The 136,466-nt window shown below is 41.6% G+C and overlaps 2 protein-coding genes across 14 annotated transcripts in view; both read right to left on the bottom strand.

The window, feature by feature from the left end:
* Nucleotides 1-5,669, bottom strand: part of RGCC (regulator of cell cycle) — a 14,745-nt gene extending 9,076 nt beyond the window's left edge. For both annotated transcript variants that reach the window (XM_060394033.1, XM_027973914.2), the window contains exons 1-2: nucleotides 5,435-5,669; nucleotides 4,738-4,923 (exon numbers count right to left, since the gene is read on the bottom strand). In XM_060394033.1, coding sequence (XP_060250016.1) covers nucleotides 4,738-4,923; nucleotides 5,435-5,483 — 235 coding nt within the window. In that variant the 5' untranslated portion in view covers nucleotides 5,484-5,669. The remainder of the gene's footprint in view (nucleotides 1-4,737; nucleotides 4,924-5,434) is intronic.
* Nucleotides 5,670-57,520: 51,851 nt separating this feature from the next.
* Nucleotides 57,521-121,617, bottom strand: NAA16 (N-alpha-acetyltransferase 16, NatA auxiliary subunit). 12 transcript variants are annotated; one of them, XM_015098043.3, is made up of 20 exons: nucleotides 121,316-121,617; nucleotides 117,286-117,370; nucleotides 115,386-115,490; nucleotides 113,548-113,705; nucleotides 111,245-111,379; nucleotides 105,080-105,233; nucleotides 102,133-102,252; nucleotides 99,550-99,645; nucleotides 92,464-92,570; nucleotides 77,371-77,443; nucleotides 75,158-75,327; nucleotides 74,668-74,820; nucleotides 72,765-72,893; nucleotides 66,715-66,928; nucleotides 65,610-65,797; nucleotides 63,463-63,571; nucleotides 62,939-63,037; nucleotides 62,485-62,628; nucleotides 60,507-60,604; nucleotides 57,521-59,717 (listed from the first exon to the last, which is right to left on the bottom strand). In XM_015098043.3, the coding sequence occupies exons 1-20, from the start codon at nucleotides 121,367-121,369 to the stop codon at nucleotides 59,520-59,522; spliced, it is 2,589 nt and encodes an 862-aa protein (XP_014953529.3). In that variant the 5' UTR covers nucleotides 121,370-121,617; the 3' UTR covers nucleotides 57,521-59,519. The 12 variants fall into 12 exon arrangements, 11 of the variants coding, with proteins under 11 accessions (XP_014953529.3, XP_027829315.2, XP_027829316.2 ...); XM_042254638.2 differs by lacking the exon at nucleotides 57,521-59,717 and adding an exon at nucleotides 61,381-61,459; XM_027973514.2 differs by lacking the exon at nucleotides 99,550-99,645.
* Nucleotides 121,618-136,466: the final 14,849 nt, after the last annotated feature.

The following is a 136,466-nucleotide window of genomic DNA, read 5'->3' as shown; positions in this document are numbered from 1 at the left end:
GGTAAAGACTGTGCCTGCAGTGCAGGAGCCACTGGAGTCCCAGGTTCAATCCCTGGGTCGGGAAGATCCCCTGGAGGAGGGCACGGCAGCTCACTCCAGTACTCTTGCCTGGAGAATCCTACAGACAGAGGAGCCTGGCGGGCCACAGTCCATAAGGTCACAAAGAGTCAGACACGACTGAAGCGACTCAGCACATACATGCACACATGTCCACCAGTGACACTTGCTCACACCAGGACACCCTGAGGGCTCCGAACCCGGCTTGAACAAGTTCAAGTTCTGGCCTCAGTGGCTCTTACGTCAGATCAGCTAGTAGGCTACCTGGCACATGCACCCCCCAGGTCCTCTCTCCCAGGGCCAAGCTGGAACAGTCGAGACAAAGAATACAGACAACCTAGGTCTTGCACAAGCTGCTGCTGCTGCTGCTAAGTCACTTCAGTCGTGTCCGACTCTGTGCGACCCCATAGACGGCAGCCCACCAGGCTCCCCTGCCCCTGGGATTCTCCAGGCAAGAACATTGGAGTGGGTTGCCATTTCCTTCTCCAATGCATGAAAGTGAAAAGTGAAAGTGAAGTCGCTCAGTCGTGTCCCACTCTTAGCGACCCCATGGACTGCAGCCTACCAGACTCCTCCGTCCATGGGATTTTCCCAGCAAGAGTACTGGAGTGGGGTGCCATTGCCTTCTCCATTGCACAAGCTAGAGAAGCCAATTTCTCATTCCCTCCAATGGCCCAACAACATCATAAAAGCCCCAGCATGCAGAGTAGACCTTGGACCTTTTCTGTTAAGAAGCAAAAAACTTCCCCCTCAAAGGAAAAAGGAACCTCCAAGCCATCAAAGATGTGAGTTCACATCACCTTTTAAAGTGCCAGTTAATATTAGAAACTTCCTGTAAAATCAATCCGTGGAATCATAAATTAACACCTTGGTTAAAATTTAGTATATGAGTTAAAGTGTTATTGAACACATTTGAGAAGTCATGATGTACACATACAGTGCCGAAAATCCGGAAAGAACCACAGGGTTTTCAAGCTAAGTTCAAACCAAAGATGTTCACCATGCCTGCAGCATGTCTGAAGATCAGGCTTGAACCTCGCCTCCCTGGCTTCTAACCGAGCTGCCTTCCACTGCTAAAGCTGAAACTGCTCTCACGAAAGTGCCTGGTGTTATCTGTTGGAACCAAAATCTAGAAGAAAAGAACACTTCTCATCAACCCCGATTTGAATCACCCCTAACGTGAAGTTGTCTTGCCACTGTTATGTTGGTCCTCTTCAAGTCTTAGGAGGATTCCCTGTAAGTAGAAACAGGAAGACATAGTTCCTTATTAAACATCCGCTCTTCTCTCCAGTGGAAGTAACTTGCTTCTCTGGGTAAAAGAAGGAATGTCTAGTTTTTCTCCTTTGGATGCTAGCAACCGATTTTTTTTTTTAATTGAAGTGTAGCTGATTTACAATATTGTATTAGTTTCAAGTGTACAGCAAAATGATTCAGATACACATATATATTCTTTTATTCTTTTCCATTATAGGTTATTACAAGATATGGAATATAGTTCCCTGCGCTACACAATAAATCCTACTGTTTCTCTGTTTCATATACGGTAGTATGTATCTGTTAATTGCATACTCCTAATTTATCCTTCTCCCTGCTTCCCCCGCCCTCAGTAACCGTAAGTTTGTTTCCCATGTCCATAAGTCTGTTTCTGTTTTGCAAATAAGTTCATTGGTACTATAGTTTTAGATCTCACATATAAGTAATATCATATAACATTTGTCTTTCCCTCTAAATTTTTTTAAGAGAAAAAGAAAGGTTCTTCAAAAAAGCGGAAGTGCAGTGGGTACGTCTTCAGAGTGATGGAGCTGTAAAACACAGAGGGAGAAACCAAAGTCCCAAAGGTTCAGAGCTTCGAGGGAGCTTCATACGTAACATGTTCATGCAAGACACTGGCCCAAATGTATCTGGCCTATGGGACACACCACGGCATGTGCATTTTAGTGTTCTCTTAAATATCAAACAGGGCAAATATTTTCTTTCTAATCCTGAGCTTATGGATGTTTCTAGTGAGTGAAAGTCGCTCAGTCATGTCGACTCTTTGCAACTCCATGGACTATACAGTCCATGGAACTCTCCAGGCCAGAATTCTGGAATGGGTAAGCCTCTCCCTTCTCCAGGGGATCTTCCCAACCCAGGGATCAAACCCAGGTCTCCCACAATGCAGGCAGATTCTTTACCAGCTGAGCCACAAGGGAAGCCCAAGAATACTGCAGCGGGCGGCTAACAGCATCATTAAACAGAATCCTTTCCATTTCACAGCTAGAGAAACTGAGGCCCACTCCTCATGCAGGGCCCCAACAGAGCTCAGCCTGGGCTCCATGGACCCGGCGAGGGGGCCACGGCCTTGAAGAGACACCTTCAAACATGACCATGATTGACAAACAGATGCATGATCCTTGTCCAAGTCTATCCAGGAGGACCTGGTTTCCACACCAGCCAACCAGCCACGGTGACAGAGCAAAACCTTAGAGACAGTCCAAGTGGTTCCACTATTTAATCAGAAAAAAAGGAGACAACAGGGTCTGCATTGTTGGACTGCAGTAGGGAACGTAGGAGATAGCACATTTAAGGCAAAGCAAAGAGCTTGCTAATGGTGGACTAATAGATAGTAACAGTAATCACAGGAAAGGCTTGGCAAGAGAGCTGTTCTTATTTTCATCGTCCTTTCTGCTGGGGAGACCCTCCATTTCAGTAGGATCCACCTCTCTCAAATACTCTTCCACAAAAAAGCACTGAACAGATAAATGAGTATAGCAAATGTCTGTGATCCACTCTTGGCGGCAATTAAGACATGTATTACACATCCTTAAGAAATGACTATTTAGATACACACCGCTTCTGCCAAGACTATTTCTAACCAGCCTCATGAGGGCCAAACTACACATTTATAGGAAAGACTAATGTCATCCAAGCCTTCTTCATACCCTCCCGTTTACTTCTCTAACCACCAAACCAAGGGTTAGTTTAACAGTTAACAATAAAGGCAAAAAACAAAGTCCACACACCCTAAGAAAAACTACAGACCATTCCAAACAATCTCCCCAGAAGCTGTTAAGAATGTGTTTCGAGTGCCTTTTCTTTGAGGCCCCCTGAAAACGGATCCCAGATCTGAAATCCTACCCAGAGGGAGTTGCAATCACCCATGAATGAGTGAGCTCAGGCCCTATTCTAGCCAAGTGCAGCTGTGGTTTAGAATGGAGCTGTTCTTTGCAAGAGAGCAGCCCTGAACACACTGTGCCAGCTTTCTTTCCCACGGGGGAGAGAATTTGTACTTGATGAATGTGCTCCAGTAGAAGGAGACACATTTAAGTTTGGCTGCGTACATTGAGACAAATTTCAAAATTTGTTCGACTTCCCTTTGAAATTGAAAATAAGCGGTCTGGTCATTAGCAACAAAGTCCAAACATACAGAATGGAAAATTAACAGCAGATGATTCCATTCCCTTTCACCTCAAAAGCTGCAATTAGATCTAACCCTTGGGCAGGGCTGCCAAGGCAAGTCAAGCTGGAACTCTTAAGTTTCTGACTCCAAGCCTCAACTGGATGGCCAGTGCTCTTTATTCCTTCTCAGGAGGACAGCTCATGTGTAAGTCCAAGACTGTATCTTTGCCCTGTAACAACGAGGAGCTTCAGGTCGCAAAAGAAGGGAATCACAAGGAAAGCTTATTGTTTTTACTTCCAGAGTCAAGGGCAGCAAAGGGAGTGACATTTAGGCAGGTAACTCATTTAGGGAATGAAGCCTCAAGAATTATCCAGAAGTGTTCAAAATTCACTCCGAAAAATAGTAAGTCATCCGGGTTGGGAAAAACGACAGTCACAGAAGATTGACAAGTCACCCAATTTGCTGTTTGACACCTGAACAAGTATCCATAATCCTTAGAGGACATTTGAGGTCCTGGAAAAAGTGGCCTCTCTTTTTAACAAGGTGATTTAGGGCAGCCAGACCCTGGGGGTGGTCTCCACCTTGAGAAAGTAAGCAGGAAGCAGCTCTGGGTCCATCTGCTCCCTACCGCCCCCGCCCCCGCCCCCGCCCCCGCCCCGGCCCTCTCCCACCCTCCCGCCCTCTTCCTCCCCACCCCCAGCCCCAGACTGGGTGGGGAGTCTGAGCCAGCAGTTCACGTCATGGACCTGCCTGAAGGATGAGGGACACTCTCTAAATACTCGGACTTAGCAGTGCTAGGATTCTTTCAAAACTGCGGACCGTGTAACAGCAAGTCCGGGGGGGTCAGGGCCAGGAGAAAGTGCAAGAAGTGTTTCAAACACCCCAAGAACGGGAGCTTAAGAAACCTTTCCTGGTTTCACCAATACATCCATCCTGCGCCCTCCCGGGGACCCTGGACCCCACGCCTGTGGCGCTGTCTCCACATCCTCTGAAGATGCCGCTGAGAGCGGCAAGGAGCGCGGAGAGGGCGCCCTGGGGAGGCCCTCCGGGTCCTGACACCTGCCGGCGGGCGGCGTGGGGCCCAGCCTGCCTTCCGGGGACCGCCCTCCGGGGTCTGGGCCCCGCCGGCCTCGCGGCCCCGGAGACTCCCGGAGCCCTGGAGACGGCGCTGGGCTTCGGGGCTCGCTCGGCGTCGGTTTTCCCGATGAGCGCGCGGAACCCCGCGCCCCGGGCGCTCCCCCGCGGGCCGGGCGCCCGCAGTGCCCGGGGCGCGGCAGCCCCCGAGGCGGCGCCACACTCACTCTCGGAGTCGCTGAGGCCGCTGCTGTCGCTGACGCTGGCGCTGCTGCGCCGCTTCATGCGCTCCAGGTGCTCCTCGTAGCGGAAGTGGCGCGCGTGGAAGGGCGACGCGAAGTCGGCCAGCACCGCATCGAACTCGCACAGCGCGGCCGTCAGGTCCCCCGCGTCCGCAGAGTCCAGGGCCGGGGCTGCGCAGGGGCGGAGGGCGCGGGTGAGGGCGGGCGCCGGGCCCCGGCCCCGGCCCGGGCCCGCCGCGCCCGCGGGGTACCCCAGGGTCGCCAGCCCACGGGGACTGCGCTCCGGCCGGGGTCGGGGGTGGCGGGCAGCCCGCGATCGCCGCCGGCCGCTGGCGGTTACCGGTCCCGACTCTCCACCGCCCCCTGAAGTGCGCGCTAGCATCGCGCCCATTTTACAGATAAAGAAACTGAGCCTCCAGCCCGGGGGAGTTGCAAGTCAAAGGTCACGCCGCCAAGCTCAAGGCCGAGCTCTTGCGGGTGGGGGACGGGTCCCCGCGCTCGCGGCCCCGGGGGCGGCGGGAGGACTGAGTCAGGGGGCGCCCGTGACGTGTCCCCCAGCCCGGCGGGGGCAGAGGGGAGGCAGGGGGAGGGACGGAGAGAGACCACGCGGGACCCTGCCTCCTTCCCCCAGCGCCCTGCAAGGCCCGGGTTCCAGGAGACCCACGCGGCCCTCGGCACTCACCTGCGGCCGCGGCGGCCGCGGGGCTGCCCTGCGCGGCGGGCGGCTTCATGGGGGGCTCCGCCGGCGCGGCGCTGGGGGGCCGCGATGCTGCGCGGTCTGGGCGCGCGGTCGCGCAGGCGGGCGTGCTGCTCGCGCCGTCCGCTCCCCGGGCGGCGTCCCGCTCAGCCCGGCGCCCCGCCCGGCAGTGCTCCAGCCGCGCCGCTGCCGGCACCGCGCGCCTGCCCTTCCCCGGGTCGCCGGCGCCCGAGCGCCCCGAGGTCTTATAGCCGCGGGCGGGGGCGGGCCGGGGCGGGGCCGCGGGAGCCGGGCCGCCGGGTGTGTCCCCGCCGCCGCGCCCCGGACGCCTCCGTCCCCACCCCGGGCCCCGGGCACCGCCCTCGCCACGCGCGCGCCGGGGCACCGCGGTGACGCCCCGTGGCCCGAGCCCGGGTTACAGCCCCAAATATTTACGCGCCGCTTCCCCCGCGCGCCCTGACGACGGGCCCCCGCGGACGTGGCTCTGGCGGCACCACCAGAATCCCCGAGACTTGCGGCTGCGCCTCGCTGCCGGTGCCCTGAAGCTCCTCCAGCCTCCGTTTCCTCGTCTGTGAAAGGGAAGTGCCTAGCCCTCCGGCTTTGATGCGAAGAATAAAGCAGCCAGGAGCCGCGGGAGACCCTGAGCCACGTGGGAGCCGCAGGGGTCCCTGCCGCGCGTTCCCTCGCCGTTGCTCCCAAGGCCCGTGAGGACTTCGGGTGCACGGAGTGCTGAGGGCAAGGGGGACAGACGTCGGTAGAGTCCGCGGTTTTACAGTTGTTCCCATCCCGGCGCCCGGGGCCTGACTACAGTCCTGGGTCTTCGTGGTAGGACTTTGTTCAGGGAAGAAATTACTACGTGGATGCAGCGCTAAGCCGGCGCCTCTCAGGGTCCACACTGAGCCAGCCCGCCCAGCCGCCTGGCAGGGGACCAGTCCTGACCCTAAATGACCTACGTGGTGCGCGGCCCCAAGGCGGTAGCCACTTGGCACAGGTGGCTTCTTAAATGTAAAGCAACTGAGCGTGTTAGTTGCTCAGTTGTGTCTGACTCTTTGAGACCCCCATGGACAGCAGCCCAACCGGCTCCTTTGTCCATGGGATCCTCCAGGCAAGAATACTGGGGTGGGTGGCTATGCCCTCTTCCAGGGGATCTTCCGCATCCAGGGGTCGAACCCAGGGCTCCTGCCGGGTCTTCTGCATTGCGGGCAGATTTTTTATCGCTGAGCCAACCAGGACAGCCCATAGGTAACTAAAATAGAGTAGAATAAGATGAACAATTCAGTACCCCAGTTGCTCGGGACACCTATCAGGTGCATAAGAGCCATCCTCACTCAAAGTCCTATTGGACGGTGCTGCCAGGGTGTCTGCCCGCAAACCAGCCTCGGAGGGAAGGGAGGTGTCTTACTCCAGTTGTCAAAGGCCTCCTTGGGCAGGTCTTGGCATGCACCGTTTTCAGGCCCGCAGCAGCCCTGAGAGGTAGAATTACTGCTTCTGTTTACACGTGAGGAAACTGAGGCACAGAGAGCTTAAGTAGCATGCTAGTCACCTGGTGATGGAAAGGCAGGTCTGTCTGGTTTCAGAGCTGCTCAGGGCTTCTAGCAAAGTGAGAATGGAGCAAACAGGAGGAAGAGGCTCCAGTTAAGGGTGCAATTAACCCAGGTTCTTGATGCAACAAGGCAAAGCATACACATCTTTTTTCTCCCTTTTGCCACTTTCATTACTCTTTAAAAATCTCTTTCCCTCTCTCATACTCTCTGACTTGCTGTGGTACCCACGGGGGGATGCCCCAGGATAAAGGAGCAGTCGCCCACCTGGGAGCTGAGGCAAAGAGGGCTGCCTTACAAATGCAGCAGCCCGCTCTTTCTTTGGCCTGGCTGGGAAGCAGGGCAGTGGACATCCCAGCCCAGCTCTTGCACAACGGCTCGGAGGTCAGGTCCTCTCAGCTGAAGAAACAGTTAAGCTAATCTTTAAAGAACCTTGTTGTTATTCAGTCGCTCAGTCATGTCCACTCTTTGTGACCCCACGGACTGCAGCACACCAGGCTTCCCTGTCCTTCGCTATCTCCCGGAGCTTGCTCAAACTCATGTCCCTTGAGTCGGTGATGCCATCCAACCATCTCATCCTCTGTCGTCCCCGTCTCCTCCTGCCATCAATCTTTCCCAGCATCAGGGTCTTTTCCAATGAGTTGGCTCTTCACATCAGGTGACCAAAGTACTGGAGCTTCAGCATCAGTCCTTCCGATCAATATTCAGGGTTGATTTCCTTTAGGATTGACTGGTTTGATTTCCTTGCAGTCCAAGAGCCTACAGAACACTTTTTAGTGGCTATGCCAATTTACTAAGACAGTGACAATGAGAATCACCTTACCTCTACCAGGAGAAGTTGGTTGGTTGGCTGGTACCTTCTGCACCCTACTGTAAGGGAACTCCCTCACCCAAGCTCTGGGGAGATGGATGGGCAGGGGTCTCAACTCAAAGTATCACCTCCTCTAGGATGGGGTCACTTCCTTTCTGGAGAACTACTGTTCCCTCTCTCTCCTAATTATAAATATAATCGCACTGTGTACCCACCACTGAAAACGAACACATGTTAACGTTCTGTCATTCTTGCTTCAGATTTTTTGAGGTGTAACTTGTATACAATGAAGTACGCAAATCCTGAGTGCACAGTTTGGTAAATTCCTGCCTATACGCGTGCTCAGTCCGTGCTCGGTCCCTCAGTCGTGTCTGACTCTTTGCGACCCCACGGACTGTAGCCCACCAGGCTCCTCTGTCCATGGGGTTTTCCAGGCATGAATGCTGGAATGGGTTGCCGTTTCCTTCTCCAGGGGATCTTCGAGATCCAGGGATCAAACCTGTGTCTCCTGCATCTTCTGCATCGGCAGGTGGATTCTTTCCCACTAGCGCCACCTGGCAAGCCCAAGAATACTGGAGTGGCTAACCTTTCCCTTCTCCAGGGGATCTTCCCACCTCAGGGATCGAACCTAGGTCTCCTGCATGGCAGGCATATTCTTCACCATCTGAGCCTCCAGGGAACCTATGCATACACCTGTGTAATTACTATCCAGATCAAGAGACAGTAGTTTGTCATCATCCCAGAAGGGTCTCTATGCCATTTTCCAGTCAATAGCACCTCAAAAGTAACTCCTATTCAGAACAGTAACTCCTCTTCTGAATTCTGCCAGCAGGAATGACTTTTGCCAACTAAAATCAAACTGTATGTATTATTTTATATCTGACTTCTTTTGTTTAACATTATGACCATGAGATGCATCCATGTTGTTGCAGTATGAACCCACCCTCCTGTTGGTGGAGATGTGAGTTGTTATGTTGTTGCTACTGTAATGCATGAAACAACAAGTATTCTTGCACCTGTCTACTGGTACACAAAACCATTGTCTATAGGATATATACCTGGAAATGGAATAACCAAAATGGCTTGAGGATCTCTAGCCACTGGCTAGTATAAATAAGCAGCTGTGTACAGCTTGTACATTTCTTTTGCTGCCCATAAACACTCAATTCTCTTGGGTTGATACCTAGGAGGGAATTTCGGAATCACATGAGAGGTGTATGTTTTGCTTTTGAAGATACTGCCAGAGAGTTTTCTGAAGTAGTTGAATGAACTATCAGCGATGTAGAAGAATTCCAGTTGTTCCATATTTGGGTCAATACGTGATACTTGTTCTTTTTAGCCATAGCAGTAACTGTATACTAATATCTTACTGTGGGTTCTTTTTTCTTCTTCCTGTGACTTTAATTCATATTTCCCTAGTAAGTAAGTAAATTAACCACCTTTTCATATGCTTCAAACATTTCTTGGCAAGAGAAGTAGAACAATACAGATACAGTTGAAAACTCCTTTTCCATCCTTCCAAGTCCCATCCTCTGCCTCCCAGACATCAACATTACCATGAATTTGGGAAGCACCCTCTCAGTCCATATTTGTGCAACTAAATCATATTTACACTAAAAAAAAAATAGTATTGCTTTGTGTGGTTTTAAAATTTACATAACTAATGCTGAACATGCTTCGTTTTCATTCAGCAGTTTTTACATAAGTTGATACACACAGATCTAGTTTATGCATTAAGTCTGCCAAATAGAATTCTATTGGATGACTACAGAGCAGTATGTTTATCCACTCTCAAGCTGATGGACACTTAGGGTTGTTTCCAGTCTTTCTCTGTCACTCACAGTACTTAGCTAAGCTGCCCTTACCTGCTTCTTAGTGTAAGCATGTGAGTCCCCTTCTGCTCTCACTGTGAATCCTTTCCTAGAACCATACAGAAGGCAGAAGTTAAACCCTATCTCCCTCGAGCCTTCTGGCCAGGTTTCATTTTCTATTCCAGGGCCCTGTGGTCCTCAGTCACCTGACCTTAGTGATGAAGATGGTAAGTGACCACATTGTTCAGGTGTGACCTTGTCTCTCACCGAGGAGGGCTGGGGAGCCTTGTCTTTCATGAGCCCTGAACCTAAATTAGCTATGAAGTCTTTACACTCTGAGGGCTTCCCTGGTGGCTCAGATGGTAAAGAAACCACCTGCAGTGCAGGAGACCTGGGTTCAATCTCTGGGTTGGGAAGATCCCCTGGAGGAGGCCATGGCAACTCACTCCAGTATTCTTGCCTGGAGAATCTCCATGTACAGAGAAGCCTGGTGGGCTACAGTCCACGGGGTTGCAAAGAGTTGGACACGACTGAGCAACTAAGCATGGCAACACACTCACTTTACACTATAGTTTACATATATGTCAAGTTCCAGAGGTCATTCGGTCACACACGTCTGCTTTGAGAAAGACTTGAGGTAGCTTATAATTCTGAAATAGGAAATCACAACTTCTTACATTTTTAAAGACCAGTTCTCTATCTTAATTGGCATCTCTTCCCCTTGCAGACTGGTAACCACTCTCTTCTGAAAGTTTTTTCTGCATATCTGTCTGACCACCTCTCCATCTCTTCTCAGAACCGTTTTGTCTCTACTGTATAATTAAAGGCTGAATCCCCTACGACTCTTCTCACCTATACTCTGGCTAGGCCATCTCATCCCCTATCAAGATTGTAACTAACATTTATAAGTTTTCAAATTTTTATCTCCAGACAAGATTTTTTTCTCCCTAAGTCTCTTAAATCCAGTCACCAAAAGACTCCTAGCATTCCTTTTCAGATGTTATATGGAAGAAACTTTCGTTTCCTAATGTTGGTTCTCCCCTTCAGACCCCTGGATTCCTGAAATAAAGACTGCATTTCTCAACCGCCCTTGCAGTTGTGAGTGGTCATGTGACTTAATTCTGCACCACAGGTTCTGAGCAGATATTCTATGCAAATCTTTGAGATGTGGCCTCAAGGGAAGGGGACAGGCACCCTTGTCCTTCCTTCTCCCCATGGATGCAAGACAGACTTGAGGCTGGATTTCACACCATGAGGAGGTGGAAGCCCTATATTGAGGATGGTGGTGAAAGGACAGAAGAATTCCAGAGTCTTATTTCCTGCCGCCCCCATACCAACCGAATCCAGGAATACCAACACCTACATGAGAGGAAAACAAAATATAGCGTCCATCCGTGTAAGCCACTACTGTGGGGATTTCTAACCCTTATAGCTGAACTTCATCCTAACACCTAATACTTCACGCAAATCTCACCAGGAGCCCCTCCCTCATCTCTGGAAGAGTAAGAGACAGGCATTTCCTTATTGCTTAAGCTGGTTTGGATTGTGTTTCATTGACTATATTAGTTTTCTAGGGCTGCCATAATAAAATACCACAGACTGGGTGGTTACAACAAAAGAATTATATTATCTCACAGTTCTGGAGGCCAGAAGTGCAAAACCAAGGGGTCAGCAGGGTTGGTGCCTTCTGAAGGCTGTGAGGGAGAATCAGTCCCACGCCTCTCCTGAGCTTCCGGGGGTTTCCTGGTCTGTAGATCCATCGCTCTGATCTCTGACTCCATCTTCACATGGCCTTTCCCCTGTGTGTCTTTGTGTCTCTTCTCATCTTCTTAAGGACACAGTCACATTAGATTAGGGTTCACCCTAGTTCAGTGTGTGTGTGTGTGTGTGCTCAGTCTTGTAGCACCTGCAGTCCCCCATGAACTGTAGCCCACCGGGTTCCTCCATCCATGGGATTTTCCAGGCAAGAATACTGGAGCTGGGTGCCACTTCCTACTCCAGGCACTCTTCCCAACCCAGGGATCCAACCCACATCTCTTGTGTCTCCTGCGTTGGCAGGAAGATTCTTTAACACTTGTGCTACCTGGGAAGCTCCATATTACCTTGACTTACCTTGATTACATCTATAAAAAGCCTATTTCCAAACAAGTCCCATGCACAGGTATGAGGGATGAGGACTTCAACATATCGTTGGGGGCTAGCAGGGGATTAAATTCAACTCACAACAGTAATATAAGTAAAAAATTGGCCTATAGTAGTGAAAATCATCTTGAAGAAATTAAAGTTACGCCATCTGATTTTAAGACTTCCTTTAAAGTTACAGTTATTAAAATTGTATTATTGGCCAAGGATTGCCAACACCAGAAAAAAGTTCAGAAATAAATGCACACATATTTGGTTAATTGATTTATGAGAAAGGTGTCAATGCAATTCAACAAGGAAATAAAAATCTTTTCAACAAGTGGTGCTGGAATAACTAGATATCTGTACAGAAGAAAAATGAACAATAAAACTTACTGTATACTCTATATAAAAATTAACTTGAGATAGATCATAGACCTAAACATAAAAGCTACATCTACAGATTTTCTAGAAGAAAACATAAGCATGTACACTCAAGGCTTGGATATAGGGAAAGATTTTTAAGTGGTATATAAAAGGCACTAATCACTTTTTAATTGAGAAATCAGGCCATTAGAATTTCAAAATTTTGTTCATTAGATACCATTACAAAAAGAAAAAGGCAAGCCACAGACTGAAAGAAAATATTCAAATTTATACATCTCACAGGATTTGCTTTCAGAACATAGGAAGATCATCTATTAATACAAACTAAGAAGAAGATAAGCAACCTCGGGGAACAAAGCATGGACAAAACTTTTGAACACACATCTCACAAAAAAAGACATAGGAATGACCAATAAGCACATGAAAAGTCAAAGATGGAATTACCCTGTGATCTAGCAATTCTCATACATTTTTGTCCAAGGAAAAAATATATGTAGGAATGAATTTTTATTCATAAGAACCAAACACTGGTGACCACCCAAATGTCCGTCAACAGAATAGACACACAACTGTGTATGTCTACCAGAATACAGCTCAGCAAAGGAGAAACAAACTACGAGGCACTCAACAACGTGGACAAAGCTTAGAGATATGGTGCTCGCCAAAGGATGCTACAGCGGGTGGAATAACAGCCCCTCGAAGACATCCAGCTCTAAGCCCCGCGACCACATGGCAGAAGGGAAGGTTGGTAATGGGGGGAGGCTGTGCTTGTGTGGGCGCAGGAGGTAACGAAAAAGTTTCTGTACTTCCACACATTTTGTTGTGAACCTAAATCACTCTTCATAACAAAGTCTATTTTAAAAAACAAAACAGTAAATGAAGTCATGGCATAGAAACAAGGGACCTTTCAAAGGAGAAGACTGCCTACCTCCATGTGATTTTTTCAATTATCTCAGGATAATCAACATACAATAAACGACACAAGCGTTGAGTGAACAATCTGATAAGTCTGGGCTTTTGTTCACAAGGTAGGGAACGTAGCCACCACCGCTGGAGTTTTCTCCTGCCCCGTTGTCATCCCCTCCAGCCCCATTCCCAGGCAACTGATCTGCTTTCTGGCACTCTAGATTAGTTCCCAGTTTCTAGGATTTTAAATAAATGGAATCATACAGTGTGTACCCTCCTTCTGTAATTATTTTGAGCCTTTTCCATGTTGCAGTGTGTATCAATCACTCACTCATTTTTTACTGCTAAATAATATTCCACTGCATGGATATACCACAGTTTATCTCTTCACCAGTTGATGGAGATTTTGGTTGTTTCTAGTTTTGAGTATTATAAACAAAGCTGGTACATAAGTATGGGCAGATGGTTTTGTTTCCCTTAGAAATACCTCAGAGTAAAAAGACTGGATCATAAGGTAGGTATGCATTGAACTTTTAACTACTAAAGAAAGAAAAGCACTTTAATATGATTTTAAACCAAGACAACACACAGTGAGTCTCGGGCAGTCTCAAGACAGGACTTTCCCTAGTGCCAGATTCTGTGATTTTCTGCTGCCACCAACTGGGGAGCAAAAAGAGGAGACAGCTGTCCTCAGAAGTTCACTCCCGGGACCAAGATCTGTCCTGCTTTCTCTGATCTCTCTAGCTATGTTGCCCCTATCCACACACCCACAGCCCACTGCCCATTCATAAGCCATTTGCCTAATTTGATTACGCTCACGCATGCTTAGTTGTGCTAAGTCCTGTCCAACTCTGCAACCGCGTGGACTATAGCCATGGGGTTGCAAAGAGTCTGTCCATGGGATATCTGAGGCAAGAATACTGAAATGGGTTGCCATTTCCTCTTCCAGGGGGATCTTCCCAACCCAGGAGTTGAACCCACATGTCCTGCATCCTCCTGCATTGGCAGGTGGATTCTTTACCACTGTGCCACCTGCGAAGCCCCTGACTTGATTATAGAGGCGGATTTGAGTGGTTAAAACCACAAACATAACTCTATGGGAAGGAGAAAGAACATGGGCATAAACCTACTCTCCAGCGCTTTGTAGCATCTTAAAGTTACAGAGGAAAGCAGAACTTTGAATGCTGGAATTGAGCTAGCACTCTTTTTTAAACCCAAACCAGCTTGGCAAGTTGTAGAGGAGTTTTTTAATTCCAGCATCAGGCACCTGGTAAGTACTCAATTTGCATTTGAATAAGCAAATGACTACCACACAGTCACACAGAGATGCAGTTGGTTCAGGGCAGGAGCAAGTAATGAACTAGGGGTTCAGAAGGCCTGGACTCCAGTGCTTGTCTTGCTGTTAAGCTGCCTGTGTGCTGTGATAAGGACATGGAACTTTTCTGAGCTTCAATTTCCTTAAATATAAGATAAGAAAATAACATGATGTCTTTAGCTTTGGGGGCATTTAAATAAGATGACACATACAAAACCCCTTTTAAAAATGTCTACATTTACAAAATTTACTTTGTAATACGAATGTATTAGCAAATAAAAACAGTCATACAACGTGGCTTTTTTTACATTGTATCCCTGGGTCAGGAAGATCCCCTAAAGAAGGGAATGGCAACCCACTCCAGTCTTCTTGCCTGGAGAATTCCATGGACAGAGGAGCCTGGTGGGCTACAGTCCACGGGGTCGCAAAGAGTCGGACATGACTGAGTGACTAGGCCATCCCCAATACCCAGGGTTTATTTTAAATGAACATTTGATCTGGGTTGGGGTTAGGGGACATGACTGTAGATGGGAAGTGATAAATGATGGCCCTCAGAGGTCTGGACAGTGGATTCTCCATCTTCTACATTCCATCACACTGTTCTGTACATTCCAACGGGGTCAGTAGACACTTTCCTGTGTTTTAACACAAAATCTCACATGGGTAGAAATGAATAAATGGGGTCTTCCCCATTGGTAGGCAGATTTTTAACCAACTGAGCTACCAGGGAATCCCTGGGGACTTCCCAGGTGGTGCTAATAGTAAAGAACCTGCCTATTAATGCAGGAGATGTAAGAGACGTGGGTTCAATCCCTGGGTCAGGAAGATCCCCTGGAGGAGGCCACGGCAACCGACTGCATTATTCTTGCATGGAGAATCCCATGGACAGAGGAGCTTGGCAGGCTACGGTCCATAGGGTCGCAAGGAGTCGGACATGACTAAAGCGACTTAGCAGTTGCAATGCAGAGGCTGCGGGAACTAAGATCCCATTTGCTGCGTAGCTACTAAGCCCACGCACCACAGCTAGAGAGCCTCCAGGCCACAGTGAAACACTCTGCATGAGGTAACGAAGATCACTCTTGCGGCAACTGAGACCCAAAGGAGCAAAATAAAGAAATGAATACATTTAAATGGTTAAGATGGTAAATTTTTATGAAAGAAAGACATGAATAAATAAAGAAACACAAATTTACCAGACACACCACCAGCATTGTACATGTGGAGAAAAGTAGAATACAAAATTTCCTTTTGATTTTACCAAAATCCCCTGGTAGGGAAAACTTCAAAATAATCATATTAATTGCAATGAAATATAAATAAGGCAGTGATAGGTTTTCAATAATTTTAAAAAAACAGACCAGCTACAGGGTTCCCAGGGCAGCAAAAGTAACATTACTCGTGACCCCACTCTGTGGAGATGAATTTGCTATAAAGCTATCCTCTTCTCTCTCTAGATGATACTTTCATCCTCTTGAAATACTTCGAAAAGATGACTTTTCAAGAAGGAAATGCAGTTTAACTTTTTAAAAATTTAGAGTTTGGGTAACCTTGCATGAAAAAGAATCAATGAAAGCAGGTTCTATGTTGTTAACACAGTAGAAAAATTTGCATTCGATAAAACCTCATACTGTAAGTAGAATCCAGTAACGTAAGATGTTCAGTGGGAAAAAATGGTCAGTGTGAGCATCGAACCTTTAAGCTTTCTCACTGAATGTGTCCCGACGTCCACAGCTGCTCTTCGGATCCTTCCCAAAACATGCAGACATAACTAACAGCGGGATTTTGTCCTCTAATTTCACTGACTGGAAAAAGGATTCCTTGGAGAAGAGTTTATTGAGTAACAGGGAAAAGGGAACAAATCTCTGACTCTGGATCATCTTGCTGTTTCTAGTAAGCAAAAGTGCTTTCTAATTTTCTTTTTCTTCTTTTAAAAAATGTCTGCTGTAAGCAAGGTGATTTGGTTATGCACACACACACACATATATATACATTTTAAAAATATTCTTTCCCATTATGGTTTATCATTGTTTATCACTGTTGTTGTTCAGTTGCTCAGTCATGTCTGACTTTTTGTGACCCTATGGATTACAGTACTCCAGGCTTCTCTGTCCTTCACCATCTCCCAGCGTTCGCTCAAACTCATGTCCATTGAGTCAGTGATGCCATCCAACCATCTCATCCTCTATCATCCCCTTCTCCTCCTGCCCTCAATCTTTCCTAGCATCAGGATCTTTTCCAATGAGTCAGTTCTTTGTATCAGGTAACCAAAGTATTGGAGGTTCAGCTTCAGCATCATTCAGCAATATTCCAATGAATAGTGGGGTTGATTTCCTTTAGGACTGACTGGTTTGATCTCCTTGCTGTTCAAGGGGCTTATCATAGGATATTGAGTATAGCTATCTGTGCTACACAGTAAGACCTTACTGTTTACAAAGATGCTTTTCAAAAACATCTGCCATGGAGTAACTCAGAGTGGGCTTCCCTGGCCATGTAATGACAGTTTAATATCATCTTCTTCATAGACAATGTAGATCAGTGGTTTTCACACTTGAGAGAGCCCCAGAACCACATGGAGCTGTTAAAACCCACATCACTGGGCCCACACCCCAGAGTTTCCAATCCAGCCTGTTTGTAACAGGGCCCAAGAATCTGCATTTCTAGATTCCCAGGTGAAGCTGCTGCTGGTGGTCCAGAGACCACACTTTGAGAACCACTGGTATACCTTACCTTAGCTGAACTGGGTGATTCTGTGAGCATCTATGAGCATCATTCCAATACCCAAAAGGAAAAAAGTCAATTATAAAATGTACAGAAAGGCAGTTATACAAAAGTTATGTTTATTAATATATACGGATGTTTGTAACTTCCTTTTAAGTACATGTTGGTTTATAAAGCATAGTCTTTTTAAAATCTGTGAAAGCAATGAGTAGAAATCCACAAGTTAATGAAACAACTCTAGGAAAAGTAGAAACTGTACCCAAAGCAGGAAGAACTTAATAGCATTATAGAAAGAAATCCAGTCCTCAGTCAGCACCATTTAGAGCACAATAATTCATCAAATCCTTGTGTTCAAAGACGGTAAACTAGTGAAATGGCCCAAAGAAGAGAATTAACTTGGTGCCTCATTGTCTCGGGAAAAGACCTCGAAATGCGTCACTCCGACAAGATGTTCACACACTCCTAGGGCAGTGATATATTTGCAATTAATAACAAGGTTAATATGTAATAATGGCAAGACAACAAGTTCGGCAACATCAGCCCGTGTGAAACCCAAACTGACATCCCTTCCAAGGAAGACACCAAGTTTCATCATCTATGAGAAAGGAATAGACTTGAAATTCCCACTGAGAAAATCAGGTGGAGCTATTAGGGCAAACAATGACTGAAACCGCTCACCCTGGCCAGGCACCAGAGTCACCATGTGCATGAGTTATATTACAACAGGAGGTCCTGGTCAGGGACAAGGAACTAACAAGCTCCCACCAACTCAAAGAGTCTGGGAAAGGATAAAAGGAGAGAGCAGAGGCCAAGCCATCTGTCCTCCCAGAATCCTTCTTGCTGGCATCCATCTTGGCTGAGGAATGCGTGTGTCGCCAGGAAGGACCCTGAGTCACGGTGATTGGCCAGAGACGACCCGGAAGCTAATCCCACCCCCTTAAAACCCTAGACTGCGGACCACGAGGCAGAGCAGTCCTGGGCTCCCTTACACGGCTACTCTCTGCCCAGGCCCCCCTTGCTGATAAAGTCTGTTGCTTTGGCGGCATGTGTGTATTGTTGGATAGTTCATTTCAAAGTGTTAGACAGTTCAGTTCAGTTCAGTTCAGTGGCTCAGCCGTGTCTGACTCTTTGCGATCCCATGAACTGCACCTTGCCAGGCCTCCCTGTTCATCACCAACTCCCGGAGTTTACCCAAACTGATGTCCACTGCGTCGGTGATGCCATCCAACCATCTCATGCTCTGTCGTCCCTTCTCCCGCCTTCGATCTTTCCCAGCATCAGGGTCCTTTCCAATGAGTCAGCCTTTCACATTAGGCGGCCAAAGTATTTGAGTTTCAGCTTCAACCTCAGACCTTCCAATGAACACCCAGGACTGATCTCCTTTAGGATGGACTGGGTGGATCTCCTTGCAGTCCAAGGGACTTTCAAGAGTCTTCTCCAACACCACAGTTCAACAGCATCAATTCTTCGGCACTCAGCTTTCTTTATAGTCCAACTCTCACATGCATACATGACCACTGGAAAAACCATAGCCTTGACTAGATGGACTTTTGTTGGCAAAGTAATGTCTCTGCTTTTGAATATGCTATCTAAGTTGGTCATAACTTTCCTTTCCAGCCTTTCATGGCTGCAATCACCATCTGCAGTGATTTTGGAGCCCCCCAAAATAAAGTCTGTCACTGTTTTCACTGTTTCCCCATCTATTTGCCATGAAGTGTTGGGACCAGATGCCATGATCCTTGTTTTCTGAATGCTGAGTTTTAAGCCACCTTTTTCACTCTCCGCTTTCACGTTCATCAAGAGGCTCTCTAGTTCCTCTTCATGTTCTGCCATAAGGATGGTGTCATCTGCATATTTGAGATTATTGAGATTTCTCCCAGCAATCTTGATTCCAGCTTGTGCTTCATCCAGCACAGCATTTCTCATGATGTACTCTGCATAAGTTAAATAAGCTGGGTGACAATATACAGCCTTGACATACTCCTTTCCGATTTGGAAACAGTCTGTTTTTCCATGTCCACTTCTAACTGTTTTTTTCTGACCTGTATACAGGTTTCTCAGGAGGCAGGTCAGCTGGGCAGGTATTTCCATCGCTTTCAGAATTTTCCACAGTTTGTTGTGATCCACACAGTCAAAGGCTTTGGCATAGTCAATAAAACAGAAGTAGATGTTTGTCTGGAACTCTCTCACTTTTTTGATGATCCAGCGGATGTTGACAATTTGATTTCTGGTTCCTCTGCCTTTTCTAAAACCAGTTTGAACATCTGGAAGCTCACCGTTCACATATTGCTCAAGCCGGGCTTGGAGAATTTTGAGCATTACTTTGCTAGCATGTGAAATGAATGCAATTGTGCAATAGTTTGAGTATTCTTTGGCATTTCCTTTCTTTGGGACTGGAATGAAAACTGACCTTTTCTAGTCCTGTGGCCACTGTTTTCCAAATTTGCTGGCATATCGAGTGCAGCAATTTCACAGCATCATCTTTTAGGATTTGAAATACTGGAGTTACATCACCTCCTCTAGCTTTGTTCATAGTGATGCTTCCTAAGGGCCACTTGACTTCACATTCCAGGATGTCTGGCTCTAGGTGAGTGATCACAGCATCATGATTATCTGGGTCATGAAGATCTTTTTTGTACAGTCCTTCTGTGTATTCTTGCCCCCTCTTCTTAGTATCTTCTGCTTCTGTCAGGTCCATACCATTTCTGTCCTTTATTGAGCCCATCTTTGCATGAAATGTTCCCTTGGTATCTCTAATTTTCTTGATGAGATCTCTAGTCTTTCCCATTCTGTTGTTTTCCTCTATTTCTTTGCATTGATTGCTGAGGAAGCCTTTCTTGTCTCTCTTTGGTATTCTTTGGAACTCTGCATTCAAATGGGTCTGTCTTTCCTTTTCTCTTTTGCCTTTTGTTTCTCTTCTTTTCACAGCTATTTGTAAGGCCTCCTCAAACAACCGTTTTGTCTTTTTGCATTTCTTTTTCTTGGGGATGGTCTTGATCCCTGTCTCCTGTACAATGTCACGAACCTCATTCCATAGTTCATCAGGCACTCTGTCTATCAGATCTAGACCCTTAAATCTATTTCTCACTTCCCCTGTATAATCATAAGGGATTTGATTTAGGTCATACCTGAATGGTTTAGTGGTTTTCCCACTTTCTTCAATTTAAGTCTGAATTTGGCAATAAGGAGTTCACAATCTGAGCCACAGTCAGCTCCCAGTCTTGATTTACTGACTGTATATAGACATCTTTGGCTGCAAAGAATAGAATCAATCTGATTTTGGTGTTGACCATCTGGTGATGTCCATGTGTAGAGTCTTCTCTTGTGTTGTTGGAAGAGGGTGTTTGCTATGACCAGTGTGTTCTCTTGGCAAAACTCTATTAGCCTTTGCCTTGCTTCGTTCCGTACTCCGAGGCCAAATTTGCCTGTTACTCCAGGTATTTCTTGACTTCCTACTTGTGCATTCCAGTACCCTATAATGAAAGGAACATCTTTTTGGGTGTTAGTTCTAAAAGGTCTTGTAGGTCTTCATAGAACCATTCAACTTCAGCTTCTTCAGCCTTACTGGTCCGGGCATAGACTTGGATCACCATGGTATTGAATGGTTAGCCTTGGAAATGACCAGAGATCATTCTGTCATTTTTGAGACTGCATCCAAATATTGCATTTTGGACTCGTTTGTTGACCATGATGGCTACTCCATTTCTTCTAAGGGATTCCTGCCCACAGAAGTAGATATAATGGTCATCTGAGTTAAATTCACCCATTCCAGTCCATTTTAGTTCGCTGATTCCTAGAATGTCAACGTTCACCCTTGCCATCTCTTGTTTGTCCACTTCCAATTTGCTTTGATTCACGGACCTAACATTTCAGGTTCCTATGCAATATTGCTCTTTACAGCATCGGACCTTGCTTCTATCACCAGTCACATCCACGACTGGGTATTGTTTTGCTTTGGCTCCATCCCTTCATTCTTTCTGGAGTTATTTCTCCACTGATCTCCAGTAGCATGTTGGGCTCTTACCGACCTGGGGAGTTCATCTTTCAGTGTCCTATCTTTTTGCCTTTTCATACTGTTCATGGGCTTCTCTAGTCAAGAATACTGAAGTGGTTTGCCAGTCCCTTCTCCAGTGGACCACATTCTGTCAGACCTCTCCACCATGACCCATCTGTCTTGGATGGCCCTACACGGCATGGCTCATAGTTTCACTGAGTTAGACAAGGCTTTGGTCCATGTGATCAGGTTGGTTAGTTTTCTGTGACTGTGGTTTTCAGTCTGTCTGTCCTGTGATGGAGAAGGATAAGAGGCTTATGGAAGCTTCCTGATGGGAGAGACTGAGGGGGAACTGGGTCTTGTTCTGATGGGTGGGGCCATGCTCAGTAAATTTTTAGTCCAATTTTCTATTGATGGCCAGGGCTGTGTTCCCTACCTGTTGTCTGACCTGGCTAAACTGTGGTGGAGGCAATGAAGATGATGGCGGCCTCCTTCAAAAGGTCCCATGCCCTCACTGCTACACTCAGTGCCCCCGACCCCGCAGCAGGCCACCACTGACCCGCGCCTCTGCCAGAGATTCCTGGACACTCACGGGGAAGTCTGGGTCAGTCTCTTGTGGGCTCACTGCTCCTTTCTTCTGGGTCCTGGTGCACACAAGGTTTTCTTTGTGCCCTCCGAGAGACTGTTGCCCCAGTCCTGTGTAAGTTCTGGCAGCTCTATGGTGGGGTTAATGGCGACCTCCTCCAAGAGGGCTTATGCCATACCCAGGTCTGCTGCCCTTGCAGCAGTCCACTGCTGACCTGTACCTCCTCAGGAGACACTCAGACACAGTCTGTCTCAGTCTCTGTGCTGCTTGCTGCCTGCTGAATCACTTCAGTCGTGTCCAGTTCTTTGCAACCCTATGAACTGTAGCCCACCAGGCTCCTCTGTCCATGGAATTCTTCAGGCAAGAACACTGGAGTGGGTTGCCATTTCACTTATATGTGGAATCAAAAAAAAAAAAAAGTACAATTCACTTATTTACAGAACAGAAGTGGAGTCAAAGATGCAGCAAACACACTTAGGGTTACCAGGGAATAAGGGGGGTGAGGGATAAATTGGGAGATTGGGATTGACATATACAATGTTTATTGACACTACTACACATAAAATAGGTAAGTAATAAGAACCTGGGGCTTCCCAGGTGGCTCAGTGACAAAGAATCCATCTGCCAATGCAAGAGACTTGGCTCATTCCCTGGGTTGGGAAGATCCCTTGAGAAGGAAATGGCAACCCACTCTAGCATTCTTCCCTGGGAAATCCCATGGAGAGAGGAGCCGGTGGCACGGGCTGGCAGAAGAGTAAGGCATGACTTAGCGACTAAACAACAACCATAAGGACCTGCTGTATAAAATAGGGAGCCCTACCCAATACTCTGTAATGGCCTATATAGGAAAAGAATCTAAAAAAAAAAAAAAGAGAGAGAGAGAGAGGATAGATGTGTATGGATAACTGACTGACTTTGCTATACACCTGAAATTAACACAACAGAGTAAATCAGCTATACTCCAATGAAATTTATTTTTAAGAAGCATTGAGTAGTTTCCAGTTAAGAGCTACTATGAATAAATCTGCTATTAGCCTTCACATGCTGACCTTTATGCAGTTATAGGTTTTATTCTTATTTTGTGGGCTTGTGCCACCCAAGACAGACGGGTCATGGTGGAGAGGTCTGACAGAATGTGGTCCACTGGAGAAGGGAATGGCAAACCACTTCAGTATTCTTGACTAGAGAAGCCCATGAACAGTATGAAAAGGCAAAAAGATAGAACACTGAAAGATGAACTCCCCAGGTCGGTAAGTGTCCAATATGCTACTGGAGATCAGTGGAGAAATAACTCCAGAAAGAATGAAGGGATGGAGCCAAAGCAAAACAATACCCAGTCGTGGATGTGACTGGTGATAGAAGCAAGGTCCGATGCTGTAAAGAGCAATATTGCATAGGAACCTGGAATGTTAGGTCCGTGAATCAAAGCAAATTGGAAGTGGTCAAACAAGAGATGGCAAGGGTGAACGTCGACATTCTAGGAATCAGCAAACTAAAATGGACTGGAATGGGTGAATTTAACTCAGATGACCATTATATCTACTTCTGTGGGCAGGAATCCCTTAGAAGAAATGGAGTAGCCATCATAGTCAACAGAAGAGTCCAAAATGCAATACTTGGATGCAGTCTCAAGAATGACAGAATGATCTCTGGTCATTTCCAAGGCTAACCATTCAATACCATGGTGATCCAAGTCTATGCCCGGACCAGTAAGGCTGAAGAAGCTGAAGTTGAACGCTTCTATAAAGACCTACAAGACCTTTTAGAACTAACGCCCAAAAAGATGTTCCTTTCATTATAGGGTACTGGAATGCACAAGTAGGAAGTCAAGAAATACCTGGAGTAACAGGCAAATTTGGCCTTGGAGTACAGAACGAAGCAGGGCAAAGGCTAATAGAGTTTTGCCAAGAGAACACACTGGTCATAGCAAACACCCTCTTCCAACAACACAAGAGAAGACTCTACACATGGACAGCACCAGATGGTCAACACCAAAATCAGATTGATTCTATTCTTTTCAGCCAAAGATGTCTATATAGAGTCAGTAAAAACAAGACTGGGAGCTGACCGTGGCTCAGATTGTGAACTCCTTATTGCCAAATTCAGACTTAAATTGAAGAAAGTGGGGAAAACCACTAAACCATTCAGGTATGACTTAAATCAAATCCCTTATGATTATATGGTGGGAGTGAGAAATAGATTTAAGGGACTAGATCTGACAGACAGAAAAAGAAAAAGAAATGCAAAAAGGCAAAATGGTTGTTTGAGGAGGCCTTACAAATGGCTGTAAAACAAGAGAAACAAAAGGCAAAAGAGAAAAGGAAAGACAGACCCATTTGAATGCAGAGTTCCAAGGAACACCAAAGAGAGATAAGAAAGCCTTCCTCAGCAATCAATGCAAAGAAATAGAGGAAAACAACAGAATGGGAAAGACTAGAGATCTCATCAAGAAAATTAGAGATACCAAGGGAACATTTCATGCAAAGATGGGCTCAATAAAGGACAGAAATGGTATGGACCTGACAGAAGCAGAAGATACTAAGAAGAGGGGGCAAGAAAACACAGAAGAACTGTACAGAAAAGATCTTCATGACCCAGATAATCATGATGGTGTGATCACTCACCTAGAGCCAGACATCCTGGAATGTGAAGTCAAGTGGCCCTTAGGAAGCATCACTATGAACAAAGCTAGAGGAGGTGATGTAACTCCAGTATTTCAAATCCTAAAAGATGATGCTGTGAAATTGCTGCACTCGATATGCCAGCAAATTTGGAAAACAGTGGCCACAGGACTAGAAAAGGTCAGTTTTCATTCCAGTCCCAAAGAAAGGAAATGCCAAAGAATACTCAAACTGTTGCACAATTGCATTCATTTCACATGCTAGCAAAGTAATGCTCAAAATTCTCCAAGCCCGGCTTGCGCAATATGTGAACGGTGAGCTTCCAGATGTTCAAACTGGTTTTAGAAAAGGCAGAGGAACCAGAAATCAAATTGTCAACATCCGCTGGATCATCAAAAAAGTGAGAGAGTTCCAGACAAACATCTACTTCTGTTTTATTGACTATGCCAAAGCCTTTGACTGTGTGGATCACAACAAACTGTGGAAAATTCTGAAAGAGATGGGAATACCTGTCCAGCTGACCTGCCTCCTGAGAAACCTGTATGCAGGTCAGAAAACAACAGTTAGAAGTGGACATGGAAAAACAGACTGTTTCCAAATCAGAAAGGAGTATGTCAAGGCTGTATATTGTCACCCAGCTTGTTTAACTTATGCAGAGCACATCATGAGAAATGCTGCGCTGGATGAAGCATAAGCTGGAATCAAGATTGCTGGGAGAAATCTCAATAATCTCAAATATGCAGATGACACCATCCTTATGGCAGAACATGAAGAGGAACTAGAGAGCCTCTTGATGAACGTGAAAGCGGAGAGTGAAAAAGTTGGCTTAAAACTCAGCATTCAGAAAACAAGGATCATGGCATCTGGTCCCAACACTTCATGGCAAATAGATGGGGAAACAGTGGAAACAGTGACAGACTTTATTTTGGGGGGCTCCAAAGCCACTGCAGATGGTGATTCCAGCCATGAAATTAAAAGACATTTGCTTCATGGGAGAAAAGTTATGACCAACCTAGACATCATATTAAAAAACAGAAACATTACTTTGCCAACAAAGTTCCATCTAGTCAAAACTATGGTTTTTCCAGTAGTTATGTATGGATGTGAGAGTTGGACTATAAAGAAGGCTGAGCACCGAAGAATTGATATTTTTGAACTGTGGTGTTTGTGAAGACTCTGGAGAGTCTCTTGGACAGCAAGTCCATCCTAAAGGAGATCAGTCCTGAATATTCATTGGAAGGTCTGATGTTGAAGCTGAAACTCCAATACTTTGGCCACCTGATGTGAAGAGCTGACTCATTTGAAAAGACCGTGATGCTGGTAAAGATTGAAGGCAGGAGAAGGGAACGAGAGAGGACAAAATGGTTGGATGGCATCAGCGACTCAATGGACATGGGTTTGAGCAAATTCCAGGAGTTGGTGATGGACAGGGAGGCCTGGCATGCTGTAGTCCATGGAGTCTCAAAGAGTTGGACCCAACTGAGCAACTGAACTGAACTGAACTGAAGTTTAACTGAAAGTGATATCATACTTGTTTTTCTGTGTCTTACTTCACTCAGTATGACAGTCTCTACATCCATCTATGCTGCTGCAAATGACACTATTTTGTTTACCAAATGCTTATTAATAAGTGAATGAATAAGCAAATTGTGGCACATCCATCCATACTATGAAATAGTGCTCAGCAATAAAAAAGACTGTAGTATTGATATACGCTACAACAGAGACGAATCTCAAATATATAAGCTGAAGAAACTAGACAAGAGTACCGATGGCATGATCCTTTTTATTTTTTTTAATGGTACAGTCTTTGTGTTATTGTATGTGGAATAAGTCTCTAGATGTTTAAAACAGTTATAAGAGTTAATCTATTAGACTGGTGAGTTCATTAAATGTTTAGGAAAACTGGATGATAATTTTCAACCAACGTTGAAATGAATGGGGGAATTTAATTTGGCAAAATTCAATATTTTAATTTATTAGTTTGGAAGTCATATAAATATTTGAAAGAATATAAATTTTAATGATTAAGGGAAAGCAAATCATTCAAAATATATATAAGAAGAATACACTGTTACATTAAATAAGGCACAAGAGAAGGAAGTTTTCCTCACTTGCCGAAAAACCTGTTATGCGTTTGATAATGCCTCAACATATATCATACAGACTCATCCCCAGGCTTGGCCAATAGGAGCGCATGTGTTTAGCAGAGCTCTCATCACTGTGTGGAGGTGATCTTGGGTTCTGTTTTTTCCACTTAATGACATTTCATATGTACAGTTTTTAGCTATAGAAGTAGCCCACAACATCGTTGGTTTTGAGACTCTGATAAGGCATCTATAATATACCATAGTTTGCTGGACTTTTCCTCCACTGTTGGGGCTTAAGTTCAAAATCATTTAAAAGTATAATTACCAAGAGTTATAATCCCTGGCAGTCCAGTGGTTTGGACTCCTACCTTCCATTGCAGGGGATGCGAGTTTGAGCCCTGGTAGGGGAACTAAGATCCCACAAGCCACGTGGCATGATCAGAAAAAAAAAAGTTATAGTTACCAATCAAAAGTTATGGTCACCAGTCATTTCTTTCTTGCCATAGGGCTCTAGCAATACTGGCTCAGGATCCTGGCTCCACCCCGTCATAGTCATGCGACCTTGAGCCGATCGCCGGGTCTTTCTGACCCTTACCTGTCCCAGGGTTTCTGGAAAGGATTAAATAAGGCACTTCTGGGCTTCCCTGTGGTCCTGTGGTTAAGAATCTGGCTGACAACGCAGGGGACACTGGTTTGATCCCTGGTCCGGGAGGATCCCACGTAGCTTGGAGCAACCAGGCCCATAAACCACAGCTACTGACACCCAAGCTCTAGAGGCCTGGCCTGGCAAGAAGGGAAGCCCCCGCAGTGAAAGCCCATGCAGCTCGAAGAGTAACCCCTGTTCGCCACAACTAGGGAAAGCTGAGTGCAGCAATGAAGACCCGCCACGGCCAAAACGCTAAACAAGTAAACAGGCAAGGGACAATTCCTGGCACATAGTAGGCCCCCAGAAATGTTGAGTACTAGATCTAACACGTATCTTCCTGATGTTCCTTACTCTCACTGAATGTCCTCTTCAGAACAGCCAAGTCTTTCACTTTTAGTTAACAGTTATACCACTTTGGACCTGATATTCTTATTCTAGACATAATCTTCCCCGCTTTCAGGTTTTGAGAGCTGACTCAAGCTTCCCCGTTTCATCCTTCAGTCCATTCTTTCCCTGAGTCCTTGTTGGTTGGTCGTGCTTGCTTTTACTCATGTCCTTTCCATCTGCTGCTCTGGGGGTAGCCCACGGCCTTCTGATCATTTACGCTGCACTGTCTCTTCTCCTGCGTGGCGTCCGTCTTTCCAGCCTGTTTTTTTTAAGGCGTACATTGATGTACTGTGTGTGTTAGTCGCTGCTGCTGCTGCTAAGTCACTTCAGTCGTGTCCAACTCTGTGCGACCCCATAGGCAGCAGCCCACCAGGCTCCCCCGTCCCTGGGATTCTCCAGGCAAGAACACTGGAGTGGGTCAGTAGTGTCCAGTTCTTTGCCACCCCATGGACTGTAACCCACCAGGCTTCTCTGTCCATGGAACTCTCCAGGCAAGAACACTGGAGTGGGTTGCCATTCCCTTCTCCAGGGGAACTTCCCAATCCAGGGATCGAACCCTGGTCTCCTGCCTCGCAGGCAGTTTCTTTACGGTTTGAGCTGTAGGGAAATCCTGGTGTGTATACTTCATATAAGATCATACCTTATATTCTGTTCATAACCTGTAACTGTATGATAAGTTTCCACGTCAGATATGTTTTCTCATTGTTATAATAGATGTGTTGGTAAAGTGCAATTTCATTATTTCCTCATTTTTAACATTTAGCTTGCTTTTACTTTTTCATTTTTATAGATGATTCTTTGATGAAAATTCTAGTAGTTGTATCTTTAGCAATCCATGATTGCTTCCTTGGAACTGACTGGTTAGTGTGTTAGTCACTCAGCGTCTGACTCTTTGTGACCCTATAGACTGCAGCCCATCAGGCTCCTCTGTTTGTGGGATTCTCCAGGCAGGAATACTGGAGTAGGTTGCCATTTCCTTCTCCAGGGGATCTTCCCAACCCAAGGATTGAACCCTGGTCTCCACCTTGCAGGAAGATTCTTTACCATCTGATGTTACTATAGATGTTAAATTGCTGGGTCAAAGGAAACATAAAATTCTGGGTCTTTTAGTATGTATTTTCACATTATCTGGATAAAGATCATACACAATAAGGTTATGGCTTACTGCAGAATATCCAAAACAGTATTATCATATCAATTTTCTTTAGGATACTCCATACAGATCAATCTTTAGAAATATTAATATTTAGAGCTGTTTTCCTGAATAAAAAAATCAAATACTATAAGCTCACATTTTTATAATCTGATATAAAAGAAGTAACTACCCTCTGGAATGTCACCTTTATTAAACCAGGGCTTTCTGAGAGCACCTTACAATGTAGTGCTTGTTTCATGAAAACACATTCGTTTCGTTTCGAGATCACGTTGTGAGGGGGCCTGGGGGTATTCCCACCCTCTTTTGTGCTCTGATTCACCCTAGCAATGCCGACTCAGCACTTTGTTTTCGACCACAGGGTCTGGCGCTCCTTAGCCATACCATGCCTTTTAGATTAAATCTGATTTCTTCCTTCAAGCGGATGCTTTATTCTCATAGCCAACAGGGCACAGGGTTCAGAGAAAGAAGATCATGTTCTATAATGTTTATTAATGTCTTAAAACTATGTGCCCATCTGTTCTGAGTCTGAAAGAAATCAAAGTTAGGCTTACAGAAAATCAGGCACAGTGAATCAATCAATTAACCACTGTTGAGTGCCAACAATATGTGAGGCAGCAGAAATCCTCAAAATCGGAGAATACACAAATACATCGGTAAATATTCTACTTTCCTTTCATTTTGGTTGCTTTTTCTGAAATATGGCACAAATGTTTGTTTGCATTTTGTTTTTCTAGACTCTTCTTTTCTTAGCCTAGGGGACGATTGAAGTGGCTCAGGTTTGAAAGTATCCTGATTTTCCTCAGAGGATGCATTTTAAATTGAGGAGATTGAGTGTCTTGCCATATGAATGTTGGCTTTATGTGTTTCCTCTTCTGTGAAATGTCCATTTACGTCTTTCCCTATCTTTCTATTGGGTTATTGTCCTTTGTTTATTGACTTGTAGAAGTTTTTAAATATTCCTGGTAGATTCTTTGTGATATATGACACATTTTCTCTGTTTGTAGTTTATCTTTTTACCTTCTTTAACATGTCTTTTGATTAATACAGGTTTTTAACTTCAGTGTAGTCAACTCCATCACATTTAATTGATAATGGGCTTTTTGGGGTCCAATGTTTAAGAAATCCTTTCCTACCCTGCAGATCTGAAGATATACACTCATATTTTTTTTCTGAGAGTTTTAAAGTTTTACTTTTGATATTTGAATCCTTAATCCATCTGGAGTTGATTTGCATGTCTGATGTGAGATAAGAATCTGATTAATTTTTCATATGGATAATCCTTCTCTTCCTATTTCATTTATTGAATTTCTCCTAAATAATCCAGGAAATGCAAATCAAGACCATAGATACCAATTTACATCCATATAGCTGGTAAAAAATTGAGGTCTAATTATACCAAGAGCTGAAGCAGATAGATCATTAGCATGGTGAGAATATAAATTGTTACAGCTGCTTGGAAAACCGGTTTTATACTGCAAAGGTAAACATTCACACTACCTACAATTGACCCACATTCCATTCATAGATATAAACTGAGGGCAACTCCAGCAGGTATGCACTGGGAGAATAAACCACTTATGAGAAAGTTCATTGCAGCAAGAAACGTGAAAACCCGAACTCCGGGATCCAGGAAGCCAGATTAATAAACGTTGTATTTCACACAATGAAATGCTATACAGCAGTGAAGATGAATGAATCATAGTAGCCCACAACTCTTAGTAATAGAAGTAAATAACTTGGCAATCAAAAACTAAATGGAAAAAGTGTCCCAGAAGACTATATACAGAATAATATGCTTTTTATAAAAGTCAAAAGCAGTGAAAACTAATCATCAATTTGTTTGCATGCATATATGTGTGATAAAAATATTTGAAATCAAGAATGAATAAAAATACAAGATTCAGAATTGTGCCCACACAGTAGGCAGAGGGCAGGCAGTAGGGGGCAGGGTGGGGAGGGGCAGGGGCAAGGCAAAAGGTGGAAGTTTCTCTCAATGTGTTAGTTCTCTAACTGGATAGTGAGTTCAGGAGTATTCATTAAATTATTAACAAATAAACACACAAGTAGATAAAATAAAAGAGGGCCTAGTTTGGACCAATGATGAGAGTCGGCCGGGGGGGGGGGGCAAATCAGCACAGAGCTGAATTGCCCTAAAGTATAAAGCGATGATATTCAAAAACCAAGATCAAAAAGCTGTTTGAAGGAATTCTTTAGCCGTCCTGTGGTTAGGACTCTGCCTTTCACTGCTGAGTACCCAGGTTCAATCCCTGGTCAGGGAATTAAGAACCCACAGGACTTAATGGCATGGTCAAAAAAAAAGCTATTTGATGTAACAGCTAAGTATTACTAAATCAAAACCCCTCACTGTACTAATTTTTTCACCAGATCCTGATTAGGTATTAGGGATTCCCTTGTGCTCAGCCGTAAAGAATCCACCAACCAATGCAGGAGACGTGGGTTTGATCTCTGGGTTGGATCCGCTAGAGAAAGGGAATGTCAGCCCACACCAGTATTCTCGCCTGGGAAATCCCATGGACAGAGGAGCCTGGTGGGGTACAGCCCGTGGGGTCCCAAAAGAGCTGGACACAACTTAGCAGCTAAACAAGTACACACGCAGCCTGCATATTCAAATTTAAAGTCCATGTCCTTTCAGCTCTGCTTGGAACACAGTGAAAAAATAAATACGTTCTCTATGGAGGGACTGGGTAGAAAGAGCAGCAAGCTGACTAAGCAAACCTTCGGTTCTTCTGCGGACTCTCGTTATGTCACGGGAATAAGTTAAAGACTACGGCATCTCCAACCTTCTAATAATAAAAGCAGCTTGCATTTTTCTGGGATTTTGTATTTGCTTAGTGTTCTCATGTACATGCTTCATTTGATGGGGCAAAGAGCCTGACAACTTAAAAAAAATAGATCAAGGCTGTCAGATGTTGGTGATGAAAAATGATAATACAAACGAAACGGAGTGCTGGTGTTATCTGAAAGTTGTCTCTGTGGATAAGAGCCAACTAGAGACAAAACGTAAAATGAGAGGTAAACTTATCAGCATGATCTTTCTGTGCTTTAATTCTTTAAATCTTTGTCTAAATAGGAGGTTGCCCTTATCGTTGTTTCAGTTACTAAGTCGTGCCTGACTATTCTCAACCCCATGGACTGTAGTTCCCCAGGATCCCTGTGTCCATGGATTTCCCAGGCGAGGATACTGGAATGGGTAACCATTCCCTTCTCCTGGGAATCTTCCTTCCTGACCCAGGATTTAACTTGTGTCTCCTGCATTGGCAGGCAGATTCTTTACCACTGAGCCCCCAGGGAAGACCCTGTACATGCATGCTAAGTCCCTTCAGTCGTGTCCGACTCTTTGCGACCCCATGGACTGTAGCCCACCAGGCTCCTCTGTCAGTGGGAATTCTCCAGGCAAGAATACTGGAGTGGATTGCCATGCCCTCCTCCAGGGGATCTTCCTGACCCAGGAACTGAACCTGAGTCCCTTATGTCTCCTGCATTGGCAGGCAGGTTCTTACCACTAGTGCCACCTGGGAAGCCCCGAAGTTACCTTCCTGTTGTTGTAAAAGGACAACTCAACAAATATTCATTGAATTCCTAAAATATGTAGGCATCGTGCTTGGTGGAAGAACAAAACAATGAACAAGAAAGAAAACAGACATGGAGCTATCGATAGATGGTATTTAGCAAAAATAAACAGATTTCTGTTTTTATTTTAAAAACTGTATCATGCATGATATCTTTGATGAAGCTTTAGCTGTCTTTACCTGAAACATATCCATAGATAACCCTATATGCGAGACAGCAGAAGAGACATAGATGTAAAGAACAGTCTTTTGGACTCTGTGGGAGAAGGCGAGGGTGGGATGATTTGGGAGAATGGCATTGAAATATGTATAATATCATATGTGAAACAGATCGCCAGTCCAAGTTCGATGCATGATACAGGGCTCTCGGGGCTGGTGCACTGGGATGACCCAGAAGGACGGGATGGGGAGGGAGGGGCGGGGGGGTTCAGGATGGGGAACACATGTATACCCGTGGAGGATTCATGTCAATGTATGGCAAAACCACTACAATACTGTGAAGTAATTAGCCTCCATTTAAAAAAATAAATTTATACTTTAAAAAATTTAACTTTCTTCTTTTTTTTGGCTGTGCTGGTCTTCGTTTTTTATACATATATTTTTAAATTAATTAATGAATTTGAGGGTCCCTTGGGCTGCAAGGAGATCCAACCAGTCCATTCTGAAGGAGATCAGCCCTGGGATTTGTATGGAAGGAATGATGCTAAAGCTGAAGCTCCAGTACTTTGGACACCTCATGCGAAGAGTTGACTCATTGGAAAAACTCTGATGCTGGGAGGGATTGGGGGCAGGAGGAGAAGGGGACGACCCAGGATGAGATGGCTGGATGGCATCATGGACTCGATGGACATGAGTCTGAGTGAATTCCGGGAGATGGTGATGGACAGGGAGGCCTGGCGTGCTGCGACTCATGGGGTTGCAAAGAGTTCAGACACGACTGAGCGACTGAACTGAACTGAACTGAATGAATTTATTGTGTGGTCAGCTGCACTGGGTCTTCCTTGCAGTGCACAGGCTTTCTCTAGTTTTGGTGTGCAGGCTTGTCTTTGCACTGGCTTCTCTTGTTGCAGAGCACACGCTCTAGGGCTTGAGCTCAGGAGCTGTGGTGCACCGGCTGAGCTGCTCTGCAGAATATGGGATCTTCCCAGACCAGGGGTGGAACCCGTGTTCCCTGCATTGGCAGGCCCCAGAGAAGTCCCCATATCCAGGGCAATTGTTGGCTCCGTATCTGTCTCCATTAGACCTCACCGTGCTGACTTGCAATCATTTGTACAGACATCTGCAGCGCTGCTCTGTGCTTAGTCGCTCAGTCGTGTCCGACTCTTTGTGACTCCGTGGACAGCAGCCCACCAGGCTCCTCTGTCCATGGGATTCTCCAGGCAAGAACACTGGAGTGGGTTGCCATGCACTCCTCCAGGGGATCTTCCCAACCCAAGGATCGAACCTAGGTCTCCTGCACTGCAGGCAGATTCTTTACCATCTGAGCCACCAGGGAAGCGCAAGAGCACTGGAGTGGGTAGCCTACCCTTTCTCTAGGGGACCTTCCCAGCCCAGGAATCTAATCAGGATCTGCTGCATTGCAGGTGCATTCTTTACCAGCTGAGCTCCACCTGTGCAGTAGATGTCTGTCATATTTCTTCTGTCCAGGCTCTTTTCCGCTCAGAAACTCCTTTCTCCACCTCCTAAGGCTGTCAGACACATGGCCCCGCCTCCCCCACCCATGGGGAGGCACAGGACACAGGCCGGCAGGAAGAGAAGGTAGGTCTGTGATGCAAGTAGAAGTTTTCTGGAGGCTTGGTTTGGATCCTGAGAAGAAGAATGTGTCCCTTCTCCTAAAATCACTAGTACTAACATCATGGATGACTAGAGCTTTGCCTTCATGAGAAAATCTAAGAAGCCAGAGGAGAGCAGAATTGTGAGATGGAGACACCGAATCCTGATGATTCACTTTAAGCCCGATCCAGCAGTGCCTGAAACCCATTATCTCGGTTAAAAGAACCAATATATTGACTTCCAGCTTAAGCTTGTTAGGTTAGTTTTTTTTGTCACTTAAAACTAGGCAATCCCAACCAGTGCTGTGCATGTCTCTTAACCAGACCTTGAGCTTCTAGGAGCACCTATGAGCAAGGGTCCAGTTGGCACCAACACTGACCTGGTGACAACCGGTGACACAGCAGGCAAATAAAAAAAAATTGTGTCTAAATATCCAGACACAATTGTTCCACATCTAGAACAGGCATGTGTAACCCTAGGTCTGCGAACTCCTAGTTGGATCCATGCGTGGATGTGTATATGAGGATTTTTCAGGTAAGAAAGTTAAACTTGTTATACCTGCAAGCATCAGCCAAGACCCAGCTAAAAACAAGCAATGAATGTTAAAAAGACTAGTTTTCTGTGAGTATGGTTTCAGTGTGTCTGCCCTCTGATGCCCTCTTGCAAAAGAAGACTCTTGAGAGTCCCTTGGACTGCAAGGAGATCCAACCAGTCCATTCTGAAGGAGATCAGCCCTGGGATTTCTTTGGAAGGAATGATGCGGAAGCTGAAACTCCAGTACTTTGGACACCTCATGCGAAGAGTTGACTCATTGGAAAAGACTCATGCTGGGAGGGATTGGGGGCAGGAGGAGAAGGGGATGACCGAGGATGAGATGGCTGGATGGCATCATGGACTCGATGGACATGAGTCTGAGTGAACTCCAGGTGGTGGTGATGGACAGGGAGGCCTGGTGTGCTGCGATTCATGGGGTCGCAAAGAGTCAGACACGACTGAGCGACTGAACTGAACTGAGTCATCAGATGTGCAAAAGGGTCCCAAAGGAAGCGAGTTCAGGAGCTCCCACTGGTTTAAAGGCTGTGCCTGGCAAACTCAGCTTGGTTTCAGGATCGTGGGGAAGATCCACAGTATCAGGTCCAGCATTTGGCGACCGACGCCAAGAGCGGTCATCACATCTGCAGACATGGAGCTGGGGGAGAAAGAGCTCTGCTAGAACTTTCCTTCAAGTCTAGGCAACACGCAAGCTTGCTGCATTCCAAGTACCATCTGGCCAGGTTTGTTTGGCTTGATAACTAGTCTGTGTGGATAATTTCTGGTCTGTTTTTCTAAGTCCACTGAGGGATAGAGCTGGGAAATGTAGGTAAGAGGAGAAATCCAGGCCCCTTTGGCTACAAGCCCCCCATGGCCCCCCACTCCCCCACGCCCCGCTCATCTCATGTAACTGACAGAACCCCTCCTGCACCCCTCCCAACCCATGGGCTCCCTTCAGTGCTGACCACACCGAGTTCTGGTATCAACCTCTAGACTGCTCTTTGCTTTTGTTTATTGTGGTAAAACACATATAACATCGAATTTACCTCCTTAACCTTTCTTTTAATGGCAAGCCTCACAATTTATTTATTCTTTATTTGTTTTGGCCACACCATGCCGTGCTGCACACCATGTAGGGTCTCAGTTCCCTGAGCAGGGGTTGAACCTGTGTCCTCTGGAGTGGAAGCACAGAGGTTTAGTCACTTGACTGCCAGGGAAGTCCCAACTATTTTTAAGTGTACCATTCAGGGGTGTTGAGTACCTCCATATTGTTGTGCAACCATCCCCACCATCCATCCACAGAACTTTTCATCATCCCGAACTGAAACTCTGCCCATTGAACACTAATTCCCCTTTCACCTCTCCCGCAGCCCCAGGAAGCTCTATTTTACTTTTCTGTCTTCTGAACTTGACTAATTTAAGTGCCTCATATAAGTAAAATCATACAGTATTTCTTCTTTTATATATATATATATATATATATTTTTTTTTCCACTTAGAAGAATGTCCTCAAGTTTCATCCATGTTGTAGCATCTCGCTTCCATTCCGAGTGACCTCTGGACCACAGTGAATTAGCTTCCCAAGCCTGCCCCTTTGAGGATATCATGTGGGCTGGCTCTCAGAGAGCTGCACCGAATGCTGAGCCCAGTGCTGTGAACCTTCATCTCCCTGGAACAAATGAGCCTCTCTCAGGGACTTCCCGGGCAAGCCGACGGGAGAGTTTATTATCCCAGGCCCACGAGGTCTCTGAGTATTGCCTTTGTCATGACTTTTCCCACAGGTATGATTTGTTGGGAGATTCCATCAGATAATTTTTGGAAGTTCTTCATATGCATTTGCTGATCTCTCTCTCCCATGCATGGTCATCAAATATTTACTGGCTATCTGCCATGTAATAAGCTTATCCTAGGTGCTCGAGATATAACTGCTGCTGACCCAAGATATGACATGAGAGCTGGGACCCCAGCTGGTGATCTTGAAGATGAAGGCCAGGTTCTGAGGCTGATGGAGCAGAAAAAGAGGCACCTGTTACCTTGTTGTACTGTGAAGTCACCACATCAGCCCAGGCCTAGCAACCATGAGAAATGAGAAAGAAACAATCTTCTCTTTTAGAAAATAATTGGTATTTTGGGTTTTCTGCTATATGCAGCTGGAACGAAACTTCGATTATTAAGGTTCTCTGTCCCTCGCCGTTGTTGTTCAGTCGCTCAGTGGTGTCCAACTCTTTGTGGCCCCATGGACTGCAGCATGCCAGGCTTGCCTATCCTTCACCATCTCCCAGAGTTTATTCAAATTCATGTCCATTGAGTCAGTGATGCTCTCTAACCGTCTCATCCTCTGCCGCCCTCTTCTCCTCCTGCCTTCAATCTTTCCCAGCCTCAGGTCTTTTCCAGTGAGTCGTCTCAACATATGTACTGTCCTTGGACCAGCAGAATCAGCATCATCTCTAACCTTGTTAGAAACGCAGACTCTCAGGCCTCACACCAGATCGACTGAATCAGATTTTGCAATTTCCCTAGGAGATTTGTATGCACAGCGAAGTTGGAAAAGCACTGCTTTAAGCCATTTAAGGAGGCTGACTTTCCTATAGTAAGTTTTGGTTCCATTTTAGTATTTTTTAAAATGATGGAATAGATCGTGACATGTGGACTGCATGTAGACATGGATAATTCTCCATATTCATTCACATGGATTTTCTTTATTTTTTCTTGAGCTATAATTGGTCTATACCATTACAGCTGGCACACCATAATGACTCAATGTGTGTATACGCTGAAAATGATTACCACAGTAAATCTGCTTAAATTCCATCACTATACAGTGTACAAATCTTTTTTTCTTGTGATGACAACGTTTAAGATCTACTGTCTTAGCAACTTTCTTTTTTATTATTTTTAAATTTTTACTTATTATTATTTTTGACCACACCACACGGCATGTGGGATCTTAGTTCCCCAACCAGGGATTGAACTCCAGCCCCCTGCATTGGAAGTGCAGAGTCTTAACTACTGGATGGCCAGGGAAGTCTCTCTTAGCAACTTTCATTAATGGTTTTCAAAGATAAAAGATAATCTTTGTGCACCAATACACATGCGGATAAAAGAGGGTATCAGATCTTTCACTCCCAGCTGGTACAGTGGTAGAGAATCTGCCTGCCAATGCAGCAGACGTGGGTTCGATCCCTGGGTCAGGAAGATCCCCTGGAGGAGGAAATGGCAGCCTGCTCCAATATTCTTGCCTGAAAAACCCCATGGACAAAGGAGTCTGGTGGGCTACAGTTCATCAGGTCAAAAAAGAGTTGCACACAACTGAGCAACTGAGCATGCCTGCAAATAAAAGGTATCAGATCTTTCACTAGGTGAGGTCAGAGCAAGCTCCAGAGCAGCGGTAGTGAGGAAGAGAGGAAACACTAGTGATGAATCAACCAGGACTGGCAGCTACTCCCCAGACATCAGCTTTCTTCTTAGGACAGCTGGGCTGGAGGACACAGTGGGACCTCCTACTGCAATCCCACTTGATCGAGAGCAGTCAGGTCTTGTAGGGAATATACTATGCACAGGCCTGTACCATTATTAGCAGGGCTTCTTTGAAAAATAAGAATGACTTTTTCATCACCCCCAGGCAAAGGGCTAGGAGCAGTAAAAAGTACATCGTGGAAAAACATCTTGAAAACAAGATGTCCAAGTACTGATGGAAAACCATTAGTGACCGTTCCCTTAACCAGAGCCTTGAGGGAGTTGCTGTGGAAGGTCGTCACTAGCCAAAGGGCCAAACAGAGTCATGAAAGGCCTGAAGGTTTGACATTGAGGACTGTGTGTTGTTTATCTTTATCCCCGATCTGAGATCGTAAAGAACAGCTATCTCTAGAGCACGTACAAGGAAGTAGATGTTAGTAATAAAAAGCAGGCAAGGATTAGGATCTGGGCTTCTGCCTGGAAATGCATCAGCCCCCTGATCCCCACTTGATTTCTGAGTCTTCTTTTTCTTTATTCTGCTGCGCACCACTCCCTCAGGTCGGTTCGTTGCTGGGCTGGTTCCAACAGGGTCTGTGGCTGAAAAGCTGGCAAGGATGTGCCTCTCCTCTGGGTGGCACCGATGACACCAAGGCTGGTAGCATAAGACCCCCCCCCCCCACACACACACACCTGAACAAAGGCAGGTCCAAGAGGGGACCGTCAACTGCTCTTGCCATACGGGGGTACATGTGGCTTTGACTGGTCAGCCACCCTATCAAGAATCCTGCTCGAACGTGGCCATCGGTGAGTCACTCTTCCATTCGGAAGCAGCCAGAAAAGGGATGGAGGGAGAGGCAGGAGGTGAAAGTATTGGGACTGGTCATTTTTCTCTGGGCTGAGGCAGGGATAGAAGAGCTAAGGGAAAGATAAATCCACCTTGCAAATTCCAGAAAGCCTCACAGTGCCTGACAGCAGCAGCCTTCAAACTGGAGGTAGCAAAGACTGGCTGGTTTGTGAGCTCTTGGCAAGTTTTAGGAAATTCATTAGAAGATCCTCAACTTCAGTTTGTCTTTTTTCTTAAAACTGTTCTGCCAGAGAAGCAATGTGGCCAAGGTATCATGTGGTGGTGGTGGTTTGGCCAGTAAGTCGTGTCCGACTCTTGCGACTCCGTGAACTGTAGCCCACCAGGCTCCTCGGTCCGTGGGATTCTCCAGGCAAGAATAGTGGAGTGGGTTGCCGTGCCCTCCTCCAGGGGATCCATTCTGGTGTTCTATTTCCTCCTCCGTGTTCTCAGTAGTGCTTTTGCCACTTAAAAGAATCAACCTCTCGCTCAGTCTCCCATCAATCTCCCAATGATGGTTTACCATTCTGTGTAAAAATCTCCAGACACCCACCCACAAAGGGCAATGTGAAATAGTGGTGTTGGGACTTCCCTGGTGCCCAGTGGTTAAGAATCCACCATCTAACACAGGGGACATGGGTTCCATCCCTGGTCTGGGAACTAAGATTCCGCATGTCACAGGGCAGCTAAGCCCACTCACCACAACAAGAATTCTGTTCTGGAGAATGAAGACGCTGTGATCAATTTTTTTTTCAATTTTTAAAAATGGGCAATTTGGAATGGAAACATAGGTTTAAAGAGAAGAGAGTGATGGAAAATGTCTTGCTGTTAATATAGGGCTTATTCTATTTTTTTAGTGGATGATGGATGGATAAATTTAAGGGACGAATTTGGATATGAATAAAAGAGTGATACAATTATTTTATTTTAAAATGTATTTATGGAACCCAGGAAATAACATCCTTTCAGTTCCATATGCTTACAATGAAAAACTTCTCGAAGTCACTCTAAACTTCTTTCAGAAAATATATTAAAGTGGCACTGAAAGTAGTAGTCACTCAGTTGTGTCCAACTCTTTGTGACCCCAGGGACTGCAGCCCTCCAGGCTCCTCTGTCCATGGAATTCTCCAGACAGGAATACTGGACTGGGTTGCCATGTTCTTTTTCAGGGAGATCAAACCCAGGTCTCCTGCATTGCAGGCAGATTCTTTATCATTTGAGCTACCCAGGAAGCCCCTTTGCTAAAGAAGCCCCTTTGCCTCTAAATCTGAATTGCAGATTCCCAGAAAAGAGGACCTGATTGGTCCAGTGTCAATCAGATAGCTTACCCCTGGTAGAATCAGTTGTGGTCTGGGAGGTGCGGTCACAAGACTTGCTGTCCACTCAGTAGGGGCCGTGAGGGATTGGGTAGTATTTGCACGACGGTCCTCAGAGAAGAGAATGGTGCCCAAGAAAGCTTAACTACATAATAAAGGTTTTTACTTAATATGCAAGTGGCCTCAGTAAATGGACTTCTATGCTGAATCCATTTTTAAAATATACGTATACTGAGGGAATAGGCGATGGTCACTCAGAAACACATTGGCACCAACTCTCTGGAAAATCTGTAGGCACTGATTTTCAGAGACCACTGGGGATGCTGACCACGCAGCCAGGCGCCACCAGTTCCATGTGTCTCCATGAGGGACGAGAAGCAAGCAGGCTCTTTGTTCATGGATGGAAACGCTCAGCACATGAAATATCACACAAACCGCCCTCCTGACGTAAATTTCCTCCTGCTTCCAGGCAGTGGTCCAACGTCTATTTTCGTTTCCTTCTTTAGCATCCGTCAGTGTCTCTGCCTCTTCTTTCATAAGCCAACCTATATTTTGCTCTTATACTTTTAATTGGGTTGAGTAATACAGCTACTGGTTTAGACCAGATTGAATTGATTTGCTTGTGACTATGAATAACACCACGGGGAATAAAAAGGAAACATGAACAGACAGTGTGTCTCCAGAGAGGCACAGGAGATCGTCTGAGGAACAGCAGGCTCCAATTCAGTGTCTCCCCATGCTGTGGACACTTCTGTATTCTCTTCATGAACTTAGCTGCGTCACTTGCTCCTACTTGCACTTCGAAAAAAAAAAAACAAAACAGCTGTATTGGAATATAACATCATTTAGTGTACAATTCAGAGTTTTTCGAGTATATTCACAGAGCTGTACAATCATGCATTGCGTGCTTACTGGCTCAGTTGTGTCTGATTCTTTGCAACCCCATGCACTATAGCCCACCAGGCTCCTCTGTCCATGGGATTCTCCAGGCAAGAATACTCGAGTGGGTTGCCATGCCCTCCTCCAGGGGATCTTCCCAACCCAAAGATCAAACCAACGTCTCCTACATTGGCAGGCGGATTCTTTACCGCTAGCGCCACCTGGGCAGCCCACAATAATCACCATCATCTAATTTTAGAACAATTTCATCGCCCACAGAACAAAGTCCAGACCCACTAACTGTACCTCCACATCCCAGCCCCCACCGCCAGCACACACACTCCCCAGGCCTAAGCAACAATTAGCCTACTATAGGTCTCTATGCACTGGCCTATCCCGGACATTGCACACATGTGAAATCATACAATTTGTGGCTGACTTTTTTCACTCATATAATGTTTTCAATCCTTTTCCTTGTCAAATAGTATTCCATTATACCTAGATATACCTCTGTATTAGTCAGTGCTCTCCAGAGAAAAAGAATCAGCAGGGTGAGCACGTATGTATACAAAGATTTGTTTTTTTTAAATTTTTATTTTATATTGGACTATAATTAACTTACAATGCTGCGTTAGCTTCAGGAGTATAGCAAAGCGATTCACATACACATATACCTACTCTTTTTCAAATTCTTTTCCCATTTAGGTTATTGCAGAATATTGAGCAGTGATGTTCAAGCTGGTTTTAGAAAAGGCAGAGGAACCAGAGATCCAATTGCCAACATCTGCTGGATCATGGAAAAAGCAAGAGAGTTCCAGAAAAACATCTATTTCTGCTTTGTTGACTATGCCAAAGCCTTTGACTGTGTGGATCACAATAAACTGTGGAAAATTCTTCAAGAGATGGGAATACCAGACCACGTGACCTGCCTCTTGAGAAATCTGTATGCAGGTCAGGAAGCAACAGTTAGAAGTGGACATGGAACAACAGACTGGTTCCAAATAGGAAAAGGAGTACGTCAAGGCTGTATATTGTCATCCTGCTTATTTAACTTGTATGCAGAGTACATTAGGAGAAACGCTGGACTGGAAGAAACACAAGCTGGAATCAAGATTGCTGGGAGAAATATCAATAACCTCAGATATGCAGATGACACCACCCTTATGGCAGAAAGTGAAGAGGAGCTAAAAAGCCTCTTGATGAAAGTGAAAGAGGAGAGTGAAAAAGTTGGCTTAAAGCTCAACATTCAGAAAACGAAGATCATGGCATCCGGTCCCATCACTTCATGGGAAATAGATGGGAAAACGGTGGAAACAGTGTCAGACTTTATTTTTTTGGGCTCCAAAGTCATTACAGATGGTGACTACAGCCATGAAATTAAAAGACGCTTGCTCCTTGGAAGAAAAGTTATGACCAACCTGGATAATATATTCAAAAGCAGAGACACTACTTTGCCGACTAAGGTCTGTCTAGTCAAGGCTATGGTTTTTCCTGTGGTCAGGTATGGATGTGAGAGTTGGACTGTGAAGAAGGCTGAGCGCCGAAGAATTGATGCTTTTGAAGTGTGGTGTTGGAGAAGAGTCTTTAGAGTCCCTTGGACTGCAAGGAGATCCAACCAGTCCATTCTGAAGGAGATCAGCCCTGGGATTTCTTTGGAAGGAATGATGCTCAAGCTGAAACTCCAGTACTTTGGCCACCTCATGCAAAGAGTTGACTCACTGGAAAAGACTCTGATGCTGGGAGGGATTGGGGGCAGAAGGAGAAGGGGACAACAGAGGATAAGATGGCTGGATGGCATCATGGACTCGATGGAAGTGAGTCTGAGTGAACTCCGGGAGTTGGTGATGGACAGGGAGGCCTGGCGTGCTGCGATTCATGGGGTCGCAAAGAGTCAGACATGACTGAGCGACTGAAGTGAACTGAACTGAACTGAGCAGAGTTCCCTGTCCTATAGAGTAGGTCTTTGTTGGTTATCTATTTTAAATATAGTAGTGTGTATATGTCAATCCCAACCCCCAATTTATCCCTCCCCTTCCACGTTTCCCCTCAGTAACCATAACTTGTTTTCTAAGTATATGAGTCTGTTTCTGTTTTGTAAATAAATTCATTTGTATCATTCTTTTATACCCCACATTTAAGCAATACTGGGCATCCCCCAGGGTTCAGCAGTAAAGAATCTGTCAGCAATGCAGGAGCTGAAGGAGACGCAGATTCAATCCCTGGGTCAGGAAGATTCCCTGGAGGAGGGCATGGCAACCCACCCCAGTATTTTTGCTTGGAGAATTCCATGGACAGTGGAGCCTGGCGGGCTACAGTCCATGGGGTCTCAAAGAGTGGGACACAACTGAAGCAATTAAGCACACACTCACACATAAGCAGTATCATATAATATGTCTTTCAGCACTGCAATGATTGTTGTAGGGCATGAATCCTTCTGAACCATGGTTTTCTCCAGATACAAGCCCAGAAGTGGGACTGCTGGGTCATGTGGTAGCTCTATTTTTAGTTTTCTAAGGAACCTCCATACTCTTCTCCACTCTACTCTTCCTACTTCACTTACTATGATAATCTCCAGGTCCATCCATGTTGCTGCAAATGGCATTATTTCACACTTTTTCATGCCTGAGTAATATTCCATTGTATATATGTACCATATCTTCTTTAAAAATTTTTTTAATTTAATTGGGGGATAATTTCATTACAATGTTGTGTTGGTTTCTGCCATACAACAATGTGAATCAGTCATAAGTATACAAATATCTCCTCCTTCTTGAACTTCCCTCCCACCCCTCCCAACACGCGCCTCTAGATTATCACAGAGCACTAGCTTGAGCTCCCTGTTATACAACAGCTTCCCACTAGCATCCCTTTTTCAGGCTGAGTAATATTCCACTGTATATATGTCCCACAACTTTATCCATTCATCTGCCAATGGACATTTCAGTTGGATCCATGCCTTGGTTACTGTAAACAGCACTGCAATGATCGTTGTGGGGCATGAATGCTTCTGAACCATGGTTTTCTCCAGATGCAAGCCCAGAAGTGGGACTGCTGGGTCATGTGGTAGCTCTATTTTTAGTTTTCTAAGGAACCTCCATACTGTTCTCCACAATGGCTGCACCAGTTCACATTCCCACCAACAGTGCAGGAGAGTTCCCTTTTCTCTACACCTTGAAAGGTATTTAAGTAGCTGGCTCATATGACTGTGGAAGCTTGACAAGTCAAAAATCTCATGGAGTAGGCTACAGGCTGGAGACCTATGGAGGAATTGCCATTCAAGTCCAAAGGCAGTCTATTGGCAGAATTGCTCTTGTTCATCTTTTATTGTCTTTGGACATTCAGCTGACTGAGTGAGGGCCACCTTCATTATGGAGCATCATTTGCTTTACTCAGAGTCTATAAATTTAGTGTTAATCTCATCCAAAAAATACCTACACAGAAACATCCAGCGTAATCTCTGATCAAATATCTGGATGCCATGGCTCAGCCATGTAACTGTACCAAATCAACCATCACAACTACCTTGTTATTTAGGCATGCAACAGGTGGTCAAAATTTGTGATTTCATTTTTCAGTTATTACAATGTTATAATTACAATATTATAAAGATTCATGTACAAATTTTTGTGTGGACCCATGGTTTCATTTATCTAGGACTGAAACTACTGAACTAAATGGCAATTCCATGTTTGAAATTTTGAGGAACTGTCAAAATGTTTTCCTAAGCAGCTGCACCATTTTACAGTCTCACCAGCAATGTATGTTGCTTATGTTGCTTATGCTTTTGGCTTCATACGTTAAACAAAAATCACCTAATCTAAGGTCTCTAAATTTACTTTTGCATTTTCTTCTGAATTTCATAATTTCACATAATCATATAAATGTGTATAATTTTGAATTAATTTTTATGTGTGCTGTGAGGAAGGGATACAACTTCATTCTTTTGCATGTCTACCTAGCTGAGCCAGCACTTGAACTTTTGCTTTTATTACCTAATATTTTCTGAAATCATTTTTTCATGTGAACACATTATTTTAAAGAAAACATCATAGCATACTGTGAATGTAAAGCAAGTATGATTTGCCATGAAAACAGGGGAACATGTAAATACTAAGAAAACAAAACAATGCTATAAAATGTTAGAGATACAGATGACTGCTGAAGGCTTCCTTTCTTTGTTAAAAAGGGGAAATCTGTGAGTATTAGGGCATTGTTAAGGATATATCAGCACCAAATGGAGATGTTTCAAGTTAGAAGAATAAAAAAGAAACATTTGTCTCACTGAGTGACTTGAGGTGCATTAGGGCCTCCTTGAGAATGAATAGATGAATAGGGAATTCTCTAAGCACCTTTTTAAAAAAATATAAATTTATTTATTTTAATTGGAGGTTAATTAAGTGAGGGTTGGCCCTGCAGGAAACATTTTTCTGTATCCCTAGCCTCAAGAGTCGGAGAAGGCGATGGCACCCTACTCCAGTAGGGTGGAGTCTTGCCTTTTCCAGTCTTGCCTGGAAAATCCCGTGGACGGAGGAGCCTGGTGGGCTGCAGTCCATAGGGTCCCGAAGTCGGACACGACTGAGCGACTGCCCTTTCACTTTTCACTTTCATGCATTGGAGAAGGAAATGGCAACCCACTCCAGTGTTCTTGTCTGGAGAATCCCAGGGACGGGGAAGCCTGGTGGGCTGCCATCTATGGGGTCGCACAGAGTCGGACACGACTGAAGCGACTTAGCAGCTGCCTCAAGAATAATGGAAGAACCTGCGCTGAGGGGGGCGTCCACAAGGAATTTGAGCCCAGGCGCATCACTTATCGCCTGAATCTGGGCAAGTTAGCCTTGCGGAACCTTGTTTGCTCAGCTGTGGCTAATTTCTTTCTAAAGGGTGGTCTGAGGATTTACTACTGGGTTATGCGGAAGGCAGTCCTACAAAGGGTCGGCGTAAAGAAACATGAGTGCCCTCTCACCACTTCAAGAAAAACAATCTAGTACCCACGTAGGGTTTTCCAAAATGTGGGATGCTAGCACCCTAAGAATCTCCCCGCAGAGGAGCCTGTAGCTCAGTGGCTCCACGGCATGCCGTGGGGCTCTACGGCTTCTATCACTTCTGTTTTGACGGACTGGCCTTGGCGAATTTTCCATTCCTCAAGACACAGCCTCTGACAACCATTCCCAAGGTCCTCTCAAGGCTGGGGGAATTTGGTGTCATGACTCTAAGGGGAAAACGGCTAAAAACATGGAGAATCCAAACACACTGCCGAAAGTTCAACCTTCCTAAAGGCAGTAGCAGCATCCACGGTCTCTCCCACTCACTTCCTCTTCCCAACCTTCGGTGACGAATCTTGAGAAGCAGAAACAAGGTACCCAGGCTCCCCCTGGGCTGCAGAAAGGAGGGGTTGGAAATCCCAGCTGAGAATAATCAGCTTCTGAAAAACCACAGGCTCATTCGTGCTGGGAGGAGTTACTGAGCCCTTCCCCCGGGACTGCGCGGTACTGGGACGGTGGGGTACCGGTGTGAGACAGGGTACAGGAAGCCCTACCTAGGACCCCTCTGCCCTGATGGGGAGATGAACCACACAGGAGGGGTCCCAAGCTGTGACATCTAGGCCCGGTTCAGGGGCGGATGGAGCCTTGCTGGGGTAGGAGAGAAAAACACATGGTCCAGAAGAGTGGGTGGAGAGGCTGGAGAGCTGAGGTGCACGGTGGGGTCGGGGGTGGCCGTGAGGGAGAAAAGCAGAATGGAAGCCGGATGTTAGAAACCCCGCGATCTTTCTTTAAGGCAGTCAGCTCCTTCCGCCCTGCGTTAGGCCCTGGGTTTCCGGTTCCGGTTAGCACGGGGAATCCCGATAGCAGACTTGAGCCTACATGCTCTCCTGGGTGGGGTTGTTCTTTAAGAAAGCTACCCAGCGCACATGTATGGGATCTAGAGAGATGGCACCGGTGAGCCTAGATGCGGTGCAGCCGTGGAGACGCAGGCGTGGCGAGCGGACTCGTGGACACAGTGGGGCAGGGAGAGGATGGGACGGATTTGGACGGTAGCTCTGGAACATGTGCGATGCCACGTGCGAAACAGACGGCCGGAGGGATCTGCTGTGTGACGCAGGGACCTCAGATCGGGACTCTGTGACCGCGTGGGGGTGGAGGTAGGCTCAGGAGGGAGGGACACACGTATGCCTGTGGCTGATTCCTGTCGATGTGTGGCAGAAGCCAACACAATGCTGTAGAGCAATTTTCCTCCAATTAAAAACAAATGAAATTTTTTTTTTAAAGAAAGCTATCGACAGACCAGAGAAGGTGTTGATGGAGGTGCAAGAAGTAGATGAAATGCTCACCAGAGCGATTTAAAACTGGCCAGATAAATGTGGGGCTTGAAAACACTCAGAAGAAACTCCTCCCGGCAGATCTGTCTGTAGCCTTGTCTAGAAAGTGCACACTCCTAACCATCCTACTGTGCCGTTTACATCCACGAAGTTACCCTTACAAGACTGCCTGTGACAAATCCCCTTGGAAGCGGGTGGCCTTTGACAGGTTAATGTCCTCTCCCCTGTGGTGCCTAAGCTTTTCTCTTTTTAATTACAGTTGATTTACAGCGCTGTGTTAGTTTCAGGTGTACAGCCAAGTGATTTAGTCGCGTCCGACTCTTTATGACCCCATGGACTGTAGCCCACCAGGCTCCTCTGTCCATGGCGATTCTCCAGGCAAGAATACTGGAGTGGGTTGCCATTCTCTTCTCCAGGAGATCTTCCCGACCTGGGGATCGAACCTGTATCTCCATGTCTCCTACACTGGCGGGAGGGTTCTTTACCACTAGTAACACCTGGGAAGCCCATATATAGGTGTGTATTTTATATGTGTGTGTGTGTGTGTGTGTGTGTGTGTGTGTGTGTGTGTGTGTATAGTAGGGTGTATGTCTTAATTCCAAACTCCTAATTTATCCCTCTGCCCTTTTCCCTTTGGTAACCATAAGATTGCTTTCTATGTCCATGTGTCTCTTTTGTAAATGAGTTCTTTCGTATCCCTTTTTTAGGTTCCGTAAGTCAGTCATACCATATGATATTGGTCTGACCTACTTCACTTAGTATGATAATCTCTGTGTCCATCTGTGTTGCTGCAAATGGGCTCATTTTATTCTCTCCTGGCTAGCATTAATCTCAAAACATTTCATGCAAGGTGGTAATGGTATGGTGGTTACAGAGGGGAGAAAAGCCAGCACAAAGACGGAAGGCTAGAATCACACTGTCCCAGCACGTGGTGAGGGGGAGATGGAGGGATCGATGGAATCAGACAGGTGGCCAGTGGGGCCAACCCGAGTGGACATGGACCCCACCTCCCAGCCCCTCGTCCACTGATTCTGCTCGACTGAACCTGGGCATTTGTTATCCTCTTCTCTCTACTTTTTTGTGTATTTGAAAATTTCCTTAATAAATAAGTTTTAAATTGTCTGATTGATCATGGAACCAGATGTACCAAATTGTATTTGAGATGTACTTAAAAGGTATTTGTTGCTCCTAAAGTATCTCAAGATTAAGTTATTTTGTTCAACTGAAGACCTTGATGGGATGGACACGTGAATAGATACATGAATAGACAGATGGAGGGATGGATGGTCAGATTGCTGCTAAAACAAAGGCTGGTTTTGGGGGCCCTGGCCACTCAACTCCAGAGAGCACTCACCTGCCCAGTTCTAAAGTACCAACCCTTGCTGATTCCATCTCTGATTTTCCTTCTAAAGTCAGATCCCCGTGTCAAACATCAGACAGACAAGATGCTTTTCTTTCCACCTCCTTTTGGATTACTGACATCCCTGAAAGATGCAAAGCGCTGACCTCAAGATGAATGGCTCCGAAGCCTGTCACCAAACCCCCCAATGACCTATTTCCAAACAACAGGCCCTAGTTACATCCTAAATGTGGGTGTTTGCCACTATTAGCGTTTCCTGCTGTTCTTCTCCATCCTGACCCCTTTTCCTTTAGGAAATTAATGGAGGTCTCACATTCACTCGATCCACGGTTAACCCCCACTTGTTTAAACTCCGATTGTGTGCTACTAAAACTCAGCAACAACGGAACCTGCCATGCCTTTTTTGTGGTTCTCAGAGGATCTGCTGTTATATAATGCTTATGTGAGGAAAGTGGGTTTTCAAACTCTTTGGGGTACACATTCCAGTGGGGCACTGGAACGGGCTCATCCAGGCTCCAAAGACCTGGCTGTGGCTTCCCTCCCTAACTCCGTGTCCTGTAACGCTAAACCGGCGGCTTGAAACCAGCTGGAGTACGTACACCACAAAACCAGCACATTCTCCAAATCAAGATTTCTCCCCTCTCACCCCACAGAGCCAGCTGTTAAACATTTACCAGGATACAACAGGCTTTTTGCATGTATTACCCCATTTTCTCTCTACACTACCCCTTAATGTAAATGATTTACTCGTGAGAAAAGCCAAGCAAAACCAGCAAATGACAGGACAAGACAGTAAAACTTGCAGCCCAGTGCTCATGGTTCCAAACCAGGTCCTGCTCCCCTGACACGCCCACAGCCCCCCAACCACCTCCTCCCCACCCTCCTAACTGTAATCGGCTCTCTTTTTTTGGCTGCACTGGGTCTTCATTGTGTCGTGAGGGCTTTTCTCTAGTTGCAAGGTGTGGGATCTAGAGCATGCAGGCTTCTCTAGCTGCAGGGGGCGCTTAGCTGCCCCGTGGCATGTGGGATCTTAGTTCCCCGACCAGGGATCAAACCCGCGATCCCTGTATTGGAAGTTCAGAGTCTTACACACTGGACTGCCCGGGAAGTACCTCTCCTCCTTTACTTCTCATCGTTCCCCTTCACTTTTTCCAACCAGATTTTAAGAATAAGAAATAACAAGATGGAAGATGAAGCGGAAATGGGGCAGGCTATGGCTTTTTTTAAATATAATTTTTTAAAGTAGATGACAAAGGTGGCATATAACCTAGAGAGCAGCACTTGTCATGGGGTCTGTTACTGATTAAGACCCTCACAAGCTAGCCTGGGGAGTTTCACAATACCTATTGAAAAGGGTGAATTTGGGCAGTGATAACAATTGAAAAACAGAGACATTACTTTGCCGACAAAAGCCCATCTAGTCAAAGTGATGATTTTTCCAGTAGTCATGTATGGATGTGAGAGCTGGACCATAAAGAAAGCTGAGCGCCAGAGAATTGACGCTTTTGAACTGTGGTGTTGGACAAGACTCTTGAGAGTCCCTTGGACTGCAAGGAGATCCAACCAGTCCATGCTAAAGGAGATCAGTCCTGGGTGTTCATTGGAATGACTGCTGTTGAAGCTGAAACTCCAATACTTTGGCCACCTGATGTGAAGAGCTGACTCATTTGAAAAGACCCTGATGCTGGAAAGATTGAAGGCAGGAGGAGAAGGGGACGACAAAGGATGAGATGGTTGGATGGCATCACCCACTCGATGGACACGAGTTTGAGTAAACTCCAGGAGTTGGTGATAGACAGGGAAGCCTGGTGTGCTGCAGTCCAGGGATGTTGCAAAGAGTCAAACATAACTGAGCAACTGAACTGAACTGAATAATTATTCTAAAGACCAGCAGGATATTAGAAATGTAAAAAAGAATTATTAGCAATAGATTATTTACATTCTAAATAGAGACTGTAGATAAGAGACCAGAAACTCAGAGGCTTAGGATTTATAATCTCTCTCCACACATGTATGCATGCATGCTAAGTCACTTCAGTCGTGTCCGACTCTGTGCGACCCCATAGACGGCAGCCTGCCAGGCTTCTCTGTCCCTGGGATTCTCCAGGCAAGAATACTGCAGTGGGTTGCCATTTCCTTCTCCATCTCTCTCCATAGATCTCTGAATTTTCTTTCCTTTTTCATTATCTGACCATCCAGGTGCCATGAAAAATAGGAAGATGGCCTATTGGAAACCCCAACTTGGATTCTCCGGGCTGGCTCCCATTTTATATAATTACATATTGTATCAAAACCTTAAATTTGTACTTCCTTATGAAATGTTACCTAAAGTCACTGAATTTTCATCTTTTCATAACCCTTTTCATATAACCATTCACAGTTTTTAATATGATTTATGAGGTAGGTTTAGCCTGGCTCTTTGGTTCAGGAAACAGAGCCTCTGTATGGGGACGGTCCTGACCCAGGGCCCTTGTGGACGGCTGGAGGAACTGGCTGTAGTTTGTGACTCAAGCTGGGTGAGCTTAGAAGGAGCAACTGCTTTTGGGGGCTCAGAAGGCTCCAACCAACTACCTTGCAGAGAAACAAAAAAGAGATTCAAGCATTTACTAAAGAGGACAGCTTCCATCTACAGGTGGCTGCAAGGCTACAATGAGACGACATTTGCACTGTGTCACCCGTGAGGCACTGTGGGGGAGTGGATTGCCCCAAGTCATCCAGCTTGACTGAATGGGGCATCTCCAGCCAGCTTGAAAGGCGATGCCCATCTTCCTCCAAAACCTGTGTCCTTTCCTCGATGCCCTGGTCTCAGGTCACTGGGAATAGACTCGTGAAGAACCAGGAAGATGCTCCTAAAGAAAGCAATGGGTGGTCTCCTGTGATCCTCCCTCCAGCTCGGCCACCCCACACTCTGCAAGCTCTTCAGTTTCTGTCTTAAACCGGCTCCCAGGACACAGCATGTCAACATCAGAATCAGATCCGAAAAGGGAGCGTACATAAAACGTCTAGGGCCAAGCCCTCACTCTGATCAACTGCATCAGAATATGTGGAGGGCGTGTCCTAACTGCAGTATTTTTTAAACTTTTCTTAAGTAATTTTAACATGCAGCCAGGATGGGGAATCATGGTCTCCAATCCACACACAGTAGCCTCTTTCTGGGCCACACAGATTCTTACATTTCCCAGCTCTGTCCCAGGCCATTCAGATCTGAATCACCGAGTGCTGTCTTTTAAACCATATTACTCTACAGTCTACTGTGGGGTATTTTCACCTTGTTACTATGTTTTCATTAGTTAATTTATGGGATACATTTTGATCATTATAATTTGTTATGTTGTTGAGTTGCTAAGCCATAGCTCTTTGCGACCCCATGGACTGCAGCACACCAAGCTCCCCAGTTGTTCACCATCTCCTGGAGTTTGGCAAATTCATGTCTGTTGAGTCAGTGATGTTAACCATCTCATCCTCTGTTGCCGCCTTCTTCTCTTGCCCTCAGCCTTTCCCAGTATCAGGGTCTTTCCTGATGAGTCGGCTCTTTGCAGCAGGGGGCCAAAGTATTGGAACTTCAGCTTCAGCATCAGTGCTTCCAATGAATAATTCAGTGTTGATTTCCTTTAAGATTGACTGGTTTGATCTTGTTGTCCATGGGACTCTCAAGAATCTTTCCCAGGACTACAGTTCAAAAATATCAGTTCTTCAGTGCTCAGCCTTCATTATGGTCCAACTCTCACATCTGTACATGACTACTGGAAAAAAAAAACTGCTTTGGCTATACAGAGTTTTGTCAGCAAAAGTGATGTCTCTGCTTTTTAATATACTGTGTAGGTTTGTCATCACGTTTCTTCCAAGGAGCATCTTTTAATTTCATGGTTGCAGTCACCATCTGCAGTGATTTTCAAGCCCAAGAAAAGAAAATCTGCCACTGTTTCCACTTTTTCTCCTTCTATTTGCCATGAAGTGATGGGGCTGGACGCCATGATCTTAGTTTTCTGAATGTTGAGTTTTAAGCCAGCTTTTTCACTCTCCTCTTTCACTGATAATTAAAGAGGAGGAAAAAAAAAAAAAGAATCTCTACGAGGGGCCTAGCGTTGGTTTCTTAGGCTCCCCACCTGATGGCCAGGGGCACCTGGTGCTGTTTCCTGCGGGCTGATGGAGCACACAGGCGCCAGAGGTCTCCGGAGAAGCGCTGGCCAGAGCTCCTATTGTTTAAAAGGAAATTCCTCGAGGCCCACCGGAAAGCCTCCTACACCGGAGAATCCATCAGAAGCCCACATCCTCGTCGTTGTCCCCAGCAAGGCAGTTATGAGAGACAAAGATAGTAACAATGACTGAGAACACGCATAGGGCAGTGTGTGTGGGCCGTTCCGAGTGCTTTGCGCATAACTCATTAATTCTCACTGCAGCTAAGTCTGAGAGTCGGAGGGGTACATAAGTGACAGCAACAAAGAGGGGTCCAGGGTACTACAGCCCATTGACATTCATCTCAAAGAAACATGGGTTTTTATACAACAGTGGAATAGTGGGCTGAAAGCAGTAATTGGGAATATGGATACATATTTTTTGTGAGAAAATAAACAGCCTCCACTTGAAAGACCCGCATAATGGGTGGAGATCTCAGTTAAGGTCAAGAGAAGAGGAAATGCTGAGGGCAGACACGGAAGATGTGTAGAACTCTGATAACCATATCTCTTGATGTAACTGTCCTAACTATGATAACCGTAACTACAATAAATCTCGTGAGTCCCTTGGACTCTACAAGAGATCGAACAAGTCAATCCTAAAAGAAACCAACCCCGAATGTTCATTGGAAGGACTGACGCAGAAGCTGAAGCTCCGATACATTTGGCCACCTGCAGAGCTGACTCACTGGAAAAGACTGATGCTGAGAAAGTCTGAGGCAGGAGAAGGGGCTGACAGAGGATGAGATGGTTGGATGGCATCACCGACTCAATGAACACGGGTTTGAGCAAACTCTGGGAGATAGTGCAGGACAGGGAAGCCTGGTGTGCTGCAGTCCCAGGGGTGGCAAAAAGTCAGACACCACTTAGCGACTGAACAACAAAGGTTAGCCAAGGAGTGGGATATTCCCAGAGGGTAAGTTGTGCAGAATAAAAGAGGCACAGAGGGAAGCCTAAGGAAAACACAATGAGGATGAGTCTGGTTCAGAACAAGCCAGAGGGGTTATGCCTTAAGTGGTCACTATGAAATGGGCCACAGCTCTATCAAGAGGATTAGTCCCTGACAGATCCTTGGTGGATTAGGATAGGGTGAGGATAGGTGAGCTGGCTTTCAGAATTCAGCAATGGTCCAGACAGTCCTTTTAAAGGCAGTCTTAGCTTCTGATAATTAGAAAATCTCTAACCAGTCCGAAATCAGCTGTGGGAACTGATGATATGGCTGCAGATTCAGAGGCTCCGAAGAGCCGACGCTAATACATAACCCAACTCAGGTGATACAGACACTTTAGCAACTTGAAGATACAGAAAGTTCACTTAATCACAATTTGTACGGTGTCGGTGTGTGTGCTCCGTCATGTTCAACTCTTCGTGACCCCATGGACTGTAGCCCGCCAGGCTCCTCTGTCCATGGGGTTTTTCAGGCAAGAACGCTGGAGTGTGTTGCCATTTCCTCCTCCAGAGATCTTCCTGACCCAGGGACTGAAACTGTCTCCTGGATTGGCAGGCAGACTCTTTACCACTGAGCCACCTGGGAATTTTAGAAATAGCATCCACACGTTCAGAAGGAAGGGGGTAGAGCTAGTAGGTATGCTATTAGTAATTAAAATCATTTTAACAAATTGTTAACAAAAGCTATTAATGAGACCATCCAGTCTATTTCATAGCTAAAAACTTACCAGACCTCATTATGTTGTAGCCATGCGTTCCGGGAAACAAACTCACTCAGAAGGACAATGCAGATGGTGAAGTGCAGTTTATTACACTGGCAGGCCCAAGGCAGAGTCTCCTCTTAGCCAAGGAACCCGACCAGTTTTTGTGAAAACCTTATATACCCTAAGTGTAAGTGCCCAAACCCACCTCCCCAAATTCCCTGAAACTAGCCAGAACAAAGGAAGAGAAAGATACGATCAATGTTAACCCGTGATTCATATGCCTTAAGCCTAGGTAGTTAACAGTGGACAATTATCAATAGGCCTGTGGTCACACCCCAATAAGCATAATAGAATTTATGATTCTATTTGGTTACACAGATAATTAGCATATTCTTTTAGGCAGTGGAGAGTCTAGGTATGAGCCCTGGGGCTCTTCCATCCGGGGGCCCTGGTTTTCCAGTTGGTATGTCATTGCCACAGATCCTGGGCATAGAGCTCACAGTTCACAGTCCAGCCCAGGATGGAGTCCTGCTTTCAAGACGGAGCCTGTTCTGTTTCCTCCTTCAATTAACTCTTCTCAGAGGAGTCACCAGGCACTGAAATCCACTGTAATTCTTAAGTTTTGCAGCTACTTAAATCTATAATGTCCAAACATTTTTATTCCACAACATATTAAAAAAACTTCAGTCACCTACTAACAATTCTCACCTCAAGGCCTTGAGCCTGTTAAGTCCTCATGGAAAGTTCTTCTCACCAATATCTGATCAGCAAAGCTGTCCAAATGTCATCCCACTAGAAATGCTTTCTTGGCCCACCCTGCGTAAAAACAGTAAACCTTTCCCAATCACATGCTTAGTGAAGAATATATATACACTATCTCAGACTAATTACTTGTCTGTCTTCAGTTAACTGCTATTTATCTGCTTATCTTTCAATTTTTGAGAGGGGGAAAAAGATGTATTAAAATCTGCAATTGTAATTTGGTATTTCTATTGCTCTCTTCAGCACTCTATTCTTGTTCAATATAAACTAAGGTATAAGTAAGTGCATGTAAGTCAACAGTAGACATAGCTTCTCATTATTTTTATTGAGATGACTGAGGTAACAGTTTCAAGTGTACAGCACAATTCACTGTATGTACATACTGCTATATAATCATCATAGTAAGTCCAGTTAATATCACTACAGTTAAAAAATTTTCTATTTACCATTTAGTGTTAAATTTGTATTTTTATCAATGTATATGTAATTCCTCTTTGCCACTGTATTATGCATTAAATTCTATTCAAACTATTACTCCATCTTTATTCTGGTTCATATTAGCTTGCTATATTTCTATCTCCATGCTTTTATTTCAATTTTCAAGTGTATGAACAATTTTAACACAATCTAAGAATCTGAGTTTAACCCATTTATTATCAGTGGTCCATCAGAATTTTTCATCCACTGTAATCTCTGTTCCTCTTTTTCTGCTTTCCACCAGATAAATTTTCCTTTTATATTTGTAGTTTTTAATAATCATATTCATGTTTGCGCATAGTGAAAAATCCATCAATTTCTTTATCTTTTCAATGTCTGTTAACGTCCTCTTAAGGCACTTCAGCTTGTAAGTCTATACCTCCAACTCTAGCCTTGATGGTAATGCCTAGAATTTTGTTACGTTAAAAATAGCTTGATAACAGTCAACTCTGCAAAATTACTTGATCACTCTTCTCGTTTTATCTCTAGGAGCATCTTCCTGATTTTGTTACGTCTTAATATTGTTCCAAAAGTATTTTCTACCAGGACCTTTCTAAGGCAAATCTGAGGTTTATATGACTAAGGATATTTTAAAATGCTGTCATATTCTAATGCTAATTTGCTTGGATATACAATTTTAAGCTCAAAGTAACTTTTCTTCAATCCTTAAAAAGCCTTTCATCTTCTTACCTTCAATAATGCTTTTCAGAAACCTGATTTTTCTTCACAGTAATCACTACCTGACATTATAATGATTTGTTTGCTCTCCCCCTACTAAGATATAAACTCCATGAAAAGAAGGACACTTTAGTTCACTACTGTGTTTGTCATACCTGGAACGATGTCTGACACACAAAAGATGCGCAACAAAACACAGACTGGATTATATATAGCTTTTTACCCTGTAGGCTTTGCCTGCTAAATCCATTCCTCAAGAAAGAAACCAGGAATTTCCTAACAGTCCAGTGTTTAGGATACTCTGTGCTGCCGCTGCAGGGGGCACAGGTTCCACCCCTGCTCAGGGAAATAAAACCCACAAGCCATGTGGCAGGGCCAGAAAAGGAAGAAACCACAAGAAACCTAAAGGCAAATTCTGAAGTCATGACACAATCACACGAATCTTTGCCTTTTCCTATTTGTTCCGATAAACCTGGCAAGTTCAAAGACTTCTCCTGCTGAGACTAGAGATCTCACTAAGTACTTAGCTCTCAGATGCATCTCCTTTAGCTTTCCAAAACTAAAAGGTCCTCTGCCAAACTTGGGATAGGGTGGAGGGACGTGACTGAGGGACACGATACAAAACCCTTAGTAAAAAGGATCCCTACCCACATTAGAGGTTTACAATGCTCACACTCAAAGTGGGATGGGAGGAAATAGATACAAGCTCTATACACAGAGGAACATACCACTGGGCCTCACTAACCCCAGTGGCACTCTTTTCCTGCCTCTACACCTCCACTGTGCCCACCCTATGTAACTCAGAAACTCCAACGGTCCCAATGGAATCCTTTTTAAAGACTGCTATTGAAAGCACAATTTCCACATAAATTATGATTAACTGGCACCTTTTAAAGAAATGGCATTTACTGATAGTAACATGAAAAATTACATGTTTCCCAGGGTATTTAGTGACAAAGAGAGCCTACTTCTAATATTGTTAAAACACTAAAAAGAAACCAAACTGTTGTGGCACTAATATTGGTAGGTGGTTATTTTTTTTAAAAACAAACTTGTAAAACTGTGATAATTTTGAATTCTCTCAAAGAAAGACTTTGCAAAAATATTTTGATAGTGCAAAGCTATAAAAAAACACAAGCAATTTTGATAGTGTGAAGCAATAACACAAACACAAGTAAGTACAAAATAATTTATTACAGTATTATACAGGTTGGCATTATTTTACAGTGAATTCTTTTCTCTCAACAATTATGAATCTAAATGTAAACAGCATGAAGGAAAACAATTCTAATTAGAACAGTTTCTCTAAATAAAATCTCTTTTGAATTTATATCTTAAAAGGAAGTATTAATGTTACAGACATATTTATATGGTTCTGAAAAAACCGTTCAATGATGCCATTACTGTTTTCTGTACGAGACAGAACAAAAGATGCTGCTGTTGCTGCTGAGTCGCTTCAGTCACGTACGACCCTGTGCGACCCCATAGACGACAGCCCACCAGGCTCCCCCGTCCCTGGGATTCTCCAGGCAAGAACACTGGAGTGGGTTGCCATTTCCTTCTCCAAGAACAAAAGCTATCCCCCCCTAAACATTGCTCAACAACACTATGTTTTAATAGTCACACTGTTGCAGGGAGGAAGCCAATCCTGACTCCATGTAGGAAACGGTTTCTTTGACTTGCTTTTGTTTGATCACACTTAATGGCTTGGCTGGAGGACCCTGGCCCTGTGCTTGCCTATAAACTAAAGTGCCTTTGTTCAGAACCCTGTCCACCTGCAGATGGCAGAAGGGAGAAATTAACACATCCCCCGACTGAAGCTTGCCATTCTGAAAGATGTTTGCAAGACTAACAGTCTTTTTACTTTGCTTCCTCAGCTCCCCCCATCCCTGATCTATAAAAGAACCTGGCATCCAGACCCTGTAAGATGGTTATTTTGAGGCACCGGCCTGCCATCTTCTCGGTCGGCTGCTTTCCAGATAAAGTCTCTTTCTTGTCTCAACAGCTCGTCTCCGGGATTCACTGCCCTGTTGTGTGGCAAGCAGAGTGAGCTTGGACTCGGTAACAAAACTAGTTGATGGTCTAGATTCTCATTGTGCTGATATTAAAATGTATTTAATAGTCAATGTATAGCTATAACAGTAAGACTATCTCACTGAAATCTGTCTTCTGCCCCGTCGAGCCCTCCTGAAGCACACTACTCATATAAAGACTACTTAAATTCCCTGGGGACACACAAAGTGATTTAGTCAAAAAAGCATAGCTCTCGCCTGTGGGTCAAGACTGACCTAGACATGCAACAAAGACACTACTGAACTTCCATGGAAAGAGGCAAACGGATCCCCACACCCTGAAGCATCAGCATACAACTGCACCACCCTTATTCAGCAGGCAATAGCATTTTCATGGATATTAAGAAGAAAATGGTACATCAGAACAAAATTAAGGTGGACAAAGTATCACACTAAAGTTAAGCTTTAAATAAATATTTGCCAAAAGGAGTTCCATACCATTTCTGACATACAGTTAATACTTGAATATTGATGTGCTTTAAAAAACAAACAGACAATAACAAAACAAACCAAGAAGGGATCAAAACATAAAATTCTGAAATGAAACCTGAATCTAAAGAAAATAATACAGTGGAGCTGGATTCAACTTAGGTTAATTAAGAAATCATCGTTACAATATGAAGTGACAGCAACCATCACAATGTTGATAAGTGAAAAATTTAGGACAACTGTACAAGAACAAACAGGTAATTGTAACAGATTTTTATGTAAAGTGGCAGAGTCAGATAAAGAATAAAATAAGCTTACAGAATACTCCATTCAAAAAAATAATATCCATTACAGCTGACCCTTGCGCAAAGCAACAGTTAGGTGCCCTGACCCTCCGTGCAGTCAGAAATACACTAATAGCCTGCTGCCTGTGCACACACAGCTCCTCCCTACCTGGGTTCTGCATCAGATTCAACCAACCACAGATCACAGAGTAAGGTAGTATTTACTACGGAAAAAGTCAACACGTTAAGTGGATCCTTGCAATTCAAACCCATGTTGTTCAAGGGTCAATGGTATTTCATTTCCTATCTATATTAAAATACAAGCTGGAAGAGAAACCTTAACCTGAATTCAGCTTTGAGTCTAAGAGAAGTCAGCTTTCTAGAGGATTTCAAGTTTCATTTGCCAAGACATCACAGTTGGCTGTGGGGTTCAGAGCCGCGCCATGCCTGCCGACTTCGCTCAGAGCGGGCAGGAAAGCAGGAGTGAAGGGGAGCAGCTTGTGACAGGCCATCCTGTACTCCTCATACTGGGAGTGGCAGCTCCCAAAGCTGCCATCGAGCAGCGCCTCAGAAACCTTTATTAAAGTCTATGTAAACAAGGAAAAAGAGAAAATTATTTAAAAAATAGTCTGGTTAATAATCACCTTAATCAAAAGATGCAGTTTGTTAATTAAGCAACAGAAAATCAACAAGGCCTCACTCTAAGATAACTTCTTGCTGTCTATAACAAGTAATCACCACAGAAAGGAACATTAAAAAATCAGTTCTGTGAGGCCTTGAAAAAGCAACAGAATTCTAATACTTTAAAAAGGTGAATCTCTGAAACTATAATCATTTAAGTCGAGTCGCTCGGTTGTGTGTGACTTTCTGAGACCCCCACGGACTGTGTAGCCTACCAGGCTCCTCCGTTCATGGAATTTTCTAGGCGAGAGTACTGGAGTGGGTTGCCATTTCTTTCTCCAAGGGATCGTCCCGACCCGGGGATTGAACCCGGGTCTCCCACATTGCAAGCAGACACTTTACCCTCTGAGCCACCAGGGAAGCCCGTATCATTGAACGTGTCCTTTATCAACAGTAATAGTTCCCATTTACTGAGTGCTTACTACATGTCAAGCACCTCACAGTTCACTATTTCAGTTAACTAACTGTTATGCTAACTCTGAGATGGACCGTCTTTTCATCCTCAACTTATAAATGAGGAAAAGGACGTTAAAGAGGTAAATTACCTAACATGATACAGCTCAGAGTGAGCAGAGCTGAGATTCAAATCCAGCCGTAACTCTGAAGACCCACTCAGGAATTACGTTGCAAAGAGATGTTTTGTTAGCTCACTCGGTATCCACAATCTGTGGCAATCTGTTGGTGAAAAATCTTACCTTTACATTTTTATCTTTTATAGCTTCATCCAGTCTAGTGGCAATAGCAATGGCTTTCTCTTGCCTTGACTTGTCCAGAAAATACATCATTTTAGCACCTAAAATACCAAGACATTTCAAAACCAGTAAATGTGGACATCTTACATTTGATCTGAACTGACCAGTGACTTAAAATACAGCTCCAGGTACCCAGTCAGCAGTGGGCTGCACGGTGGCCTTTTTCCCCTAACTCCCTATTCCATGATATCCCACTGACAGCTTGGGGCCACAAGAAAATTATTAGTATTACGTTTAGACACACACACACAGGCCCCTACAAATTGGGGCTTTTTCTGTGACAAAGAGATGGCTGTGAAACATTTACCAGGAGACCAGGGTTAACAACCCCATCCCCCCGAAATGTAAACATGGGCTACCCCTGTGGCATCAGTCAATGTTCCAACTAAAATCATTTCTGAAACATGACACTCTACAATAAAACACCTAAGGAGCAAACTATTACCAGAGTGGGGTGATAGACGGACAACAGGAAAATCTTCGCACGCTCATGAAGAAAGTAATTTTTAAAGCTATTTTAAAGCAAAATCCAATTTATGTTCCCCCTATAAATTCATGGTCCATGTTCATTTTTTATTGGTCTTTTATTAATTTATATTATTATTAATCTATAAGATTAGTATGTATATTATTAGCTTTAATCAGTTACACATCTGTGAATATTTTCCCTTCTTGGCCTTTTGACTCTCTTTATGGCTTTTTTTTTAAAGTGAAATAAAAATTATCTTTTTCTGAAAACATAATGTTTAGAAAGGCATTACTACAACAAAGAAATATCTCCTTCCATTATCCTGTGTTGTTGATGAGAAATTCTTACCTGCCCTTACTACCAGGAAGTGCTGTAATTTTTCACAGGAATTAACTTTTTTCATAGATAACAGAACCAAGCAGTGTCCCTTTACAACAAGAAAGCTTAGGTTAAAATATTTAAATACGTGGCTTAAAGTAGGCGCATAGTTAATTAGATTATGTACTTCATTTATTTTGTCCCCAGTTCCGTTTCCAGTCTTTTTCTAGTTTGCATTTAATGCTCCCTTGTCATTTTATGAATTTGTATAGACTGCCTAAAATCCTTCCTGTAACAGGGCAGGATATAGTAAGTCCTCAAAACACAAAATATATAGAGTAATAAAAATACAAGAAAAAAATTAGTCTCACATAACCTCAACATTCAAAGTCAACCATTAAAGCTTTAATACACGCTTGTCTTCAGCTCTTCTGCTATGGGTATTTTTACACAGCTGAGACTGTATTATACGTCAAGTCTGTCTATACACTGTTTGCCCCTGTTGTAAAGCTTTTGAACAGACATCACTTTCTATCACCACCTGGTGGTCCATCCTGTAGACCTACTACTGTTCCCCCTGTAACTGGACATCCATTAGATTTGCTTCCATCCTTTTCTTCATCCTTACACACAGAATTCCAGTTAATACCTTTGGCCTTAAAACTCTTTCTTTGCTTTGGATTCTTTAAAATTATTTACACAAGTATGAATAGCTATAGCAGAAGACAAAGTTCTTGATAAAAACGACAAACTGTTCTCCTGCTTGGTCAGGCCAATTCACACCTGCAGCAGTAAAATACAAGGCTGCTTATACGCTACAGCTTTCCCATACTTTAGCCTCCTTTTCTCAGACACGAATAGCCTTTCCTTTTAGGTGGTAGGTTAGGTTAGAGATCTTTCTTATTCTCAGGGGAGGCTTGTACTGCTGTGAACTTCTCTCAAGAGTTGCTTTGGCGGCATCCCATAGATTCAGTATGGTTGTTTAAAAATAATCTTTCCTAATCTGAAAGATCAAAATGGTACTGTGTGCTTTTTCTCTGATAGTTTGATCATCTTGCTAAACATTTTTTTTTTTTTCCATCACATTCTAACTTTTTGCTATAAACATTTTAACCCTGGGAGCTAAATACCAACCTGAAAGCAGATGCTGAAGAGAGGTAGCATTATGTTTGAGAAAATCCTCATTAAAACTTTCCAAGTCCTTGTTAACAAATATTTTCTGCATTTCCTGAGATAGAACTTTGCTCACGATGTCTGGAAGGTTACTGTGATTAGACACTATAAAAACAGAACATTTGTAGTTTACAGTATGTTTGGCCTGTCCTTTGAAACAAAATCAATTGAAATACATTCATATTTACTATTAAGCCTGATACATTTTACATAATAAAAATAGGAGTGCTCCTTTGGAATATAAATATATTCCAGCTTAAATTGCACTGATTTCTAACATATCTTTGCTAGTATCTTCATTTAAGTACTTTGCAAACTTTTTTCTTTGTACTAATCTCTTTCATGTCCAGCTTAATAGAAGATAGGTGAACTGTCATAATTATTTTTACATAAATATTACCTTTTTTATACTTACCAGATTTAGAGAATTTAATTAAACATTCATGTAGCCATGGGTTATTCTTATTGATAGCAAAAGCTCGTTTAACCGACTGCAGCATTAACAGAAACTTTCCTATGTCAAAAAAAATTATAAAAGTAACAGCATCAATATTTAAGTATGTTATTTTATTCCCTTTATTTTAGCCTCACTTAAAATCCAGAAACAAAGTATTATCTTTCCTATAATCTTCAAAAGCAAAATTCAAAGTTGATTTTGGTTATCAGTGACACTTTTATTTTCTAAAGAAATGCTTGAAAAATCATGAAGAATTACTTCAGGTAAACAATCTGTACGCCTATTCAAATAATTCATTTGATCATAATATTCTAATCTACTACTCAGTGAAGTTTTGAGTAGCAAAGGAAAAAGGGATTAAGAGCCTTTGTGGGAGGTTGAAATGAAGGTCTAAGAAACAAAAACAGATCTAACTCACAAACATTATACTGAATATGGTCACCAATAAAATAAAAAATTAAAATCTGAATCCAAACTATTACCTTTTCTAAAATATATTTCAAATGCTAACAGATGAGTGTCAATGTTATCAGCAACAAGGTTCTTAAGAGGTATAAGAAACTTGATAGCTTCTTCTAATGGATTTTCTATCTATTTTGAAACAGAAAGAAAAATTATTATATTTAAAAAGCAGTCACACAAGTCAAATTTCCCCCCAAATTTTATTGTAATGCATAGCTGAAGTAATCTACATAGTTCTTTTTATATAACTAGGAAGCAAAAAACAATTTTTAACTATCAACTATAAACAAAGTATAGTCAATACTTTTCAAAATGGGAATAGCTCTATTGTTTTCATGATTAGAAAATTCAAAAAAATTTTATAAAAATTAAAAAAATACAGAAAAGTGTTCTGTAGACTTAATGAAGTGGTACTACAAATACCATTATACTACCAAGCCCCTTAAACTACAGACATTCTAAAGTAAGGAGACAAATACAACTGCACGATGTAATTGAAAAAAAGTCAAGTTTAAAATACTAGATTCACAGTGAATAAACTAGAAAGCTAAATATTTCCCTAAATATGGTTCCTAAATAACTATTAATATTTTGAGAAAATTGTGGAGATAAGCTACTATTCTCTTTGCTGCTAAAACATTATCTAGCAAAGTATATAAAATGCTGCCATATTTCACTGTATTGCTGCTCTAACAAATTACCAAAAATTTACTGTATTAACACAAATTTAGGGATTTCTCTGGCGGTACCATGGTTAAGACTCTGTGCTCCCAGTGCAGGGGGCACGCATTCAATCTCTGGTTATGATAAGGACAGAGTAAAGGGACAAAGTAGGTGATTAAAGTTAATCCCACGAGGGAATTTAAGTAGAAAAAATGTGGGCGACCTCTTTAAGTTAATGATTACTCAAAGAAAGCAGGTTTACTTAACCACAAAACCAAGCAGCCTTGCTTGGCAGCAAAGTCCTGCAACAGAAGCACAGGACGTGCCCCAAACAATAAAAAGATGGTGGCACGAGGCCCACATCCTGCCCAGTGAGCTCAGCACATCAGTGATCCCGAGGACGTGCACACACAAGAGAGAGCAATGTGTGACCCGAGCCTGACCGTGTAGGGACAAGAAAAACGTCCCGGCCCAACCTGGAGGAGGAGCAGGTGATGGAAGCACAGCGTCCGCTCGAGAAGACACAGAGGTCCTCTCCCTCCTCCTCACTCGCGCTTTGATTACGGAACTGTAGCCGACCACGTTCTCGGGCGTGGCACTCCCCCACCTGCACACCTGTAAGCCTCCCAAGCGTCTAGTCTAACGGATCACTTGGCTCTTGCTGAAGTCTCTCTGCACCGAGACATACAGGACTGTGGTACTGGAGTTCTTTGGAGACCCTCAAATGACACCAAACGGTGTCAGTTGGGCCACCAAGTTCCCTCATGCCGCACACTGCAGCCAAAACGAAACAAAACCCCACAAATTTATCTGACACGGTTCTGCAGGTTAAAAGTCCAACGTGGGTCTCACTGCACTCCAAGAGGACTGCGTTTCCTCTTGGAGGTTTTAAGGGAGCGTGTTTCCACGCCTTTTCTCGGCCTCTTCAGGATGCCCACCTCTCCTGTCTCAGGGCCCCCACTCTCCTTCACAGGCAGCCACAGAGGACAGGGTCCTTTCCCATCACTCAGCCCTCCCTGCCTGCTGCCCTCCTCCCCCTAAGCCCCTGTGATTAACTACACTGGGCTCACTGGGTAGTCCAGGAATCCTCTCCCTGTCCAGTTTTTTATTTTTCAAATTTTTTTGGCTTCACCATACTTAAGGCATGTGGGATCTTAGCTTACTTGTCTTATTTAAAGGCCAGCTATATATAACCTTAAATTTCATTTGCCACCTTAGTTCTCTCTGCTATGTAACGTAACATATTCACAGTTTTCAGGGATTAGAACATGAACGCATTTGGAAGGCTATTATTCTGCCTCCCACAAGTACAACTCTACCTATAATCTGCATTAGCCCAAACTCACATATTATCACTTAAAAGTTACTGATGACCATCAAAATGATCTTAGCTAATACTACAAATTTGGCTTCTGATTTACAGATTCAAATAAATCATATTTATGGTCAGCAGAGAATTAAATAATACAAATCGTATCAAATAAACACAGTGTAGTCATCTCACCCTTTCTAATTTTTCAGGCAGAAGTTCTTCTTTGAGACCACTGGTTTCTTCTTCTTCATCCCGTTTTTTCTTTTGATTTTTTGGTTGATGTTCCCTTTCCACATGCTTTCTCTCTTCTACTTTAGCCTTTTTCTGAGCTCTTCTCTGCTTGCTAAGCATTTTCTTCAATTCTTTGGCTGGCAGGTTTTCTGTAAATATTCAAATGAATGAGAACTCTGAGTCAGTGCTCTCAATTTCCTCATATTCTTACTCAATGCATACTATTAGTATACCTGGCCTTCCCTGGTGACTCAGAAGGTGAAGAATCCGCCTGCACTGCAGGAGACCCGGGTTCAATCCCTGGGTTGGGAAGACCCCCTGGAGAAGGCAAAGGCTACCCACTCTAGTATTCTGGCCTGGAGAATCCCATGGACTACAGTCCATGGGTTGCAGAGAGTCAGACACAATTGGGCAACTGTCCCTAGTGTATCTGGGGGGACGGGGAGGTTTTGAGACAGTGTATTCCTAATGACTGACTGACATCTGGCACACCAAGGGCAACAGCAAACGCTGCAGCAACTGAAATCGACCAGCTCTAGCCTAGCTCTTCCTCCCACACAATACACGGGCTTAGGCAAATCCTCTCTCTCAATCTCAAGTCCCAAACTGTATAAAGTACAGCTGAAGATTATCCTTTTGGAAAGATTCAAGAAGTGAGACAAAGCACACAGGTATAAGTGATCAGAAATCTGCTTTCATGCCACTATTTCTCAAATATTCCTGGGTATTGACGTGTTAGTGAGTAAAACGTTGTATTTAGATATTCTCATTGGCATTACTCTTTTCAGTCAAGTAGGTATCAGAAGCTGTACAAATACATTTTTTTCTCTAAAAAGCTCAGTTATTTTCAATTACCATTTTAAAAAACAAAACAGCCCATAAACATCAATTACAGGACAACACCCTATCAACTTTTCTAAGTCTTCCCCCTACTTTTTTGGGGGTATATCCATTATCTAATGTTGCCTTCACACTCATTTGATAATATACTTTTTCATCACTAAGTTAATGACATTCTGAAATTCTGTGTTCTCAAGTCTCTTTAAGCAAGTCTCTTTTTAGTTACCTGAATTTCTTTCTTGTTGTTTGCTTTCACTGGTCAAGGGATTATCATACAGTTTCAAGTATATTTCAATAGCTGATCTAGCAGCCTTGAAATAAAATCCATGTCTCCTGAGTATATCTTCTAATCTCAGAAGGTCAACGTAGGCCCGAAGGGTCATCTTTCTCATGCAGTAAGTATGGAAGTCAAACTGATCGTCAGTTATCTCAGAAAAGTGCTTAAAAACAAAACCACAAAGTTATCCCTTACATTTATGTCAATAACGCCTACTTTTTGAAAAGAAAATCATAAAAAGCCCGTAAGATAATGTAAGCAGTCGCAATTTCACTTAGTTGCCCTCTCCAGGGTTTAACATACAAAGGACCTCAAGTTGTTCTTTGCATTCAACTTAAGCTTCTCTTCCTTACATTCCATCCCCATTCCCTATAAATCATGTTTCAAGATACCCAATTTATATGTAATAAGTGAGATGAGGGGAACTTCCTGGTAGTCCAGTGGTTAAGCCTAGAGGAAGAAATGGCAACCCACTCCAGACAGAGGAGCCTGGCGGGCTCCAGTCCATGGAGTCACTGCTGAGCACCAGCAGTGAGGACCCGGTGCTTTCAACCCAGGCTGGGGAACTAAGATCCCGCAAGCCATGTGGCACAGCCTAATAAAAGAAAGGCAGATGCCCAGGTTATTCTTTAAATCTGGAAATTAGAATATACCAATATTTTAGTTTTAATAAATACTTCTCAGTATTCCCTCAAAATCAGCAAGGTAGAGCTAAACAGAGCTCTCAATGGAGACTAAACATATACAGGTTTACACTGAATGTCTATGCATCAGATGGTTCTCCTCAACCATGACCTCTTCGAGGACAAACCTGTCATATCCATCCCCACTCCCTGGCACAGGGCCTAGCACAGAAGACATTCAGTAAGCGTAATATGTGCCAACTCAAGAGAGAAGCTGCTTTTCAGGCATGTGACTTCGTAATTTCCTACAGCCTCAATTATTTAACCTAAGTTAAGAATAAAAAATATATATACAGCCAATCTCATAGGTTGTTAGGGGATCAAGTAATTATTTTAAAGTTCATTCTAAACATAAACTGCTTCACAAGCACAGACTGTTATAGCTTTCTCTCACTCATTAAACTCGTTTATCTAACTATACCCCATTTTAGCAAAAGTTTTAAATCTGGAGTCTGTGTATAAATAAGCAAAGTAACGTTTTTCTAAGGAGAGAGCTTGAAGCTTTCAACTGATTCTCAAAGGGCCCATGGCCCCCAAAGGGTTAAGAACTAATCCCTTACATGAAAGAAAAGATGACTAACTCCCCAACCAAACAATTTATACTTTTATTTTCTTCCCTACGTGCATCTCCACCTCCATCTTCTTTCTTTTTCCCTACTTCAGCTGTTCCAAAAATATATAGAAAAATGAATGATTCATTACACAAACACAGATCAAACTCTTCTGCTACTTCATCTCCCTCTGTCCTGGGGGCCTAGTAACTCATTCGATAATTTTAGTTATCTTGGTAACTAGAAATACATCATACACAGAATTACATTAAGAGCCTGATATTCTAAAATATTAAGATAAAAAGAATAAATGTACACAGTGTAAGGGAAAGAAACGGTGAAAAAAATGACTATTCCACATTAGTTTATATTTACTACTTCACGAACAATGCTTTAATGGTATATCTGAAAGTTTCATTCCTCCCATCAATAAGACAAATCAAATAACTTTTTTTAATGAAGGCATTACATAATTGTTCACGGTTAATATAAATCACATTATACCTAGCACTATAATATCTTAAAATTCAATACAACTGACTGAGGAAAAATGGCAGTGCCCCAAATCATGGAACACATGAGACGAAAACGTCTAAGAGGTTGCAGTGTTCTTAGGGCGAGAAGCCTTTATGTGTAAAAAAAAAGAAAAAAAAAGGCAGATGCAAGTTTCAAGAGACATTCCTAGAGCATGAGGTTTGAGTGAGGTCTCGAGGGAGCCACACGGAACCACAAGCGTGTAAGCCGCCTCTTTATCAGTAACCGCCCATAGGCCGCCTCTCTCCAGCCACCGTCTTCCAGAAACAAAGCAACCCACTTATCCTAGTGTGTCTGAGGCTTTCTCAGTTCTTGCGCTCAAAGCCCTGTGTCTCAGGAACCTGCTCAGGATGGCATATTCCTACTTAAGAACAACTAAATCATCTTAGGCTGACTTTCTTACCACTTCGTTTTGAAACGAACATGGACAAAGAAGTTGCAAAGACGGTACAGGGGTGTCCTATATCCCCTTCGCTCAGTGTCCCCACCAGGTTACATCCTGCAGTTAGCTGCCAACACAAACAGCTGAGATGGGCTTGATGTGTGTGAACAGTTCCATGTGACTTCACCATACGGAGGTCTCTCTAACTACAATGCAGGGGACACAAGCTCAGTTCCTGGGTGCGGAACTATTGGGTCCACGTGCCACAACTCTGAGAAGTGTGCACGCCTCAACAAAGATCTCGTGGGCGGCAACGCGGGCCTGACACAGCCATACACAAACAAACAAGTAAAAGAAGTAATAGCCAGACCAACCAGGGCAACGAGCAACTCTTAATTCCTTTATAGAAAATCTGTCGTTATAAAGTAAGTGCCAACTTGATAAAGATGAAGGCGCAATGGAAGATAAAGTGCGGGCTTCCTTGTGGCTCAGTGGAGAAGAATCCCCTTGCCAATGCAGGAGACATGGGTTCACTCCCTGATCCAAGATCCCATATGCTGTGGAGCAACTAAGCCTGTGCGCCCCAATTACTGCCCTTGTACTCTAGGGCCCTGGAACTGCAACTGCTGAAGCCTGTGCGCCCTGGAGTCTCTGCTCTGCAACAAGAGAGGCCACCACAATGAGAAGCCAGGTGCTACACCTAGAGAAAAAGTCCACACAGCACTGAAGACCCGGCACAGCCATAAATAAATAAAATTAATAATTAAAAAAAGATAAAGTTATGAATGTCCTATGGTTTTGATCTACTGGAAACCTTAGATCTTATCAAAAAGTTTTAGAAATATGCACTGCTCCTCTCAGATATAAATCTACATGCTAAAATAATGAGAAACTAATCACCTGAAAAAAAGGTGGGGGGGGAGCTCAATTCTTGAAAGAAAAAATAGTTAAAAATATTATTCTGAATACAAGTTTATAGCCAATAGTCTGAAGGTGGTCATTCTGTCTTATTTTTAATAAAGCTTAAGTTCTAAACATCGGATTGGGTTGGACTACATAATCACTACATGTAATCTTAAACCCTGTAAGGAAGGCAAGGAGGAGGCAGAAAAAGGACTACAGTGGACCATTCTAGAATTCTAACATTTCAAATCCAATTAGTAAGAGTGCAAAGCAGTACGTCCTAGGCAGAAACTGCCTTCAGTGAAAGAATTCTTGAAGGCAGAAGGACTCAAGTCCTTCTTGGAACTTAGTTCTCTATTCAATAACCTTCTATTTAGAAGGTCAACTGCAAAATTATATATATATATATACTGTATATATATATATATATATATATATTTTTTTTTTTTTGCCACACAACATGTAGATCTTAGTTCCCTGAATAGGGATTCAAACTGTGCCCCCACTGCATTGGCAAAGCACAGTCTTGACCACTGGACTGCCAGGGAAGTCCCCAAAGTTTTATTTTTGAATAAGGTGCTCGTTTCTTTACTAAAATATTTAAAACCCAGGCACAAAGGTAACTCAAATAGGTATCTGTTGTATCTTTTAATTATGTAATTACTCCTAAATCCTTACAATTGTTGTCATTAAGAATTTTCTTTTAGATGACATTAATGTTATTAGAAACTCATTTCAGAGAGCTCTCTGGCGGTCTGGAGATTAAGAATCAGCCTTCCAATGCAGGGGACCTGGGTTCCATCCCTGGTAAAGGCACTAAGACCCCACAGGCCTGGGGGCAACCACACCTGCTCAAGACAGGGAGAGCAGCCAGCGCTGGGACGACTGAGCCTGTGCACCACAGCCGCTGAAGCCCCGCTTCACAAGAGAAGCCCTCGCGCCAGAACTAGCGAAGCTCCTTCGGGCCGCGACAGAGACCAGCACAGCCAGCATGGGACAGAAGAGTTAATCATTTCAGAAGCATTCATCAGCAAACAATCGCCCTCTCTACTCTACACTAATGTTTCTCCTTTTAGCGTGAATTATCTCACTATAGAGACTAGCTTCTAAGCGTAATGCGAATAGGATCTTTTCTTCTGTCTCTGCCTCTGGCTGTATTTTTAAGGACCAACAGCAAACCCTAAAGATACTTAGTAACGTTTCCAACGATGATAATTACATAACATAACCAGAGGGTGATGATTTCTACCATCTCTGATAACCAGTGATCGTCTGTTAATTTTTTTTTTCCTTAAAAAATGCTTTCTACCAGTCAAAACACATTTTTTAAACTGGAAATACAGGTGACCCTTGAACAATACCATGTGGGCCCACTGATATGTGAGTTTTTTCCAACAGTAAATTCTACAGGACCACGTGATCATGGTTGGTTGCATCCATGGATACAGAAACAGGGATATGTTGGAACCACGTATACAAAGGACCAACTGTAAGTCACAGGGAGATTTTCAACTTCCCAGAGGGTTGGCATCCCACACTCACTTTGTTCCAGGGTCAACTGTAGTTATTCAAAACCACTAAAAACTCAGGAGAAAGCATAATCTAAATGAAACTTAGTAATGGAACAGCTGGTAATCACAGTCAACAATTTCTTAATAAAAAACATTAAAAAGAATAAAGTAGTCACTAATGCTAGGAGGAATGGGACTAGAGATGGAGAAGTTCCCAATGATCCCAAGGTGCTGAAATCTGACTTCCACAGAAAGTCTGATCAACTCCTAATTATAGTCGTGCTGGAACAACTAATATGTAAGTGCCAAGCTACAGCTCCTTGAGAATGTTCTGGGTAACAGAAATGCATCTTTCCTTAGTAACGAGCAGAATGCTTTTAAAGTGACGATCGTCTAGGATGTCAAAACAAGCTAGTGATCTATGGTTTGGTCACTGAAATCAGAGCCTGACTTAAACTTAGGATGCTTGGATATTGCCTGAATATTTCACATATCATCCAAAGGCTTTACAGTTTCCGAGGAGATGAGAAGGGTTTTCCCCAGCAATCAGCCATCAAGTTTAGGCTTAAAAAGCAAAGAACAAAGCAAAAGCTACACTACTTCTGAAAGGGCTCTAACGGAGTCTTAGTTCCAGTTCCCGACCAAAGCCACCCCCTAAGAGGCCCAGCCTTCCTTTGGGCAACTTCACAACTTTCATGTGGGGAAGAAGGCCAAAGTGGCTGCCAGGGTGCAGACCGCAGGCTCACCTGACTGCGCCAGCTCAGGACGGGGCTGCCGAGTGACCCCTGGCTGAAGGCTGCTGAGGCCTGCCTCGGGGGTGCATTGCGGCTCTTTTCCTCCCGTGGTCCATTTGGAAGGAGAGTGCTTCGGAGATGACAAAGAACAGGAAAACAAAAATTCACACACAAGGAAAAGAAAAGTCCCCCTTCCTAAGGCACATCGCACACAAGATCCTAGAAAGTCGTAACATAAGCCTGCAAGCCAGCCCCACGTTGGGTACAGAAGTGCAGGAGGTGAGAACACACACCCTGGGAAGACAAACTGGAGAGAGGCTGACTACAGAGCAGATCCTGACACAGAGCGGAGAGAGGTGGCCCTCGGCCTGTGCATCTTTCCAGGCTGGGGATGAAAATCAAGTAACGGCCCAATTAGGAAAGAGAAATTTTGAGTACATGTTAGTAATAGCAACAGTAACTTAACTAATCCTTCTCTTCTTGCTTCAGACAAAAATATGCAGACATGTCTACCTCATTACCACCTGAGGATCCAAAGAAAGGAATCATTTATTCACAATTTCTGAATGTTTGAAAGGCTAAAGATCGATAATTTTTTCACAGTGAAGTTTTCCAAAGTCGTTAGAAGAGGTAGATGAGCCCTTGTAGAAATCTACTTGCTTTTCTGGAGAAAAATGAAGCCCAAACTCTTGTTAACTTACCCTTTCGACTTCATGGCACTTTTTCAAAGCGTCCCCGTACCTTCCCAGGCGCTGGTAAGCGGAGATGCACTCCGTCTGAAACCACATGCACTGCATCTCATTTAGGTTCTCCATGGCAGACGTCCCTTCCTGAAACGGAAGCAACCACAAATAAAGAAAGCAAACGACACAAGAGAGCCCCAAAACCCCGTTTTCTCTTTTACAACAATGTCTATGAGGATTACGGCGACAATAAGTAGCAGTGACAAATTATATAATAAACACATCAACATGCTTCCGAAAGGCTCCTACCAACTTGAAACTGTATGCCTTATTTACCCAACTCTCTTGAGACAGTCAACAACCCACACAGAAAAGACTACAGGTAACTGGAGCTAAGTTTTAAACACCAAAGCTTTCATTTAACCTATTTAAGACAGGGATCCTATGAAGCACCTGTCTTCTGTCTATTAAGCAAAAGCCACTTAACCTTTCCCTTGCTGACCTAGGATCACTGCTATTTGCAACATTGTTTTCAAATCTCTTCATAGCAGTTTCCAGCCTGCTTTTCAGTTTTGCAAGTCTCCTTCCTCCACATCAAGCCATCAGCTGTCACTTCCTTTCAGAACTATGTCTATGAGGATTATGATGACAGTAAGGGGCAGTAGTGAATTAAATGAAAGAATATTCGCTAATTCGGGCCCAGTGTGTATCACGGGAGAATGCAAAGCACAGAGTGCCTGGTCTCAGTGCAGGGACGTGGAGCTCTGCCACAATGTAGGACAGTTATTTAAAATGCATTCTACGGGACCCCAAGAATGACAGCAAAGATATGGGTATATTTACGTAAGTTCAGTCTTCCATTTCTTTTTCACACCCACTGTTTATCAGTTTAATTTTCAGAATTCTCATTGAAAGTATAAAAACCAGTTATCTCTGGGTAAACAAAATTATGGTGGCATTTTATGTCTTCTTCATGGCTACAGGTACTCCATCGTTTGATAACTACATATGTTTATAAGAAATTAACTGTATTTTTCATTTCAAAACTTTACCAACCTGAACTATTCAACCTGCCCCAGCAACTCTACAAATATTATAAACTGAAAAATCTGCAAGAAGGAAATAGGAGCACTTCACTTACGTATTACAGAGCAGATGTGAACTGGTATGGAAGTCGTTAGCAGCCCTCCTCCCCCAGCTCACTGCTGCCCACCACCATCAGGGACTCGCCTGGCCAGTGAAGCAATGCGTAACTAACTACATGGCACAGCAAGCTGTCAAGAGTGGACGGCTGGAGGCGATTATGACGAGCAAGCTGAGCCCGACTTTGGGAACTATCTTCCTCAAACAGCTGAACTTGCCCCTTCTTTCTCACTCTCCTGGGTCTTTTCAGACATGTCCTAGTTGGCCGTGGTCTGCTGCGTGGGTGTTTTGTTGTTGTTTTTTAAACTACTGAACTTATTTAACTTAAATACTCTCATTTCTAATTGTACTTCTATTGTACTTTACTTCTCTACAGGGCTTCCCAGATGGCTCAGTGGTAAAGAATCTGCCTGAAAATGCAGGAGACAAAGGACACAGATTTCGATCCCTGGGTCAGGAAGATCCCCGGAGAAGAAAATGACAACCCACTCCAGCATTCTTGCCTGGAAAATCCCAAGGACAGAGGAGCCCAGCAGGCTATAGTGCACAGGGCTGCACAGAGTCGGACATGACTGAAGCGACTTAGCACGCACACACCAGAAGCACATGCACGCTCATCAACCACAGTAAGCAATCACACTTAGGATAGGAGCTAAATAAGATAAAAAAAAAAGACGACAAATATGAATTCCAAGGAACTATACCAGCAAACTTCACGCATCACCAGAGAATTCAAGTTTAATTTTACTAACTCAGACAATGACATGCTATTTCTTACCCTTGTGAACTTGGAGCACATTTCCTCTGCTTCCTTTATCATATTTGCCCGAAGCATATACTTTGCGCATTTGGAATTGATGAATCTATCAGCCGTATCCAAAGACTGAGCTTCATCCATCCACTTGACAGCTTCTCTGAGATTACCCATATGCTTTAAGAGATCAAAGTATTAAAGACATCACTGTTATGATTAAGAGAATATGGGTACGATACAATAGAAAAAGTTCTTAAAGACAAATGAGAAATGTTACATATATGTCAAATCTATCTAGAATTTTTTAGATACATTAAAATTCATATTTACTAAGAGCTGAATGAAACGATTAACACTGACTATATGACTATGCAACATAGAACTCCTTAGGATTATTAGCGTATGGGGAATAAATAATCGGGGTGCCCTAAAAGTTATCTCCACACAGAAAACTCCATGGGTCCTTAAATGGCCAAATTCTTCAACTATTCAAAATACATGGCCAAGATTTTACCTTGTAAATTTTTGCTTTCATATAGAATAATTCTATTAGAGTTGGAGTGCTAGCAATTGCAGCATTAATATAATCCAAAGCCAAAGAATACTGCCCAAGCTTATCAAAGTGCTGTGCCAGGAAGTACTGAACCCAGAGTAGTGTCGTTGGGGGTTCCTTCTCCCCGTTTTCTGCAATCAAACAAACACAAAATTATTATAAGGAATGAGGCAAAATGAAGCAACTCGCTTTCTTTCTCCCAATGCATAATGAAATCAATAACTATTAGAATAAAAATCCAGTAAACATGACCAATTTCAACAGAAAGAGATACAACCTCAAGCCACCAAGTTCAGGGAGCAGCAGCCGAGCAGAGCAATGATGCTGCTTTCACAAGCTTCTACCCACACCTCATGCCAAGCAAAGAGGCTGGGAGAGGAGGCAGGTTAACCTAACTACGAACTCTCAGGCTGAGAGCATTAAGGCAGCAGGTCCAGGAAAAGCCAAGGAAAACAGCCTGGAGAAAACACAACCCTAACCACCACGTAAAACTTCCACAGAGGCAAGAACTGCCAGGGCTTACGTGGATCATCCAGGCCTTGACATAGACCAGGGAAACCCCAAGTTGAAGGGTATCAGGAGGGTACACTCTTGACAAGATTGTCACAAACAACCATCTGACCTCTATCTGGGTCCCCATTCTGTGCCCTGAAACTACAGAAGAATAAACAAGAAAACACCTAGCTCTCAAAATGGGTATCAGAAGGGAAGACACACAGGTATAAAATGAGGAAGAGCAGAAAGGAGAATTTACTCATGTTACCTCAGAAGACAAGAAGGTCTCCTAGACTAGCTGACCAAATGAAACGACAATGCAAACACACAAATTAACATAAATCAAGACACAAATAATAAATATAAGCAAAGAGCCAAGCATTATCTTGCTCCTCTCATATACACTGTATTTAAGGGGGGTTAAATATCTGAGGAGGAAAAGTTCTTTACAAGAACTCCAGCCAACATTAATAAATGCAGAAGGAATGATGATCGGAAGGAAATAAGGGATCAAGGCAATTTTTGCAGTGGCTGCAAAAATCATCAGGTAAGTGACCGATAAGAATCACGCACGGCCAGATTAGGCTGACAAACATCTAGATTCTGATGAATCTGTGTTTCACAAGAAGACAACCAGAATGTCTTCGGCCTTCAGATGTGCTGTAACAGGAAGTTCAAAGTGTCACCTGTGAAGTACTCTAATCAAGCCTATAAACCTAGGGGACTTCCCCAGATGAACAGTGCTCAGGACTCTGTGCTTATACTGCAGCGGCAAGGGTTCAGTCCCTGGTCGGGGAACTAAGATCTTTTATGTTATACAGCACAACATGCAAGAAAGGAAAAAAAAAAGCCCATAAATCTAACTTGAAGTTTGTAAGAAATATGGATGACAGCAAGATGTATTAAACGCTACCATGAGAAAATAGTCGGCAAAATTCAAAGCATGGTGCGTTCCATGAGACAAATGACCTTTCAACAAACAGCCTTTAAAAAGAGGGGAGAAAGGATAGTACCACCCAAGATTAAAAGAGTATCAGAAACATAACAAATGTAAACTGTGGACCTAAGCTGGATCCAGATTCAAAGAAACCAATTATACATTTTTTTAAATAGTCAGGAAAATCTGCATGTGGACCAGGTGTTAAGATGTGTGGTCTGAGAGTTCATTTTGTGGAAGACACACTAGGGCTCCCCATGGCTCAGCAGTGAAGAATCCACCTGCAGTGCAGGAGACGCGGGTTCCACCCCGGGTCAGAAGATGCCCTGGAGGAGGGCATGGCAACCCACTCCAGTACTCCTGCCTGCAGAACCCCATGGACAGAGAAGCCTGGCGGGCTACAGGCCATGGGCTCGCAAAGAGTCAGACAGGACTGAGCACACGAACACAAAACTAGGAATTCAGGAAAAATACATCTAAACATTAACTACTGGATCTTGGTCAAGCTACTCAACCACTGGACTCTGTTTACTCATATTAAAATGAGGTTAACTCCCACTTCACAAGATTACGGAAATTTTTAATTACTTTAGGTTGCAAGTGCTCTTCTCATTTCATTCACTAATTAAAAAACTAGTGAACAGCTATCATGTAGCACATAATGAACATAATTTTACTGTAAGTGATTAAAAATGGACTGAAATGAATAATCAAATTTCAACTCAATCTAATTTAAACTTACCATAAGGGCTAAAAAAGTCACATGTTTTAAGAGAGGTTTCATAATTAGTAACAAGCTCCTGGATTATGGAAACCTGTTAAAGAAACATAGTTTTAAAAAATATTTTATTAAAATATTTTATTTATTATGGATTAAATTAGATTTGGAAACAATATACAGTTTATTTCAGAACAATAAATTAACTATAAATTGAGATGCCTGCTTTCCCCACTCCCACCCTCCATGTTAGAAGGAAAATGAGAAAAACACAGAAAATGTACTGCTATCTTTATTAATAGTAAAATAGAATCTCATTCATTTCTCATCTCAATAATTAGTTTCAATTTATGAAACTAATGGACACATTATCACTAGTTACCACACACTCCCTTTTGGCCAGTGAACACACCTGTGTAATTTATTAGCAGTTTATCGCTTTTTGCTTCCCACTGTCACAGGGTGAAGCTGTAAGCCATTCTATTCTCAGACTTTCTAAAATGCCAATACAAAAACAGTCAAGTGAAATAATCTAAACTACACAGTGAGTTGATGGAAGAAGTTAAGTAAACTCGTAATTAAATGTCTAAACTCTGTTTTCAGTGATCATTTTAATAAATTGTCATTCCAATGCTATACTTAGGTAGGACTAAAATATCATGAGCTACACTGCAAACACGCTATGCCCAGAAAGCACAAAACAAAAGTGACATGAATTAGAGTGGCAGGAAAAAAGCAGCTTCTGTGTACAGGCTGTAATGTTCAGAATGCATCAGAAAATATAGCCATCTTACTTATGAACTTCAGAAAAACAAAGGTCAAAAGTGAAGAAAAACAATTAAAATTTATAACAGTATGTGATCAATACAGTATTATTTTTATAATAATATATTTTTATAATAATATATTATTATTACTTTAATACCATCCCACTGACAGCAGTCAAAAAACAAAGATCAAATTAAAACACTTCTCAGGCCTATATATATTTCTGGTAAGAATACTGCACTATATGGTGTAATTCTCTCAGACAGAAGGGCAATAAGGAATACGTGGGACAACATGTAACAGTGGGGGAAATACGTAACATAAACCAAAAAAAGGAAGAATTTACACTCATTACTGAAAATACGACCAAGTGGATTAGGGTAGTGGAATATGAATACAGTCTTAAAAAAAAAAAAAGTAACAATAATGCTGTATTATTTAATAAGATATTTAAAACAAAGATCATTTTAAAAGAATGTTTATTAAAATCGGAACAGACCTATTATCTAGTAAGGAGATTAAACAAGAAATCAAAACCTACCAACAAAGAACAGCCCCAGACCCTATGGCTTCAATGGTAAAATCTACTGAACAGTTTAAAAACTAACACCAAACTTTCCCAAAAAACTGAAATGAAGGGAACACTTCCAAAATCATTCCACGAGGCCAGCATTACTCTCATACCAAAATCAGAAAAAAACACCACAAGAAAGCTACTGACCAATACTCAGGATGAATAAATACAGATGCAAATCCTCAACAAAATACTAGCATATAGGCCTCAGCAGCATGCTAAAAGGATCACACATCATGACCGGGAGGAATTTATTCCTGGAATGCAAGGACGGTTTACCTTAAAACTGATCAATATAATATGCCATATCACCAAAATGAAGGAAAAAGCCCCACGTAATTATCTTACTTGCTGCACAGAAAGTATGTGATGAGTTTCACCACTCTCTCATTTTAAAACCACTTATCGAACCACGAATAGAAGGAAATTATCTCAATATAATTGATGACAAATACGAAAAACCCACAATGAACATCAGACTCCGTGGGGAGAGACAAAGTATTTCCACTACTAAGATCAACAACAAGGCAAGGATGCCTGCTTTCATCACATCTAGTCAACACAGTTCTGCAAGTCCTACTGCTGGAGGGCGAGAAAGAGAAATAAAAGGCATCCAAACCGTAGACAAAGAAGTAAAATCTTCTCTGCAGATGTTTCACAAAAAACCAGCCAGACACAGAAAGTCAATACACAAAAATCAGCTGCACTTTTACACATAAAAAATCTGAAAAGGAAATTACTACATCAACTTCATTCACAATAGCATCAAAAAGAATAAAATGCTTAGAAATAAACTTAACCAAGGAAGTGAAAGGCTTGTACAATGAAAACTATAAAACACTGATGAAAAAAATTCAAGATGACATAAATAAATGAAAACACATCCCATATTCATGAACTGGAAATTTTAATATTATTAAAATATCAATACTACCCAAAGAGACCTATAAACTCAAAGCTATCTCCATCAAAATCCCAGTGTTTTTTTTACAGAAATAGACAAGCCTGTTCTAAAATTAACATTTGGACTCTCAAAGAATCCAAATAGCCAAAATAATCTTTAAAAAGAACAAAACCAAGAAGACTCACTTCTGATTTCAAAACATACTACAAAGTTACAGTAACTGAAAAAAAAAAAATACAGTGTGGTATTAGCATAAAGATGGACATAGGGACTAATGGAATAGAATCGAGAGTCCGGAAACAACGCTCACATTGGTGATCTTTTACAAGAGTGTCAAGACCAATCAATGGAGAAACAGAAGTCTTTCAACAAATGGATTGGGAAAACTAGATGTGCACATGCAAAAGAATGAAGGTGACCTTAACCTAATTCCATACACAAAAATTAACCCAAAGGACCAAAGACCTAAAACAATGAAACTCTTAGAGGAAAACATAGGACAAAAGCTCCAGAGTATCAGGCTTGACAATGATTTCTTGGATATACCACCAAAGGCACAAGAAAAAATTGACAAACTGGACTTCATGAAAAGTGAAAAATGTGTACAGTCAGATGCCGTCCACAGAATGGCCACCCCCAGAGCGGGAGAAAATATTTGCAAATCATGTATCTAACAAGAGGTTAGTATCCAAAATACAAAGAGAACTAAAATTCAACAACAAAAACCCCATTCAATGTTTGATAAAATACTTAACAAACATTTGTCCAAAGATATACAAACAGCCAGTAAGCACATGAACAGATTTGCAACATTACCAGTCATTAAGGAAATACAAGTCAAAACTATGAAGAGATGCCACGTCACACCAGGAGGATGGCTATCTAAAAACAAACAAAAAACAGAAAACAACAACTGTAGACAAGGATGTTAAAAAAAAAAAAAAGGAAACTTTGTGCACTACTGGTGGAAAATGGTACAGCTGCTGTGGAAAGCGGCATGGCAGTGCCTCAAAAAATTAAAAATAAGACTACCAAATAAAAAATTAAAAATAGGACTACTTCTGCTATGGACTTCCCTGGTGGCTCAGATGGTAAAGCGTCTGTCTACAATGCGGGAGACCTGGGTTCAATCCCTGGGTTGGGAAGATCCCCTGGAGAAGGAAATGGCAACCCACTCCAGTACTATTACCTGGAAAATCCCATGGACAGAGCAGCCTGGTAGGCTACAGTCCATGGGGTCGCAAAGAGTCGGACACGACTGAGTGACTTCACTCACTCTGCCATAGATCCAAAAGAACTGAAAGCAGATCTCCAAGAAATATTTGTACACCTATGTACACAGCATTGCTCGTAACTGTCAAAACGTGGAAGCAACCCAAATGTGGGAGAGACATAGGACAGGTATTATTCAGCCATGGAAAGAATTCTGCAGTGTGTTACAACATGGACGAACCTTGAGGACATCACGCAGAAGGGAATAATCTAGTCACAAAGAGACAAATACCATCTGATTCCACTTACATGAGTTGCTTAGAGGAGCCAAAATCACAAAGCTGTTAAGTTTAATAGTTGTTGCTAGGGGCTAGAGGCAGTGAAAAACAGAGTTACTGTTTAATAGGGACAGTTTTATTAATAGTGCCACAAGATTAAAAGAGTTATGGGGATGGATGGTGGTCATGGTTACAAAAAAAGGTGAATGTGTTTAATACCATTAAATCATACACTTAAAAATGGTCAACATGGTAAACCTTATGTTAAGTGTATTTTGCCACCTAACAACAACAGTGGTTCTAAAAGCGCAATCCTCTGACCATTAATATCATAAATGTTAACATTAGCATGACCTGGTAATCTGTAGGCATGCAAATTTCTGAGCAAACCCCACATTTATAGAATCAGAAACTGAGTCCAGCAACATTTTCAGGAAACCCTCTATAAATAATTCTAATATACCCTAGGGTTTGAGAACTGATTTTTTAAAAATGCTGTAATAAGACTATTACTATAAAGCAAAATAAAGTAATAGGGATTTTTAAGCCACCAAGACTAATTTCATTCAGAGTATATGTAACTTAAAAAAACCCTTCAGGTTCAACTTATGGAAATTCAGCACTCAACTTATGGAAGCAAAAAGTTTTTCATGAACTTACACTACCACCTACTGGCAGTTACTAAAACTGCAGCTAGAGTAGATTTTTAAGTAAGGGTGTATGTACCTTTTTGCATCTCTAGGGTGGAAAACTTAAAAATTAGTTTTAATAATTTTTAAAAGTACAACAAAATACTGAAGTTACACAGAATAATATTACACTCTTAATAAAGGGGTGCAAATACTACTGAATAAAATAGAATCTCTAGCTTCAGAACTGAAAAACAAGACTTAATTGAGGGAATAAATCAAGGTAATGGAAAGCTCGTATGAAATGCTCTAAATTAAAAACTACAAAGATCACTGTCGTTCCTGGCTTACCTGGCATATATATTGAATCTAAAAAATGTGTATTATAGTCACTCACTAAGTAATTAACTAAAAAATTCAATTTTCCAAATTTATCTATGAAAGTTAGTCTAAGGAGTTTTACTGAGGTATAAAGGATCCATTTAACTTCAAGTTTACTTACCATTTACACTGCAATTATACTGTAAAATTACATATTCAATTATATAATTGTATACCATATAACTATAGTCTCTTGTACAATATAACTGTATATTCAACTTCTTTCTTCTAAAACTTAATAAGTAATGGCTAGCCTTGAAAATAGTATTTCCACTGGAATTTAAAATCAAGAAGTCCAATTTACTCACATTAGGTTATCTAATATCACAATAAAACTTCAAGCCTTAAAATAGTTTAAAATCATACAAAATTTCTATGAACTGAAAATATTTCAAAGTTCAACCACCTTCTCCTGATTTAAATACTTTCTTCTAAGAGTTATATTTGACCAGAATTGAAAGAGCTTTGCTTTTGCTAACCAAATCTAACATGGGCAAATGTGACGATTGTAGATAATTTCCTTAAATTACTGATTGCCCTTAACCAGCTTTTATTATATATGAGTTAAAAGAATTCTTTATTAACCTTAAAGCAAAGTCCTACAAAACATATATGACACACAATTTTTCACAATATAAATACAGATCAAGTTTAAAATGTTACTGTAAAACATGAAAGCCACTGAACTGTCTTTTCAAATTTTTTTAATCCAAATGAGAAAACCAAGCACAACAGTTTATCAACAAGGACCAAAACTGGATTAATTTCTAATAAATATACAATGAACATAAGGGACAATTTTGGTCCCCAAGCAGCTAGCTAAACTGTCCAAGAACTGTGACACTCAAATGAAACTAACCTCTTGCAGAGACGACCTGTGAGGGGATGAGGCTGGTGAGAGGGCTGAAACCTTCTCTGAACCAAGAACTTGACAAACTTTATCATTTAATTAAAACACACAGCAACTCTTTCAGTATTAACTACTCCAAGTTTATAATCCAGAAACAGATTCAGGTAGCTGCTCATGCAAATATGTGATGGAGTCAGGATTCCAAACCAGGCTGGATTCCATAGCAATGCTCTTTTCCCTATACCAATATTTCCCAAAGGATGACCACGCAGCTAATTCACCAACTGAAACTTTCAAAGTAGATTTTAATATTAGATTTTTATTTTATGAGTACAAAAACTGTATTAACCCAAATCTGGCTTTTATGAAAGACAAAAAAATAATCAAATTTGGGGAAAAATAATTAACACTGTAACAACTGTTACATAGATTCGGCAAAAACTGTGAAAAGGATTAATAAATAAGTTGACATGACACTATACTAAGACACTTTCCTAGGTAGGAAAAGTATTTGCTTTTATTTTCCTCTCCCAAAATTTAACTGTTTTTAAGCAAGAAATGAATTCATGAATTCATTACAATTAACGGTTGATCAGCATATCTGAAAAATACTAACTCTTGACACTGTTACCACTGCAAATAATGCCTTTTGGAATTTTTAACGACAGAATTTTTTTTCCTTTAGTGAGAAATCCAGGATTCTAAGAAATATTCTTTTTTTTTTTTTCCCTTTTTTCAGAGAGACTGTATTTGCAACCATAAATGCAAAAGGGGGAAAGGGCTATTTTAGTGTTGTGAGCTGGCTGTTGCCACAGAAAGAACCAGTGACCGTGAGATCTGCAGAGTTAGACAAAAGGGCTTTTGTAAGTGGAGTGGACAGAGCGAGGAAGAGCCTGGTGTGGGGAATCAGGATAAGAGGACAGCAAACAGGACAGTGTCTTATTCTGACACCAGCCTCTTCTCCAGTAGAGACCCAGGAATAGGGGCTGTCTGCTGCCTCAGGCTGAGAGCAGGCTCAAGCTCAGGGACCTCCTCCTGACCAGGAGCCTTTACAGTCACCCCCTATGCCACAGCAACTCCCCTCTTTCTGTTTTTCTTCTCTTCTTCCTCCTCAGTCTGCAGAATCTAAGAAATATTCTTAATGTAGTTCTTCTATTATTTGGAGCATCTAAGAAAGAATCCTTTATACTGCCCTTAAATGCAAATCAAACTGTTGCTTTCCTTGGTAATTACTCCCATAGATAGCTTTCTGAAATACCTAGTTTTCCAGAAGTATATAGGAAATGAAGCATTTTTTAGAATCATTCTGCTTGACCATTAACTGTGTTGTCATTTTTATAATGGTGACAGAACTAATTATTTTTACAATGCTGCTCAGCATCATTTCCCCCCCAACTTACCTTCACAATTAAAGTTAGCTAGTAAATAGATACAAAATTCAATTTTACACCCACCTGAGTTAATTCAAAAGAAACAAAGATACCTTAAAGACAATATATTCCAGGATGAACATCTAATTTACCCCCACCTCCAGCAACAAATTATAGGTGTTTCCCAGTAACCAGAGCCAAACAAATCAGTACTTTCCATAGACATATGTCAACAACGTTCATGACGATTCTCTTTCTTCACTGAACAGGCCACGTGTTCTGTGACTTTGGGCCACTGTCATCGGTTTCTAAAGGTCACAAATACCTCAACAGGTCCTTCAACTGAATGAGGATCTTGACATATTTTCACCGTTATGGGCAGATTTAACACAAGAAAGAAAGGCTGTCTTGGAAGCAGCCTACCTTCCCTTCCTGTGTATGGACAGCCATACATTTTCTGTTGAGACAGCTACGCTTCAGCAGTCTGTCTCACCAAGCACTCAGATTCCATGTTCACTCGTGTTCAGCGCAACTATGCACCAATGTCCAGCTTCAATGGAATCCAATGTACCTGTAACAACCCACGCAAACCATGATTCACTGCGTTCACTCAAGAGTCTGACACGGTGAACAGCTGCAGAAGGAAACTGCCAAGTACTTTCCACTATAGGTGAAAACGGAAGTCCAGAATTAATTTCCACCTCTTACCAGGGTCATTTTGGTTTCTTTTAAAACCCCCCCAAATATTTTTGAAGTATATGCTGTAACCCTGAATTTATCCTTCAACTAGAAAAAAGTAAATTTTTTAAAAAAGCAATTGCAAAAAGACGAGCAAATTAAACATAAAACCAGCAGAAGTAAGGATATAATAAAGATAAGATTTGAATACTAGTGAAATAGAAAACAGAGGTGGGGGGGGGGGCGGGCAGCGAATCGAAAACCTGGCCTTCAGAAAAGACTGACAAAACTGGCCAGCCTTTAGTTACACTGACCAAGAAAACAAGACTCAAGTTATTAAAACTAGAAATCAAAGAAAAGACACTACTTATTACTGACTTCACAGAAGTAAATTATTATAAAGAAATATGATGAATAATTATATGCCAATATTGGATCATTTAAGTGGACAAACTTCTAGAAAAACTAATCTCAGAAGCCAAAGAAAAAATAGAAATGAATCAATAATAAACAAACAGTTGAAACAAGTAATCAAAAACAACCCACACAGAAAAGTGCAGCCCCAGACAGCTTCACTGGTAAATTTTACCAAAAATTTAACACCAATACCAATCTTCACAAATTTCTCAAAGAAAGAAAAAAGGAGAGAAAATTTCCCAACTTACTATAAAGTCATTATTACCCTGATATATCAAAGCCAGACAAAGACATTACAAGAAAACTACACAGTATTTGTTAGAAATTCTGACACAAAAACCCTCTATAAAACTCTAGCAAATTGAACCTGAAGTGAAGTCACTCAGTCGTTTCCAACTCTTTGTAACCCCATGGACTGTAGCCCCCCAGACTCCTCTGTCCATGGGATTTTCCAGGCAAGAATACTAGAGTGGGTCGCCACTTCCTTCTCCAGGGATCTTCCTGACCCAGGAATCAAACTCGGTCCTCCTACATTGCAGGCAGACTCTTTTCCATCTGAGCCACCAGGGAATCCCAAATGCAGGAGACCCCGGTTTGATTCCTGGGTCTGAACAATCCGTGGAGAAGGGATAGGCTACCCACTCCAGTATTCCTGGGCTCCCCTTGCGGCTCAGCTGGTAAAGAATCCGCCTGCAATGCGGGAGACCAGAGTTCGATACCTGGGTTGGGAAGATCCCCTGGAGAAGGGAAAGGGTACCCACTCCAGTATTCCAGCCCGGAGAATTCCACAGATTCCATAGAGTCACAAAGAGTTGGACACGACTGAGCAACTTTCACTTTCAAATTGAACCTAGCAACACATAAAAAGAATTACATATCATGACCAAGTGGGTTTTATCCCACTAATGCAAAGTTGTTTAACACCTGAAAATCAATTACTGTATGACATAATTATCAATAGAATAAAAATTAAACACATGATCATCTCAATAAACAGAGAAAAAGAATTTGATAAAATTCAACACCCTTTCAAAAATGTTCAACAAACCCAAAGTAGGATGGAACTTCCTCAACATCATAAACAGCATATAAAAACATATCTATAGTTTAAACAATATTTAATGGGAGAAAAACTAGACGCATTTCTGTTGAGACCGAGAACAAGACAAAACTGTCAATTCTTATCATTTCTATTCAACATATATTGGGGGTTCTAGACAGGACAAGTAGTCCAAAAAATAAATAAAAGGGATACTAATTGTAAACGAAGAAATAAAACTTTCTATTTGCACATGACAGGAATTCATTATACCAACTGTAACAACTAGTAAACAGATTTATCAAGGCTGCAGAATATAACAATATAAAAAAATCTACTTACTAGCAAGGAAAAAAAAAAACCTGAAAAATTAAATTAAGACAATAATCTCAATCCAAAGAACACAAGAACACTAATCCAAAGAGACAGATGCACCTCTGTGTTCACTGCAGGATTATTTACAATAACCAAAATATGCAAACACCTTAGATGTCCACCAACGGATAAATGGATAAAGATGTGGTGTAATACATGGACTATTACTCTCCTCAGCCAGAAAAAAGAATGACATCTTACCATCTGCCACAACATGGATGGACCGCAACAGTGTTATGCCAAGTGAAATAAGTCAGAGAGAGACGAATGTCACATGATTTCACTGACACACAGACTCTTAAAAAAAAAAAAGAACAAAATAAAGCAAAAACTGACAGATACAGATAACAGACTAGTGAAGGAAAGGGAGTTGGGAGTGAGTGTGAAATGGGTGAAGGGGCTCAGCTGTGTGGTGACGGATGGTAACTAGGCTTGTAGCAGTGAACAAATTACAGTGTACACAGATGTCAAATCACAACTGGCTCCACGTAAGTTTCAACATGCGCACCTGAAACTTATGAAGAGAAAACTCTATCTAGCATAGCACAAAAAAGTAAAGTACTCAGGAATGAATTTAACGAAAGGTGTATGAGAGGAATACTGAAAACTACAAGAGACTGTCCAAAGTAAGTAAGGACGATCTAAATAAATGGAAAGACTACCAATGTTCATAGACTGAAAACACTGGTGTCAAGATGAAAATGGCAATTCCCATAATGGAAATTCCCAAAGTGATCTACAGATTCAAAGCAATCCCTATAAAATCCCAGCTGGCCTCTTTGTAGAAGTTGAAAAACTGATCCTAAAATTCAACTGAAAATAAATCCTTAATGGCCAAAAGAAGATTTAAAAAAAAGAACAAATGAGGAATATTCACACTTCCTAATTTAAAAAACTACCCGAAAGCTATAGTAAACAAGACAGTGTGATGCAGCCTAAGGGTGGACACACAGAGAGCCCAGAAACAAGCCCTCACATCCATGGTCTCTCTATTTTCAACAAGGCTACCTAGCCTTTCGAGGGGGGAAAAAAAAAAGTAAATGGTGGTAGGAAACTGGAGAGACAAAGCAAAAGAATGAGGCTGGACTCGCAGCTCACATCAGATACAAAAATGAACACAGAATGAGTCAGACTTTAACATAAGAACCAAAGGTACAAACTCCGGAGTAAACATGTATAGAGCTTCACGATCCCAAATTTGGACATGGTTTCTTAATATACAACACAAAAGCACAGGCAACACAAGGGAAAAAAGAGAAAACGGGGTTTATCAAGACACTTTCAAGAAAGGAAAAAGACAATCCACAGAAGAGTAGAAAATATTTTCAAATGTTTATATTTATTATTTCAAATATCATATGTCAGATAAGAAACCTGTTTCTAGGATATATTTAAAAACTTGAAATTAATAATAAAAAAATAACCCAATTAACAACTGGGCAAAGAACCTGAATTGACATTTCTCCAAGGAAGATATACAAATGGCCAACAAGCACTTGAAAAAATACTTAAAATCATCAGTCATCAGGGAAATGCAAACCAAAATCACGAGGAGATACCACTTCACACCCACTAGGATGTAGGTTACAATCAAATATCATACAACAACAAGTGGATTGTTGGTGAGGATGTGTAGAAATCAGAATCCTAATAAACTGCTTGTGAGAATGTAAAATGGTAGCGGCATATTGGCAAAGAGCCTGACAGCTTTTAAAAAGTTTAAATATGGAGTTAGCATTTGACCTAGCAATTCCACTCCTGGAGTATACACACCCAAGAGAAATGAAAATGTGTACATGCAAAAAACTTTACTCATAGCAATACAGGTACTAACCAAAAGATACAAACAACCAAAATGTCCATCAACTGACACATAAAATGCTCTACAGCCATACAATGACATTATTTAGACATAAGAGACGTGCTCGTGTTACCACATGGATGAACATATTTATGCCAAGTATAAGGCATTAGAGAGAGAAAAAACCACCAATGGTTTGATTCTGTTTGTATGAAATACTCAGAACAGGCAAATCCATGAACAGAAAGTAAACTAGTGGTTGCCTGACTGGGAGAGTGGGAGTGGGCAAATATGAACGGGAGGTTTCTAAAATTATCATGTTGATGGTTAGAAAACTCTGAATATACTAAAAATCAGTGAGTCTGTAAGCTTCAAACACGTCAATTTTATGGTATGAGAACTGTATCTCAATACAGCTATTAACAGGGGGGTAAGCTACTGACATCCGAGAGGCAGAGGCCAAGGACACTGTTGCTGCAGCTGCTAAGTCGCTTCAGTCGTGTCCGACTCTGTGTGACCCCATAGACGGCAGCCCAACAGGCTCCACCGTCCCTGGGATTCTCCCGGCAAGAACACGAGTGGGTTGCCATTTCCTTCTCCACTGCAGGAAAGTGAAAAGTGAAAGTGAAGTCGCTCAGTCGTGCCCGACTCTTAGCGACCTCATGGGCTACAGCCTACCAGGTTCCTCTGTCCATGAGATTTGCCAGGCAAGAGTACTGGAGTGGGGTGCCATTGCCTTCTTGAGGACACCGCTAAATACCCTATAATACACAGGACAGCCCCTAATAACAAAGGGTTATCTAGCCCAGTTGCTGATAATGCAGTTCTTTCTCATAAGGGGCTGTCCTCTGAACTGCAGAAGCATCAAGCAGCACACCGCCACCACAGTGACAACCAAGTCTCCAGACACCGCAAAACGCCCCCTGGTGGCCTAATTCCCTCCCCTGTCCCACCTTGTGAAGTGGTGCTCGGGACGAAGAGGACTTTCCAAACTGTTTTTAAAACAACAGATGAAATTCTACAATAGAAATATAGATCAACAAATCTGGTTACATTTTAGCTTCTTTATATTTAAAAGAAAAAAATCTCCTGAGAAAAGCAAACACAAGAAAATATTTAACTCTGCCTAATGCTGGTGAGGAAATAGTGAACCTTTCACACATCTTTGCTACTGGCAATACAAACTAATGTTTACAGCCTTATAGAAATCAATATATCAGTGTTTACCAAGAATAACAGAATGTTCATACCTTTTACCCATTAACTTATTCTGAGAATTTATGGGGGGAAAAATCCTAAGTAAAAACTATGTGTATAAGGACATTTTTTTAAACAGCAAAGTTCAATAACTAGAGGTATGATTTTGATAAAAGACTATGCTGTTATGAAAAAGAAGGTATCAAAGACTACACAATAAAACATGAAGTGCCTGTGAAACTGCTAGGTGGAAAACAAAATTTTTATGGTCAAAATTACTAGAGCTACATATATACATCACAAATAAATTCACGGGAAAAAATTTGGAAAAGAATTACATGAAAATTGCTCTTAAATTGTGCATTCACAGTTTAAAATGCTGGAGACATTTTAAAAACACTTTTCTACAACTGTATTATATCCTAAGCTAACTTCAAAGGCTAATCTTTTATTTCCACGGTACCTGTTGTGGATTTTTTTTTTTTTTTAGTCTTGGAATTTTACAAATTAAAACAACTGTAATTATTCATCATCCTTAACCTCTTTGAAATCCTTCAAGAGTTAAAAGTGCATCCCTGGAGGGGCTTCCCTGGTGGCTCAGAGGTAAAGAATCCACCTGCCAATGCAGGGGACACAGATCTGATCCCTGATCTGGGAAGATCCCACATGCCTGGGAGCAACTAAGCCCAGAGCCAAGACTACTGAGCCTGTGCCTGGGAGCCACAACCATCAAGCCCGAGCACCCCAGGGCCTGTGCTCCGCAATGAAGGAAGCCACAACAACGAAGAGTCCCAGCGCTGCAAGGGAAGAGCAGCCCCCGACCCCCTACGATGAGAGAAAAGCCCATGCGGCAGGGAAGACTCGGCACAGTCAAAAATAAGTAACTTTTTAAAAAGTTCATTAAATAAAAAAAATGCAGCCCTTGCTAAAAATCAGGACTCACTGCTGATTAGAAATATGCAAATTTTAAAAATGCCCTTTTGAGTAATCACAAATATATGCAGCCAAAATGAGTTGAGAAGGATTTCCCATACTTGTACACTTTTTAAAAAATATACTAAGTTCTGACAACTTACACTCAAATTTCTGCATAGTAATTCAAACATCAAAAACGTATGATAAACATTCCTGCTGTGTGCTCAAAAATTAACACCAAAGATATGTTACAGGTTCCTATTATAGGCCAACGCATCCTCAATGCCTTCTTTCAAAGTGCAGTTTCTAAGATTTATGAAATATCAGCAAATGCTTAACACCTTTATGATGGTAATTCTGGATCAGTACTGAAGGGATTTTTAAGTCTATGCCTCTTATGAAAACTGAGAAAGCCAGGGAAGGCTCACTGGCAGCTTTAAGAGGAACAGATTCTGAAAGGACTGAGGTACTCAGTACTTGCTGGAAGATGGTTATATACGTGCTCTTTATTATCAACACTGCCGACACTTCATCTCCTTTCTTCGTCAACCTTGCCAAAGTGAGTAAAAGAAGCACTTCGGCAAATGCTAATTTAAATAACCTACAGAAACCACTGTTAGGCTCTGCTCCATGTTTTCATACAAATCAATCACTCAAAAAAATAAGATAGCAGGAGAAACATCGACAGCAGTGCCATGGCAATCAAATAAAGTACACCACAGACAGTAAAAGAACTACACGGCTTTCTGGTGGTGTTTTTAATGCAAAGGACGCTTCCTTACTGATCAGGCACTACAGCTATCTTTCTAGAAGTGGGGCTGTGGCCAGCTGACAAGGAGCCTGGGTGCACAGCGGCAGGAAGAGGGAGCGGAAGTCCTGCGAGCCAGCCTCAGCCACTCCCCTCTAGGTATTACGAGTCGGCTCTTTTAGTTTATGAACCTGCTGCCAAAGGAAGAAAGGGTCAATTGGTACACCTACAAAGCACTGACCTTTTTGAATAACTTACTATTCATAATTATGCTAATTTACAAATAATTACGGGTCAAAGCTAAATAAAGTGATGAAGTTCAACTAAAAATATTTTAGCGCTTCTAATAAAGTCTCTTCCTTATCCATTCACTTTTCAAAAACTGTTTACACAAGATTTTTAGATCTTAATAACAAGCAACACTTGGAAATAGAAGTATAACTTGTTTTCTATTAACTTTTAATTTTCTAATTATCTTCCTAATATAAAACCACATCTATTTCCTAAAAAGCAGAAGGATGACTCTTCATGGGAAAACCAGCTAAACCCATCTTTTATTAAAATGTAGCCTGTGAGTTAAAATAGTGCCTACATTTTATTGTTCCACTAACAATTACCCATGCTCTAACTTTAAAAGCAAGCATAATGCATTTAAAAATCCACAACCACACTATAAAGTAATAGATAACTAACTGTGAAATAGTTAAATATAGACCTCTGGTGACAATATGTCAAATTTATTAGTAAAATTCCACTAGAAAAGTATACCCATTAAAAACAATAACCTTTTAGTGTTCTTATATGCCCCTTAGTAAATTTCAGACGTTTTCTTTGACACTACTTATAGCACATACATATAATTTCAGTTCATCTATTACTAAGCTAAGGTGCACACCATTACTTGAATAGAGAAAATGTCTTTCCACAATAATAAAGTGAGTAAAAAGACTACAGCAAAACTGAATAAAAACCAAATTTTACCTTTTCTGTATTGTAATACAGAGATTTCAAAGTAGTAAACAAGGGCGGGCAGCCTTTACTGAAGTTAACCCTCAGGAACTTATCCATTAGTTCTCTAAATTTCTCACCTAGGAATAAAAGTGTACTTTGTTAAACTTCAATTGATGGAAACAGCTCTCAAAGTTATTTTATAAATAAAAATAAAACTACTTCAGCAACAACGATTCCCCTATTACGTTTAAACCCCAAAAGTTAGCATTACTTGTTTGTTACTGCCAAAGAGTGTAACACCAAATATCTCAGTCGGCACGTTTATTTCCCCTAGATATAGGTTCAAAATATCTTCAAGTAACGCTTCAAAAGACCAGCAAGCAAAATGACTAGGCAGCTTTGAGGAAGAGTAACCTACAATCCCGTCTGCCTTTCCTAATCTCACTGACCAGCACAGGCTCAACCCTGCTATCTGGCATCTCAGAAGGCACTCTGCAAACTTTAGAAAAGGGTTCTACTGTGATCAGCACCGTATGCAAGTGGCAGTCAAAATACCTTCTTAAACGCTGACATATTTACAAATGTCTTGCAGATCAACTAGTGATCTGCTCCATCATTCGTCCCACAATCATCTATCAAGCACCTACTAGGTGCCAGGCACTGTTTCAAGTATCCAAGATATAGCTGCGATTAAAACAAAAAAATTTTTTTTAATTCTGCCCTCATAGAACTTATTAACATTCTAGTGGGCGAGATGGACAATAAGTAAAATAACAAACATAAGATATCGGCAAACTGGGGCATGCTAACATTAGAATTAAATAAATACCCCATTTGTAACATTAAGGAAATACATCTCGTACTATTGCTAAACCCTTATCAAAAAGTTTCAGTATCACTTTTTAAAAGCAGAAAAAACTGAAAAACAAAATTAATTTTAAATATGAAGGCTCTAACTTTTTGACAGGCAGGGTTAACAATGTAAGAGCATGGATCTGGCCATGCAAAAGAAAAAAAAAATATAGGTCATGAATGGTTTAAGCTAATGTAAGACTACTGAAATGAACTTTCCTAATGTTTCTTTATGAAATCATGACATTCTACCAAAACACTCAACAACCCAAGTGGTTTTTATCTGCTGTGACTGACACTGTTGAACAAAACGTGCATACTCAACATATTACAGATGTCTTAAAAATTAGGAGAAATTCAAATTTTATTGGATTAAAAATTTATCTAACATAAAAACAGGTTCAAGATTTGTTACTTATCAAGGCTGTTGTCAGATGATCTCTATCTTTGTAACAAAGGAAATGCTGGAAAGATTTTACCTCTGAAACTATTTTTGATTTTCAAGGAAGTAATGATATGTATTTAACCCAGAGTAAAATTTTCTGCAATCTTCATGACTCTGTTCAGTCTTGATAACCTTGAAATGCTGGGCTGGATGAAGCAAAAGCTGGAATCAAGACTGCCAGGAGAAATATCAATAACCTCAGATATGCAGATGACACCACCCTTATGGCAGAAAGTGAAGAAGAACTAAAGAGCCTCTTGATGAAAGTGAAAGAGGAGAGTGAAAAAGCTGGCTTAAAGCTCAACATTCAGAATGAATATCATGGCATCCGGTCTCATCACTTGATGGCAAATAGGTGGGGAAACAGTGACAGCCTTAATTTTTTTGGCTCCAAAATCACTGCAGATGGTGACTGCAGCCATGACGCTTGCTCCTTGGAAGAAAAGCTATGATCAACCTAGACACCACATTAAAAAGCAGAGACATTGCTTTGCCAACAAAAACTATGGTTTTTCCAGTAGTTATGTATGGATGTGAGAGCTGGACTATAAAGAAATCTGAGCACTGAAGAATTGGTGCTTTCAAACTGTGGTGCTGGAGAAGACTTGTAGTCATATATGGATGTGAGAGCTGGACTATAAAGAAATCTGAACACTGAAGAATTGGTGCTTTTGAACTGTGGTGCTGGAGGAGACTCTTGAGAGTCTCTTGGACTGTAAGGAGATCCAACCGGTTCATCCTAAAGGAGATCAGTCCTGAATATTCCTTGGAAGGACTGAAGCTGAAGCTGAAACTCTCATACTTTGGCCACCTGATGCGAAGAACTGACTCCTTGGGAAAGACCCTGATGCTGGGAAAAATTGAAGATGGGAGGAGAAAGGGTCGACAGAGGATGAGATGGTTGGATGGCATTACCGCCTCAATAGACTTGAGTTTGAGCAAGCTCCAAGAGTTGGTGATGGACAGGGAAGCCTGGTGTGCTGCAGTCCATAGGGTCGCAAAGAGTCAGACACAACTGAGAGACTGAACTGAACTGATAACCTGGGATTTTCAAAAGATTATATACAAAGTATGCCAAAACCACAAAAAATATCACTTTGGGTTGGATACACATGATTATTTCCTCAAAAATTAAAACTACTTTTAGAAATCAAATCTTTTCAGCACTTGCTCTGATATAAAACAAAGGTCAGCAATATTGTGCTAGGTGGTCAGAGATCCTGTTGCTTACTTCCTGTGTGACATTATCCACTCAAAGATGAGGATAACACCACCAGCCTCAACAGTACTCTTTCAAGGCTCACATAAGATAAAAAGTATAGTGTAAGCACACAATAACCGCTCAATAAATGCTATCATCCCACGCACTGACATTTAACAGCTGTCGTGTCTCTAGAGTCAGAAGTGTTTTCCACATGCACTATCATCCACTGAGACACTGAGACAATAGGCATTTTATCTTCATGTCAGAGGCTACTCTAAAAACTCTTCCAATCTCAACCTATTCAGATCATACTAGCAAGATCTCATTTAAAAAGCAATGCACTCTGTTCTCAAGTACCCACTACACTGAAAGCCTCTTCTCCCATTAAATTATTTCAACTGTGCAAAAGGCCTTCTGTACTGATACAGGACTGAACTCCAGACAGAGTTCAGTGAAAGGGAAAACCAGGTACAGAACAACCTACGCTCCTTTTGTACAAAAGGGAGAGGAAAAAGGAAAGCTGCCCATAAACCCTCACATACATGCTTTCGCTTGCATAAGCACAATTTTTTTCTGGACGAGTTCACCATCTACTAGTCATAATGGCTGTCTCTGGGGAAGCAACCTTGGTGGCCAGAAGACAGAGACATGCAGAGGGCCTTTCAGTTGAAGCCCGTTTTGACCCTTTCATTGGGAACTATATGAACGCAGTGTCTAAACCAGAAGCCTATACAGCTACTCAACTGCCCACACACCATATCCCAAAATTACTATTTACCCATCTCATAAATGTATTTTTGTATATTAAGAAAAACTTATTCACAAACTTATTCACAAGAATAACTTCCCTTCTTCCTAATTATTAGGACTCCCATAGGCTTTCCTTTGGGTACGGGGGCGGGGGGGGGGGGACTATCAATCATTATGTGCCTATTTACAACTGCAGCTTGTAAAACAAGTTTTCTATCTTCAGAGACGCTAGGCTAATTCTTCACTAGATGTAGCAGATTCAGATAAAAATTGATATTCCCCAAAACCACCACTAAAATTAGTGAACAAAAGCAAGATCAGACAGTATCTGATAACCTGAAAATTTATTCTAAATAATGGTACATGTTCTCACTACAAAACAGAAACGATAATCATGTGACCTAACGGAGGTATCAGCTAACACTACAGTGGTAATATTGGAATATATAAATGTATATCAATACATCGTACACCTTAAACATGTGTTAATTATATCTCAATAAAAAACAAAAATAATCCAATGAAACAAAAATAAAATAGGAGCAAAATGTGATTAGCATTCTCTGTTTAACACTCTGGATTATCTCCTTCCCTCTTTCTCCCTCCTCGGCCAGTGAAGACTAATACAGCACGATGAATTAAACTAGGTATTTTGAAAAGCTCTGTTTTCATAGCACTTTATTTCAGGCTGTTGGAGAATCTCCCCAGGACTTTGGCTGTGTTCACTAATCTGTTGGTGATAAATCTTTTCACTTAAAAACCAGAAAGCCTTTTTCAAAACTTGCATCTTCAAGTCCTATCACATTTCTAGGAAAACATCTTGCTGCCTTTGGTGATGCTGAGATACCTTTCTTACGACACATAAAAATATTTCTAAGCAGGCAAAAAACCTTCATCAAGTACTCACCTGTTGCACAGGTTCAATTAAGTAGCTGCAGAGTTTTATATATGGTCCCCAGAGCTTTGTAAACACATGTTTATTGTTAGAACCTCACATGATGGTTGCTGACCCTGAAGCCTAAGCCCTCAAGACCCCTCAACTGAGGCCTTGCTTGCAAAAAGACCCCTTTAGCATTTCAAACACAGAACATCCTAGAGGGTCCAGAATCATTCCACTTTAACCTAGATCACACTTTACAGTCAAAGCTGGCTCCAGGCTATCTTTCAGGAAAAATCTATTTCCTACCTAGTACACACAAGGCCGCCCACGGTATGATTTCAATTACACAAAACGTGTGAAACAGGCAAGTCCACAGGCACAGAAAGGCAGACCGCGGCTGCCTGGTGCAGGGGTGAGAGCTGGGAGTGACTGCTAACGGGTATGAGTTTTCTCTTTGGAGTGATGGCAATTTCCTGAAATCAGAGAGTAATGATGGGTGTGCAACCCCCTGGGCATACTAAAGCACTGAGCTGCACACTTTAACAAGCGAATTTTATGGTATGTGAGCTACATTTCGACAAGTTGCTTTTCTATTTGTTGTTGTTGTTGTTTTTTTAAAGAAGATACAGAAATGTGAGTCCAAGCATTTTCCAGAAAACACTTTTACTAGGGAAATGCTCCTTGGAGCTCAGTACATTCCACCTTGGAAACTCACAATGTATCTACTGAAACTTCCAGGAAATCCTGCAGAAACCTGACTGCTACATTTAACCAAGTTTCCCAAAATCACCTGACTGAAAAATATCTCAGTACATCAGCATCCTCCCCACCAAGCCTACTAATGTCCACTTGGACTTAATGTTCTCTTGAAAACATTAGGAAATTTGCCTAGCTCACAAAGTCAAAACAAAACAGAGAATCAGAGAAATACTATTTACCCTTTATGTAACTGAGAGGCACTATTTATTCATTCTTAAATAAACTTGTATCTACTGTCTAATCCAATACATTTCTAAGAGGTATTGCATATATTTTTAAAGTCAGTCTACTAAAAAGCTCTTAATTTCCATTAACCTTTTGATAAAAGGAAAACAACACAATTATTTAAACAAACATTTCCACTGTAAATGAGAAAAGGCATAAGAAAACACATTCCCTAATGTAAAAAAGTTAGAAATAAATTTTTTAAAAGAAAAAAAAAAAATCACACACAAAAAAGAAAACACTTTCCCTCCACACCCATGCCTAGGATAGAGATTTTTAAGTCACATTAGCTTTGTAAGGTCTAACTTGTATCAAAAGACATGCCAGAAGTCTCAATAAATAATTCATTATCTAAAGTACATGCAACTAAAAAAAAAAAGATGACTTTCAGAAAAAGGCACATGATACCTTCTAAAACTCTCAGGTCCTCAAATCCTGCACAGTGTTGGTATTTCTATTAAAACTGGTAACCAAGTATTAGTCAACCAGTCATATAAGCATCTATTATATGATATGTACTCAGCTCTATATACAGAGGTAAGAAATGAACCCTCTCCTTGTATTTAAAACTCAGATTTACATGTTTGTCAAGCAGGCAAGGAGAATTGGATGGGTTTCTATTTTATTGGCACCTTTGAAGAATTGTGTAGACAAATCAGATGTATACAGCCTGCATTACCAAAGAACATTAAATTTGTGATGGTCAGTTTTGTTTTTTTAAAAAACATAACAGATCACTATATGCAAGACAGCAAAAGAGACACAGGTGTGAAGAACAGACTTTTGGACTATGTGGGAAAAGGTGAGGGTGGGATGATCTGTGAGAACAGCACTGAAACATGTATATTACCACATGTAAAACAGACGACCAGGGCAAGTTCAATGCATGAAGCAGGGCACTCAAAGCTGGTGCTCTGGGACAAGCCAGAGGGATGGCCGGGGAAGGGAGGTGGGTTCAAGATGGTGGGACACATGTGTACCTGTGGCTGACTCATGTCAATGTATGACAAAAATCACCACAACACTGTAAGGTAATTAGCCTCTAATTAAAATTAAAAAATAAATTGGAAAAAAAAAAGGGGTCAAAAAAAATGATGGAAGTAATCTATAACAACTTCTAGAGGGAAATATTTCAAAAAAAAATTTTGTTTCTGGAATCGAGATGTGTTGAATGAGATCTGTATGTTGTATTGTGTTAAACTGCAAATAATGCAATTTTGATTTATGCTGTGTTAGCAACAATTTTAAAAGGAAGCTGGAGCAAAAAAAGAAAAAGGCACATAAAATCATCAATGAAGTCATTAACTATCTCAAGTGCTAATATACTCTTTACCTCTTATAAGCTCAATAGCAAATGAATTCAGCTACACACTACAATTTAGATCAAGGTCGTGAATACACTATTGTTCAATAAAAACAAATCGTAAGAGTATATATACCACAGTGCTCCGAATTACATAAAGTACAAAATGGGGTTTTTTGTTTTTATTTCTAGGGATACAAAATACATGGCTCTACAAAAACGATAAAAAGCTGAAGTCAGGAATGTGGTCAGCTCTGAGGGGAGGGCCTTGCACAGGACCGATGACATTCTTAAACACTGTGGCAGGAACAAGGAATTCACAGCTCTCTCTCTCAATTTATGTCCTCAAAAAGAAAATCTACAACTTCAAAACTTTTACCACTTAAGTCACAATACCTCACATATAATTTTTCATCAGTTCTATGGAATTTAATTTACCTTCTAAATAAGGTGTTTAGTTTTTAAAGTCACATAAGAAAACCCATTTTATACAGATAACTTCTGACACTTAAAATCAACATAAAGCTAAACCGACATAAATACTCTTAACAACATATGTGTATAACAGATTAATAACTGATGACTCCCACCCCTAAGACTGGTGTACTCTCTTCCAGAAACAAGTTTTTAAAATGTGATTGGTGTTGAGTAATTTGAACAAGTAATTATTAGTGTTACAAAAGATATCCTATTATTACCTGGGACAAGATTCAAAGGTAATCTTCTAGGTGAAATTGCTCTGGGGTGCTGCTTACTAATGTCTTCATAAATTTGAAGTCTCTCTTCTAAAGTGCCTATTATCAGTAAATATGTGTGAGATTCAAAGCATCAAAACTTTTATCTATGATAAAAACTTTAAACTTTTATTTAGGATAAAAACTAATAAATTTTAAAAAGTATGTTATAAATTAAAAATCTCATTATCAATATTAAAACTACTCTCAATTTTTGTAGAAATCACATTAAAAACTCTGTGGTAGTGAAATAAGATAATCAGTAAATGATCGTTTTATATTCGAAGTCAGAGAAATACAAAGCTCGTCACAACAGATTCTATATCCAACTCAAATCATATACACACAATACTCACAGAAGCAACATATTCCTCTTACATTCCTGTGTGCACAATCCACGGAAAAGAAAATGTTCCTTTAGAACATATCTTACATAAATCCTCTAACCTAATATAACCCATATAAATCCAACAGAAGTCTATAGCACCTAGAGATAACCTTAAAGAAGCAACAGTTTTAGGATCATGACTGCAATATCTTAAAAGATAAGAATTAAGTTTCTAAGGTCGCTTTGAGACTTAGAATCTTCAATGAAACTGTATAATAAAGAGTCCCATCAGTTCATGTCCCTGTCCAGGTACCCAAGAAAAAGATCCCATTAGCACAGACTTTTTAAAGTGGCAATTACTTCACCCAAGTATTATGATATAAAATATATTTCTAACAGAAAGTTGTATCTTCCCTCTCAAGACCAACCTAATTTTATAGTACTAAATACAAGATCTATAAGTAGACTAAAGTAACAATCTGAAAATAGGTTCTAGGTCTAGTTTATTATTCTAAAATAATATCCTGCATAATCTACAGAAAGACTATTTAATATGAGCAATAAGATATTTACAGCAAATTTCAAGAAAAAGCAAACACTCATTTTTAAACTATAAGGTTTCAGGTGGATTTTAATTCAGACCACACATACGTAACTATTGTAAGAAAACCCTTGGTGCCAGCAGTCAAAGTGTCTCCATGGTAAATGCAGTGTTCAGTATCAAGATTATAAACACAGAACTTTAAAAAGTCAAGTCTGGTTTTATTTAGACTCCTTCCTTCCTCCAATAATATGTTTCGGAGCTCCAAAGTGGTTGAGTTTTTGAAAGTGGGATATGAGAAAAATTATTCTCACACTCTGTTAATGATCTGGGAACTTCATGAAATATTAAGGATCCTTACACTAAAATTTACAAGAAGGTTATCGCAAAATTTTAAAAAGCAACTGTCATATTTATGCCTAATCTTGGGAAATGAAACAAACTATGAGTACAAAAACAAACTTCCCACTAGCTCAGATAAAACAGGTCTTATAAACGTAGTTAAATCAAGACCAACCCACTTCAATGTCCTTTGTGAAGTCACATGTTGGAGCTCCAGAACTTACCATGGGGGAGAAAAGGTTCTAAGGAACCGAGAACAACAATGGAATTAGTTTCATAATCAATGTATTTTATAGTGAGCATGGATCCTGACAAACGGAACACAATACATTCATTTTACTAAAACAGTTATTAATGTATGTCAGTAACTGGTAGTTTAAAGAAAAATCAGTTATCTCACACTTCCAATCTTCTGACACATGACTTTGTCCCCTTTTTTTAAAAAAGAGATTACTAATCTAACCAATATTTTAATTTTCATTATTTTCTCAAAAACAATTATGTAAGGAAATTTTTTAATAATTTGTGATATTACATTTTAAATACAAACACGAAACTTGGATTTAAGCATACAGGTAATTAGGATAACAAAAAATAAATTTTTTCTCAAATTTCTTCCTACTGTAAATATGGATAGGTACCTATTTACCATATTTTTTAAATTTAAAAATGTTGCTATTTCAGTATCTTTGAGTTTCATAATTATTTCATACTAGTCTCATAATTATTTCAGCCATATACTTACTTTACCCATAAGTAAATATAATTTTGGCAATACTAACTGCTCCTAAAAATACTTACTTATGAAAATACTAGGGAAAGTTTAGAATAATATTCTAGATTCTGAAAGAAGTCAAGGTTATCAAATTTCAGAATATGTATTCATATTCAGCACAAATTAGCCTAGTTTGAAACTAAAAGGATAGTTTTTATGCTGATGTGGTATACCACATACTCTCAACAACCTTGCTTTGGCCCAATTCTTATGCTTAAGAGATTAACAGTCCTCTAACTGTTTAAAAATATTTAATAATTATGACATTTCCCAGAAAGGGAATGCCCATTTTCTTCCCCACCAGTCTAGTCATCTAATTTGGTAACTGACGATTGGGATGAATAAACCTAAAATTATCTGTAAGTGTTTATCACTCAAATATTTTAAATATCTGAATTCATTTTCACTCCCATGTTTAACCTGCAACTTTCCTAAATGGAAAAATAAATGCGACTATTAAAAATACACATCCTCAAATATGACTATAACTTTATATTTTACTATTTTTTACTATACTTCAAACACTAGTTAAGAGAAGGTAGGAGAAAAATCATTACATACTAAGTTGCAGAGCTTTTTCCAAGCCTTCATAATAACACCAATTTTCTGCATTCCGATCAATCAAGTTTTTGAATACTTCACTCGCTTCTTTTAATCGCCCCAATTTCAACAGCATTTCCCCTAAAATTAAGTTTAAATGTCACATTCATTTTACTTAAACATTAAATACCTTTCTGAGCCCAGAGATTTTCACTAACCATTATTAGTATAGTAGATATTTATGAAAGACAGAATTTTATGTGCTTTCCTTCAGGGTTTGTTGCCATTGTAGTTTAAATAACTAAAAATTAATTCAGAGTTTGCCTTCAGAAATGAACCTTCATTTAAATATTCTATTAACATTCATTTTTGGCTCCCTCCCACACCCCAAATATAAATAATACTAATTAGTAAAAATTTTTGCTATTTTGTACATTTTTATACACCCTTTAAGATAACTAAAGACACCCTATTTACAGATTGGTAAATAATTCCAATGAAATATCTCTACCTTCCTACTGCAAGATTTTCAATGTACTTTTCCTAATCAATTTTTGTGCTAAGCAATTCTCCATTTAATTCTCTTAGTGTCCTTTCCAGGTCACTAAAATCAGAGAAGTTTAACTCACAAAACGATAACACTAAGTATCATTTCAGAGCAAGAAACTACACAAAAAGAGTTCACCTGTGAGTCATCTCCAATTACATCAGTTAGAGAACTAAGTCAGTTCCTTTAACTACGCCATATAAATTGCAAGTGGGAACGGGAAAAAGCATCTAAACTCCTCAGATAAAAGCAAATCTAATCAAGAGAATGGGGAGAATCTCAAAAAAGAATATACCTCAACTTTCTATCACTAAGCTTTCCCACTTCCTGAAGAATCTGATTCAAACAACCCTTTGAAATGTCTTCAGTCATACATACTATTTCAGCTTGTATCATCATCATATTATAGTGGTTATCATACGTATTATTTTGCTATTTACATGTATTATATATTACTCAGTCTCTAGAGTAAGACTAACAGGAATGGGAGAGCGGTTCAAGGTGGGAGGACATGTGCACGTCTGTCACCAATTTATGCTCATGCATGACAGAAGCCGTCACAATGCTGTAAAGTAATTATCCTCTAATTAAAAAAAGACTAACAGGTATAATTACCTGTTTCACCACTTTCTGGCTTTGGAACCCTGAGTAACTTATAAAACTTTCAATTTCCATTTCCTTGCTTGCAAAATATCAACTATTTTTATGATCATCAACTGAAATAATGTACTTAAAATGGTCAGCACAGTACTTGGTACAAAGTGAAAACAAATAAGCATCTACTACTTAAAACTATAAATAGTATGTCAACCATACTTCAATTGAAAGAAAAGGAAAACAAAAACAAAATAAAAACTGTGACTGCGCCCCATTCCTCCACAGGAGTAGAGGAGAGCAGTTAAAAGGACTCAAAAAATGACACAAAGGAACCTTAAAAGGATATTGCTGAGAGAAAAAAGCCAATATAAAAAGGCTACGTACTATGATTCCATCTCTAACACATACTGTTAAAGGTACAAATAAGGACACAGGAAAAGGATTTCGGACTGCCAAGGGCTGGAGGCAAGGAGAAACAAGCGGTAGAACACAGGATTTTTATGGCAGTGAAACCACCCTGTATGATACTATAATGGTAGATACATGTCATTACACCTTTTTTAAACCCTGGAAGGTGTGCAACACCAAGAGTGAACCCACATACAGACTACAGGCCTGGGGCAGGGAGGAGTCTGCGTGTGTGAGGACAGAGGGCGCACAGGAGACCTTTGTGTCTTCCACCCAGGGTCGCAGCATAGCTAGAGCTGCTCTAAACAATAAAGTCTATTTAAATTAAAACAGACAAACAAAAAAAGTAAAGGCTCTGAAATCAGAAAGGTATGTTTAGAAATTAACTCCTAAAAGGCTAGGCAACTTCAGGCAAGTCCTTAACCTCTCCGAGTTTCTTCAAATATAAAAAGGGATAATAAATAATACCCATGTTAGAAGTGAAAAAATATTCTAAGAAATTAAGCCAGTTCAGCAATTACTACTGTGAAAGACTAAATAAATCTTGGCACGTATTTTTATTAAGCTTTAGAAGTCCTGCAACTATATGAGATTTTAGTTTCAAACTAATTTTTAATTTAAATGGACAGTCTATACAATATTCCTCAGGATATGGGTAAGTGATCAGCAAAGTTAAATATAAAAAAGAAAACGTTTGACTTTGTTGTATAACACTTTTAACAAACTATTTCTCAGGATTCTGTCTTCTTAATTAGCCCATAATGAAAATAAATGAATGTTGCTTTCATGATGATCCCAGTGTCAACATTTACTAATCTCATTTTACTACATATGAAGATAAGAATCGGGAGAGGAGATGAATATGAAGGCAGTATAACCACTACTTTAGAAAACGGAATCTGGCATCAAAATCCCTGCACTCAAATCCTGCACTACTCAGCCTAACGGCTGTGTGACTCTGGGCAAGTCACTTAACCTCTCTGTTCCTCAGTTCCTGGTCTCTAAAATGGATATAACAACTACATCATAAGGCTGTTATGAGGATTACATTAATTAGTGATGGTTTAGTAACAGAACTGTTTGGAACACTGCCTGATATGTAGTCTCACTTAAGCGTTAGGGCATGGAAGTGGAAGTGTTAGTCAGTCGGTCTTGTGTCTTTGCAACTGCCAGGCTCCTCTGTTCATGGGATTCACAGAATCCTTGAGCAGGCTGTAGGGTACCTGCGAGAATACTCGAGTTGGCTGTCATCTCCTTCTTCAGGAGAGTCTGCCTGACCCAGAGATCAAGCCTACATCTCCTGCACTGCAGGCAGACTCTTTACTGTATGAACCACCAGGGAAGCCCAAATACAGCTGCTATTCTCATCTTTAATCGAGACCATTTTTTAACAGAAGAAAAAGCAATTCAACTCACCTTTAATTTCCTCCACCAAAAGCTTATCACATACTTGTTTCTCATAGGTTTCTATATGTTCCAAAGATTCCTGAAACAGATCTGCCTCCCTCATCACTTGATTCTGGTACAGTATCAGTTCACTGTACTCATAGTCTACTTTGCTGGGAGGAACCTGGGGGAAAAAAAAATAATAATCTTATTTATATAATAACATAAAGCAGTTATAGATCTTTAACTGACTTCTCAGGAATGTCATCCACACAGACTTTAAAAAGCAACCTACAAGCAGTTACAAATAGAAGAGGGATCAACAGCAAAGATTAATATATTCTTTAAAGCAAATGAAGGGACGGGGATTTCTGCAAAGGGAAGAGGTCAGCAAATCCTATTACCAAAGAAAAGTAAAATAATGGGATTAAAGTCCTAAAGAATCTTTCAAAAAAGAAACCTACTAGAATAAATCACTTTAGCAACGTGACAGAATACAAGATCAATATATGAGAATCAACTATATCTCTCTATACCAGCAACAAATAATCCTACCCCCCCCAAATTAAAATAATTTCACTCACAACAGCACTATAAAGAACAAACATCCAGGAATATATTTAAGAAACAAGACTCATATCAAAGAGTACAAAACATTCAAAGAGAAATTAAAGACCTAACTACATCAACAGACATTTCATTCCATGTCCATGGATCAGTATTTTTTCTCCCACCTTGATCTAAAAATGCAATGCAATCCCTATCAAACTCTTAGTAGGCTTTCAGAAACTGACAAGCTGACCCAAAAGTTCAAATGGAAACCAAAGGAACCCTGCCCGTACCAACAGAATCATAGAAAGAAAAACAAAGTAGGAAGACTTCAAATTTCAAACATACTGTAAAGCTACATCAGTCTAGACAATGTGGTTGGTAATGGCCTAAGGACAGACACAGACATCAATGGAACAGAATACAAGCTTCAGAAGTAAGCCCTTATAACCTGGTCAATCAATTTTCGACAGATGTGCCAATAAGACAAGGTAGTCTCTTCAACAATGATGGTGGAACAATAAAATATCCATATGCAAAAAAATAACCTTAGACACATATTTCATACCATATACAAAAATTAACTCAAAATGGATCACGGACCTAAATGTGAGCACTAAAACTATACAAGAAATCTCAGAACAGAAAAAAAATCTTCATGACTATATGTGTAAGAAAAAAATTAGTAAACTGGATTTCAAAATTATAAACTTTTCCTCTTCAAAAGACATCACTAATAACATGAAAAAACAAATTACAGACTAGAAGAAAATATTTTCAAATGATATATCTGATAAGGAGCTTGTACGGAGATTATAAAAGAAATCCTTACAACTCAGTGGTAAGACAAATAACCCAACTAAAAAATGGGCAAAGAGTTGAACAGACATCTTATCAAAGAAGAAATATAAATGACTAGTGAGAACATGGTTAAGTGAAGTGAAGTCGCTCAGTCGTGTCCGCCTCTTTTCGACCCCATGGACTCTAGCCCACCAGGCTCCTCCCTCCATGGGATTCTCCAGGCAAGAGTACTGGAGTGGGGTGCCATTCCCTTCTCCAGGGGATCTTCCCGACCCAAGGATTGAACCCGGGTCTCCCGCATTGCGGGCAGACGCTTTAACCTCTGAGCCACCAGGGAAGCCTGTAAAATGCTCAGTATCATTAATTTCTGGAAAAATGCAGAGACAATCAAAACAAATATTACTACATACCCACTAGGAGACTATCATCAAAAAACTGAACAGTAACAGGTATAAGGGTGGGTAGAAATTGGAATTCTCACACATTGCTAGTAGGAATGTAAAATGGTCCAGTCATTTAGAAAAACAACTGAACAGTTTATGAAAAAGATAAATATATACTTACCATATAACCAAGTAATTTCATTCCTAAGTATCTACCCAAAAGAAATAAAAATATATGTCCACACACAAACTTATACACAAACGTTCACAGTAGCACTATGCATAGCTAAAAGTAAAATCTACATGTATGTCCATCAAGTGTGTACAGTGTGGTATATCTCCAAAATGAAACAGTATATAGCACTGAAAAGGAATTAACCGCTAATACTACACACTCTAACACAGGTGAATCTCAAAAGTATTCTAAATAAAAGAATCTAAAGACAAAACACTACATTATGACTGTCTTTATTTGAAGTTTCCAAAAGAGGTCTAAGTATGTTCCTTAATGTTCTAACATATGGAGACCTTTGTCCTTCCACGTCTTCTCTGGACCAGACTCTGGACCACAAGGCAGGGACAGAAAGGTTAGGATAGAGGACAGTTACCATGAAAACTCTGTAATGAGAATTACTGGACAAATGAGAAGAGAAAAAACATTCACCACCCTAGCAGGTAAAATTACTTTGGCTAACAAACCCATCATGTTTTGGGTAATGTGTCAAAAGAGAAAGTTTTCATTAAGAAAATACAGAGGATGATGTCAGGAGAAATGGCAAAGTCTAAAAATTCACCTCTCCATAAGAGAAAGGAAAGAGCAGGTAAAAACTGTCAGAATCACGTTATTCAGAACTCTGAAAATTAACCAAATGCTTCCCTGATGGCTCACACGGCCAAGACTCCACATGTAACACAGGAGACCCAGGTCGTTCCCTGGGTCAGAAAGAGCCCCTGGAGACGGGAATGGCAACCCATTTCAGTATTCTTGCCTAGAAAATTCCACGGACAGAGAAGCTTTATGGGGTACAGTCCATGGTGTTGCAAAGTTGGACACAACTGAAAAATGACTATCACTTACAGCTATCTGGGGAGCTATTACTGAAGAAAAAAAGCTAGATCTTAAGACGACCAGTGAGTTTTATGTCATTTTAACTTGCCTTAGCTCTATCCCTGGTGGCTCAGACAGTAAAGCGTCTAACTACAATGGGGGAGACCTGGGTTCATTCCCTGGGTCGGGGAGATCCTTTGGAGGAGGAAATGGCAACCCACTCCAGTATTCTTGCCTAGAAAATCCCAAGGACGGAGGAACCTGGTAGGCTACAGTCCATGGGGTCACAAAGTGTCAGACATGACTGAGTGACTTCACTAGTCCTATCCAAAGCTCTCCAGCTACACAGTAGCCTTGAGAAATAAGCTTGTATTCCCGTAGCAGCTTGACAGTCACCCCTGAGAAAAGAATGAAGCTGGGGCTCTTTCAAAGCATCCTTCCCAAGAACTGTAATTAACTGACCTATCTCCTGGTTCACTGCAAGCCTCCAAATACAAGCCTAACTCAGAGTGTGCCCAGAGCAAAAAAAAAAAAAAAAAGCCTCAGGGGGCAGGGGAGAGCCTAAGTGCTCAACAAAACTGATCACAAGGGGACTTTCCTGGTGGTCCAGTGGTTAAGAACCCCCAGCCAATACAGGGGACACAGGTTTGACCCTTGGTCCGGGAGATTCCACAAGCCGCAGAGCAAACTAAGCCCGTCAACTACGACTCCTGAGCCCGCCTGCCCTAAAGCTCCACAAGAGAAGCCGCTGCAATGAGAATCCCACACACCACAACTAGAGTCGCCCCCGTTCGCCACAACTAGAGAATGCCCAGGCACAGCAATGAAGATTCAGTGCAACTAAAAAGAAAGAAAAAAGAAAAGTGATTAGAGGCATGTGTTTTATTTTCACAGTGCCTGAAAGATGGGTAACAATCAGGGCAGACAACAGACTACACAAAAGCCTTAAAGAAAAAGCTGGGAACTGTGATGTCCACAGGGGGCACTGAAGTCACACACATATAGAGCTATACACAGGTTCAAGAATTACCTGAGAAAATCCTAAGCTCTCGCTTCCTGCTGACCTTGAGACTGCACAAGTAAGAGGTGAAAGTTAAGGCAGAGCTGTAAACTGCCTTCAGTTCAGTTCAGTTGCTCAGTCGTGTCCAACTCTTTGTGACCCCATGAACTGCAGAACGCCTGGCCTCCCTGCCCATCACCAACTCCTGGAGTCCACCCAAACCCATGTCCCTTGAGTTGGTGATGCCATCCAACCATCTCATCCTCTGTCGTCCCCTTCTCCTCCTGCCCTCAATCTTTCCCAGCATCAGGGTCTTTTCAAATGAATCAGCTCTTCGCATCAGGTGGGTGAAGTATTGGAGTTTCAGCTTTAGCATCAGTCCTTCCAAGGAATATTTAGGACTGATTTCCTTTAGGATGGACTGGTTGGATCTGCTTGCAGTTCGAGGGACTCTCAAGAGTCTTCTCCAACACCACAGCTCAAAAGCATCAATTCTTCAGTGTTCAGCTTTCTTTATAGTCCAACTCTCACATCCATACATGAGTACTGGAAAAACCGTAGCTTTGACTAGACGGACTTTTGTTGGCAAAGTAATGTCCCTGCTTTTTAACATGCTGTCTAAGTTGTTCATAACTTTCCTTCCAAGGAGCAAGGGTCTTAATTTCATGGCTGCAGTCACATCTGCAGTGATTTTGGAGCCCCAAAAATAAAGTCTGTCACTGCTTCCACTGTTTCCCCATCTATTTGCTGTGAAGTGATGGGTAAACTGCCTGGCTGATGCTAAGGCATACACCAACACAGACAAATTTAACAATACTACTAGATCAACAAATCAACAAGTCTTTAGCGAGAATGACCAAGAAAGAAAGAAGGTTACAAAAATTGAGAATAAAAGGAAGACCATTACCACAAACTCTGCAAAAATTAAAAGGATTATAAGGGACTGTTAGGCAAAGTGGTATGCCAACAAATTAGATCACCTAGGTGAAATGGACTGACTCCCTAAAAGCACAAGCTGCTGAAACTGACTCGAGAACAGAAAATCTGAACAGACCAATATCAAATAAAAAGTAAATCATAATTACCAATAATCTTTCCATAAAGGAAAGCCCAGGACCAGATGCCATCACAGGTGAGTATTACCAGATGTTCACCTAAGAACTAACACCATCCTGCACAAAACACTTCCCAACTCATGCCTTGAGACCAGACAGACATCAAAAGAAAAGCACAGCTTAATATCTCTTATCCCAGTATCCCTCACTAATAAAGAAACACAAATTAAAATAATAATGAGATACACTTCTTCACAAGTAGAAAACTGGAAAAACTATTAGTCCAGAAGACTAATAAAGCTAACAGTAAGTATGTCCGTCCAGTAAGGACACAGGCAAATAATAACCATCAAATCTTGCTAGTGGGCATATAAATGAGTACAAGTACTTCAAATGGGGAAAACTGAAGACACACATCTGCAACTCTGCAATTCCAGTTTTACGTATTAATTGAAGAGGAACTCCCAAATATGGCTAATGAAACAGCAGAAAAGAATATTCACCATAGCACTCATTTCTAATAGACACGAAACAGTGTAGCTATGGAACACCAAACAGCGGTTTAAAATGGATAAACTAACCCTACGTGTATCAACACAGATGTACCTCTAGGATTTTAAAAACTGAGTATCATTCTTGTAAAATTTTAAATATACAAAATAACAGTCTGCAACTTTCAGGGACTTAACACATAAGGTAAACATGACTAGAAATGATCTATACCAATTTCACAATAGTGGCTACCTCTAGGGAGGGACATGGGAGGACTCTAGCTTTTCGCGAACATTTTAGTTCTTTAAAAAATAATTAAATCTGGAGCAATTATTGCAAAATGCTAACATCTTTTTTAATTTCTCTTGGGACACACACTATATTTTTGCATTTTTACTATTTTTCACTATTTTACTGTTTTATACTTTTTTCATTTTTCTATTTTTTACTATGCATAGTAAAATGTATTAACATGTTTATATATATAAAATGTATATATATATAAAAGCAACATATATTAAAGAAATTCCCACAGTCACAAAACTATTTTCAGTTTCATGTATTCTTTTATTCATCTGAATATTATTGAAATTATAGCATAAAAACATTTTTATATTGGGGATTCCTGGAAGTCCAGTGGTTTGGACTCTGCACTTCCACTGCAGAAGGCAGTGGAATCCCTGGTCAGGGAACTAAGACCCCGCATGATGCACGGCATGGCCAAAATAAAAGAATCCTACATTATAACTTTCTCCACTTATTTCAAAAAGTGTTCAATTTTCCCAAAGATCCTTGAGGGGTGGAGGCAACATAGAAGTCAACTGTTTTAGTCTGTAGAGGAAGGACATGTTGAAACGAACTTCTTACTTGCTGAGTCTGTCTAAATTCTTCCAGCAGTTTCAGTGCCATCTCGTAATCTTTCAGTAGATGGTGTGCAATAGCATAGCCAATCCAGGAAGCACGTTGTGTCGGGCGCAACTGAAGAAGCTGATATCTTGTCTCCTTTAAAAAAAAAATATTTTTTAAATTTTTTTCATTTTCTTAAGTCTCACTAAAATATAATCCACCAGTCTTAAGACAACATACGTTTAATTCCTTACTAATGAACTGAATGAACAAGTATCACTGAACGCCAGAATAAAACAAAAATACTAAGCTGGACAAAAAAAATTCATCTAGCATTTTCTGGAAGATGGTACAGAAAACCTCGAATGAACTTCTTGGCCCACCCAATACTTTCTATGTTCCTCATCTAAACTTAAACTCTAGAATACTCCGTAACGCTCACTGCAAGACTGTCACTGAAAAGCTGTCCTTGGAGTCAATGCTGTTGGGCTGCCTTATAAAATTACCTTTATATAACAAGAATGTCTTCTGGTAACTGAACACCTTAAAAGAGAGAATAAGATAGCTTTTAACGAAAGCAGAGTTTTCTGCATATTAAATTATTATATAAAATTAAGACCTTCTTACATTGTTATAACAGGCCCATAGACAGGCTGGACAGAGCCAGAGAAAACACTCAAACATCTGACTGGACTTTTCTAGCAGAAACACCACTGCTGCTACTCTTAAGACAGCTCAGTATCTGTGACATTAGGAAGAAAACACCAGAAATTCCACCTGGTTGCCAAGAAGAATCAAGACCAGCACACAATCTGCAGACCAGCACAAAATCTAACCTCCCTACACAGCTCTAGCTTCCTTGTAGTTCATATATATCTCCAGGTTTTAAGAAAGTGTAACTGCCTAGAGGAACAGGGTCTCATGAAAAACTCTAGCTGCAATGAGTTTTAAAAATGTAATGTTTAGCTTCTGTGACTGCCACTGGAATGTGAGCTAACCATCTACGCTATAGGCCATGAGGAGAACCATGATTAGATCTTTCTTTAAAAGAGGTATCTTTGACAAAACGATTGAGACAATATTCACGTCTAAGTGTCTGTTCCTTCTAGGAATATGGCATTAAGCTCTTATCAATCTCACCCCTTATTTCCACTGTTACTTCTCTGTCTTCCCCCTACTTCATTTAAGTCTGACTCAGTTTTCATCTCTCTGTCAAATCCTGCCATTATCCTGGGCAAATGCAACACTAACCACCCAATAACCCATCTTCTTGGAGCCAAGATTTCCTCCTCTTTAATGATCTCCATGCTGTTTCAGGGACCTACTCCCACCACTACACCCTAGACCTTACTGCCACCCAGAAATCATAAATTCAGGTATCTCACTCTGGCTACAGCTCCTGTGCTATCGACACTCTAACCTGGGACCTTGCCACCCTTGTTCCTAGATACCACCAGTACCTCCAGTTCCTGGAGTCCTTCACTTTTAACCACCCGCTCTTTTATCTGTATTTATTTCACAACCCCTCCTAGCAACCAGTCTCCTGCCAATATTGTTAATTTCTTTATTTCTAAAGATAAGTGATTTGAACTCTCACCAAACTTAGGCTGCTAAGTCCTAACCAAAAAAAAAAAAAAAAAAATCATATAACCTTGATGAATTAATTGGCGGCATTATTAAGTTCAGCAGAACCCTTGAAACTTCTGCAGAAGTCTAAGCATAGGGTAGAAGGACTTACACGGCAGCAGAAGGGCAAAAGGAAAAACGTTAATGAAAGAAGACTTACCTAAAGAGAGCTATTAAGTTTCGGTAGCCTCCTTCACATGAGCAGGGGGGAGAATTCCATTTTGAACATACTGAATTTAGGATACTAAGTGGGGTAAGCACCTGTAGATGCCCAGTAGAGTTGACAGTAATGGTCTGGGACTACATTTATGGCAATCGTTCTCACAATATCTTGTATTTTCTAACCCATAATAAAGCAAGCTAGTCAATCTCTACATTTAGATGTGTTATAAAATCTGTTTGCCAAATTTGTAAATATCAAGCCCACAAAGAATATGGTACAATATTAGCACACAGGAGATATTCTGTCTTTCATAATAAAAAGCATTAAATGAATAAACCAGTTACCCTCTTTGATCAATTTATGCAATTCTGCAACTATCACTGGAGGGGAGATCCCAAGTGACTTCCCCCTTCTACTATGGAATGCAATTAACGATCAAGTCTACGTGATGTTGAAGTTTACCTCATTCTGAACTCACATGCTTTTAAGTTACAGCTATCACAAAAACATGTACACTTAAGACTAAAATACTTACTCGATAACCTTCAAGGTCTCTCATTTGGATCTGCAACAGAGAGAGATCCCTCAAAATTTGCAGATTATCTTTATCTAACTTGAGGGCATTTCTGTAACATTTAATAGCTTCATCATATCTCTTATCAGAACGCTGCAAGAGTCCATAAACATGCCAACCTATTAAGTTAAGGAAGACATTCACAGATACTAGAATATACTATGCTACATATTTAACAGAAAGTTTACCTTAACAAAATAATATTTTGTTTCGGATTTACCCCTTAGAATGACCTGAGTAAAAGGGGGATAGTGAGGTGATAAAAGATGAAACCAGATCAGCCTTGATTGACAGTTGTTAAATTACTGAAGCCAGGTGATAGGCATATAGTTTCATTATTCTATTCTATTTTTGGACATGTCTGAAATTTTTCATAAAATTTTTTTTTAAGTAACCTTAGAAATTACTGGTAGGAATTCTTCACATTCCCTACCACCAGTCCCTTACTTTCCTACACCAGCATCTCAACATGCTCTTAATATCAAACACTGTGTATTAAAACAGAATATATACAAAAATTGCAATTATCTTTTAAGACAAGTATATATTCATTCAATCAACTACAAAACATGTTTTTAACTCACTAGTGATTAAAGACCACACAAAAAAGTAAGTTTTTATTTAATATAAATTAAAGTCTTAGTATATCTTGGAGCTACAGAAACTATCATACTTACACACCCTTCCTCTTCGCTCTGGGGTAAGCTCTGGGATAAAGAAATAAGTATTTAGTATTCTGAGAGAACCCTAAGCTAAATATGTAGGAAACACCATAAAGACTACTGATGTTCAATACTGGTCAAGAGCTAGATGATTTAAATGCAAAACAGTAACATAAAAGGGCAATGCGCAAATTCTGAATCAGTATACATACCAGCAAAACATAAATTAAAACAGTTCCAATGACCCATCCCTAAAGAATATTTTTGTTTTCTTACACACTGGGGTACTAGCCAAAGAAAAATATGTAAGTATCCAGTGAAGTAACAGCCAAGTCCTTGTGCAGCAGAAACCAAGTGGAAGAATCAATATGATAGTTATACTAAATAAAATCTATCTTACAAGTTCCTTCTGAATGTTCGTCTAAGATTTCTAAAGGAAAGTTTAAGGAACTTTTAAGGAACACAAAGTTTACAGGTAAGTCATTCGGGATGGGGAAACTATCACTCTGTTTATGGATATATATGAAAAAACCAATGGGTTTTAAGTCACATATAATTATGGAAGTTGGCTTCCCAAGTGGCGCAGCATTAAAGAATCCGCCTGCCAATTTAGGAGACTCAGGAGATGTGCTTTCAATCCCTGGCTCAGGAAGATCCCCTGGAGAAGAAAATGGCAACCCACTCCAAAAATGGCAACCCACTGCAGTATCCTTGCCTGGAAAATCCCCATGGACAGAGGAGCCTGGTGGGCTACAGTCCATGGGGTCACAAAGAGTCGGACACAACTGAGTGAGTGCGCGCACGCGCGCGCGCGCACACACACACACACACACACACACGCACGCAATTACCAAAATTACTTTACTCTTACAATAAGTACAACTGCAGCAAATATAGAGTGCATAAGGATTCTTCTTAAAATCTTCCAATAAACAAAAAGCAAACAGTAGGGAACAGATGAAACTAATATTAAAAATGTTGATAATATTGAAGCTAGACAATAGGTACATAGACTTCATTAAACTCACTCTTTCTTACAGCTTTAAATTTTTCCATAGAAGTTTTTTGAGTTAGAAATACTAGTAAACGGAAAACAATAAACGAAATTAGAACTACTCAACTACTACAAAAGGATACAGACATGACTCTTCACATTGTTACGAAGTCCTTTACGAACAAATTCATATGCTTCTTCTTTTTTTCCTAAACAGTTCAACGTTAATCCTTTCATAGCCAAAGTCTCTGAAAAACATTTTCAACCTGTATTTACCCATGAAAGATTCAAATTATTCTCTTAGCAATATTGTAATATATGAGATCTACAAATGAGTACAATATCCATCCTTTAAATCCTATAGTTAGAAGAACTTCTCTCCAAATAAAAAAGTAAAAATATATTTATATATCTGCTTAAAGTTTAGCCTATCCTTTTCTCAAATTCCTTAGGCTGGAACTAAGTTGGTAAAAAGCTTTCTGCCTTTCTGAAGATTCTATAAAGGAAGTTAAGATTATTCTGCTGAAAAAAGGTAACACAGCACGGGCCTGAGTCCTGTTGAGTTAAATCTACTGTAGCCGACCTCACCTTTCACCTGAAGTCAATTCTACTAAGAATCTAACAATCTGATTTATACTGCACAAAATCACTCAATCTACCTTAAAGTGATGTACACAATGTAAAAGTCACCCTACTCAATACTGGACCAGACTTCATTTTTGGTTGTTAAGTTTATTCCAACAAAGTCCACTTAGGCTAATTAACATCAGCTTGCACTTGAAATGTGCAACACTGGACTGTGCGAGTGGTAACTAACCCAAGAATATGTTTAAGGTAGTTAGTGGAAGATTATTTGGAATGAAATAATTCTCTCAATAATCCACAAGACCGAATTACAAAAGAAAAATGGTTTCCAAGCTGATCTCTGTGGATTCTGGTTTTCAGAATACGGTGATCCAACAGTTCAGGCTCCTATGATCAAACATCTTATTTTATCTGTTTTGACGTAACGAATTTCCCCAGAAGCTCCCATTTGGATAAAGGCCTGGAGAAACCCATGGACAGAGGAGCAGGCTCCAGTCGACAGGCTCACAAAGAGTTGGACACAACTGAGCAACTAACACACTACTCTATTGCTAAATAGCTTGAAAATAAGCTTTAATTTCTAAAATGCTATGAAACAAAAGACTTCTTTCCAATTCCTTCAAAGAATGCTTTAAGCATTATTAGAAACTGAGTAGGGCCAGGCTCATGCATTGGAGAAGGAAATGGCAACCCACTCCAGTGTTCTTGCCTGGAGAATTCCAGAGACGGGGGAGCCTGGTGGGCTGCCGTCTATGGGGTCGCACAGAGTCGGACACGACTGAAGCGACGTAGCAGCAGCAGGGCCAGGCTATTTTTCTAAAAGAGATGGTCTCGAGAATTACTCAAGGCTAATACTGGAGACCCAGTTGGCTTTCCTCTGCTATAGGACCATAACTTCCATGTCTAACCTGATTCATCCTTTTACCAAGCACTGGGCACCAGTGAAAAAGGATTAGACAGGAAAACACAGACTTAACCGACATCAGTGCTAGAAGAACCAAGATAATCCAAATGTCAATCAGTAGTATCCTATTTACATATGAAGATCAGCAGATATATTAACTATACATCTACCAAAAAATAAAATGCATGTGATTGTATCTTCATTCTACTTTGGTGTTGCAAATACTGTCCTAATTTTATACATAAGAAATCAAAGGCTAAGTCCTACTCATAGCAACAAATGGTATCAGGTCTATAAAAGTAGAGGTTTATATGCCACTTATTTACCAACAGATCAACTATTTCTCATCTATTAATAAAAGTCTATAAATATATCTAAGCATATTGAAGGAAATAATCTAGAATAATAATGATATGAGGTATAATTCAAAAAGTTAAACACGTATGGATTCTAAGAGGCCATGGAAAGTGGGAAGTATTCTTCTTTCACGGTTAGAAATCCTTTCCATCTGATTGTGGAATTAGATTTTCTCAAAGGAATCTCACAGGTGATACCTCCATGTTCAGCAAATTTCGGATTTGAAAGAATCATCTTGCAAAATTTGAGGCCATTTTTGTATTGCTTCTGTTCATAACATTTCTGAAAAAGAAAAGAAAAATTATTATACAAAATGAATACACATGGAAATAACTTTTCATTGCATTATATAAATTTTAAATTCAAGATTCAAAGTTAGGTTTAAAACATACGTAATGGAAAGGTTTTATACCAACTTATATCACTTATAACATGAAGTGTACCTCTGTTACCTACTAGTACTGAGTATTTTCACTTTTACAGAAAATAAAGAAAAAAGTGGGACTTCCCTGGTGGTCCAGAGGCTAAGACTCCCAAAGCAGGAGCCCAGATTCAACCCCTGGTCAGGGAACTAGAGCCCACAGGCTGCGACTGAGAGTGTGCATGCTGCAACTAAAACCTGGTGCAGATAAATAAATATTTGAAAATAAAGATACTTTAAAAAAAAACCCTTATTGTCAATCAATACACTGCTATAGCTTTCTTTTATTCAAAATCCAAAAGCAAAAACATATGTGATCATAAAGAAAAATACTAGAAACAGCATTAAAAACCTTTGCTATTTCAAGAATGGAACCAAAGCATATACACAATACTGCTATTTATTGAGCAACTAATGTTTGTCGGTACAAAACTTGTTATGACTCATGACAATTCTTTAAGGTAGGTGTCATCATCTCCACTTCACAGATGGAAAAACTTAAAAGTTCATTAAATCTGTTTATAAGTGGGTCAGCCTAGTTGCAAACTCTGGGTTGACTTCAAAGACAATGGTCTTTCCATCAATTACTCTAACATAAATGTAAGCAACCTCTTTATTCCTAAATGCCACCAGCCAGGCTAAGTAACCATGCCTGGCCTCCACAGTCATTAACTATGAGAACACTTTATCTTTAATCAACCTCTCACTTGTGGTTATAGGTTATTTTCCCTAGTACTCAGCATGCCAAGCTCATCCCCACCTCAAGGCCTCTGCAACTGTGTTCCTTCTACCCTCTGAAATGTTGTCCTTCCCCAGACCTTCCCATGTCTGGTTCCTTATGATCAAGTTTTCCACATCATCCACCTGACCACTCTAACACTGCCAGCCTCTTACTGCACCTCTCCACACACACATACACACTCTACCATATTGCTCTGTTTTCTACACAGTGCTACCATTTCCTGACATTATTACTTATTTGCTTTTCCTTAGTGTCTGGCTTTCTCATCATATTGTAGGCTCCATGAGAACAGGGATCCTGCCTGTTTTAAGCACGGCTGTATCCTCAGATTCTAGACAATTAAGCACTGCTCAACACAGTCAATGTGTACAGTCTTCTAAGTTCAAAACAAAACATGACCAGCAAAGGAGAAGAAAGAGATTAATTCTTGCCAACATGGGTGGCATCTGGAGGGGAAACATATAAAAGTATTCATAGAAAAAAAAAGTCTTTGAAGCTTATTGATGGCCTCTGGGGAAGAGACCTTAGTGGCTGGGGAGACAGGACAGGAAAACTTTCAATTCTGAATCATGCTAGTATATTATCCATTCCAAAAATATTTTAACATAAAAATTAAAAAAAATAATCTGAATCTAGTCACAGGAGTTCATCTGACAAAGACAAGAAGAAAAAAACAAGCAGAAGGAACTACTGGGGAAGAGGAAAAAGAGAGAAATACATTGTTTTTTTCTGCCTTACCAAGTGATCTGGAAGTAATAATATCATACTACCAACAACAGGAATAATAATAGTTAATACTTCCTGGAAGCATTTACCATGTGACAGGTGCTTTTCTCATTTACTCTTTACTTAAACCCCAAGGAAAGCCTATGGGATACATGTAATCTCCATTTAGATGGAGACTGAGGCATAGTTACTGAGTTTACACAGCTGGTGTCAGAGCCACAATTCAAACCCAGGTAGTCATCTCCAGTACCCAAGTACTCAGGTTATAGGAAAGTCTTATTAAGTTCAATAAGGAATCTATACTTAGTAGAAAAAACAGATTGTAGTTTCAACTTGGCTACTAACCAGACAGAGAACCTTAGACTGTCATTTACTATTCCTGGGTTTGATTGTCTCCTCTGTAAAAGAGGGCATGAAGTAGTTCCAAAATTCAACAAAACATAATGGTAACAGCCAGTTTGGGGAAATAAGATAGGCAGGAACAAGTCATGCAAACCATGTTGATAAGCAACCTGGTAAACTTTTATGGATGTTTATATACAATGAAAATTAGCATTTAAAAGTTACTGTTGGTGGCAAAGCACTTTGGTGCACAATCAAACTAAAAACTAATTCTATGATAGGCTTCTGAAAACTATGGAATTTGTCACAGCCAAGTTTTACCCACACTGACTGCAATTTGAGATGATAAAATAATTCATTTTGCAGCCTGTAAGCTTATTAAAAAAGTACATACTCACTCAGAAAAAATGCTCAGCATTTCCCAATTTGGGGGGGCAGGGAGGGGGGGAATAAAGTGAACTCTGCAACAGTTTTAACTTTTTTTTAACTAGAATAAAATAAACTAGTTGCTTTTCATTATGCTCTTGATAACATGATTTGAACTAGAAAATATTCACAGACAAAAAAGCGTTCTGTCATCTTTCATGTACAATGCAAATATACTGAAATCCAACTAGCAATTTATATAGATGATTTTTCACTGACATGTTTCAGCTTCCTTAAACGAAAAAAAATAACAATAACAAATCAGCCGACCTGAAAGGGGCAAAAAATTCACTTCTCCAACTCCACATTGCAAAAAAGAAAAAGATATAAGAAAAATGAAAGTAAAATAAAGAAAAAATACAGGCAAAGTAGAAAGAAGCATTTTGCCACAATTAGGTTTTTACACTCATTTCGCATTATCTGCTCAACACTAGCTCAGGTCAGCTCAGCCGCTCAGTCGTGTCTGACTCTCTTTGCGACCCCATGGACTGCAGCATGCCAGGCCTCCCTGTCCATCACCAAGTCGCAGAGTTTACTCAAACTCATGTCCATTGAGTCGGTGATGCCATCCAGCCATCTCATCCTCTGTCGTCCCCTTCTCCTCCTGCCTTCAATCTTTCCCAGCATCAAGGTCTTTTCAAATGAGTCAGCTCTTCGCATCAGGTGGCCAAACTATTGAAGTTTCAGCTCAACACTAAGCACCATATAAAATTAAGATTTAACATTTTCACCGCATTTTCCACGTTGCTCCCCAGGTTTCTTTCTGCTAGGAAACAAAGTGAATGCTCCCTTAAGTGCTACGCCGGCCTACCCCAAGAAACTTTCATCACTTAGCTCATCGCAGGGCCAGTAGGAGTTAAATGCAATCCAAGTTCCCTGTGACAACCCAGAATGGTGGGATTGGGCTGGGGGTAGAGGTTGAAGAGGGAGGGGGCATACTTATGACTGATTTACGTTGCTATATAAAAGAAACCAACACAACATTATAAAGCAATTATTCTACAATTAAAAGTAAAAACACTTTTTTTTCAAAGCAATCAACAGTTGTGCTCGAATTTATAACTTAAAAACGGCAGCTCCAGTCACTAACTTCTCAAACAGAGGGTAAACACTGAGCACCAAAGGAAGACAAACCTCTCTACCAAAGGGAGGGCCGGTCTCCGTCCCAAGTTTTAGCTCCTGGGAACCGGTATAAACCAGATCCCACCCCGCCAGAGCTCCCTCCTTCACGGGTGTCAGCGCGCGCCGTGCAACCGATTCCACACGGAGCAGCGAACCAGCACACCCGGGCGCGGGGGTGACGGCGGAAGGTAACCGCGGACGACTAGGGGCGAGGAGCCGGCGCCAGGCGCCGCAGCACGCGCGGGCCGCGCCCCGCGCCCGGGCCCAGGGCGACCGCGGCGGGAAGTTCCTGGAAGGACCGTCCACAGAGAGACGACAGCGGGGACGCAGCCCGGCGAGGCGGGCGTGCGGGTTTCCACAAAAACAAAGAACCCGAGGGCGGGCGGGGCGACTCGGCCCCGCCGCGCCAAGCCCGGGGCCGCCGGCGGCGCGCTCCGCGGCCACTCACCAAGATGCGTTTGAAGAGGTTGTTCTCCTTGGGTGGCAGCTGCACGTTGGGCATGGCGGCCGGCTGGGCAGGCTGGGTGCCCCCCGCGCACCGCCTTGCGGGACGGGCACCAGGGCAAGCCGCGGCTGAGAATCGGGCTGCGAGCCCCGGATCAGCTCATTGGCCGAGAGCTGGGGCTGGGCGGGTCGGGCAGGGCTGCTGGCCGGGGCTGACAGAGCAATGAGGAAGGCGGTGCGGACGGGACGCCGCGGCCGCAAGCCCAGGCTTGGGACCCGCGGCGCGAGTCCCGCGCACGGCAAGATGGCGGTCGAGGCCCGCCCCCCTCGAGCGTGGCGGCGCGCGCATGCGCCCGCGGCAAGTACCCGCGGGGCGTGTGGGAGGCGGCTCCTCAGGCACCTGTTTCGCGGGCACGCTGTAGGAGTCCCGCGCTGGCGCAGCTCACGGGTCGCTGGTTTGTGTTGTGCTCTGCCTGTGAGGCTTTGGGCCTTATGTTTGTGTGTGTGTGTTTGTGTTTTTCTGACCAGTGAGGAATTTAAACAGCCCTCGACTCAGTATTTGGGTGTAGGGCGAACTTGTTTTCCGTCTTTTTCCTCCTCCACTGGACTCGAAGACAAGCCTTTTCTGTGTAGACCAAATATTCACAACGTATGTGAGGTCACTGCACAGGACTTGAAATGGGCTGATGTGAAAGCACATTTGAAATGTCGAAGAAAAATACTCTCAACAGTATAGAACACCTAACACTGTCAGTGAGAATGATGGTGATGTCATGGAGGCCGTTGATTCTCCAGGTCTACCTGGGCTTTCTCCTCAGCTCCTTCTCCTTTGTACAATGCCTATGATAATGGGAGAAACAAGATTCAAACCCAGGGTCTTCCAACTCAGGGGTATTTTTCTGCCATATATAAAATGCACCATAATGACAGAAGTATATCTTTCCTTTTCTCCTTCCCTTTTCACTTCTCTTCACAGCTATTTGTAAGGCCTGCTCAAACAGCCATTTTGCTTTTTTGGATTTCTTGGGATAGTCATGATTCCTGTCTCCTGTACAAGACCATGAACCTCCATCCATGGTTCTTCAGGCACTCTATCAGCTCTAGTCCCTTAAATCTATTTCTCACTTCCACTGTATAATTGTTAGTGATTTGATTTGGGTCATAGTGTAGACAGTTCACAACATGCGACCTTTGTTACTCTGATGGTCATTTCAAATCTCCCTAACCCTCCATCTATAGTAAATTCACAACTAAAAGTTAAATTCCATATAATGCTGAATATTTAGAAAAGGCAGAGGAACCAGAGATCAAATTGCCAACATCCGCTGGATCATGGAAAAAGCAAAAGGGTTCAAGAAAAACATCTATTCTTCTTTATTGACTATGCCAAAGCCTTTGACTGTGTGGATCACAACAAACTGTGGGAAATTCTGAAAGAGATGGGAATACCAGACCACCTGTCCTGCCTCTTGAGAAATCTGTATGCAGGTCAGGAAGCAACAGTTAGAACTGGACATGGAACAATAGACTAGTTCCAAATAGAAAAAGGAGTACGTCAAGGCTGTATATTGTCACCCTGCTTATTTAACTTATATGCAAAGTACGTCATGCGAAATGCCTGGCTGGATGAAGCACAAGCCGGAATGAAGATTGCCCAGAGAAATGTCAATAACCTCAGATATGCAAATGACACCACCCTTATGGCAGAAAGTGAAGAAGAACTAAAGAGCCTCTTGATGAAAGTGAAAGAGGAGAGTGAAAAAGTTGGCTTAAAGCTCAACATTCAGAAAACAAAGATCATGGCATCTGGTCCCATTACTTCATGGCAAATAGATGGGGAAACAGTGGCAACAGTGACAAAACTTTATTTTGAGGGGGCTCCAAAATCACTACAGATGGTGACTGAAGACATGAAATTAAAAGGCAATTGCTCCTTGGAAGAAAAGCTATGACCAAGCTAGACAGCATATTAAAAAGCAGTGGCATTACTTTGCCAGCAAAGGTCTGTCTAGTTAAGGCTGTGGTTTTTCCACTAGTCATGTATGGATGTGAGGGTTGGACTATTAAGAAAGCTGAGCGCCGAAGAACTGATGCTTTTGAACTGTGGTATTGGAGAAGAGTCTTGAGAGTTCCTTGGACTGCAAGGAGATCCAACTAGTCCATCCTAAAGGAGATCAGTCCTGAATATTCATTGGAAGGACTGATATTGAAGCTGAAACTCAATATTTTGGCCACCTGATGCGAAGAACTGACTCACTGGAAAAGACCCTGATGCTGGAAAAAACTGAAGGCGGGAGAAGAAGAGGACAGAGGATGAGATAGTTGGATGGCATCACCGACTCAATGGAGATGAGTTTGGGTAAACTCCAGGAGTTTGTGATGGACAGGCAGGCCTGGTGTGCTGCAGTCCATGAGGTAGCAAAGAGTCGAACATGACTGAGTGACTGAACTGAGCTGAAACATGCCATGAGACACGTAAACAAAAAACCCTCACCACCAAGATTCAAGTTGGAACCCTCATCAAAAGCAACGAATTGCTGATGGGACCACAGACAGTGAATGCAGCCTAGATCTGGTACTATTCAAAGGCCCTGGGTCAGCACAGAAACATCCTCTAGAGCCCGTGCTCCACTAGAGTGAGAAGCCTGCACACTGCAATGAAGAGTAGCCCCTGCTCACCGCATCTAGATAAAGCCCAGAGCAACACAAACTCAGCACAACCAAAAAATAAATAAATGTATTTTTTAATGTTTAAAAAAAAGAGATAGACTCTTTAAAAAAAAAAAAGAGAGAGACCAACCAACAGATTCACACCCCCCAGTCCTGTCACTTCTGTTGTGTTCTTGTTTGTTTGGCTCTCTGTTTCCTCTCCAAACTCATCTTCCTGTTGCTGTTTTCTATGCCACACCTTTCCACTTGGCTTTATCCTCAACCCCTTCACTGAGCATTCTCTTCCTTCTTACCTTCACTGATACCCAGCCCTTCACCAAGGATACTATCTCTCATTTTGCATCTTCCTCTGCTCACATACTGTAGGAGCTGGTAAGGGAAGAAATCAACATTTTTTTTTTCCATCCCACTGCCCATCGCCCCCCCACCCCAGTCATAAGACTTCACCTTCATTATTTTTGAGTCTATACCCACCAGCTCTGTTCTCTTCTCATTTTCCTCTTCGTTGCTATCCTTCATTTGTTCATCTGCCAAGTGACAATAGTTGTCATTTCAGCTTCACTCCTAGTATCCGTCTACTATAATTCCAGTAACTATATGGATTTAAAACCCTAGCCTTCGACAAATAAACAGTGGTATATCTAGACAATGGAATATTATTCAGTGCTAAAAAGAAATGAGCTATCAAGTCATGAAAAGATATCAAAGAATATTACATGTATTAATATATTACTAAGTGAAAGAAGCCAATCTGAAAGGCTACATACTATATGATTCCAACTATATGACATTCTAGAAAAGACATTTATGGAGACAATAAAAAGATCAGTGATTGCCAAAGGCCAAGGATTAGGGGGAAGGAGGGATGAATAGGTGAAGCAAAGAGGGTTTTTAGGGCAGTGAAGCTCTTCTGTATGACACTGTAGTGCTGGCTACACTGTCAAAACCTAGAGGGCGTAAACATCAAGAGTGAACCCTAATGTAAACTATGGACTTTGGGTGATAATGACATGTCAGTGTAGGTTCATCAATTGTAGCAAATGTATTGCTCTCCTGGGAGATGTAAGAAGTTATGCATATGTGGGGGCAGTAGTTTCTGTAAGGGAAATCTAGGTATCTTCGGCTTAATTTTTTGTGAACCTAAAACTGCTCTAAAAAATAAAATCTTTTTTGTTTTTAATCCCTAGCCTTACAGTTCCTTGGTTTCATATGCAAAGAACTTCACTTTCAACCCCATTTTAGCTACCCACTCACATGGCAAATTTAGAATCAACAAGACCTGCCCCACTTCCTAAATGATAAATTCTAGCAGTATACTACCTTCATTTTAAAATTATTTTTAAATGAGAAGACATTTGCCAATAACCTTTTAACTCCAAGGAAACTTGTTACAGCAGGCACAACTATCTGTTATTGAAGACGAGATGCCAGCTTCCAGGATTAGTAGCCTATCAGGGTGGCATTGAGAGATGTCTTTCTGCCATTGCACTGAGGCTCCAGCATCCGGCCAGCATGAAGCCAAGAGCTGTTGTACTCAGAGGGCTGTTTTGTGTATAACACTGATTTCTGATGCTAGTGACTCCAGCCAGATTCTTTGAGAGACAATCCATGTTCTAATGACAATTACGTATCTTTCTTTCTGCAAACCTATGCTGATTCCTTAATAAGAGTCATTCACTCCTCAAGATGCAGGGGATCTAAGCAAGCTCAGTTCAGTTCAGTTGCTCAGTCATGACCAGCTCTTTGCAACCCCATGGACTGCAGCACACCAGGCCTCCCTGTCCATCACCAGTTCCTGAAGTGTGCTCAAACTCATGTCCATTGACTTGGTGATGCCATCCAACCATCTCATCCTCTGTCGTCCCCATCTCCTCCTGCCTTCAATCTTTCCCAGCAGTAGGATCTTTTCAAATGAGTCAGTTCTTCGCATCAGGTGGCCAAAGTATTGGAATTTCAGCTTCAATATCAGTCCTTCCAATGAATATTCAGGACTGATCTCATTTAGGATGGACTGTTTGGATCTCCTTGCAGTTCAAGGGACTCTCAAGAGTCTTCTCCAACACCACACTTCAAAAGCATCAATTCTTCAAAGCTCAGCTTTCTTTATAGTCCAACTCTCACATCCATACATGACCACTGGAGAAACCATAGCTTTGACTAGATGGACGTTTGCCGGCAAAATAATGTCTCTGCTTTTTAATATGCTGTCTAGGTTGGTTATAACGTTTCTTCCAAGGAGAAGCGTCTTTTAATTTCATGGCTGCAGTCATCATATGCAGTGATTTTAGAGCCACCCAAAATAATCTGTCACTGTTTCCATTGTTTCCCCAATATATTTGCCATGAAGAGATGGGACTGGATGCCATGATGTTAGTTTTCTGAATACTGAGTTTTAAGCCAACTTTTTCACTCTCCTCTTTCACTTTCATCAAGAGGCTTTTTAGTTCCTCTTCATTTTCTGCCATAAGGGTGGTGTCATCTGCATATCTGAGGTTATTGATAGTTCTCCTGGCAATCTTGATTCCAGCTTGTGCTTCATCCAGCCCAGCATTTCTCATGATGTACTCTGCATAGAAGTTAAATAAGCAGGGTGACGATATATAGCCTTGACATACTCCTTTCCCAATTTGAAACCAGTCTGTGTTTCGCTGTCGAGTTCTAACTGTTGCTACTTGACCTTCACACAGATTTCTCAGGAGGCATGTCAGGTGGCATTCCCTGGTATTCCATCTATTTAAGAATTTTCCACAGTTTGTTGTGATCCACACAGTCAAAGGCTTTGGCATAGTCAATAAGACAGAAGCAGATTTTTTTTTTGGAACTCTCTTACTTTTTCGATGATCCAGTGAATGTTGGCCATTTGATCTCTGGTTCCTCTGCCTTTTCTAAAACCAGCTTGAACATCTGGAAGTTCTCGGTTCACATACTGTTGAAGCCTGGCTTGGAGCATTTTGAGCATTACTTTGCTAGCGTGTGAGATGAGTGCAATTGTGTGGTAGTTTGAGTATTCTTTGGCTTTTCCTTTCTTTGGGATTGGAATGAAAACTGACCTTTTCCAGTCCTGTGGCTGCTGCTGAGTTTTCCATATTTGCTGGCATATTGAACAGCACTGAACAAAGTGCAGCATATTGCAGCACTAGAACAGCATCATCTTTCAGGATTTGAAATACGCCAACTGGAATTCCACCACCCCCACTAGCTTTGTTCGTAGTGATGCTTCCTAAGGCCCACTTGACTTCGCATTCCAGGATGTCTGGCTCTAGATGAATAATCACATCATCGTGGTTATCTGGGATGTGAAGATCTTTTCTGTATAGTTCTTCTATGTATTCTTGCCACCTCTTCTTAATATCCTCTGCTTTTGTTAGGTCCATACCATTTCTGTCCTTTATTGCGCCCATCTTTGCATGAAATGTTCCCTAGTATCTCTAGTTTTCTTGAAGAGACCTCTAGTCTTTCCCATTTTATTGTTTTCCTGTATTTCTTTGCATTGATCAGTGAGGAAGGCTTTCTTATCTCTCCTTGCTCTTCCTTGGAACTCTGCATTCAAATGGGTATGTCTTTCCTTTTCTCCTATGCCTTTCGCGTATTGTCTTTTCTCAGCTATTCGTAAGGGCTCTTCAGACAACCATTTTGCCTTTTTGCATTTCTTTTTCTTGGGGATAGTCTGGATCACTGCCTCTTGTACAATGTCACAAACCTGTGTTCATAGTTCTAAGGCACTCTGTCTATCAGACCTAATCCATTGAATCTATCTGTCACTTCCACTGTATAAATCATAAAGGATTTGATTTAGGCCATACCTGAATGGTCTAGTGAATGGTGCATGAAGCTAGCTCGCGCACCCTTCTGTTCTCAGAATACCTCTTCTTCAACTGCATCTAACCTGCCAGTTTCTGCGTACAACATTTTCTCCTTATCTGTTCACTCATTCAATCCACATTTGTTGGCAGCCCCTCAGCAACCGTCAGTTTACTTCTTTCTTCCCCTTTCAGCAAAAATGGCACCTTCTAGACTTTTAGATGCTTGAGAGTCCCTTGAACTGCAAGGAGATCAAACCAGTCAATCCTAAGGGAAATCAGTCCTGAATATTTCATTGGAAGGACTGATGCTGAAGCTGAAATTCCGATACTTTGGCCACCTGATGCAAATAACTGACTTGTGGGAAAAGACCCTGATGCTGGGAAAGATTGAAGGCAGGAGGAGAAGAGGACAACAGAGGATGAGACAGTTGGATGGCATCACCGACTCGATGGACATGAGTTTCAGCAAGTTCTGGGAGTTGGTGATGGACAGGGAAGCCTGGCGTGCTGCAGTCCATGGGGTCACAAATAGTCGGACATGACTGAGTGACTGAACTGAACTAGCCTATGCAGAATTAATTCCTCCATCAGTGCTTAAAGGGGATTCCCTGGTGGCTCAGACAGTAAAGAATCTGCCTGTAATGCAAGAGATCTGGATTCAATCCCTGGGTCAGAAAGATCCCCTGAGAAGGGAATGGCTACCTATTCAGTATTCTGGCCTGGAGAATCCCATGGACAGAGGTCTATGGAGTCAAAGAGTCAGAGGCGACTGAGCAACCGACACTTCCTCTTTCACATGAATAAAGAAACTGCCAAAAAAAAAAAGAAAAAGAAAGAAAAGAATAAGAAAAAGAAAGAAAAAGCTTACACAATCACAGAAATTTAACATTAACTAGCTATTTGTGGGTTTCCCAGGTAGTGCCGTGGTAAGGAATCTGCCACCAGTGCAGGAGACCCAGGAGATGCTGGTTCAATCCCTGGGCTGGGAAGATCCCCTAGAGTAGGAAATGGTAACCCACTCCAGTATCCTTGCCTGGAATATTCCATGGCAGAGGAACCTTATGGGCATGGGGTCACAAAGAGTCGGACATGACTGATGAGTTGAGTACACAAGTAGATATTTGATATTAGGAAGTAATTTTTAAGAGTGATCATATGATTTTAAAATCTTTATGTTCTGAAGCTATATACAAAAATATTTACATGTGAAAATTATGATGTTTTGTATTTGTTTCAAATTAGTCCAGTGAGTTTGAAAAGGTTGAGGGAGGAGGCCAAGTAAAACTGAGTTGATTAACATTGAGAATTCATGATGAATGCACAGGAGGTCGTTTTACTGTTCTATTTTTGAAAGTGTTTGAAATTTTTCATAATAAAAACAAAAAAATAAAAAGATACATATTTACACACAGTATAGATTACAGACTATTCCTCAATGGAGGATTTGGAAATAAGTTGGAAAGTAATGCTTCTAGAGGATATTTGAAGACTACTGTTAGTAGAAAAAGATGGAAAGACAATTCACTGAGATGAAAAATTGAAATGTAGAATTAAGCCTGAAGTAAAAAAGTTTAACAAAAATACTTAGCCTGATACTTAGGTTGAAAACAGAAGAGATGGAACGTCAAGAAGTTGTAGGAGACAACACTGCCGCTGCTGAGTCGCTTCAGTCGTGTCCGACTCTGTGCGACCCCATAGACGGCAGCCCACCAGGCTCCCCCGTCCCTGGGATTCCCCAGGCAAGAACACTGGAGTGGGTTGCCATTGCCTTCTCCAATGCAGGAAAGTGAAAAGTGAAAGTGAAGTCGCTCAGTCATGTCCGACTCTTAGCGACCCATGGACTGCAGACTACCAGGCTCCTCCATCCATGGGATTTTCCAGGCAAGGAGACAACACTAAATAAGCCTGTTAACAAAGCTGACCTCATCCTAGGATAATACCAGTTTATGGGATAAAAGATGAGTTTCCGGGATCTACCCCCCTCCCCCTCTTTTAAAGAGTGGAAGGAATACAGCATAAGTTGACATTTCAGGACCTCTACATTAGCTTTTGACTGTGATGATTATTTGTGATATGTCTCAGTTAACACCAGTAGGTGGCGTATTTGTTAGGTTTATTTTTTTCAAGCTCTGAAAAATTTGAGAACTTGAATGAATATGTGAAAATAAGAAATGCTGGCTTTTCATTCTTCATAACCACTTCTCTCAGGAAAGATTGTTTATGAGAATACAGAAAGAATAATCTTTGTTTTTCTACTTTACCATCTTACTGAGAGATTGAGTTTTGTATTAAATTGCTAAATAACTTCTTTCACTTTTCCTCTAGTAGAATATATCTGATTAAAATCCCAGGCCATTGCTGATCTTCCCAACATGAAATGTCTCAATATGTGGTCAAGAGGGCAAACTCCAGGGAAACAGAAAAGTATAATGTATTATAGCTTGTGTGCTGGGATTTAACGTTGCTTCCAGTGCCTTTGAAAATTTCCCACATAGGACCAAAGGTTTCAGCTTAGCCTGGAACAGTCTCTATACCTACCCTTGTCGAGCTCCCCAAGGAACATCCAGGGCTAAGGAAAGCCTGCGGCTCTGCCTCTCTCTTGGAAAGCCCTAAGCAGACACTTTATTGATGTGAAGTTTCTGCAGAAGGGCACAAATCAACCTCCTATTGGCTTCCCTGGTCGTTAAGAATCTGCATGCCAATGCAGGGGACGCTGGGACGTGGGGTCAATTCCTGGTTTGGGAAAATTCCACACTCCGTGGAGCAACGAAGCCGCTGTGCCACAGCTACAGGAGCCCGGTGCCTAGAGTCGTGCTCAGCAACGAGAAGCCGCCACAATGAGAAACCCATGCATTGCAACTAGAGAAAGCCCACACGCAGCAACGAAGACCCAACACAGCCAAAAATAAGTAAACAAATCTTAAACAACCCAAAACCTCCTGTTAGTACTCTAGGCACAAGAGTATCCTCAGAACCTTTAAAACAATCCGGAAGTCTCTGAAAGGAAGCCAAGTGAAAATCTCCATTCCCGACTCCTTTGGGCTTGGGGCAGATTTTGCTCTAAATGGAGCTGAAAAATGGCCCCACGAATTTTGGTGTCTTAGCATGCTCCAAGATGAGGTGGGGGTAGGGAAAAGCAGGTCATTTTGTTTCTGACAAAGAGATACCAAATTGCATTGCCCGTTACAAATTCATTCAATTAAAAAAAAAAAAACTGTTCATAGTTGACTTGATTGTGAGAAATATGCTTTCCTAATTTAATCAAAATGCTATTTCCCCCCCCCCCACCCCGCCACTCACGAAACCTCTGTTATTACTATTCCTGGAAACTTTTTTTTTTCTGTAATGTATCAGAATATTTGGAAATAGAAGTTGTTTAACTTCAAGAGTGATTCAACAATAACTTCCATAAGGCTTTTCAATCAAACATGAAAGAATGTCTTTTTTTTTTTTTTAATATCTTTCTTACTTACAATACCCATCACAAAATTCTGGAAATTCGTAATATTATAAAAAGGAAAGTAGAGTTTACCTATAATTCCACTGACTTTTTTTTTCTTGCCTCTCTGCATGACTTGCACGATCTTAGTTTCCTGACCAGGGATTGAACCTGGGGCAACAGCAGTGAAAGCATAAGTCCTAACCACTGGACCACCAGGAAATTCCCCCCACCAGACTTTTAAATATATATACATCATATATATTTTAAAAATAGAATAGTTTGATAAGTTTTTTAAATATCCTCTTTTACTAAATGTATTATGGATATCTCTGAATATTAATAAATACAATTATAGCCACATTACTTTCTTTAAAAAACATGGAGTAGGAAGCAATATTTATTGTCTTTAGTGATTTCTTAAAATAGACAACATTCATAAGGTATATAAAGTTTTATGTACATCACAATAAATTTTTACATATTGTCTTACAGTTTTGGAGGCTGGCAAGTTGAAGATCAGGGTGTTGGTAAAGTAGGTTTCATTCTGAGGCCTCTTCTCCTGGCTTGTAGGTGGCTATTATCTTGCTGTGTGCTCACGTGACCTCTTTGCACTCCTTGTGAAACAGAAGGAAACCAAGAGAGACTATGCAGACTCTCTAGTGTCTTCTTGTAAGGGCACGAATCCTATCAGATTAGGGTTCCACTTCACTGCAGATGGTGACTGCAGCCAAGAAATTAAAAGACGCTTACTCCTTGGAAGAAAAGTTATGACCAACCTAATAGCATATTCAAAAGCAGAGACATTACTTTGCCGACTAAGGTCCGTCTAGTCAAGGCTATGGTTTTCCCAGTGGTCATGTATGGATGTGAGAGTTGGACTGTGAAGAAGGCTGAGTGCCGAAGAATTGATGCTTTTGAACTGTGGTGCTGGAGAAGACTCTTGAGAGTCCCTTGGACTGCAAGGAGATCCAACCAGTCCATTCTGAAGGAGATCAGCCCTGGAATTTCTTTGGAAGGAATGATGCTGAAGCGGAGAAACTCCAGTACTTTGGCCACCTCATGCGAAGAGTTGACTCATTGAAAAAGACTCTGATGCTGGGAGGGATTGTGGGCAGGAGGAAAAGGGGATGACAGAAGATGAGATAGCTGGATGGCATCACTGACTCGATGGACATGAGTCTGAGTGAACTCCGGGAGATGGTGATGGACAGGGAGGCCTGGCGTGCTGCGATACATGGGGTCGCAAAGAGTCGGACACGACTGAGCGACTGAACTAAACTATATGACCTCATTTCACTTAATCACCTTAAAGGCCCTATCTCTAGTACAGTCATACTGGGAGTTAGCTTCAATATATTGAATTTGGGAGGGATACAGTTCAGTCCATAGCACTAAGGTTTATTTTTTAAAAAGAAAGCTTTATAGAGATCTCTTCAAGAAAATCAGAGATACCAAGGGAATATTTCATGCAAAGATGGGCTCAATAAAGAACAGAAATGGTATGGACCTAACAGAAGCAGAAGATATTAAGCAGAGGTGGCAAGAATACATGGAAGAACTGTACAAAAAAGATCTTCACGACCAAGATAATCACAATGGTGTGATCACTCACCTAGAGCCAGACATTCTGGAATGTGAAGTCAAGTGGGCCTTAGAAAGCATCACTACGAGCAAAGCTAGCAGAGGTGATGGAATTCCAGTTGGGGTATTTCAAATCCTGAAAGATGATACTGTGAAAGTGCTGCACTCAATATGCCAGCAAATTTGGAAAACTCAGCAGTGGCTACAGGACTGGAAAAGGTCAGTTTTCATTCCAATCCCAAAGAAAGGCAATGCCAAAGAATGTTCAAACTACCGCACAATCGCACTCATCTCACACACTAGTAAAATAATGCTCAAAATTCTCCAAGCCAGGCTTCAGCAATACATGAACCGTGAACTTCCTGATGTTCAAGCTGGTTTTAGAAAAGGCAGAGGAACCAGAGATCCAATTGCCCACATCCGCTGGATCATGGAAAAAGCAAGAGAGTTCCAGAAAACATCTATGTCTGTCTTATTTACTATGCCAAAGCCTTTGACTGTGTGAATCACAATAAACTGTGGAAAATTCTTCAAGAGATGGGAATACCAGACCACCTAACCTGCCTCTTGAGAAACCTATATGCAAGTCAGGAAGCAACAGTTAGAACTGGACATGGGACAAGAGACTGGTTCCAAATAGGAAAAGGAGTCCATCAAGGCTGCATATTGTCACCCTGCTTATTTAACTTCTATGCAGAGTACATCATAAGAAATGCTGGGCTGGAGGAAGCACAAGCTGGAATCAAGATTGCCGGGAGAAATATCAGTAACCTCAGATATGCAGATGACACCACCCTTATGGCAGAAAGGGAAGAGGAACTAAAGAGCCTCTTGATGAAAGTGAAAGAGTAGAGTGAAAACGTTGGCTTAAAGATCAACATTCAGAAAACAAAGATCATGGCATCTGGTCCCATCACTTCATGGCAAATAAATAGGGAAACAGTGGCTGACTTTATTTTTGGGGGCTCCAAAATCACTGCAGATGGTGATTGCAGTCATGAAATTAAAAGATGCTTACTCCTTGGAAGGAAAGTCATGACCAACCCAGATAGCATATTCTAAAGCAGAGACATTACTTTGCTAACAAAGGTCTGTATAGTCAAGGGTATGGTTTTTCCAGTGGTCATGTATGGATGTGAGAGTTGGACTGTGAAGAAAGCTGAGCGCCAAAGAATTAATGCTTTTGAACTGTGGGTGTTGGAGAAGACTCTTGAAAGTCCCTTGGACTGCAAAGAGATCCAACCAGTCCATTCTAAAGAAGATCAGTCCTGGATGTTCATTGGAAGGACTGATGCTACAGCTGAAACTCCAATACTTTGGCCACCTCATGCAAAGAGTTGACTCATTAGAAAAGACTCTGATGCTGGGAAGGATTGGGGGCAGGAGGAGAAGGGGACGACAGAGGATGAGATGGCTGGATGGCATCACCGACTCGGTGGACATGAGTTTGAGTACACTCCGGGAGTTGGTTGTAGACAGGAAGGCCTGGCGTGCTGTGATTCATGGGGTCGCAAAGAGTCAGACACGACTGAGCGACTGAACTGAACTGAAGTTATATATTTGCATTGTTGTTGTTCTTTAGTCACTAAGTCATGTCCAGCCCTTTGCAGCCCCATGAAATGCACACACCAGTCTTCCCTGTCCTTCACCATCTCCTGGAGTTCATTCAAATTCATGTCCTGTGAATGAGTGATACCATCCAACCATCTCATCTTCTGTTGTCCCATTCTGCTCCTGCCCTCAATCTTTCCCAGCATCAAGGTCTTTTCCAGTGAGGTAGCTCACTGCATCAGATAGCCAAAATATTGGAGCTTCAGCTTCAGCATCAGTCCTTCCAGTGAATATTCAGGGTTGATTTCCTTCAGGATTGACTGATTTGATCTCCCTTCTGTCGAAGGGACTCTCAACAATCTTCTCCAACACCACAGTTCAAAAGCATCAATTCTTTGGCGCTCAGCCTTCTTTATGATCCAACTCTCACACCTGTACATGACTGCTGGAGAAACCATAGCTTTAACAGTACAGACCTTTGTCAGCAGTGTTAGCTTTAATATATTGAATTTGGAAGGGATACAATTCAGTCCATAGCACTAAGCTTTATTTTTTAAGAAGAAAGCCTTATATGTACTACTTAAGTTATATATTTGAATAATATTTCAAAATAAAATGTCAAAAGATTTTGTTGAATAATTTAGGAGAATGATTTATGTGGTTTCTCTGGAATTTGTGGGGCTTCCTTGGTGGCTCAGCTGGTAAAGAATTTGCTTGCAGTGCAGGAGACCTGGGTTCGATCCCTGGGTTGGGAGGATCCCCTGGAGAAGTGAACAGCTAGCCACTCCAGTGTTCTTGCCTGGAGAAGTCCATGGGGTCACAAAGAGTCAGACACGACTGAGTGACTTTCAGTTTCTGGAATTTGTGAGGTCAAAGATTTTTCTTTTCTATTCATTGCTAAATTCTCATGTCTAGAACAGTGAGAAGCATATAACTAGTGCTCCATATTTACTGAATGAATGACTGAATGTTTTCCTTTCTTTTTTTTCTGGAGGAGGGAGCTAGTATCAGAGCTTAACAGCCATAGATTATTAAGACAGGTAAGCTTTATCACTAGTTTGGACAAGTTACTAAAATTCTCTGTGCCATTATTTTAGTGTTGTTGTAAGGATTAAATTAATTAAAAGGCTTAAGCCATTTAGAATAGTATCCAGGATGTAGTTGGTAGAAGTGGATACCTTGATATAGGCAATAAATGCTAGATATTTATGTTTATGGCTAATTCCCGTTTTTACATTTATGTTCATAACCTAAGAAAATATCCTGTGAAGTCAGTAATATGGAATTTTTGTTGCCTCTTCTTTTCAGGAAGAAATACTGAGGCACAGAGTTCAATATCTGCAACATAAATAAGTATCCTACTTGAATATTTAAAGTAAGGCAATATATTTGCATTTTGCTGGAATTGTTTGTTATTTATGTTTCTAATGCTTTACTTAATTGATGTTTTACTTAATGTACTTACTCAAACCTAAATTGAGCCCCCAAATTCTGTTTATGCATATACAACAGATATAAAGTCACTAACCTGTGACTATACATGGTCTCCCATATTTTGGATCCTCCTTGTGACTTTCAGGGCTTCCCAGGTAGTGCTCAGTTCAGTTCAGTTCAGTTCAGTCGCTCAGTCGTGTCCAACTCTTTGCGACCCCATGAATCGCAGCACGCCAGGCCTCCCTGTCCATCACCAACTTCCGGAGTTCACTCAGACTCGCTGACACCATCGAGTCACTGATACCATCCAGCCATCTCATCCTCAGTCGTCCCCTTTTCCTCCTGCCCCCAATCCCTCCCAGCATCAGAGTCTTTTCCAATGAGTCAACTCTTCGCATGAGGTGGCCAAAGTACTGGAGTTTCAGCTTTAGTATCATTCCCAGGGTTGATCTCCTTCAGAATGGACTGGTTGGATCTCCTTGCAGTCCAAGGGACTCTCAAGAGTCTTCTCCAACACCACAGTTCAAAAGCATCAATTCTCCAGGTAGTGCTAGTGGTGAAGAATCTGCCTGCAATGTGGGAGACCCGGGCTTGACCAGGGTAGGGAAGACCTGGAGGAGGAAATGGCAACCCACTCCAGTATTGTTGCCTGGAGAATCCCATGGACATGGGAG

This window comes from Ovis aries, chromosome 10 (genome assembly GCF_016772045.2).
Source record: "Ovis aries strain OAR_USU_Benz2616 breed Rambouillet chromosome 10, ARS-UI_Ramb_v3.0, whole genome shotgun sequence".
In the NCBI taxonomy this organism is placed as follows: Eukaryota; Metazoa; Chordata; class Mammalia; order Artiodactyla; family Bovidae; genus Ovis; species Ovis aries.
The sequence above is the reverse complement of the archived record's forward strand: the minus strand, read 5'-3'. Positions and strand labels throughout refer to the sequence as shown.

What these genes read in the sequence shown, in the direction of transcription:
- NAA16 (XM_015098043.3), bottom strand. Translation starts at nt 121,369, where the DNA reads ATGCCCAACGTGCAGCTGCCACCCAAGGAGAACAACCTCTTCAAACGC. An exon ending in AGTGCCATGAAGTCGAAAGG is followed by an intron (nt 66,929 to 72,764) that starts GTAAGTTAACAA and finishes TTTGTTTTTAAG; the next exon opens with CACTTTTCTGAGATAACTGA. An exon ending in TAAAAGATAAAAATGTAAAG is followed by an intron (nt 59,718 to 60,506) that starts GTAAGATTTTTC and finishes TTGTTTACATAG; the next exon opens with ACTTTAATAAAGGTTTCTGA.